The following is a 144179-nucleotide window of genomic DNA, read 5'->3' on the forward strand; positions in this document are numbered from 1 at the left end:
GTTGCGTCCGCAGAAACGCCTATCTATTCCCCTCACCATCGAATCCCCTATCACTATCGCGCTCCCACTCTTTTTCCTGCCCTCCTTTGCAGCAGAGCCACCTACGGTGACATGAACTTGGCTGCTGCTGCCCTCCCCTGATGAGTCATCCTCCCCAACAGTACTCAAAGCAGTGTATCTGTTTTGCAGGGGGATGACCACAGGGGACCCCTGCACTATCTTTCTTGCACTGCTCTTCCTGCTGGTCTTCCATTCCCTATCTGGCTGTGGACCCTTCTCCTGCGGTAAGACCAACTCGCTACACGTGCTACTCACGTCATTCTCAGCATCGTTGATGAAGACATCGAATAAAATTGATGACAATGGAGAACCTTATCTCACTCCTCCTTTGAGAGATATTGAGGTGCATTTTCATCTTCACCACATGGGTGATAATCTGGTGTGGCAGATCTTCGATGTTTTGCAGAACCCACCTGATTTTCATTCCATGGAACGAAAATCAGGCAGGCTCTACAACATTCAGGCAATCTATTCTGCCAGTTAACTGTCCATGCAATGGAGATGAAAAGTTTCTCCACAGGTTCAGGCAGTGTCCCATCTATCCTTATTGGAGTTTGGAGGCTGGCATCCACGTTCTGGACAAAATCCAAATATTGGTCTTATAATCCCATAGCTTCCACAAGAACAACAAAGCGTCTTACAAAACATCTTACAAAAATCAACGAAAACTGTGTGGCCCTCACAATATTTTGTGATTTTGTATTAAGCTCAACATATTTCTCACAAGAGAAAAATATTGCTATTTTTTTCTGGTTGCACCGATGGCTCTCCAAAGCATCTGACATGTCTGCCAAAACAAAGTCATCCTAAGAGTCACTGATATCAATTAAACTGCACGTAATACACACAAGCAAATTTCAGAGTATTTTATTATGTTTCAGCAAGAAGTGCCAGAGGCAGTAAAAACACAGATTTTCAAATGGATAACTACATAAGAACATAAGAAATAGGAACAGGAGTAGGCCATTCAATAAGATCATGGCTGATCTTCTAATTCAACTCCATTTTCCCACCCTATCCCCATATCCCGTGATTCCTTTAGTATCCAAAAATCTATCCATCTCTGTCTTGAATATACTTAATGACTCAACATCTACAAACCTCTGGTTAGAGAATTCCAAATATTCACAATCCTCTGAGTGAAGAGATTTTTCCTCATCTCAGTCAAAAAGGGGCAACCCCTTATCCTGAGTCTAAGATCCCTAGTTCTAGACACATCAGACTCTCAGCATTTACCCTGTCAAGCCGTCGAAGAATTTTATACATTTCAATGACATCACCTTTCATTCTTTTAAACTCCAGAGAACAAAGGCCCATTGTACTCAACCTCTCCTCATTGGACAACCCTTTCATCCCAGAAATTAAATCCAGTGAACCTTTGGTGCACCCCCACTAAGGCAAGTAATGAGACCAAAACTGTACACAATACTCCAGGTATGGTCTCACCAAAACCCTATATAATTGTTGCAAGACTTGCGGCCTAGAAATAGGAAAAGGTCAGAAATAAGGTCAGTGCTATTTGTCTACGCCCGTTCAAAGTGGTCCAGGTTATATTGGGGGGAAATAGTGGGGGGAGAGAGAGATGGGGGGAGGGAGAGGGAGAGAGAGACGGGGAGAGTGTGGAGGGGAGCTGTGCTGGGGGGAAGAGAGAGTGTGTGGCAACGGCGAGAGATGGGGAGGGAAAGAGAGCATATGAGCGCAAACGAGCAAGTAAGAGCAGGTATATAAAAAGAAAACGAGTAGCTGAAGTAAATGTCCCTTAGAGGATGGGACTGGAGAATTAATAATGTGAAACAGGGAAATGGCAGAGACTTTGAACAAATATTTTGTATCGGTCTTCATGGTTGAGGACAATAAAAACATCCCAAAAATTGATAATCAAGGAGCTATTGCGGGGGGGGGCAGGGTGGGGGGCTGGTGGGGAACTTAAAACAAACACTATCACTAGAGATAAAGTACTAGGCAGACTAATGGGACTAAAGGCGAACAAGTCCCCTGGACCTGATGGCTTGCATCCTAGGGTCTTTAAAGAAGTGGCTGCAGAGATAATGGATGCATTGGTTGTAATCTACCAATATTCCCTGATTTCTGGAGAGGTCCCAGTGGATTGGAAAACCGCAAATGTAACACCTCTGTTTAAGAAAGGAGGGAGACAGAAAGCAGGACACTATAGACGTTAGCCTAACATCTGTCATTGGGAAAATGCAGGGCTCCATCATTAAGGAAGTAATAGCAGGACATTTAGAAAATCATAATGCAGTCAAGCAGAGTCAGCATGGTTTTATGAAAGGGAAATCATGTTTGACAAATCTGCTGGAGTTTTTTAGGATGTAAGGAGCAGAGTGAATAAAGGAGAGCCAGTTGATGTCATATATTTGGATTTCCAGAAAGCATTTGATAAGATGCCACACAAAAGGTTACTGCACAAGATAAATGCTCATGGGGTTGGGGGTGATATATTAGCATGGATAGAGGATTGTCCAACAGAAAACAGAGAGTCGGGATCAATGGGTCATTTTCAGGTTGGCAAACTATAACTAGTGGGGTGCCACAGGGATCAGTGCTGAAGCCTCAACTATTTCCAATTTATGTTAATGACTTGGATGAAGGGACCAGGTTTAATGTAGCCAAATTTGCTGATGATACAAAGATAGGTGGGAAAGTAAGTTGTGAGGATGACGCAAAGAATCTGTAAAGGGATATAGATAGGCCCAGTGAGTGGGCAAAAATTTGGCAGATGGACGATAATGTGGGAAAATATGAAGTTATCCACTTTGGCAGGAAAAATAAAAAAGCAATTATTATTTAATTGGGGATCGATTACAAAATGCTGAAGTACAGAGGGATCTGGGGGTTCTTGTGCATGAAACGCAAAAAATTAGCTTGCAGGTACAACAAGTAAACACGAAGGCAAATGGAATGTTGGCCTTTATTGCAAGGGGGATGGAATATAAAAGTAGGGAAGTCCTGCTACAACTGTACAGGGCCATACCTGGAGTACTATGTACAGGTTTGGTCTCCTTATTTAAGGAAGGATACAGTTGCATTGGAGGCAGTTCAGAGAAGGTTCACGAGGTTGATTCCTAAGATGAAGGGGTTTTCATATGAAGAACGGTTGAGCAGGTTGGGCCTATACTCCTTGGAGTTTAGAAGAATGAGAGATGATCTTATTGAAACATATAAGATTCTGGGGGGGCTTGACAGGGTAGATGCAGAGAGGATGTTTCCCCTCATGGGGGAATCTAGAACTAGAGGACATAGTTTCAGAATAAGGGGCCGCCTATTTAAAACAGAAATTAGGAGGAATTTCTTCCATCAGAGGGTCGTGAATCTTTGGAATTCTCTACCCCAGTGAGCTGTGGAGGCTGGGTCTTTGAATATATTTAAGGTGGAGATAGACAGATTTTTGAATGACAAGGGAGTCAAGGATTATGGGCAGCGGGCGGGGAAGTGGAGTTGAGGCCAGGATCAGATCAGCCATGCTCTTATTGATTGGCAGAGCAGGCTCGAGGAGCCAAATGGCCTACTCCTGCTCCTATTTCTTATGTTCTTATGTTCTCCCCATATTGCCGATACCATCCAGTTTTGAGCCTTCCAATCAGGAGTGTCACAGAGCTGATCCCTCCTTGCCCTTTTCTCTGCCAATTACACCACGAGAGACTCGACTGAAAATCAGGGGATCTTACCACTATAGAGACCCCTGATGCTGCTACTCCTTCTTCCACTGTAAGCCTATTTCTGTTCTCTCTGTTCATCCAATTCAACTGCTTCTGGTCCTTTAATCAGCTACAGCCACTTAACTGCTGCAGCTGAATTGCACTTCTCTCCGTCCCAGTGATGAAGAAGCAGTTGAGAGCTGGAATCCTGCCCTGCCTATCAAATGAAGCCCCCTCCAGAAAAGTGATGTGGATTCCCAGCGGTATCAGGTGGACAAGCAAAATGTTGGCCCACCACTAAACTGCCAATGAAAGAGAAATCTAGCCCTTGACGTGAGGAGAGCATTTAAATTTTATTTATAAATGAGCACAAATACCATCACTTCTGTCAGAAAATTGTTGTTACATAGAAACATAGACAATTGGTGCAGGAGTAGGCCATTCAGCCCTTCTAGCCTGCACCGCCATTCAATGAGTTCATGGCTGAACATGCAACTTCAGTACCCCCTTCCTGCTTTCTCGCCATACCCCTTGATCCCCCGAGTAGTAAAGACTTCATCTAACTCCCTTTTGAATATATTTAGTGAATTGGCCTCAACTACTTTCTGTGGTAGAGAATTCCACAGGTTCACCACTCTCTGGGTGAAGAAGTTTCTCCTCATCTCGGCCCTAAATGGCTTACCCCTTATCCTTAGACTGTGACCCCTGGTTCTGGACTTCCCCAACATTGGGAACATTCTTCCTGCATCTAATCTGTCTAAACCCGTCAGAATTTTAAACGTTTCTATGAGGTCCCCTCTCATTCTTCTGAACTCCAGTGAATACAAGCCCAGTTGATCCAGTCTTTCTTGATAGGTCAGTCCCACCATCCCGGGAATCAGTCTGGTGAATCTTCGCTGCACTCCCTCAATAGCAAGAATGTCCTTCCTCAAGTTAGGAGACCAAAACTGTACACAATACTCCAGGTGTGGCCTCACCAAGGCCCTGTACAACTGTAGCAACACCTCCCTGCCCCTGTACTCAAATCCCCTCGCTATGAAGGCCAACATGCCATTTGCTTTCTTAACCGCCTGCTGTACCTGCATGCCAACCTTCAATGACTGATGTACCATGACACCCAGGTCTCGTTGCACCTCCCATTTTCCTAATCTGTCACCATTCAGATAATAGTCTGTCTCTCTGTTTTTACCACCAAAGTGGATAACCTCATATTTATCCACATTATACTTTATCTGCCATGCATTTTCCCACTCACCTAACCTATCCAAGTCACTCTGCAGCCTCATAGCATCCTCCTCGCAGCTCACACTGCCACCCAATTTAGTGTCATCCGCAAATTTGGAGATACTACATTTAATCCCCTCGTCTAAATCATTAATGTACAATGTAAACAGCTGGGGCCCCAGCACAGAACCTTGCGGTACCCCACTTGTCACTGCCTGCCATTCTGAAAAGTACCCATTTACTCCTACTCTTTGCTTCCTGTCTGACAACCAGTTCTCAATCCACATCAGCACACTACCCCCAATCCCATGTGCTTTAACTTTGCACATTAATCTCTTGTGTGGGACCTTGTCGAAAGCCTTCTGAAAGTCCAAATATACCACATCAGCTGGTTCTCCCTTGTCCACTTTACTGGAAGCATCCTCAAAAAATTCCAGAAGGTCTGTCAAGCATGATTTCCCTTTCACAAATCCATGCTGACTTGGACCTATCATGTCACCATTTTCCAAATGCACTGCTATGACATCCTTAATAATTGATTCCATCATTTTACCCACTACTGAGGTCAGGCTGACCGGTCTATAATTCCCTGTTTTCTCTCTCCTTCCTTTTTTAAAAAGTGGGGTTACATTGGCTACCCTCCACTCGATAGGAACTGATCCAGAGTCAATGGAATGTTGGAAAATGACTGGTGTTCTTGGAGCAAGGATACTAGTCTTGCTTTATCCTAGCCCTCCAAGTGAGAACGGGAGGGTTTGGGTCAGGTGCCTGGTTAATGCCCGGCCCAATTTTATGCTCCATTGTTTTGCACATCTCCATCCCTTTATCCAACTCCAGCCACCCCAAAGTCAAGCAATAAAATCCAACACTTATTTTTTTCAGCTTTAATTGCTGTATAATTCTACATGAACAAAATTTAACAGCTTCAAAAAGATTAATTCAGTATGGTAGCTCCAATGTCAGAGCATTTGAAATCACAAAGACCCAATTGCTCTGATTCCAGCCTTAACCATCAATCAGGTGTATTTGATTGGAACTGGCAAATTTTGCCAATTCATGGTCAAAACAAGTTCTGGTTAGGAATTGAGTCGATCCCAGAAAGAACAATTAGTAGGAACATTCACGTGATGTCGCAAAAGATACAATAACTTCTGCAAAACTACTGGTGATAGAATGGGATGCAGGAGCTTTGGGGAAGTTCATGGTCTCGAGTCCCTTACCTTCGTAACTGACGGTTGCAGGAGGAAGCAGCTGGGCCTATTGAAGAAAAGCAATACGAAAAGAAAACTAATTTTAAACATTCTAGTTAACTAAAAGAGGAAGTGATGCCAGGGAACAAATATACAGAAGAAATACTTATCCACTCATCTGTTGTCTTTTGCCCTATGGTTTCCAGCATTTTCAATTTTTATTTCAGATTTCAAACATTTATAGTTTTTATTAATTCTTGCGTATTCTGAGTTTACTGTTGGCTGTACCATTCCTGGCACTGGTTCTAGCAGTATTAGCAGGAACCTTCTTTTGGTGGTTCTGACTACAATTGAAGTCTGACTCAAAGTTTCTAAAGACATCATATGTTTCCATTTTGGTAAAACTGACTGAAATCAGCAATCCTGGAATTGTGACTAATGTGATTACATATTTAGTAATTTCTTGATCATATTTACAAGCTGTGAGGGCAAAGATTTCAGGTCTTAGGCTAGAAACATTGAAAGGAAAATAATATGTAGAGGAGTATTTTCACTCTAAAGTCATCATCATCATCATAAGCAGTCCCTCGAAACAAGGATGACTTGCTTCCATGCCGAAAAGGAATGAGTTCACAGGTGTTTCAATGAAGGACCTAATATTCCGGATCCCAAACTACATGTTGAAGGGTGGAAGATGCCTGTGCGTGGATTTTTTTTTAACATGTGATGGTAGTTACACACCAGCCACCACACGGGCTTGACAGAGCTAGGTCTTGGTCCAATGGCAAGGGTTAACCAAGACGACTGGAGACCAGCTCTGCTACACAGACCCAGTGTGCACACATATCGCAGTGTGGGCTGGCTCGTGCTGCCCCTGAGCACTCGCCTCTTCTGGGCCCTGAACTCTCACCACTCCTGGGCCCTGATCACATCCCTCTATGAACTCTTGCCGCTCCTTCACCCCGACCTCGCCAGTCCTGCTGTACCTACCTGCACTGCAATCAGCCCCGGAAATCGGCACAGTCTAGGCCTGCAAGACCATCAGCAGGCTGGGGCCATTAGAGGGAGCAGCGTGTGGTGACCCGGCCCGGAAATCGACGCAGTCCCGGCTTGCAAGACCATCAACAGACTGGGGCCATTAGAGGGAACACCATGCGGCAGCATGCCACTGCAGGGAGAGGCGCATGCTGCTGCAGGAAGGTGACTCGAAAGTATCCCCGACACATAAACAATGTTGAAGATCATTTTAAAACCTTCTAACTTACTGAGATTTTCACATTTTCATTGTTCCCGTTCCCCACATGGAAACTTTTCATATCAGGTTTCCCTTCTTTCTAGGAACCCCTCAACTGACACTGAGTGGTTCTACTGAAATCCCACAAATTAGCATATGGCCCAACTGGTATTAAATTTCCCCATGAAGACACAAACATAAGTAACACCAGCTGACCATCTCTCTACAGAGAAGGCAATGCTGGATCATTGAACAGTGAAAATATAAAATCTTTCATGGAAGGTATTCTTTGATGATGTGTTCACAGTAATTAGACATAAGAAGTGCTTTATATTCAAAATAATCATCTTGTAATTTCCTTTCATTTATTTTTTCAGAACTGCTCTGTTTTCAGAATACAGAAGCGGAAGGTATATTTAGCAGGTACACATATTATAGCATTGCTGTACGAAGAAATCACAAGTTGACTAATAACCCAGTATTGCGGAGAATTATGGAAGAACAGGAGCATCATGTTACTTATCGTTATAGGATTACTGTAGGAGACTTCAGATGGTAATGACAGATACTTTTTTTAATTGATTCACAGGATGTGGGCTTCGCTGGCAAATCCAGCTTTTATTGCCTTTCCCTAATTGCCCTTGAGAAGGTGCTGGTGAGCAGCATTCTTGAACCGCTACAGTCTGTGTGGTGAAGGTACTCACACAGTGCTATTAGGTAAGGAGTTCCAGGATTTTGACCGAGCGACGATGAAGGAACGGCGATATATTTCCAAGTCAGGATGGTGTGTGACTTGGAAGGGAACTTGGAGTTGGTGGTGTTCCCACGTGCCTGCTGCCCTTGTCCTTCTAGGAGGTAGAGGTTGCGAGTTTTGGAAGTGCTGTCGAAGAAGCCTTGGCAAGTTGCTGCAATGCATCTTGTAGATGGTACACACTGCAGCCACGGTGCACCACTGCTGGAGGGAGTGAATATTTAAGGTAATGGATAGGGTGCCAATCAAGCAGGCTGCTTTGTCCCAGATGGTGTTGAGCTTCTTGAGTGTTGCTGGAGCTGCTCTCATTCAGGCAAGTGGAGAGCATTCCATCACACTCCAGATTTGTGCCTTGTAGATGATGGAAAAGCTTTGGGAAATCAGGAGGAGTCAGAATACTGATGGCTGGATTTTCGGCTTTGAAGTTTTTGGGGCGGTAATGGCAGCAGGGCGGTAAAGTTTGCTCCCAGGAACAGTTTGCGCCTCAGTAAGTAAAATTGGGCAGCTGGGTCCTGAGTCAGGGGCCGCAGTGCTAAGGGAAGCATTGTACATTTCTCTTAGGGCGTTAGGATGGGAAACTCCTGAGCTAAAGAGTCGGGCCGTGAGTGTTCCGAGAGATGCCTGGGGGGAAATAGAGCCCTAAAAATACACACAAAAACATTCCCAAAACATTGCCCACACCACCACAAGAAAAATCGCAAAAAAAAATTAAAAGAAAAACAATCACACTTACCTTCGGAGTCCATTAATTACCTCTCTGTTGTTGGCATCGTTGCACCGCCTGATTTCCCAGGCGTTCACTGCGGGGCGCTCTTTGGGGCGTACGGGTCGGGCATGAGTCAAAACTCATGCCGGTGTCGCAACCCGGGGCGTTGCACACCGGCGCAGCTTTTCCGGGTGGTACTGCTCCACACCATTGCTAAGCCAGACCCGAGGATCACTACGGGGAACTGGAGGCTGACCGCACGGCCAGAACACCTCACCGCCGCCATTGCCGCAGCTCCGGGGTGGAAAACGGAGTGGGAGGAGCTGAAAATCTGCCCAATAGCCTCTGACCTGCTCTTGTAGACACAGTATTTATTTGGCTGGTCCAGTTAAGTTTCTGATCAATGGTAACCCCCAGGATATTGATGGTAGGGGACTCGATGATGGTAGGACCATTAAATGTCATGGGGAGTGTTATGTATTGAATAAAGAGTCTGGCAGATGCTGTAAGCTCATAGTAGTGTGTGACCATAGTCCTTTATTGCAGGTCTCCAGAGTGCCTCTCCAACCTGTGAGGCCTCCTTATCTACCTGTGCTCTCAAGGGATTGTGGGATCCCTTCAGACTCCAGGGGATGAACCCTCTGGTGGGTAAACATTGTAGTTACAGGTTTACATATATAACAACACTCACCCCCAAAGTCAATAGTGTAACTATTTACAATGTGAATCGATCTGGGGTCTTCCTTTCCCTGGTTGATCGTTTCGGTGCAAATGCTGGTTTTGGTGAGTCATTTGTTGGGCCCTCGCCGGGCTGCTGTGCAGCTGGCCTTGCTGGGCTGTTGAGTGTGGTGAGTCCTGCTGGGCTGCTGCAGGTGATGGTTTTTGCTTCATGGTCAACCGCTGAGTCGGTTGCCACTTGTGTGTGTGTTGGAGGGTCGAAAAAGGGAGAGTCTATTGTGGGTTGTTCTGGATAGTCCTTGAATCTTAGTTTGGTTTGGTCCAAGAGATTCCTGCAGGTGAGTCCATTTGAAAGTTTGACCTGAAACACCCTACTCTCCTCTTTGGCCACGACAGTGCCGGGAAGCCACTTAGGACCTTGTCCATAGTTTAACACAAATGCAGGATTATTAATCTCAATTTCGCGTGACACATTTGCGCGATCATGATATGTATTCTGTTGAAGCCGTCTACTCTCTACCTGTTCATGTAGATCAGGGTGGACTAACGAGATTCTTGACTTCAGTGCCCTTTTCATGAGTAGTTCAGCGGGGGGAACCCCAGTGAGCGAGTGGGGTCTTGTGCAATAACTAAGCAAGACTCGGGATAGGCGAGTCTGCAGTGAGCCTTCAGTTACCCTCTTCAAGCTCTGCCTGACTGTTTGCACTGCTCTCTCTGCCTTACGATTGGACGCTGGTTTGAACGGGGCCAAAGTGACATGTTTGATCCCATTGCGGGTCATGAACTCTTTGAACTCGGCATTGATGAAGCACGGCCCATTGTCACTTACAAGGACATCAGGCAGGCCGTGCGTGGCAAACATGGCCCACAGGCTTTCAATGGTGGCAGCAGATGTGCTTGCTGACATTATCTCACATTCAATCCATTTGGAATACACATCTACAACCACAAGGAACATTTTTCCCAAGAATGGGCCTGCAGAGTCAACATGAACCCTGGACCACGGTTTTGAGGGCCAGAATCATAAACTTAGTGGCGCCTCCCTGGGTGCATTGCTTAACTGGGAACATGTGTTACATTTGTGCACACAGGACTCTAAGTCTGCATCGATACCGGGCCACCACACGTGGGATCTGACTATCGCTTTCATCATTACATCATCATACCCATGCCTGGGTGAGTACTGTGGAGGTCACTAATGAAACTGTCCCTGCCCTTTTCAGGCACCAATACCCGATTACCACAGGAGGCAGTCTGCCTGTATAGACATTTCATCTCTGCGCCACTTGTACGGCTTTATTTCTTCCTGCATCTCTAACGGGACACTAGACTAACTCCCGTGGAGCACACAGTTTTTTACTAAGGACAGTAAGGGGTCCTGGCTTGTTCAGGTTCTAATCTGTCAGGCGGTAACAGGTGATTGCTCACTTTCGAATGCTTCCATTACCATAACTAAGTTGCGGCTGTGCCAGCTCCACCCATGTGGTGGGCAATGGCAGCCTACTGAGAACATCAGCACAGTTTTCTGTGCCTGGCCTGTGGCGGATGATGTCGTTGTATGCGGACAATGTGAACGCCTATCTCTGGATGCGAGCCGATGCATTCGTATTTATCCCCTTACTTTCAGAAAAGAGGGATATAAGTGGCTTATGGTCAGTTTCCAATTCAAATTTGAGCCCAAACAGATATTGATGCATTTTCTTTACCCCATAAACACACGCTAATACTTCTTTTTCGATCATGCTGTAGGCTCTCTCAGCCTGAAACAGACTTCTAGATGCATAAGCAACCGGTTGCAATTTCCCAGATTCATTAGCTTGTTGCAATACACACCCAACACCGTATGACGATGTATCACATGCTAGTACCAAACGCTTACATGGATCATGCAAAACAAGCAATTTGTTTGAGCACAACAGTTTTCTAGCTTTCTCAAAGGCATTTTCTTGGCTTTTACCCCATACCCATTCATCTCCTTTATGCAGTAAAGCATGCCGTGGTTTTAACAGTGTGCTTAGACCCGGTAAAAAGTTACCAAAGTCGTTCAGGAGTCCAAGAAACGACCGCAGCTCCGTCACGTTCTGTGGTCTCGGTGCGTTCTTGATTGCCTCTGTCTTCGAATCGGTGGGCCTGATGCCATCTGCCGCTATTCTTCTCCCCAGGAATTCCACTTCAGGCACCAGGAAAATGCACTTCAAGTGTTTAACCTGAGCCCCACACGATTAAGCCGACTAAGAACCTCCTTCAAGTTCTGCAGATGCTCGACGGTGTCCCGATCTGTAACCAAGATGTCGTCCTGGAAGACCACGGTGCGCGGGACAGCAGGCTTTCCATGTTCCTCTGGAATATCACCGCAGCTGACCGAATCCTAAACTGGCATCTGTTGTAAATGAAGAGACCTTTGTGCGTGTTGATACAGGTGAGGCCTTTCGATGATTCCTCCAGCTCCTGCATCATGTAGGCTGAGGTCAAGTCCAGCTTCATGAACGTTTTTCCTCTCGCCAGCATCGCAAATAGGTCATCTATCTTTGGTAGCGGGTATTGATCCTGCAGGGAGAAACGATTGATAGTTACTTTGTAATCACCACAGATTCTGATGGTGCCGTCTTCCTTGAGGACTGGAACAATTGGACTGGCCCATTCGTTGAATTCGATCAGCGAAATGATGCCCTCTTGTTGCAGCCGGTCCAGCTCGATCTCCACAATCTCTCTCATCATGTACGGTACTGCTCTCGCCTTTTGATGGATGGGTCGTTCCCACGGAATCAAATGGATCTGCACTTTTGCTCCTTGGAACTTCTCGATGCCTGGTTCGAACAGCGAGCGGGACTTCTTCAAGTCCTGGGCACATGAAGTGTCATCAACGGACAAGAGCGCTCGGACGTCGTCCCAGTTCCAGCGTATCTTTCCCAGCCAGCTCCTGCCGAACAGCGTGGGGCCATCGCCCGTACCACCCAGAGTGGTAATTTGTGCACCGCTCCATCGTTGAAGACCTTTACGGTAGCACTGCCGATTACGGGAATCAGTTCCTTTGTATACGTTCTAGTTTAGTATGTATTGGAGTCAGGACTGGCCTTGAGGCCTTGCTGCACCACAGTTTATCAAAAGCCTTTTTGCTCATTATGGACTAGCTCATGCCCGTGTCCAGCTCCATTGACACCGGGAGTCCATTTAATTCAACCTTCAGCATTATCGGGGGACGCTTTGTGGTGAATGCGCACACCCCATATATCTCTGCCTCCTTAGTCTGAGGCCCTGGTTCGTCGTAATCCCCCGTGGATCTGTCCTCCTCTGCAACGTGGTGGATTGCAGGATTAGCAGCGTTTGCAGCTCGCCTGCACATACGTTGGAGGTATCCCATTGTTCCACAGCCCTTGCAACCGTATCCTTTGAAGTGGCATGAATGGAAGTGATAATCACCTCCGCAGCGCCAGCAAGGTGTTAATGGCCTTGCATTCATCACCCTTGATGGTGGATTCTGAGACATCTGCGGACATGCAGCTGCAGGCATGTGAGTCCTGTCCTGTACGTTATGATTCAAAAACAACATTACTTTGTTCACAGAACTTGCAACAGCACTCGTAAGCTGAGAGATTTGTTTGGTATTGTCACTGGTGGGAATGAATGCCTGGGCTATCGCTATGGCCTTACTCAAGGTTGGTGTCTCTACAGTCAAAAGTTTGCGAAGTATTACTTCATGGCCAATACCATGTACAAAGAAGTCCCTGAGCATGTGCTCTAAGTGTCCTTCAAATTCGCAATGTCCTGCAAGGCGCCTTAGCTCGGCGATGTAGCTCGCCACTTCCTGGCCTTCAGACCTCTTGTGTGTGTAGAACCGGTACCTCGCCATCTGAACGCTTTCCTTCGGGTTTAGATGCTCCCGGACCAGTGTGCACAAATCATTGTTTGACTTCTCTGTGGGTTTCACTGGAGCAAGCAGATTTTTCATGAGGTCATACGTTGGTGCCCCGCAAACGGTGAGGAGAATCACCCTTCGTTTGGCAGCGTTCACTTCTCCTTCCAGCTCGTTGGCCATGAAGTATTGGTCGAGTCACTCCACGAAGATTTCCCAATCATCTCCCTTCAAAAATTTCTCCAGGATGGCCGCGGTTCTCTACATTGTTGCGTTGTGGTTCGACATCTGTATCTCGTCGCCAGTTGTTATGTATTGCATAAAGAGTCTGACTAGATACTGTAAGCTCAAAGTAGTGTGTGACCGTAGTCCTTTATTGCAGGTCTCCAGAGTGCCTCTCCAACCTGTGAGGCCTCCTTATGTACCTGTGCTCCCAAGAGATTGTGGGATCCCTTGGGACTCCAGGGGATGAGCCCTCTGGTGGTTAAACATTGTATTTACAGGTTTACATATATAACAGGGAGGTGGGTGGTTAAACTCTCTCTTGGAGATGGTCATTGCCTGGCACTTGTATGACACAAATGTTATTTGCCACTAATCAGCCCAACCTAAATGCTGTTCAGGTGTTGCTGCATGCAGGCACAGACTGCTTCATTATCTGACGAGCTGCGAATGGAATTGAACATTGTGCAATCATCAGCAAACAGCCCCGCCTCTGACTTCGTGATGGAGGTAAGGTCACTGATGAAGCAGCTGAAGATGGTTGGTTCTTGGACACTACCCTGAAGAACTCATGCTGCGATGTTCTGGGACTGAGACAATTGGTTTCCAAGAACCACAGCCATCTTACTTTGTGGTAGGTATGGGTCCAGCCAGTAGAGAGTTTTCCTTCTGATTCCCACTGACTTCAATTTTACTACAACAACAACAACTTGTATTTATATAGCGCTTCACGAGTGTATTATGAGATAAAAATTTGATACCAAGCCGCATATGTAGAAATTAGTGTAGGTGACCAAAAGCTTGGTCAAAGAGGTATGTTTTATGGAGCATCTTAAAGGAGGAAAGAGAGGTAGAGGGGGGGGAGAGGCTTAGCCATGGAGTTCCAGAACTTCTGTCCTAGGCAAGAGACAACACGGCCACCAATGGTTGATCAATTATAATTAGTGATGCTCAAGAGTGCTGAATTAGAGGAGCGCAGACATATTGGGGTTGTTGTGGGGCTGGAGGAGATTACAGAGATAGGGAGGGGTGAGATCATGGAGGAATTTGGAACTAAGGATAAGCATTTTGAAATCAAGGGGTTGCTTAACCGGAAGCCAATATAGGTCAGCGAGCACGGGCAATGGGTGAGTGGGACTTGATGCGAGTTAGGACACGGGCAGCCGAGTTTTGGATCACCTCTAGTTTACATAGGGTAGAATGTGGGAGATCAGCCAGGAATGCGTTGGAATAGTCAAGTCTAGAATTAACAAAGAAATCGACAAGGGCTTCATCAGCAGATGAGCTGAGGCAAAGGGATATAGATAGGCTAAGTGAGAGGGCAAAAATTTGGCAGATGGAGTATAATGTGGGAAAATGTGAGGTTATCCACTTTAGTACGAAAACTAAAAAAGCTAATTATTATTTAAATGGGGAGAGATTACAAAATATGGTGGTACAGAGAGATCTGGGGGTGTGCAGTAATCTGCAGTAATCATGAGCATCTTTAAAAAAGGGGACAAGTCCGACTGTGGCAACTACAGAGGAATCTCCCTGTTATCAGCCACTGGGAAAGTCATCGCTAGAATCCTCCTCAACTGTCTTCTTCCTGTGGCTGAGGAGCTGCTCCCGGAATCACAGTGTGGATTCAGTCCAATACGGGGTACAGCGATCTTCATGATCTTTATGGCACGACAACTGTAAGAGAAATGCAGGGAACAGCACCAAACCTTGTACATGGCCTTCTTTGACCTTACAAAAGCCTTTGACACTGTTTACCATGAGGGACTATGGAGTGTCCTCCTCCGTTTCAGCTGCCCCCAAAAGGTTGTCGCCATCCTCCGCCTGTTCCACGACGACATGCAAGCCGTGATCCTGACCAACGGATCCACCACAGATCTAATCAACGTCCGACCCGGGGTCAAGCAGGGCTGTGTCATTGCGCCAACCCTCTTCTCAATCTTCTTCGCTGCCATGCTCCACCTCACAGTCAACAAGCTCCCCGCTGGAGTGGAACTAAACTATAGAACCAGTGGGAACCTGTTCAACCTTCGTCACCTCCAGGCCAGATCCAAGACACTCCCATCCTCTGTCGTTCAATTACAGTATGTGGATGACGCTTGCGTCTGCGCACATTCAGAGGCTGAACTCCAAGTCATCGTCAACATCTTCACTAAGGCGGACAAAAGCATGGGCCTTACACTAAACACCAGTGAGACAAAGGTCCTCCCCGAACCTGACTCCGCTACACAGCACCACCCCCAATCATCAAGATCCACGGCGCAGCCCTGGACAACATGGACCACTTTCCATACCTCGGGAGCCTATTATCAACAAGGGCAGACATCGACAACGATGTTTAACACTGGCTCCAGTGTGCCAGCGCAACCTTTGTTTGCCTGAGGAAGAGTGTTCGAAGATCAGGCCCTCAAATCTGGCACCAAGCTTATGGTTTATAGGGCTGTAGTGATGCCCACCCTCCTGTATGGCTCAGAGATGTGAGCCATATACAGTAGACACCTCAAATCACTGGAGAAATACCACCAACAATGTCTCGGCAAGATCCTACAAATCCCCTGGGAGGACAGACGCACCAACGTCAGTGTTCTCGATCAGGCCAACATCCCCAACATCGAAGCACTGACCACTCTCGACCAACTCTGTTGGGTGGGCTACATTGTCTGACACCAGACCCCCAAAGCAAGCGCTCTACTCAGAACTCCTACACGGCAAGCGAGCCCCAGATGGGTAGAGGAAATGTTTCAAGGACACCCTCAATGCTTCCTTGATAAAGTGCAACATTCCCACTGACACCTGGGAGTCCCTGGCCAAAGACCGACCTAAGTGGAGGAAGAGCATCCAGGAGGGCGCTGAGCACCTCAAGTCTCATCACCGAGAGCATGCAGAAAACAGGTGAAGGCAGCGGAAGGAGCATGCGGCAAACCAGACTCCCCACCCACCCTTTTCTCCAACGACTGTCTGTCCCACCTGTGACAGAGACTGTAATTCCCGTATTGGATGGTTCACTCACCTGAGAACTCACTTTTGGAGTGGAAGCAAGTCTTCCTCGATTTTGAGGGACTGTCTAGGATGATGATGATATTTCCCCTCATGGGGGAATCGAGAACTAGGGGGCATAGTTTCAGAATAAGGATTCGCCCATTTAAAATGGAAATGAGGAGGAATTTCTTCTCTTAGAGGGTCGTGAATCTTTGGAATTCTCTACCTCAGAGAGCTGTGGAGGCTGGGTCTTTGAATGTATTTAAGGTGGCGATAGACAGATTTTTGAAAGATAATTCATGTTTGTAACCTTCACATAACTGTAACCAATATGTAACAGCACTGTACACTGGAAACAACTGTGAAATACACACCTTGACCACAGGGGGTGAACTTGTGGGAGACACTCCTCACCTGGTTAGCCAGGTACTTAAAGGGAGGTTCCACGCAGGCTCAGCACTCCTTGGTCCAAGGAAAAAAGATGCAGGTGATGAGTGACCTTGTCTGCAGTATATGCCTCGTGTAACTTTACAATACAGTGCAGAGACACTACATTTGGCGACGGGAAACGGGAATCAACGACTCACGAGAATGGCCACCGGTAGCACAGATGAATGGTACTGTTTTGGTGAGGACTGGGACGATTTCATTGAGGGGCTCCAGCAGAACTTTGTCACGAAGGACTGGCTGGGAGATGCAGCAGCCGACAAGCGAAGGGCGCACCTACTGACCAGCTGTGGGCCTAAACCAGACACGCTGATGAAAGACCTGCTCACATCTGAGAAGCCGGCGGACAAAACCTTTGTGGAGCTCAGTAAACTGATCGGTGAGCATCTCAAACTGGTGAGCAGCGTACACATGGCCTGATACCAATTCTATTCACACAGACGTCGGGAGGGACAGGGCATACCAGACTTCATTGCGGACCTTCAGCGTTTGGCCAGCTTCTGTAAGTTCACAGATGCCTGCAGGGGAGAATGTTAAGGGATTTCTTTATTGAGGGCATTGGTCATGCCAGGATTTTCAGGAAGCTTATTGAGACCAAGGACTTGACTTTGGAAAGGGCAGCTTTGATAGCTCAGACCTTCTTGGCAGGGGAAGAGGAGACCAAGATAATTTACACGCGCAGCGCTGGTTCCAACGTGGCGATGAATCAGGAGTTAATGTTGTAAAAGCGACACAGAACCCCGCAGGCAGGCAAGGGCAATTCGACACTGCCCAGGCAGGCAGGCAAGGACAATTCGACACCGCCCAGGCAGCAACAGATTCCAGGGTGGGACAGCAACAGAGACAATGGCAGGAGGATCGGCAATTCACACCATCACAAGGGACAATAGAGACATAGAAAATAGTTGCAGGAGTAGGCCATTCAGCCCTTCTAGCCTGCACCGCCATTCAATGAGTTCATGGCTGAACATGTAACTTCAGTACCCTATTCCTGCTTTCTCGCCATACCCCTTGAACCGCTAGTAGTAAGGACTTCATTTAACTCCCTTTTGAATATATTTAGTGAATTGGCCTCAACTACTTTCTGTGGTAGAGAATTCCACAGGTTCACCACTCTCTGGGTGAAGAAGTTTCTCCTCATCTTGGTCCTAAATGGCTTACCCCTTATCCTTAGACTGTGACCCCTGGTTCTGGACTTCCCCAACATTGGGAACATTCTTCCTGCATCTAACCTGTCTAAACCCGTCAGAATTTTAAACGTTTCTATGAGGTCCCCTCTTATTCTTCTGAACTCCAGTGAATACAAGCCCAGTTGATCCAGTCTTTCTTGATAGGTCAGTCCCATCATCCCAGGAATCAGTCTGGTGAATCTTCGCTGCACTCCCTCAATAGCAAGAATGTCCTTCCTCAAGTTAGGAGACCAAAACTGTACACAATAGTCGAGGTGTGGCCTCACCAAGGCCCTGTACAACTGCAGCAACAGCTCCCTGCCCCTGTACTCAAATCCCCTCGCTATGAAGGCCAACATGCCATTTGCTTTCTTAACCGCCTGCTGTACCTGCATGCCAACCTTCAATGACTGATGTACCATGACACCCAGGTCTCATTGCACCTCCCCTTTTCCTAATCTGTCACCATTCAGATAATGGTCTGTCTCTCTGTTTTTACCACCAAATTGGATAACCTCACATTTATCCACATTATACTTCATCTGCCATGCATTTGCCCACTCACCTAACCTATCCAAGTCACTCTGCAGCCTCATAGCATCCTCCTCGCAGCTCACACTGCCACCCAACTTAGTGTCAAATTTGGAGATACTACATTTAATCCCCTCGTCTAAATCATTAATGTACAATGTAAAGAGCTGGGGCCCCAGCACAGAACCTTGCGGTACCCCACTAGTCACTGCCTGCCATTCTGAAAAGTACCCATTTACTCCTACTCTTTGCTTCCTGTCTGACAACCAGTTCTCAATCCACGTCAGCACACTACCCCCAATCCCATGTGCTTTAACTTTGCACATTAATCTCTTGTGTGGGACCTTGTCGAAAGCCTTCTGAAAGTCCAAATATACCGCATCAACTGGTTCTCCCTTGTCCACTCTACTGGAAACATCCTCAAAAAATTCCAGAAGATTTGTCAAGCATGATTTCCCTTTCACAAATCCATGCTGACTTGGACCTATCATGTCACTTTTTTCCAAATGCACTGCTATGACATCCTTAATAATTGATTCCATCATTTTACCCACTACTGAGGTCAGGCTGACCGGTCTATAATTCCCTGTTTTCTCTTTCCCTCCTTTTTTAAAAAGTGGGGTTACATTGGCTACCCTCCACTCGATAGGAACTGATCCAGAGTGAATGGAATGTTGGAAAATGACTGTCAATGCATTCGCTATTTCCAAGGCCACCTCCTTTAGTACTCTGGGATGCAGTCCATCAGGCCCTGGGGATTATATACTCAATCCCATCAATTTCCCCAACACAATTTCCCGACTAATAAGGATTTCCCTCAGTTCCTCACCTTACTAGACCCTCTGATCCCTTTTATATCCGGAAGGTTGTTTGTGTCCTCCTTAGTGAATACCGAACCAAAGTACTTGTTCAATTGGTCTGCCATTTCTTTGATCCCCGTTATGACTTCCCCTGATTCTGACTGCAGGGGACCTACGTTTGTCTTTACTAACCTTTTTCTCTTTACATATCTATAGAAACTTTTGCAATCCGCCTTAATGTTCCCTGCAAGCTTCTTCTCGTACTCCATTTTCCCTGCCCTAATCAAACCCTTTGTCCTCCTCTGCTGAGTTCTAAATGTCTCCCTGTCCCCGGGTTCACTGCTATTTCTGGCCAATTTGTATGCCACTTCCTTGGCTTTAATACTATCCCTGATTTCCCTTGATAGCCACAGTTGAGCCACCTTCCCTTTTTTATTTTTACGCCAGACAGGAATGTACAATTGTTGTAGTTCATCCATGCGGTCTCTAAATGTCTGCCATTGCCCATCCACTGTCAACCCCTTAAGTATCATTCGCCAATCTATCCTAGCCAATTCATGCCTCATACCTTCAAAGTTACCCTTCTTTAAGTTCTGGACCATGGTCTCTGAATTAACTGTTTCATTCTCCATCCTAATGCAGAATTCCACCATATTATGGTCACTCTTCCCCAAGGGGCCTCGCACAATGAGATTGCTAATTAATCCTCTCTCATTACAAAACACCCAGTCTAAGATGGCCTCCCCCCTCGTTGGTTCCTCGACATATTGGTCTAGAAAACCATCCCTTATGCACTCCAGGAAATCCTCCTCCACCGTATTGCTTCCAGTTTGGCTAGCCCAATCTATGTGCATATTAAAGTCACCCATTATAACTGCTGCACCTTTATTGCATGCACCCCTAATTTCATGTTTGATGCCCTCCCCAACATCACTACTACTGTTTGGAGGTCTGTACACAACTCCCACTAACGTTTTTTGCCCTTTGGTGTTCTGCAGCTCTACCCATATAGATTCCACATCATCCAAGCTAATGTCTTTCCTAACTATTGCATTAATCTCCTCTTTAATCAGCATTGCTACCCCACCTCCTTTTCCTTTTATTCTATCCTTCCTGAATGTTGAATACCCCTGGATGTTGAGTTCCCAGCCCTGATCATCCTGGTGCCACGTCTCCGTAATCCCAATCACATCATATTTGTTAACATCTATTTGCACAGTTAATTCATCCACCTTATTGCGGATACTCCTTGCATTAAGACACAAAGCCTTCAGGCTTGTTTTTTTAACACCCTTTGTCCTTTTAGAATGTTGCTGTACAGTGGCCCTTTTTGTTCTTTGCCTTGGGTTTCTCTGCCCTCCATTTTTCCTCATCTCCTTTCTGTCTTTTGCCTTTGCCTCCTTTTTGTTTCCCTCTGTCTCCCTGCATTGGTTCCCATCCCCCTGCCATATTAATTTAAATCCTCCCCAACAGCACTAGCAAACACTCCCCCCAGGACATTGGTTCCGGTCCTGCCCAGGTGCAGACCGTCCAGTTTGTACTGGTCCCACCTCCCCCAGAACCGGTTCCAAAGCCCCAGGAATTTGAATCCCTCCCTGCTGCACCACTGCTCAAGCCACGTATTCATCTGCGCTATCCTGTGATTCCTACTCTGACTAGCATGTGGCACTGGTAGCAATCCCGAGATTACTACTTTTGAGGTCCTACTTTTTAATTTAGCTCCTAGCTCCTTAAATTCGTTTCATAGGACCTCATCCCTTTTTTTACCTATGTCGTTGGTACCAATGACAACTGGCTGTTCTCCCTCCCTTTTTAGAATGTCCTCCACCCGCTCCGAGACATCCTTGACCCTTGCACCAGGGAGGCAACATACCATCCTGGAGTCTCGGTTGCGGCCGCAGAAATGCCTATCTATTCCCCTCACCATTGAATCCCCTATCACTATCGCTCTCCCACTCTTTTTCCTGCCCTCCTGTGTAACAGAGCCAGCCACGGTGCCATGAACTTGGCTGCTGCTGCCCTCCCCTGATGAGTCATCAACCCCAACAGTAGTCAAAGCAGTGTATCTGTTTTGCAGGGGGATGACCACATGGGACCCCTGCACTACCTTCCTTGTACTACTCTTCCTGCTGGTCTTCCATTCCCTATCTGGCTGTGGACCCTTCTCCTGCGGTAAGACCAACTCGCTACACGTGCTACTCACGTCATTCTCAGCATCGTGGATGCTCCAGAATGAATCCACCCTCAGCTCCAATTCCGCAACGCGGACCGTCAGGAGCTGGAGGCGGATACACTTCCCGCACACGTAGTCGTCAGGGACACCGGAAGTGTCCCTGAGTTCCCACATGGTACAGGAGGAGCATAACACCCAACCGAGCTCTCCTACCATGACTTAGATACACTTAAATTGGCAACAACAATGTTAAAAGTTACTGACTAATATAAAAAAATTTAAAAAAAATACTCACCAATCACCAGCCAATCACTTACCCCCTAGACTGTGACATCACCTTTCTGTTTCTTTCTACTTCTTTTTTGCCTTCTCCCTGTCGCTGCACAAGTACGCCTTTTATAGGCCTCTGCTGATCCCCGGACTCATGCCTCAGCGACCACGAACTCCCGCTGCCTCTCGCGGCCTTTTATAGGCCTCTGCTGATCCCCGGACTCACGCCTCAGCGACCAATGATGATGAAAGTTCTATTAAATGGCATCCCGGTACGCATGGAGCTGGACACAGGAGCTAGCCAGTCACTTATGAGTGTCCAACAATTCGAAAGACAATGGCCACTCAAAGCTAGCAGACCCAAACTAGAACGCATTGAGATGCAATTACGAACGTACACCAAAGAGATCATCCCAGTGCTCGGCAGTGCAAATTTGGTGGTCACACATAATGAATCAGAGAACCGGCTGCCACTCTGGATTGTCCCGGGGAATGGTTCCGCGCTTTTGGGAGGAGCTGGCTAGCCGAGATGAATTGGAAATGGGGGGATGTGCATGCCATTTCATCTGTGGAGCGAAGTTCATGCTCACAAATCCTACAGAAATTTGAATCACTATTTCAACCTGGGGTCAGGACTTTCAAGGGCACCAAAGTAGTGAGATGCATCACCCCGGACGCCAGACCAGTGCACCATAAAGCCAGAGCCGTGCCATATGTGATGCATGAGAAAATTGAGAGTGAATTGGACAGGCTGCTAAGAGAGGGCATAATATCGCCTGTTGAATTCAGCGACTGGGCAAGCCCCATCGTCCCTGTCCTTAAAGCGGATGGCTCGGTCAGGATTTGTGGCGACTACAAGGCCACCATCAACCGAGTGTCACTACAGGACCAATACCCGCTTCCGAGAGTGGAGGATCTTTTTGCCACGCTGGCAGGTGGTAAGCTGTTCACCAAGTTGGACCTCACTTCAGCCTACATGACCCAGGAACTGGCCGAAGAATCCAAGCTACTAACCACCATCACCACGCATAAGGGGCTATTTGTTTATAACATGTTGGCATTCGTTCAGCGGCCGCTGTCTTCCAGAGGAACATGGAAAGCTTGCTTAAATCCATTCCTGGCACAATCGTATTCCAAGATGACATCCTAATCACGGGTCGAGACACCAAGGAACACCTCCACAACCTGGAGGAGGTGCTACGCCGACTGGACCGAGTAGGCTTGCGACTAAAGAAGTCCAAGTATGTGTTTTTGGCCCCAGAGTTCAAGTTTTTGGGCAGGAGGGTTGCCGCAGATGGGATCCGGCCTACCGAATCCAAAACGGAGGCGATCCCTTGTGAGCCCCGGCCCGGCAACACATCGGATTTGCAGTCATTCCTGGGACTCTTAAACTACTTTGGGAACTTTCTGCCAAACTTAAGTGCAATGTTGGAGGCACGACATGTGCTCTTGCATAAGGGTTGCAAATGGTTTTGGGGGGACTGTCAAGAACGGGCTTTCAATCGGGCGCGGAACCTGCTTTGTTCGAATCAGCTGTTGACCTTGTACAACCCCTGTAAGAAACTGGTTTTAACGTGTTATACATCATCCTATGGGGTTGGGTGTTTGTTGCAGCAGAGTAATGATGAGGGCCAACTTCAACCTGTGGCTTATGCCTCCAGGTCGCTCTCCCAGGCAGAACGGAGATATGGGATGGTTGAAAAGGAAGCACTCGCATGTGTCTATGGGGTAAAAAAGATGCACCAGTATCTTTTTGGCAGAAGGTTCGAGTTAGAAATGGACCATAAGCCGTTAACATCCCTGTTGTCCGACAGCAAGGTTTTCAATGCCAATGCGTCAGCTCGCATATAGCGATGGGCTCTCACGCTGGTTGCGTATGATTACACCATACAGCACCGGCCAGGCACCGAAAATTGCGCTGATGCGCTCAGCAGGCTCCCACTGGCGACCACTGAGGGGGCGTCGGAGCAAAGTGCGAAGATGTTCATGGCCGTTGAGGCTTTCGACACCGCAGGCTCCCCCATCACAGCCCGCCAGATCAAAATCTGGACCAACAGAGATCCCCTCCTATCACTGATAAAGAAATGTGTCCTGACTGGGGATTGGGCGCCCGCACACGGAGCATGCCCTGAGGAGGTCAGACCGTTTCACAGACGGATGGACGAGCTCTCCATCCAAGCCGACTGCCTACTATGGGGCAACCGGGTAGTCATGCCCCAGAGAGGAAGGGAAGCTTTCATCAGGGAACTCCACAGCGAGCACCCAGGCATTGTGCTAATGAAGGCCATTGCCCGGTCACATGTATGGTGGCCGGGAATTGACTCAGACCTGGAACACTGTGTTCGCAGGTGCACGACGTGTGCTCAGCTGGGAAATGCCCCTACGGTGGCCCCCCTCAGCCCATGGCCCTGGCCCACCAAGCCATGGTCACGCATTCACATAGACTATGCGGACCCGTTTATGGGAAAAAATTTCCTGATTGTTGTCGATGCATACTCGAAATGGATCGAGTGCATCATATTGATTCGTGCACGACATCCACCACTGTGCAGAGTCTGCACACGGTATTTGTGACCCACGGCTTGCCAGACATCCTAGTTAGCGACAATGGCCCGTGTTTTATGAGCTATGAATTCCAGGAGTTTATGTTGGGTAATAGTATCAAACATGTCAGGACAGCGCCGTTCAAGCTGGCTTCCAATGGCCAGGCGGAACGTGCGGTTCAAATCATAAAACAGGGCATGCTCCGGATTCATGGACCCTCTCTTCAGTACCGCCTATCGCGCCTCCCGCTGGCTTATAGGTCCCGCCCGCATTCGCTCACGGGAGTCCCGCCTGCGGAACTACTCATGAAACGCACGCTTAAAACGTGGCTGTCCCTCATTCATCCTGCTCTGTCGGACATTGTTGAGGGCAAGCGCCAGTCCCAAATCGAGTGCCATGATCGCAACTCAGTGGGGAGATCCATAGAAATCAATGGGTACCTGTATTCGTTCTCAATCACGCATTGGGACCCAAGTGGCTTGAGGGCACTGTAATAGGCAAAGAGGGGAATAGGTTCATAGTGGTCAGACTAAACAATGGGCAGATATGCCGCAAACATCTGGACCAGGTAAAGAAAAGGTTCAGCATGGACACCGAAGAACCTGAAGAAGACCATGGGATGTCAACCACACCATTGCCAGTGAACGAGCAACAAAGACATTCAACAGCATGTACAGTCCCTGCGGTCAGCCTGGACAGGCCGGAACCAACTCAGGCGACAGAGACGCATGGCACGGCTCAACCACCAGAGCGCTCCACAAGAGAGCGTCGACCGCCTGAAAGACTCAATCTTTGACCCAAAGACATTAGGGGGAGGGGATGTCATGTTTGTAACCTTCACATAACTGTAACCAATATGTAACAACACTGTACACTGTATACAACTGTGAAATGCATACCTTGACCACAGGGGGTGAACTTGTGGGAGACACTCCTCAGCCAGCTACTTAAAAGGAGGGGGAGGTTCCACACAGGCTCAGCACTCCTTGGTCCTGAAAATAAAGGTGCAGGTCATGTAATGACCTTGTCTGCAGTATTTGCCTCGTGTGACTTTATTGTACAGTGCAGAGACACTACAGATAAGTGCATGAACGGTTATCGGGAGCAGGCGGGGAAGTGGAGTTGAGGCCAGGATCAAATCAGCCATGATCTTATTGAATGGCAGAGCAGGCTCGAGGGGCCAAATGGCCTATTCCTGCTCCTAATCCTTATGTTCTTTTAAGGGCAGAGATGGGAGATGGGAGAGGTGGAAATAGGTGGTCTTGGTTATGCTGCAGATATGTGGTCGAAAGCTCATTTCAGGGTCAAATATGACACCAAGTCTGGCAAAAAGTCTGGTTCAGACTCAGACAGAATTTGGGGAAAGGGTTGGAGTCAGTGGCTAGAGAACGGAGTTTGTGGTGGGGATCAAAAACAATGGCTTCCGTCTTCCCAATATTCAATTGGAGAAAATTTCTGCTCATCCAGAACTTGGGCTCCTTGAGGCCACATTTGGTGAATTGCCACCTTGATGTAATGGGCTAGCCCTCTCACCTAACCTCTGGAATTCAGCTCTTTTGTCCATGTTTGGACCAAGGCTGTAAGGAGTTCTCAAGCCAAGTGGTCCTCTTTGAAATACACATGGTAAGTACTGGCTTCCCAGTTACTCAGTGCCAGTAATACAGAAAACACCGATAGGCAGCAACATGTACCTTAAAGGTATTTTCCAAATTTTAGCAGTTATTCATAATAATTGAATATTCACTGGATCCTTTTGATTTATCACCATTTTGCCTCCTACATAAACTCTCAAACCATGTATACTAAGCTTCATGATAGCTGTAAACTATCTCTGACCTTTTCTAATGGCACTGAGTATTTTCCTTATTATCAAAGAAGACCATTTCCTTGTAGATATTTCTTCACTCTCTATCTGCTAGATGCCTTTCTCTACTTCTAGTAATATCATGGTGAAATCCAAATATGTCATCTAAGGCTGAAATTGAAACCTAGGTTTTCCAGTTCATGGCACAGCATAATAATAATGTGTTATGCCAATGGAGTGGCTTCTTTATTTCTCTGCCCCTTTCCTCCTCTCCTCTGAAGACATTTACCCCTGTTGGATACAGATCCATTAGTTTGGGCACCCTCTGCTGCTTCACCAAACGGGCAGTTTATCATGTGCGAGTAATTGTGTATCGGGAGTACCCCACCTGATTATGTCCTCACAAGACACCTCCACAAATGTAAACTTTATCAGGGTTAGCTGGATAGAGAACAGGAGCTGGATTCATGGGCAGTTTTCCCCTGTTTAACTCAGAAGTCAGAGGCCCATTCTGGCACTCCTACCAGCACCCTAACTGAGACCAGCACATGTTGAGTATCAAATCTATAAAAGGCTTTCATGGTCTCTTTAATTCAACTACTCACTACTTTAAGCAGCTGAGCCACAGGAGAGTAATTTGCTAGTGTAATCATTCAAAATTAGCACAACATTTATGGAGAAGAGAGAAATGAACCTTTGACTGTTGGTTCAGAGACATGTTCTTTCGTCCTTGCACTTTAAACTTCCTGGAATGTCTAATCTTTGCCATCATTTCCAGAAGATTATCTCGGCAACCAAAAACCTTAGAGATATCATAGCATAATATTCAGTACTCAAAAGAGTTTGTACTAAAGATACCCAGTTGCTTGAATCTCCAGTGGAACAAAGGTTCACCACTCCAACTTATGTGCATTCTGTGTGAAAATATTTGCGGCTAAACTAACATGCTCTGTAAAAATGAATCAATCAACTAATGCTAAAAATAGCGAGGTAGTGGAGACCGATTTCCGCCTAAAAGAAGGACTGTGAATATATTCTTGGGGCAGTTGCCATGATTAGGATTCACTGCTTTCCCTACTTGCGTAGGATTATAATGGTTATGCTCTGTAGTATAAAATATAATAATAAACCCAGGTAGCGGTACATAATTAAACCTTAAAGGTAAGCAGTTCTAATGTTCAGCATAATGGAACATGCAGTGCTCAGTGTTTACAATATGGTAGATAGATGCATTATTATTCAATTGTTATTGTGCCTAACTAATTGAACGGCAGGCAAGATATTTGTTGCAAACTTTGGGTTTATTTAGATATTTTCTTGGGTACAATGGGGCTGCTCACTCCCGTAAACAGTCTGAGCATCTTATGGTTAGGAATGTGCCTTTAATATCAAATATATAATTATACAATACCGTAACCCAGGGGTGCAACAATAGGACCCTCTTGTGATCCGAACTGATTACTGTGGGCTAGACTTTCCTTTGGGATCTATATCGCCCAAAAATGGGCAATATTTCCGGCTTTAGTGATAATATTATTTTTCGGGATCGCTGGAATATAGCCCATTTTAAAAACTGCTAGTTTTGATTTTTTAATTTGGCCGTTAGCTGTAGCGATGTGAAGTGGGCATTAGCAATTTATTCCATCGTGCAAGGCCGGCGTCCATAGCAACAGCCGTTCTGCGCATGCGAGGTTTTTTTTGGTGATTAACTTTTCCCGCGATTCAGGAGATTAGGGGTCATCTGCACATGCGCAGAACAGAGAGAGAGAGAGAGTCGAGTGTGGTTGTGGGTGGAAAGCTGGTTTTGAGGGATAGTGATTAATTGAATTTTTGGCCGAAAATAATTGAAAACATTTTAAAAGAAATAATGGAGCACTTAAAGGTAGTGCTGGGTGATGTCGTAGAGGTGGAGGAGGTGGGTGAAGGGAGTAATCTGGGTGAGGTGGGAGAGGAGGTGGGTGGTAGAAGGCGCGCAAAGCGTTTTTCTGCAGAGTCCAATGCTGTAGAAACTCATTGGGCCCAATTGACCCGGGGTGGTCGTGGGAAACCACCCGGCAGGGTTTATCAACAAATATGGGTGGAGATCGCCAAAGTAGTCTCGTCGGTGACACGAGGTCCGTGAGCTGAACCAGCGCCGCAAGCGCTGGAACGACTTTGTTGGTACCAGAAGAGTAAGTATTAAATTTATTAAATTTATAAATTGTAATGATGCAATGACTCATTCATTCAAATGTAGATCTGCTGGATTGTAATTAGGCTGGTATTCTTGGTGTCATGCGTTAGTTCCTAACCTCGATCTTATTAAATTTATTCCAGACCCGAGATATAACCATGCATTCAATTGCATACAAAGCGTATTAGCATATAACATTAACGATGAATAGCAATGGCGAAGACTAATTGTGGATTAGCTGTGTGCTGTGTGTGTTGTGTGTGTTGTGTTGTGTGTGTTGTGTAATAGTAATAGTATCTATTAATATCTGTAATATCTGTAATAGTACCAAGACAATGATCTTATGCCATGCTCTTGTCACCTTTGCAGAGGAAACTGTTGAAAATCCGGGCTGAGCAGAGGCAGACTGGAGGAGGACCGGCAGACCTCTGCCAACTCACCGACCTCAAGGAGTGGGCGTTGGCATTAGTGGGGGTCCACAATCGGTCGGCCACCCGTGGTGGTGCTGAGCCTGTTCTTGTGCCACGTGAGTAATGTATAAACCATTGGTGATTTAAAGTAATTTAATACCATTTCAGAACAACATATGATTGATGTAATGTTATGTAATGTTATGTAATGGAATCATGAAATATTGTAATGCAATGCAGATTCTGTACTATCATGATGTTAATTATATGTGACATCTGTCAGTGATATTTATAGCAGTAGTGTTGCTCCTCATACATATGTCTGCGTAGCGTAAGCATTCTCATGTCACCCTGGCATCCCCTTTTCTTCTACTAACCTCATTTATGTTTTCTGGGTCACCAGGCTACCCAGGCTCTCCAGGCTCTCCAGGTTCCCCAGGCTCTGCAGGCTTCGCAGGCTCCCCAGGCTCGCCAGCCTATGCAGGCTGTATCTGGAGGCGAGGAGGCAAGAGCCTCTTCTCTACTAGTGCAAGTCCTCTTGTCCACCGAGGACAAAACCAAAATACTGTGGATGCTGGAAATCTGAAATAAAAACAGAAAATGATGGAAACACTCAGCAGGTCAGACAGCATCTGTAGAGAGAGAAACAGAGTTAACATTTCAGGTCAATGACTCTTCGTCAGCACATGTGTCTTTCACACGTGCCTTCATGTGCACTTCTCCAATTTTTCAAAGGTTGATTAAGAGATAGGCCTAGAGTTTATGCTAGCAGTGCAATCCGGCTGAAATCATCCAAACCAGTGAAAAGGTTGCCGAAAATTAAACACAAGTTACGTCAAGTGTAAATCGAGTTTCCGCAATCTTTAGCACTGGTTTAAAGCACATCCCAATAGAAGCCGGCCCCGCCCACAAAAAAGGTCATGCCCCCAGATCAAAATAATGAGTAAGATGAGTTTCCGTCAATTGTAACCATTTGCAGCACTTTGAGGAGGATCTTTAAATTAAGCTCATTTTTTTAGGCGCACAGTCACTAATTGGCATGTTTTAAAAGTTTTTAAATATTGACTAATATTTAATTTACTATGGCTAGATTTTACACTTTTGTGCAGATTGCCCAAAATGGGCATTATTTTTGGCGTGGGCAGTAAAAATGGATTTTCAGATTGCCGGCTTGTCGCCCATTCTCAAAGCCCCTAGCCACCATTTTTGAAATTGGACATTACCGCGAGCGATCTGAAATGGGCGTTAGCGTTACTCAACTGTTGTATTCAAAGCCTACGGTCACGGTGCTCGTCTTTAGGTAAAGAATGATAATTATCATAATAATCATGATTACATCTGTCAGTTAAGTGTTGTATCAGTCTCTGTGACAGTACCTAGCAATAATATCACGCAATGATCTCATGCCATGTCGTCCTGTTACCTTCTACAGAAGAAGCTATCGATGATTAGGTCTGAGCTGCGGCGCACGGGTAGGGGGGCCACCGGTCACCAGCGACATCACTGACATGGAGGACCGGGTGCTCACACTAGTGGGGAAGCACACCTGGACAGCCACGCAAGTAGCTGCAGACCCTGAAGTGATGCCACGTGAGTAAAGTGTACACCATTGCGTGATCTAAAGTCAATTGATGCCACACCCACTCATATCCGAACAATAGATGGTTTCTAAAATTGTCCTATAAATAATGCTGGCCAAATGAAAATCATTGCAATGCACAATGTGTTGATAGTCACGAAATGAGATGTCTGTCATGATTTTTAGAGTGGTGGTGATTTTGTTGTGCATATGCTGTGTGCAGCGCTGGAATCACCTTGTGATCCTAGCACACCCTTCTTCTCTAATAACCTCATTTGTATTTTGCAGCTCAGCCAGCAGTGCGTCCCAACGCAAGACCACAGAGGTCAGAAGGTGGGGACACGGGGTCGAACTCGGCGGACAATTCCACATCTGCTGCTGAGGAAGTCTGATTCTTACCCGTCAATCCGCTGGGTCTGTTCTCTACGGATCAGAGCACCGACTTTGATGAACCTGTATCGCCAGGCTCCAGAAGGCATTCCAACCCAAGGCCATCTAGTGCTCCTCCGGCCATTCCTACCTCCACTCTCGCCACAGGGCACCCCATTTGTCCCCAGGACGGCGCCGACCTCGCGGAGGCTTCGTGGATGAGGCAGGTCTGGTCCATAAGCGCCAGATGAGAGTGGAGAGATGGTTAAATTGTCCAGGAGAACTGTAGACATTGGTATCAGATCCTCAATGAATTGTGGGGCATATCCCAACAGCTGGCCACCATCTCCGGCACCATGACTGAGTACGTTCTGCGGATGGTGGAGGCCCTGGAGGCGCTAGTCAGGAACACTCGTGGCACAGGCCTCCCAGTGGTCCCGGAGCGGGGCACTCCACCCCTAGGTTCCACACCACCAGTGCCAACGACACATGAGAGGTAGGACCAAGATCCTGCTTCTGGATCCGAAAATGTTCCCACCTCGGCACCTCCTGCTCCCGTACCCGTGCAACCACCGCCTCTGCCTTCATCTCCCACAATGAGATACCGCCTGAGGAGCTCTTCAGCCAGGCGGCATGGAGTGAGGAGGTGAAGGGATCGAGGTGGGGAGAAGAAGGGGAGGGGGGAAGGAATGTGAGGTGCAGGTGATGGCTTTGTTATATCTCCATCTGGGTGTATGCAATTTGTTGTAATGTAACGGGGGAGGGGGCCACCCTCCTGCTTTGCATTTGTGCTCTGTGTTGCTGGACATGTTGACCATTTGATTGATGTCAATGGTCGAAAAAGTGGGATGACGGTGGTGTGCTTTTGCCCGTGATACTTATGATTTCAGACCAATGGTCGTCTAAAATGTTTTTTATTCAACATAACCTTGTTGCGCATTGTCTCAGATAGCTGGACCGTTACACACTTAAACTGAACATGAAAGGGTAAAATTAAACTTAACTTCAATCAACTTAAACTTTAACTGGCACCAAGGTGATGCCCACCTTTGATGTCTGAGCTGGGTCAGCTTTGTCAACTACAGCAAAATTCTTTCAGGCAAATCACTCATTTATGAGCTCCTAACGTAAGAGTCTTGCAGCTATTTAGCCACCACGGGCCCTTTCCTGTGGTCTGGAGGGGGTCGTGGGCATGGTTGCATAGTCAGCCTGATTGTCTGGCCCGAGGTCAGCATCCACCTCATCATCCTCCTCTTCCTCTCTCTCCTGAGGTGGATCATCAGTCCCTTCTGCCAATTCTTGTCCCCTCCTGATAGCCAGGTTGTGCAGCATGGAGCACATGACCATGAATTGAGCTATTTGCTCAGGATTGTATTGTAGCTCCCCTCCTGAAGGCTCCAGGCATCTAAAGTGCTGCTTAAGTAAACTAATTGTTTTCTGGACCAAATTTCGTGTGGCTCTGTGGCTCTCGTTGTATCGCTTCTCGGCCTCGGTGTGGGTGTCACGCAGGGGGGTCATCAGCCAGGTGGCTAGGCCATATCGGTTGTCACAAGCATGCAGCATTGTCCTTGTGGCTAACTGTTAAACATGTCAGAGACAGCGCTTTCACGCAGGATGTGAGCCTCATTGAAGCTGCCCAGACATTTGGCATTTGTTACGCTCATAATAAAGGATGAAACTGAGTACTGTAAGCAATGAGTAAGTGTGACCTTAGCTCCTTTAATTCGACTTCAGAGTGCAGGTACCGCGTGGTGGGCTTGCTTATATAAAGTGCTCCCAAGGGATGCTGGGATCCTTTTGGACTCCAACAGGTAGGCCCTCAGGTGATGGTGTGATACAGGTTACCAAGGGTTAAATACATAACATCACTCCCTCGTAAAGTCAATAGTACACTTATTTACAGGGTGAGACGATCTGGGGCTTTTCGCTCCCTTGTCGATCGTCTCGGTACACATGCAGGTGTGGGTGAGTTGGTTAGTTCTTCACTGGGCTGCTGGGCAGCCGGCCTTGCCGGGCTGCTGGGGATGGTGAGTTCAGCTTCGTGGTCAACCATGATGTCAGTTGCCACTTGTGTGTGTGTTGGAGGGTCATCGTTGGTGGTATCCTCTTTGTGTTGCTCGTAGTTGTTGGTGAACCGCAATTTGATTTGGTCCAAATGCTTTCTGCAAGTTAGTCCATTGAACAATTTGACCTAAACCATCCTACTCCCTTCTTTGGCTATGACAGTGCCAGTGAGCCATTTGGGACCATGTCCATAATTGAGTACAAACACAGGGTCATTGATCTCAATATCGCGTGACAAATTTGCACGATCATGGTACATGCTTTGTTGATGCCACCTGTCCTCAACGTGATCATGGAGATCAGGGTGGACAAGAGAGAGCCTTGTTTTGAGCACCCTTTTCATGAGCAGCTCAGTTGGGGGAACCCCGGTGAGCGAGTGGGGTCTGGGTGCGGCAGCTGAGCAGAACTCGGGACAGTCGGGTCTGCAGGGAGCCTTCCGACACGCGTTTCAAGCTTTGCTTGATGGTCTGAACTGCCTGTTCTGCCTGGCCATTTGATGCGGGTTTAAATGGGGCAGATGTGACGTTTCCCATTGTCGGTCATGAATTCCTTGAATTCAGCACTGGTGAAACTCGGCCCATTGTCGCTGACTAGGACATCAGGCAGGCCGTGTGTGGCAAACATGGCTCGTAGGCTTTCGATGGTGGCGGTGGACGTGCTTACAGACATTATCGCACATTCAATCCATTTTGAATAAGCATCCACAACAACCAAGAATATTTTAGCTAGAAATGGGCCCGCATAGTCAACGTGGATCCTAGACCACAGTTTGGAGGGCCACGACCACAAACTTAGCGGTGCCTTTCTGGGTGCATTGCTCAGATGAGAGCACGTGTTGCACTGGCGCAGGCATGACTCTAAATCTGAGTCAATGCTGGGTCACCACACATGGGATCTGGCTATGGCTTTCATCATTACAATGCCTGGGTGGGTGCTCTATAGGTCACGTATGAGCGTTTCTCTGTCTTTCTTGGGCAAGACCACATGATTACCCCACAAAAGACAGTCCGTCTGCAGGGACATTTCGTCTTTGCGCCTGTGGAACAGCTTCATCTCTTCCTGTATCTCCACTGGGACGCTGGAACAGCTCCCATGGAGGACACAGTTTTTTGCCAGGGACAGTAAAGGATCCTGGTTGGTCCAGGTCCTGATCTGGCGGACCGTGACGGGTGACTTTTCGTTTTCGAATGCACCATGAGCAAGTCTGCAGGCTGTGCCATTTCCACACCGGTGGTGGGCAATGATAGCCGACTGAGAGCATCAGCGCAGTTCTTTGTGCCTGGTCTGTGGCAGATTACATAGTTTTATGCCGACAGTGTGAGCGCCCATCTTTTGGATGCGGGCAGAGGCATTGGTGTTAATCCCTTCGCTCTCTGAGAATAGCGATATGAGCGGCTTATGGTCAGTTTCAAGCTCAAACTTGAGACCAAACAAATACCGGTACATTTTTTTCACTCTGTAACTGCATGCCAGAGCTTAGTTTTCAATCATGCTGTCGGCCCTTTTGGCCTTGGACAGACTCCTGGACGCATAAGTGACCAGTTGCAAAATCCCCGATTCGTTAGCCTGTTGTAACACACACCCGATCCCGTATGACAAGCTAGCACTAATCGTTTACATGGGTTATACAGAACAAGCAGTTTGTTTGAACATAACAGATTTCTGGCTTTCTCAAGGGCAGCCTCTTGTGAATTCCCCTATACCCAGTCGTCTCCTTTGCGCAGTAACACATGTAGGGGTTCTAGCAAGGTGCTTGACCCGGGTAGGAAATTACTGAAATAGTTGAGGAGTCCCAAGAACGACCGAAGCTCCGTCATGTTCTGTGGTCTCGGCGCGTTCTTGATGGCCTCAGTCTTGGCGTCGGTGGGTCTGATGCCGTCTGCTGCGATTCTTTTTCCTAAGAACTCGACCTCTGGCTCCAGGAAAATACACTTTGATCGTTTCAACCTGACTCTCACGCGATCTAGCCGACTTAGAACCTCTTCCAGATTCCTCCAGTGTTTGATGGTGTCCCAACCTGTGACCAGTATGTCGTCCTGGAAAACCGCGGTGCATGGAACCGACTTTAGCAGGCTCTCCATGTTCCGTTGGAAAATTGCCGCGGCCGATCGAATCCCGAACAGGCATCTGTTATAGATGAACAGAGCTTTGTGCGTGTTGATGCAGGTGAGACCTTTCAAACATTCCTCCAGCTCCTGCATCATGTAGGCTGAGGTCAGGTCCAACTTGGTGAATGTCTTTCCTCCAGCCAAGGTCGCAAATAGGTCATCTGCCTTGGGTAACAGGTACTGGTCCTGTAGCGACAAACGGTTAATCGTTACTTTATAGTCCCCACAAATTCTGACCGTGCCGTCACCTGTGAGTACCGGGACAATTGGACTGGCCCACTCGTTGAATTCCATCGGCGCGATGATGCCTTCTCACTGCAGCCTGTCCAGCTCAATTTCCACTTTCTCTCGCACCATATACGGTACCGCCCGTGGATGGGTCATGTACCAGGAACCAAATGGATCTGCATTTTCTCCCCCGAGAAACTTCCAATGCCTGGCTCGAACAACGATAGGAATCTGCTCAGAACCTGGGCACATGAGGTGTCATCGACAGACAAAAGCGCTCGAATGTCGTCCCAGTTCCAGCGGATTTTTCCCAGCCAGCTTCTGCCGAACAGTGTGGGGCCATCCCCAGGCACGATCCATAATGGGAGTTCATGCACTGCTTCATCATAGGAGACTTTGACTTCTGCGCTGCCAATTACAGGGATCAGTTCTTTGGTGTAAGTTCCTAGCTTAGTATGGATCGAGCTGAGCTTGGGCCTGTGTGCTTTGTTGCACCACAGCCTGTCGAAGGCCTTTTTGCTCATTATGGACTGACTCGCCCCCGTGTCCAGTTCCATGGATACTGGAATTCTGTTCAGTTCAACTTTTAACATTATTGGTGAATATTTCGTGGTGAAGGTGTGTACCTCGTACGCTTCTGCCTCCTCGTTTCGAGTCACTAGTTCAGCCTGATCCACCGTGGATCGATCTTCCTCTGCAATGTGGTGGCTTGCAGGGTTTGCAACTTGCCTGAACATTCACTGGAGGTGTCCCATTGTTTTGCAGCCGTTGCACGCATAGTCCTTGAAGCGGCATTGATGGGCCCGATGATCACCTCCACAACGCCAACAAGGTGTTAACTGCCTCGCATTAACGATTGATGGTGGACTCTGGGTCATCTGAGGTCGTGCAGCAGCCGGCGTGTGCATTCTGCCATATATATTCCTGCTCGAAAATGACATTACTTTGTGCACAGTACTGGCTGAAACCTCTTTATGCTGCGAAATTTGTTTGGTGTTATCGCTGGTGGACATAAATGCCTGGGCTATCGTTATGGCTTTGCTCAGTTTCGATGTTTCAACAGTCAATAGTTTGCGAAGGATTACATCATGGCCAATGCCAAGCACAAAAATGTCTCTCAGCATTTGTTCAAGGGATCCATCAAATTTGAAATGTCCTGCAAGGCGCTTTAGTTCGGCGATGTAGCTCGTCACTTCCTGGCCCTCCAAACATTGACACGTGTAGAACCGATACCTCGCCATCAAAACGCTTTCATTAGGATTTCAGTGCTCCCGGACAAGCGTACACAATTCTTCATAGGATTTGGTTGTTGGTTTTACCGGACCTAGATAATTCTTCATGAGGCCATAGGTTGTTGCCCCACAGACAGTTAGAAGGATCGCTCTCTGTTTGGCAGAATTCTCGTCCCCTTCCAGCTCGTTGGCCACGAAGTATTGGTCGAGTCTCTCCATGAGGGCCTCCCCTTCTGAGAACTTCTACAGGATACCAACTGTTCTTTGCATTTTCGCACAGTGGTCATCGCCAATTGTTACGCTCATAATAAAGGATGAAACTGAGTACTGTAAGCAATGATTAAGTGTGACCTTCGCTCCTTTAATTCGACTCCTGAGTGCAGGTACCATGTGCTGGGCTTGCTTATATACAGTGCTTCCAAGGGATGCTGGGATCCCTTTGGACTCCAACAGGTCGGCCCTCTGGTGGTACTGTGATACAGGTTGCCAAGGGTTAAGTACATAACAGCATTCACTGCCATTATTACCTGATTGGGTCGACAACTAGTTGGACCTTCAGGGAGTGAAATCCTTTCCTGTTGCGAAAAAGCTCTGGGTCCTGAGAAGGTGCCCGCATGACGATGTGAGTACAATGTATTGCTCCCTGCATCTTGGGAAACTTAGTAATGCGATAGAATGCTCCAGCCCTGTCAGTCTGAGCCTTCGTGGTCATGGGGAAGCTGATAAAGTCCATCCTATGCGCTTACAGGTCCTCAGTGACCTGTCTAATGCAGCGATGTGTGGCATGGTCAAGACTCTGCCTTTGACTCGAGTGTTCTCGATTCCATCCCGCAGCATGCCACCCACCACCAACTCAGTGAAACTCCAACATTGCACGAGGTAGGCAAAGCCATAAAACAGCTTAAGAATAACAAGGCTACGGGTGCGGATGGAATCCCTGCTGAGGCGCTAAAATATGGCGGAGAGGCGCTGTTGGCATGGATACATGACCTCGTCTCTCTCATCTGGAAGGAGGAGAGCATGCTGGGAGATCTCAGAGATGCAGTGATTGTGACCATCTTTAGAAAGAGGGACAAGTCCGACTGCGACAACTACAGGGGAATCTCCCGCTCAAGTTCTCCTCAATCGTCTTCTCCCTGTGGCGGAGGGTCTCCTCCCGGAATCACAATGCGGATTTCGTGCCCTGCGGGGCACAACAGACATGATCTTTGCAGCGCGCCAGTTGCAGGAAAAATGCAGGGAGCAGCGCCAGCCCTTATACATGGTCTTTTTCGATCTTACAAAGCCCTTTGACACTGTCAACCGTGAAGGTCTATGGAGTGTCCTCCTCTGTTTCGGATGCTCCCAAAAGTTTGTCAACATCCTTCGCCTGCTTCACGATGACATGCAGGCCGTGATCCTTACCAACGGATCCATTACAGACCCAATCCACATCCGGACCGGGGTCAAACAGGGCTGCGTTATCGCTCCAACCCTCTTCTCAATCTTCCTCGTCGCCATGCTCCACCTCACAATCAATCCCCGCTGGAGTGGAACTAAACTACAGAACCAGTGGGAAGCTGTTTAACCTACGCCACCTCCAGGCCAGGTCCAAGATCACCCCAACCTCTGTCATTGAGCTGCAGTATGCGAACGATGCCTGCGTCTGCGCACATTCTGAGGCTGAACTCCAGGATCTAGTCAATGTATTCACTGAGGCATATGAAAGCATGGCTTTACGCTAAACATCCGTAAGACAAAGGTCCTTCACCAGCCTGTCATCACCACACAGCACTGCCCTCCAATCATCAAGATCCACGGCGCGGCCCAAGACAACATGGACCATTTCCCATATCTCTGGAACCACTTATCAACAAAGGCAGACATTGATGCGGAGATTCAGCATCGCCTCCAGTGCACCAGTGCAGCCTTCTGCCGCTTGTGGAAAAGAGTGTGTGAAGACCAGCAAACTCATGGTCTACAGGGCTGTAGTAATACCCGCCCTCCTGTATGGGTCTTGTCATGTATCTTACACTACTGTACATAACTGTATCTGACCATGCTATACATGACTGTAACTAGATATGACCTGTAACCACAAGCATACTTTACCACCAGGGGTGCACTTGCAGGAGACACTGCATACCTGTTCCACACGTATATAAAGGCAGGTCTCAGGCAAGTGTGGCATTAGAGAGCTGTGAAATAAAGGTGCAGGTCCTGAGTGATCTTGACTTCAGCATGTGCCTCGTGTAAGTCAGTACTGCATGGTCAGGACTTTACAGTGGCGATGAGTTACGGGATCACAGAATCCACAGAATGGCTACCAACGGCTCAGATGAGAAATACAATGCTGGAGATAATTGGGAGGACTTTATGCAAAGGCTCCAGCAAAGCTTTGTAACCAAAGACTGGTTGGGCAACGATAAGGCAGACAAGAGAAGAGCCCATCTCTTGACCAGCTGTGGCTCGAAAACATACGCCTTAATGAAGGACCTGCTGGCACCCGAGAAACCAGCAAGCAAGTCATTTGAAGAGTTGAGCACACTGGTTTTAGACCACCTGAAGCCAGCGAGCAGCCTACACATGGCCAGACACAGATTCTACAACTACAGACGCTGTGTGGGCCAGAGCATACCCAACTTTGTAGTGGAACTTCGGAGGCTGGCTAGTTTATGTGAGTTCCCCGATGAACTAAGGAGAGAAGTACTGAGAGACTTTTTTATTGAAGGAATAGGCCATGCAGGCATATTCCGAAAGCTCATAGAGACCAAGAACTTGACCCTAGAGACAGCAGCACTGGTTGCACAGACATTCTTGGCAGGAGAAGAAGAAAAGAGGTTGATCTGTACTGCGGGTACGACAACTAACGAAACATCGGAACAAGGGGTTCACATCGTGAAACAAGCCGCTACCCCCACACACAGACAAAGGCAGGAGAGCAGGCCTTCAACAGCAGGCAGTGGTGCCAGAAGCCATCAAGGGCCACATGAACAGCAGTTCACACCTCATCAACCCACAATGCGAGCAATCAACTACAAACTGAGAGAAGCTCAAGAGAGATCAGCCAGACGCAGCTCATCCTTCGGAAACAATGGAAGTGGTCTGTGCTGGAGGTGTGGGGGAAGGCACTCATCAAGGGGATGTCGATTTCAGCATGCCGTTTGCAGAAACTTCAACTACACAGGGCATCTGGCCTGCATGTGCAGAAAAACAGCAGCTCAGCTGGTATACGAATCGGAAGGGTTGGTTAGCGGACCAGAAGACAGTGGGGACAGTGCCCGGGACACCGAGGTTCAGCGGGTCAACACGATCAATGTCCACTGTTCTTACAACAAGACGCCTCCAATAATGATGAGGGTCCTACTCAACGGGATACCCGTGAACATGGAGCTGGACATGGGAGCGAATCAATCTCTCATGAGCGTCCAACAATTTGAACAGCTGTGGCCGCACAAAAGCAACAGACCAAAACTCACAAGGGTCGACACCAAACTAAGGACCTATACCAAAGAAATTGTTCCAGTCCTTGGCAGCGCCATGCTCTCAGTCATACACAAAGGGACTGTGAACCGACTTCCCCTGTGGATTGTCCCCGGAGATCTCCCAACACTGTTGGGGAGAAGCTGGCTGACAAAACTAAATTGGAAATAGGATGATGTTCATGCCATGTCATCAGAGGAACAGACCTCCTGTTCAACAGTTCTAAGTCAATTTGAACATCGCTTTCAGCCAGGTGTGGGCACCTTCAAAGGGGATAAAGTTAAAATCTACATCATACGGGATGCTAGACCAGTCCATCACAAGGCTAGAGCTGTGCCTTATGTGATGAGGGAAAAGATTGAACATGAACTGGACCAACTTCTGCGGGAAGGCATTATCTCACCCGTGGAATTTCACGACTGGGCAAGTCCCATCGTCCCCGTCATGAAGCCGGACGGATCCATACAAATCTGTGGGGATTACAAATCTACCATAAACAGAGTCTCCCTACAGGACCAATACCTGCTGCCCAAAGCGGAGGACCTATTTGCCATATTGGCTGGTGGAAAACTTTTCTCGAAACTAGATTTCACATCTGTGTATATGATGCAAGAACTGACCGAAGAGTGTAAGCTACTCACCACCATCAACACACCTTTTCATGTACAATCGATGCCCATTCGGCATCAGGTTGGCAGCTGCTATATTCCAGCACAACATGGAGAGTCTGCTCAAGTCCATCCCGGGGACGATTGTGTTTCAAGACGACATACTCATCATGGGCAGGGACACCGACTCCCATCTTTGCAATTTGGAGGAAGTACTAAAGCGATTGAATCGGGTAGGCCTAAGAGTTAAGAAATCCAAGTGTCTGGTGCCCGAGGTTGAATTTTTGGGCAGAAGGATTGCCGCTGATGGAATCCGCCCAACAGAGTCCAAAACCGAAGCAATTCGTCTGGCACCCAGGCCCCGGAATGTCTCAGAACTGCGGGCCTTTCTCGGGCTACTCAATTACTTTGAGAACTTTATGCAGAATTTGAGCATGCTGCTGGAGCCTCTCCACGTGCTACTCAGAAAGGGGTGTGATTGGTTTTGGGGGGACGCCCAAGAACGCGCCTTCAATAAGGCACGCAACCTTCTATGTTCCAACAGTGTTTTGATTTTTTTTGACCCAGGTAAAAAGCTAGTTCTTACATGTGATGCTTCAGTGTACGGGGTCAGGTGCATTTTACAGTATGTCAATGGTGCGGATAAATTACAACCCATTGCTTATGCCTCCAGGTCACTTTCGCGGGCGGAGCGCGGATACGGTATGGTGGAGAAGGAGGCGCTCGCATGCGTGTATGGTGTCAAAAAGATGCACCAATACCTTTTCGGGGCCAAGTTCCCATTAGAAACCGACCACAAACCCCTCACGTCCCTGCTATCCGAGAGCAAGGCAATAAACGCCAACGCCTCAGCGAGCATTCAACGGTGGGCACTCATGCTGGCTTACGACTGCACAATAAGGCACAGACCAGGCATAGGCAACTGTGCCGACACGCTCAGCAGGCTACCCCTGGCGACCACGGAAGGGTCCGACGAACATGACTGTGAGATGGTCATGGCAATCAATGCCTTTGAGTCCACAGGTTCGCCCATGACGGCTCGCCAAATCAGATTGGATGACCAGCGACCCCACGTTATCCTTAGTCAAAAGATGTGTCCTAACCGGTGACTGGGTACAGGCTCGCGATGCCTGCCCCGAGGAATTAAAACCCTTTCACAGACACATGCATGAGCTATCACTACAAGCAGACTGCCTGATGTGGGGCAGCCGAGTAGTCATGCCTCTGCGAGTCAGAGAGGCGTTTGTCCGGGAGCTCCACCACGAGCACCCGGGGATCGTTCTCATGAAGGCCATAGTCAGATCCCACGTCTGGTGGCCTGGCATTGACTCGGACTTGGAGCTCTGCATCCGATGGTGCACCATTTGTGCCCAACTCAGTAATGCCTCCAGGGAGGCCCCCCTGAGCCCCTGGCCCTGGCCCACCAAACCATAGTCGCGGGTGCACGTAGACTATGCGGGCCCATTCATGGGCAAAATGTTCCTCGTAGTCGTCGATGCATTTTCAAAGTGGATCGAATGCACCATTTTAAACTCGAGCACCACCTCCACTACTGTGGAAAACCTTAGAACCATGTTTGCAGCACACGGAATTCCTGACATATTGGTCAGTGATAATGGTCTGTGCTTCACCAGCGCAGAATTCTAAGATTTTATAGTTGACCATGGCATAAATCACATTAAGACGGCATAGTTCAAGCCGGCCTCCAATGGCCAGGCGGAGCGAGCAGTGCAAATCATTAAACAAGGCATGCCTAAAATCCAAGGTCCCACGCTGCAGAGCCGCCTGTCGTGATTGCTGCTGGCATACAGATCTCGTTCTCATTCGTTGACTGGGGTTCCCCCGCACAACTATTGATGAAACGGACCTTAAAGACTAGGCTCTCATTAATCCTCCCAGACATGCATGAAATTGTTGAGGCAAAGCGTTAGAAGCTAACTGAGTACCATGACCGAAATTCGAGGGGGAGATGGAATGAGATAGGGGACAAAGTGTTTGTGCTAAACTATGGCAGGGGTCCGAAATGGCTTGCAGGGACAGTAACAGGCAAGGAAGGAAACAGGCTACTGTTTGTACAAATGGACAATGGCTGAACCTGCCGGAGGCATGTAGACCAATTAAAAAGTAGATTCACCAACAACACTGCAGAACCAGAGGCAGACTACAATGTGGAACTCACACCACACCTGGTGGACAGACAGAGGGAACAACCTGAGGAAAGGGCAGTATCAACAGACAGCCCAGGCGAGATACCAGCAATCACACCAGAAGAAAAACAGGCACCAAGGCAAACAGCTGAACCACAACTAAGATGCTCCACACGAGAGCGTAGACCACCTGAGAGACTGAATCTATAAAGACAATAAGACCTTGGGGGAGGGTGATGTCATGTATCTCACACTACTGTACATAACTGTATCTTACCGTGCTATACATGACTAACTAGATATGACCTGTAACCACAAGCATACCTTACCACCAGGGGTGCACTTGCAGGAGACACTGCATATCTGTTCCACACAGGTATATAAAGGCAGGTCTCAGGCAAGTGTGGCATTACAGAGCTGTGAAATAAAGGTGCAGGTCCTGAGTGATCTTGACTTCAGCATGTGCCTCGTATAAGTCTGTACTGCAGGGTCAGGACTTTACAGGTCTGAGACATGGACGATGTACAGAAGGCATCTCAAGTCGCTGGAGATATACCACCAAAGATGTCTCCGCAAGATCCTGCAAATCTCCTGGGAGGACAGGTGCACCAACATCAGTATCCTCGACCAGGCTAACATCCCCAGTATTGAAGCACTGACCACACTCGATCAGCTTCGCTGGGCAGGCTACATAGTACACATGCCAGATACAAGACTCCCCAAGCAAATGCTTTATGCGGATCTCCTTCATGGTAAACGAGCCAAAGGTGGGCAGTGGAAATGTTACAAAGACACCCTCAAAGCCTCCCTGGTAAAGTGCGACATCACCACTGACACCTGGGAGACCCTGGCCGCAGACCGCCCGAGGTGGAGAAAGTCCATCCGGGAGGGCGTTGAGCTCTTTGAGTCTCGACGCTAGGAGCATGAAGAGGCCAAGCGCAGGCAGCGGAAGTATCACGTGGCAAACCAGCCCTACCGACCCCTTCCCCTGACGAATGTCTGTCGCACCTGTAACAGGGTCTGTGGCTCTCGTATCAGACTGTTCAGCCATCAAAGAACTCACTTTGGGAGTGGAAGCAAGCCCTCCTTGATTCTGAGGGACTGCCTATGATGATGATGATGATGATGTGATGATGGTGAGGCAGAGGGGAAATGTCGAGTGTGGAGGCCCGAAAGGAACCGGATGCGTAGAACGACAGTGCCGCGATGACGTTGACCTCGATGGACAGTGATGTCCTGAAGGTGATGGCAGGCTGCAGATCTGCCCTGATGAGCTGGCATATTTCAGTGATCGCCACTTTGTGGAAGCGCAGTCTCCGAAGGCAGGTGTTCTCGGACACATCGAGGTAAGACCTCTTCTCCCTGTAAGTGTGAGGTGTGTATGGTTTGGACCTCGTCCTCATTCTGGCACTTCTTAGATTGGGCACATAATGGTGTGTCTTAGACATTGTGCCATTTGCACTCTGCAACATCAGCATATTAATTGATGCAGGCTGAGAAATGGCTGGCCCTATTCCAATGAACGTATAATACCGATTGATCGGAAGCAATTATTTCAACACTAAAACACACCTGCCTTAAAACCGAATCGTCCAGAGTCTGAAAAGATGTCTGTTGAGATGGTCACTTCGCCTGAGAAGAACTCCAGAGTCAATGCAAACTCCCCCAAAGTTGAAACAGCCTTTTCAAGGAAGCGACCTGCGATTAGTTCAGAACAGTTCCACTTTTTCAGAGCGGTGTTTTGGGCGAGCGATACTGTGGGCAAGATGTGTGCGAGGTGGTGAAAGTGATGCTAGGCGATATACTGGGCGTTAGTTGCGGCAAATTTGATCTTTACGACAAAAAAAGTGGGCGGTCGGTATTATTGAATCTTGGCATTAATTACGTGCTGAAAGTAATGCTGAGTGAAATTATGGACGTTGGTTTCGCCCATTCTGATAATTCTGCCCAAAAAGAATGGGCGGGCGGTATTATTTTTGCCCGGCATTACGTACACGCCGAAAGTAATGCTTGCTGATAAGTGTCTGAAAAATGGGCATAATTTTCCATTTTGTGGCTAAATGGTCACTATCTGGGAGTTACACCTCATTTCAGCGGTAAAATGGACGTTAAGTGGGCATTATGCATGCAAAAATAATGGAAACTCTAGCCCTAAGAAACTGACTAGTGTACATCAATTAAACTACTAAATGGCTCAGAATATTTTTTTTTCAAGTCATTTGCAGTGATTTAAAATCAGGTTACTCACAAATGGTGGACAAGACACTTTATTAAAAATGTTTATTTTTTGTGATAAACCCATTTTTAGCTGTATTAATAAAACTGCACCGAGTTACCACTTTTAAATACATATATTAATATTTTTTAATACAAGGAAAAAAAATGACTCTTTTACAATGTCCGATTGGGCTGGTTCATAGAAGATTTTCCATTTGAGATTGTGCATTGAGTTCAGACAGAATCTTGGGACTAGACTTTCCACTTTCTGGCTAAGGATGAGAAAAGTGGGCCTTGTTCCAGCAATAGAAACATAGACATAGAAACATAGAAAATAGGTGCAGGAGTAGGCCATTCGGCCCTTCTAGCCTGCACCGCCATTCAATGAGTTCATGGCTGAACATTCAACTTCAGTACCCCATTCCTGCTTTCTCGCCATACCCCTTGATCCCCCTAGTAGTAAGGACCTTATCTAACTCCTTTTTGAATATATTTAGTGAATTGGCCTCAACAACTTTCTGTGGTAGAGAATTCCACAGGTTCACCACTCTCTGGGTGAAGAAGTTCCTCCACATCTCGGTCCTAAATGGCTTACCCCTTATCCTTAGACTGTGACCTCTGGTTCTGGACTTCCCCAACATTGGGAACATTCTTCCTGCATCTAACCTGTCTAACCCCGTCAGAATTTTATATGTTTCTATGAGGTCCCCTCTCATTCTTCTGAACTCCAGTGAATACAAGCCCAGTTGATCCAGTCTTTCTTGATAGGTCAGTCCCGCCATCCCGGGAATCAGTCTGGTGAACCTTCGCTGCACTCCCTCAATAGCAAGAATGTCCTTCCTCAGGTTAGGAGACCAAAACTGTACACAATACTCCAGGTGTGGCCTCACCAATGCCCTGTACAACTGTAGCAACACCTCCTTGCCCCTGTACTCAAATCCCCTTGCTATGAAGGCCAACATGCCATTTGCTTTCTTAACCGCCTGCGGGACCTATTGCCCGTGCTGATCGCCGGCACAAGGCCCATTTTTTTTCGCGATTTTCCACTCGGCCTTAGCCCAGCGATGTCAAATGGGCGATGTGAATCTTACGATCGCCCAAAGAAAACAGAAGTGAATGAAAAAAAAGCTTCCCGAGCAACGCATTACTGCGCATGTGCAGGTTGATTTTTTTTTTCAGGTTGATGCTTCTTCCCGTGTTTTGGGAGGTCAGGGGTCATCACACATGCTCAGAAGCTCTGTGAGGGTTGGGAAGAGAGAGAGAGAGAGGAGAAAGCATCTTGTGGTCTGAATAATCTGATAATAATCGACATGGAGGGATCATTTGAGAGGCGTAGGGCCAAGCCCTTCAGCGAGGAGGCCAATGAGGCCCTGGTGAATGTTGTCAGCACCAGGTGGGAGGATCTGACACGGAGTGGGCATGGGAAACCTCCACCCCGTGCATATCGCAGGATTTGGTCTGACATTGCCGACGTGGTCACGTCGGCCTCTAATGAAACGCGCACACCGGACCAATACTGCAAACGTTGGAACAGCCTACTGGCAGCTGCGAGAGTAAGTTGAAATTTATATTTATGTATTATTTAATGATCTAAATAGTAACTAGAATCTGCAATGTTATTTGGTTACATTTAAACATAACTAAATAATGACTAAATTTATGCAACCCAGCATAAAGTCAAATCTTGTAGTGTGAAATATGTAACGTAATGCTAATTTGTAATAGAACATTTAAATCTGTCAGTCTTAAATGTCTTCAATGTCTTAAATTGCCTGATCCATTTGCTTATGCCGTGCAATGTTGTCGCATCATATACAGAAGAAGATCTCGATCAATAATCGGGAGCAAAACAGGACGGGCGGGGGCTTTGCCATGATGCACAGTTTAAGTGCTTACGAGGAGCTCGCGGTGGCCTTGGTGGGGCCAGAAAGCCATTCAGTCACATCCCGTGGTGTGGCCGAACCCACCCTTGAGACATGTGAGTAATGAGAAATGTGCATTGTGCAATGTGTGAATCATTAGTAAATACTGAAAATATCATAGTTACGCATGTAATGTTATGCAATTATAATATAATCTGATATATAATGGTGATGTTCGAATGAGGTCATGTTAGGTCATGTTAAACTTTGTGATCACCTGTGCATATGGAGTAATGGAAAGCATTGCAATGTTTTGAGTTCGAGAAAAATTGTAATGCAATGATTTGAATTGTTAAACGTTGTTTATCAAATTAAAGGTCAAGTGGTCGTCGAGTCAGTGGAGTCCACTACCACTGAACCGTCTCCAACATCGCAGGAGGCTGAAGAAGAAGAGGAGCCACTGCGGACTCCTGCTGCTGTGCTTCAGCAGGAGGAGGAGGAGGAGACGGAAGAAGAAGAGATTTTTTTGCGGAGGGGAACAACCTGCGGCCAACTCGGTTGAGATGGAAGAAGCACCGGGACCAAGCGCTGTGCAGGTGGCGACGCCAAGGCGCGTCATATTGTAAACGCCGACCCCATGGAGGTCTGGTCAGCGTGGCGAGCCATCGCCTGCCTTGGAGGACCAGACAGAGAGCTTGATTTCCCAGTGCAGGGAGACCGTCGCGATTGGTCGCGACCTTATCCAGGGGTTCGCGGGATTCTCTGTGAACTGGAGCCAGTTTCCAGCTTCCTGGAGTGAGTTCTGCCATAACTTCTTCAACTGGTCTTCTGAGCAGTCACAGACTGCAAGGGAGACCTTGGAGGCTATTCAGCAGCAGACAGCCACAACCAATGCCCTGCGGCATGCGTTGCTGGCTGGACATGGCGTTGCACCCCAAGTTGTCGTGTCTGCTCGCAGCGACACCCTGAGCACGCAAGCGAGTATGGAGGGCACAGTTCCTCCGGACTCAGAAGTATAGCCTCAGGCTTACGCTTCCTCTCCATCATAACATAAGAACATAAGAATTAGGAACAGGAGTAGGCCATCTAGCCCCTCGAGCATGCTCTGCCATTCAACAAGATCATGGCTGATCTGGCCGTGGACTCAGCTCCACTTACCCGCCCGCTCCCCATAACCCTTAATTCCCTTATTGATTAAAAATCTATCTATCTGTGATTTGAATACATTCAATGAGCTAGCCTCAACTGCTTCCTTGGGCAGAGAATTCCAAAGATTCACAACCCTCTGGGAGAAGAAATTCCTTCTCAGCTCGTTTTTAAATTGGCTCCCCCGTATTTTGAGGTTGTGCCCCCTAGTTCTAGTCTCCCCAACCAGTGGAAACAACCTCTCTGCCTCTATCTTGTCTATCCCTTTCATTATTTTAAATGTTTCTATAAGATCACCCCTCATCCTTCTGAACTCCAACGAGTAAAGACCCAGTCTACTCAATCTATCATCATAAGGTAACCCCCTCATCTCTGGAATCAGCCTAGTGAATCGTCTCTGTACCCCCTCCAAAGTTAGTATATCCTTCCTTAAGAAAGGTGACCAAAACTGCACGCATTACTCCAGGTGCGGCCTCACCAATACCCTGTATAGTTGCAGCAGGACCTCCCTGCTTTTGTACTCCATCCCTCTCGCAATGAAGGCCAACATTCCATTCGCCTTCCTGATTATCTGCTGCACCTGCAAACTAACTTTTTGGGATTCATGCACAAGGACCCCCAGGTCCCTCTGCACCGCAGCATGTTGTAATTTCTCCCCATTCAAATAATATTCCCTTTTACTGTTTTTTTTTCCAAGGTGGATGACCTCACATTTTCCGACATTGTATTCCATCTGCCAAACCTTAGCCCATTCGCTTAACCTATCTAAATCTCTTTGCAGCCTCTCTGTGTCCTCTACACAACCTGCTTTCCCACTAATCTTTGTGTCATCTGCAAATTTTGTTGCACTACACTCTGTCCCCTCTTCCAGGTCATCTATGTATATTGTAAACAGTTGTGGTCCCAGCACCGATCCCTGTGGCACACCACTAACCACCGATTTGCAACCCGAAAAGGACCCATTTATCCCGACTCTCTGCTTTCTGTTAGCCAGCCAATTCTCTATCCATGCTAATACATTTCCTCGGACTCCGCGTACCTTTATCTTCTGCAGTAACCTTTTGTGTGGCACCTTATCGAATGCCTTTTGGAAATCTAAATCACCACATCCATCGGTATACCTCTATCCACCGCGGCAGGAAGTCTTGAGATCCCACTCTGCACGACGTCTTGGTGTCGGTCTGCATAGACTAAAACGGGCGGGTGGGGTACGAACACGGGGTGGGATAGGATCTGAAGGGAAACATGGCCGCAGGTAGGGAGGGGGGAGTGCTTCTCTATAGTTTATTTGTTTTAAAATGTTCACTTGTTATTACCAATTTATTATACTATTGTTATTGTTATTGTTATTATTGTTATTGTTATTGTTACTAAATTGGCCAGTTGTATTTAATAGTTAAATGTTCACTTGTTCACTTGTTATCATTACTTAACTGATCACTTTCCATTCTTTCTGAAATGGTCACTTGTTGTCATGATTGAAATGGTCACTTGTTATCTTCACTGAAATGGTCACTTGTTGGCATGACTGAAATGGTCACTTGTTGTCATGACTGAAATGGTCACTTGTTATCATCACTGAAATGGTCACTTGTTATGATTACTTAAATGGCCACTTGTTCTTTAAAATGTTCAATTTCTTCTTCTTCTAACGTTTTGGGGATTTTGAGGGAAGGGTGGGTTGGTGCGGGGGGTGGGGGGTTGGAGGGAGGGTCTTGTTAATTAGTTCTTTAAAAAAATGTTGTTTGTTAATAAAAAAAATGTTCTACAACTTTCGTTCCTTCTCTCTTATTTACATAAGTTTTACAACGTATGGTTCTTCATGCAGATTTGTTTGTTTATTCTGTTTCTCCACGGAATTTCATTGAATAACTTCACTATGTAAAAGCTATTTACTAAATAATTCCAATATATTAGATCTATTTAGCATAAATGTGATAATACCTATTTATATTCCCTGTCCCAAATTTCTGAGTACAATTGGCTTCAATTTTACTCTCTAAATAACTCAGAACAATTCTCCACCCTTCCTCAGAGGCTAAAAGTGGCATCCGTAGTGCCCATTTCCCTGTCTAAGGCCCTGAAAAAGCAACTATTTTTGAGCACTCTTTTGGGCCTTGCATCGGCCCAGCGAAGTGCATGCTAAGTGCTGAAACTTGGGATGGGCCTTGTGTAGGCGATCATCTCAGCGATCAAAGTAGAAACTTGGGGGCCTATTTTTCCGGCGATATTTTGGGCCTAGTTTCCACTTTTTGCTCAAAATGGGCGATAGAGGTCCGTTTTGGGCCATAGATGGGCCTTTGATGGGCGATGTGAAGTGGAAAGTCTAGCCCCAGAGAATTTATCCAAAAAGCACATTTCTAAGAAGTATCTCCTGAGTTAGGTTGAGTACAACTTTAAAAAGTGCCTTTAAGGTGTATATATAAAATAATAGATATAAATTTCTATCCTTCAATTTGTGAGTTATTTTTACCTTCACACTAATATTTTGCATTTCTTCTTTTCAAAGGCTTTGGGGGAGAAATTTTGTCGGGCCTCTGTTTCAGCGTTAACCCGGGTGGAGCAGTAAAGTTTGTGTCTGGAAATGGTTTGCGTCTCCAGCCTCAAAATTCACCAGCTGGGCCCTGAATGTGGAGTGCAGCGCAAAGGGAGGCATTCCACAACTCTTTTAGGATGCTAGGCCGGCTGAGCAAATGAAAATTCCGAGGTTAAAAAAAAAAATCTGAAATAAAGTACCAAAAACATTCCCAATACATCACTCACAACATAGATCGCAAAAATAAAAAAATTATAAACGATCACAATTATCTCAGGTCAACATTACTTACCTGACTGCGGCCGCTACAAGTGGGAACACCAGTTTCCACAAGTGTTCCCGTTAGGGCGCTTTGGATCGGACACCAACCAAATATTGAGCTGGTATCGCAACCAGGGGCGTTGCACACCATCTCGCCTCTTCCAGGCGGTAATGCTATGCGCCCCCTCAAAACTGGCACCGAATATACCAGTGGGGAGCTGGAAGCTGGCCACATGCCCGGAAGTACTTACCGCCTCCATTGCCACCCCTCCGGGGCGCTAACAGGAGCGGCAGTTTGTCTTTCTGGATTCTCCTTCTCTTTAACATCTACCCTTTTAAAGGGAACTTGATTTTATGATACAACAGCAAGAATAATCCAGCACAAGTCTGCAAGAAATTAGAACATTACAGTGAGTCATAACAAATTATTGGATCAAATGCAACAACTAACAGAAGAATTAGGAGCAGGAGTAGGCCATTTGGCCCTTCGAGCCAGCTCCACCATTCAACAGGGTCATGGCTGATCTTCTACCTCAACTCCACCTCACACCATCACCATATGTCTTGAATATACTCAACGCCTGAGCATCCACAGCTCTTTGGGGTAGAGAATTCCAAAGGTTCACAACACTTTGAGTGAAGAAATTTCTCCTCATCTCAGTAATAAAGGCTGACCCCTTCTTCTGAGACTGTGACTCCTTGTTTTAGATTCCCCAGCCAGCGGAAACAATTTCTCAGTGAAGACACTAAAGAATTTTATATGTTTCAATTGGAACTCAGTGGTGCCTTTATATGGTGCCTTTAAAGTAATAAAATGTCCCAAGGCAATTCACATGAGTGGTATCAATCAAACTTTGACACAAAGCCACATATTAGGGCAGATGATGTAGGTTTTAAAGAGCGTCTTAAAGGAGGATAAAGAGGTAGAGAGGCAGAGAAGTTTAGGCAGGGAATTCCAGAGCTTAGGGCAGCTGAAGGCACGGCCACCAATGGTGGAGAGATTAAAATCTGGGGTGCGCAAGAGGCCAGAATTGGAGGAGCGCAGATATCTCGGAACATATTATTTTAGTAATCCATGAGATGTGAGCGTTGCTGGCAAGGCCAGCAATTATTGCCCATCCCTAATTGCCCTTGAAAAGGTGGTGTGCCGCCTTCTTGAACCGCGACAGTTCGTGTGGTGAAGGTACTCCCATAGGGCTGTTAGGTAGGGAGTTCCAAGATTTTGACCCAGCGACGATGAAGGAATGGCGATATATTTCCAAGTCAAAATAAGGAACTTAGAGGTGATGCTATTCCCTTGTCCTTTTAGGCGGTAGAGGTCACGGGTTTGAGAGTTGCTGTCAAAGAAGCCTTGGCGAGTTGCTGCAGTGCACCTTATAAATGATACATACTTCAGCCAAGGTGCATCAGTGCTGGAGGGAATGAATGTTTAAAGTGGTGGACGGGGTGTCAATCAAGCAGCCTACTTTGTCCTGGATAGTGTTGAGCTTTTTGAGTGTTGTTGGAGTTGCACTCATCCAGGCAAGTGAGAATATTTCACCAAACTCCAGACTTGTGCCTTGTAGATGGTGAAAAGGCTTTGGGGAGTCAGGAGTGAGTCTTTTGCTGCAGAATACCCAGCCTCTGATCTGCTCTTGTAACCTAAGTATTTATGTAGCAGGTCCAGTTAAGTTTCTAATCAATGGTGACACCCAAAGATGTTCATGGTGGGTGAATTCTACAACGCTAATCCCATTGAATGTCAAGGGGAGGTAGCTAGACTCTCTCTTCCTCTTCCTGGAGATGATCATTGCCTAACACTTGTATGGTACGAATGTTCCTTGCCACTTATCAGCGCAAGCCTGAGTGTTGTCCAAGTCTTGCTGTATGCGAGCACAGACTGTTTCATTATTTGACAAGTTGCGAATGGAATTGAACACTGTGTAATCACCAGCGAAGAACCTCACTTCTGAACATATGATGGAAGGAAGGTCATTGATGAAGCAGCTGAAGATGGTTGGGTCTGGGACACTGACCTGAGAAAATCCTGCAGCAATGTCCTGGGGTTCAGATGATTGACCTCCAACAACCACAACCATCATCCTTTGTGCTAGGTATGATTCAAGCCAGTGGAGAGTTTTCCCCCTGATTCCCATTGACTTCAGTTTTACTCGGGCTCATTGATGCCACACTTAGTCAAATGCTGTCTTGATGTCAAGGGCAGCCACTCTTGCCTCACTTCTGGAATTTAGCTCTTTTGTCCATGTTTGGACCAAGGCTGTAATGAGGTCTGGAGTTCAGTGATCCTGGCAGAACCCAAACTGAGCATTGGTGAACAGGTTATTGGTGATTAAGTGCTGCTTGATAACACTGTCGATGACACATTCCGTCACATTGCTGATGATTGAGAGTAGATGGTGCAGTAGTTAGCTGGATTGGATTTGTCCTGCTTTTTGTGGACAGGACATAACTGGGCATTTTTCCACATTGTCGGATAGATGCCAGCATTGTAGCTGTACTGGAACAGCTTGGCTAGAGGCACAGCTAGTTCTGGAGCACAAGTCTTCAGCAAGACAGCCGGGATGATGTCGGGATCCATAGCCTTTGCTGTATCCAGTGCACTGAGCTGTTTTTTGATATCACTTTCAATTAATCAAATTGGCTGAGGACTAGCTTCTGTGATGGTGGGGACCTCAGGAGGAGGTTGAGATAGAAACATAGAAACATAGAAACCTAGAAAATAGGTGCAGGAGTAGGCCATTCGGCCTTTCGAGCCTGCACCGCCATTCAACAAGATCATGGCTGATCACCCACCCCAACACCTCCCCCCCACGCCCCCTCCACACCCCCCGACCCCCTCCAGCCGCAAGGACCACATCCAACTCCCTCCCGAACACATCCAATGAACTGGCATCAACAACTCTCCGCGGCAGGGAACCCCACAGGCCAACAACTCCCCGAGTGAAGAAGTCTCTCCCAATCCCAGCCCCAAACAGCCCACCCCTCATCCCAAGAGCGTGCCACCACCCGGCTCCGGACCAACCCAACACCGGGAACACTCCCCCCGCACCCAACCCACCCCGTCCCGTCAGAATCCTTCCCAAATGCCAAACACCCCCGGATGTCGAGCCCCCAGCCGCAGCCACCCCGGGGCCACGTCCCCGTGACGCTAACCACACCACATCCACCAACCGCAATCTGCGCAGTCAACCCGTCCACCCCACTCTGAACACTCCCCGCACCGAGGCACAGAGCCCCCAGGCCTGCCCCTCCAACACACTTTGCCCCCCCAGACCTCTGCTGCAATGTAGCCCCTCCTGTCCCCCGCCCTGGGTTTCCCACCCCCCACCTCCATCACTCTCCCCTCCATCCCCCGCCTCCCCTCAACTTCCTTCTGCCTCCCCACACAGGCTCCCATCTTGGGGTCGGTAACCTTCTGGGGCTGGGAATTTTAGCCCCCAGCGTGGAAGTCCTGCTCCCGCCGCAGAATTGGCCTTATCACCCCTCAATGGAAGCGGAGTGCAATTTCCCACACTCCACTTCCTTTGGGGGCAGTTGCCGGGGCACGACTGGATGCTCCTGTGACAGTTTGAACTGGTGCTCTCCACTCTCCCGTCCTGTGACAGTTTGAACTGGTGCTCTCCACTCTCCCGTCCTGTGACAGTTTGAACTGGTGCTCTCCACTCTCTCTCCTGTGACACTATGAACTGGTGCTCTCCACTCTCTCTCCTGTGACAGTTTGAACTGGTGCTCTCCATTCTCCCGTCCTGTGACAGTTTGAACTGGTGAATCACGCACTCAGCACTTCTGGCTGAAGATGGTTTCAAATACTTCGTCTTTTGCACTCCTGTGCTGGTCACCACCGTCATTGAGGATGAAGATGTTCATTGAGCTTTCTCCTCCCGTTAGTTGTTTAATTGTCCACCATGATTCACGACTGGATGTGGCAGTACTGCAGAATTTTGCTCTTATCCGTTGGTTATAGGATTGCGGCTTCTGCTGTTTAGCATGTATGTAGTACTGTGTTGTTGCTTCACCAGGTTGGTCCTTCATTTTTAAGTACGCCCGGTCTTGTACACTCCTCATTGAGCCAGGGTTGGTCCCCTGGCTTGATGGCAATGGCAGAGTTAGGGATATGCCGAGACATGAGGTTACAGATGGTGGTGGAATACAACCATGCTAAATGGGATAGATTCAGAACAGATTTAGCAGCTCAAAACTGGGCATCCACGAGGTGCTGTGGGCTGCTGATGGTCAACAACTCCTCATGGATGCCAGGTTTTGAGCTGCTAGATGGAGGGTGTCCTCAGTGTGAAGACAGGATCTCGTCACCACAAGGACTGTGCGGTGGTCACTGCTACCAATGCTGTCATGGACAGATGCATCTGCGACAGGAACATTGGTGAGGACGCGGTCAAGAAAGTTTTTCCCTCGTGTTGGTTCTCTTACCTCCTGTAGCTGGCCCAGTCTGGCAGCTGTGTCCTTCAGGACTCAGCCAACTCAGTCAGTTGTGGTGCTACCAAGTCACTATTGGTGATGGATATTGAAGTCCCCTGTCTAGAGTACATTTCTTGCCCTTACTACTCTAAGTGCTTCTTCCCACAAATTGATAATCAAAGGGTTCTTGGGAGGGGGGAACTTAAAACAATCACTATCACTAGAGAAAAAGTACTAGGCAAAGTAATGGGACTAAAGGTGGACAAGTCCCCTGGACCGGATGGCCTGCATCCGAGGGTCTTAAAAGAAGTGGCTGCAGTGATATTGGATGCATTGGTTGTAATCTACCAAAACTCCCTGGATTCTGGATTCCAGCAGATTAGAAAACAGCAAATACAATGCCCCTATTTAAGAAAGAAATGAGACAAAAATCAAGAAACTATAGACCAGTTAGCCTAACATCTATCATTAGGAAAATGCTGGAGTCCATTATTAAGGAAGTGGTAACAGTACATTTAGAAAATCATAATACAGTCAAGCAGAGTCAGCATGGTTTTATGAAAGGGAAATCATGTTTGACAAATTTGCTGGAATTCTTTGAGGATGTAACGAGCAGGGTGGATAGAGGAGAACCAGTAGATGTGGTGTATTTGGATTTCCAGAAGGCATTCGTTAAGGTGCCACATAAAAGGTTACTGCACAAGGTCAGAGCTCAAAGGGTTGGGTTAATATATTCGCATGCATAGAGGATTGGCTAACTAACAAAAAACAGAGAGTCGGGATAAATGGGTCATTATCAGGTTGGCAAACTGTAACTAGTGGGGTGCCACAGGGATCAGTGCTGGGGCCTCAACTATTTACAATCTATATTAATGATGTGGGTGAAGGGATCGAATGTAATGTAACCAAATTTGCTGATGATACAAAGGTAGGTGGGAAAGCAAGTTGTGAGGAGGAAGCAAAGAATCTGCAAAGGGATATAGATAGGCTAAGTGAATGGGCAAAAATTTGGCAGATGGAGTATAATGTGGGAAAATGTGAGGTTATCCACATCAGTAGGACAAATAAAAAAGCAAATTATTACTTAATTGTGGAGAGATTACAAAATGCTGAGGTATAGAGAGATCTGGGGTCCTTGTACACGAAACACAAAAAGTTAGCATGCAGGTATGGCAAGTAATTAGGAAGGCAAATGAAATATTGGCCTTTATTGCATGGGGGATGGAGTATATAAGTAGGGAAGTCCAAATATAACTGTACAGGGCATTGATGAGACCACACCGGGAGTACTGCATACAGTTTTGCTCTACTTATTTAAGGAAGAATATACTTGTGTTGGAGGCAGTTCAGAGAAGGTTCTCGAGGTTGATTCCTGAGATGAAGGGGTTGCTTTGTGAAGATAGGTTGAATAGGTTGGGCCTATACTCATTGGAGTTTAGAAGAATGAGAGGTGACCTTATTGAAACATATTAGATTCTGAGGGGGCTTGATAGGGTAGATGCAGAAAAAATGCTTCTCTCTCATGAGGGAATCTAGAACTAGGGGGCATAGTTTCAGAATAAGGGGTCGCCCATTTAAAAAATCAGAAATGAGGAGGAATTTCTTCGCTCAGATTGTTGTGAATCTTTGGAATTCTCTAACCCAGAGAGCTGTGGAAGCTGGGTCATTCAATAGATTTAAGATGGAGATAGAGAGATTTTTGAATGATAAGGCAATGAAGGGTTATGGGGAGCGGGCAGGGAGGTGAAGTTGAGGCCAAGATCAGATCAGCCATGAACTTATTGAATGGTGGAGCAGGCTCGAGGTGCCAAATGGCCGACTCCTGCTCTTATTTCTTATGTTCTTATCTCCAAGTGGTGTTCAACATGGAGGAGTACTGATTCATCAGCTGAGGGAGGGAAGTAGGTGGTAATCAACAGGAGCTTTCCTTGCTCATGTTTGACCTGCTGCCATGAGACTTCATGGGGTTCGGAGTCAATGTTGATGACTCCCAGGGCCACACCCTCTTGACTGTATACCTCTGTGCCACCACCTCTGGTGGGTCTGTCCTGCTGTGGGACAGGACATACTCTGGGAAGGTGATCGAGGATTCTGGGACATTGGCTGAAAGATATGATTCTGTGAGTATGACTATGTCAGGCTTTTGCTTGACTAGTTGCGGGACAGCTGTCCCAATTTTTGGCACAAATCCCCAGATGTTAGTGAGGAGATAGTTGCAGGGTCGACTGGGCTGGATGTGTCTATGTCATGTCCAATGCCTAGGTCGATGCCGGGTAATTCGTTCAGTTTTATTCTTGGTGTACTTCTCTGTAGCGGTTTGGTACATCTGAGATGCTGTACTATTTCAGCGGGCAGTTAAGAGTCAGCCACATTGCTGTGGTCAGGAGTCGCATAGAGGCCAGACCAGGTAAAGATGGAAGATTTTCTTCCCTAAAGTACATTAATGAACTCGATGGGTTTTTACAACAACAGAAGTTTCACAGTCACCATTACTGATTCTAGTTTTTTTTAAATTCCAGATTTATTTAATTAATTTAATTTAATTTCTCCAGCTGCCTAGAGGAGTTTACAGAGATAGGGCTGGAATTTAGGCTTTTTCTGTTTATGGAGCTGTGATATATTCACAGAGCACAAGCACACACACAGCTTCCTACATGGCAGGCAGCTCTCTCGGAAGCCTCTGGAATCTGCCTGGTTCTGTTTAATTATTAACTCTGCAGTTGCAGTACACAATACGTTCACATCCACACTGTGGAGCTACAAACATTACAAGCTTACAGACATTACCTGGGCGAAAATGGAGGCGGGATGGGAGAAAGTTATCGGATGGGAATAGTTTGCGCTTTGGTAAGGAAGTTTCGGCATCTGGGCCCTGCGTCAGGGGGCACAGGACTGAGGGAGGCATTGTACACTTTTCGTGGTGCAAGGATGGGAAACTTGCAAACTAAAGCGCCGGGCCGTGTGTGCTCTGAGAGAGGCCTGGGAGGTGGAGGGGGAGGGAGGGAACCTTAAAAAATACCCACAAAAACATTCCCAAAACATTGCCCATGCCACTACAATATAAATGGCTAAAAAAAAACATGAGAACAAACACTCACACTTACCTTCAGAGTACTTTTCTTTCCTCTGTACAGCCAGCTACACTGGACCGCACTGATTTCCCAGGCGGTCATTGCAGGCACACTTCCGGGCGGACAGGTTGGGCCAAAGTCAAAACTACTGCCGGTGTCGCAACGAGAGGTGTTACACACCCACCGCAGCTCTTCCCAGCGGGGCTGCTCAGCGTTGCCACAAAAATGGACTGGAAGATCGCAAAAGGACGCAGGAGGCCCGAACGCCACCATTCACACTGCTCCGGGGCGAAACCCGGTGCGCAAAGGACCGGAAAATCCAGCCCATAGGGTTGTGGGGCTGGAGGAGGTCACAGAAATAGGGAGGGGCGAGGCCATGGAGGAATTTAAAAACAAGGATGATAATTTTAAAATTGAGGTGTTGCTCAACCAGGAGCCAATGTAGGTCAGCGAGCACAGGGGCGATGGATGAACAGGACTCGGTGCAAGTCAGGATACAGGCAGCAGAGTTTTAGATGACCTCAATTTTACGGAGGGTAGAAAATGGAAGGCCGGCCAGGAATGCATTGGAATAGTCAAGTCTCGAGGTAACAAAGGCATGGAGGAGGGTTCAGCAGCAGATGAGCTGAGGCAGGTGCGGAATCGGGCCATGTTACAGAGGAGCAAATAGGTGGCCTTAGTTATGTTGTGGATATGTGGTTGGAATCTCACCTTGGGTCAAATACGACACCATGGTTACAAACAGTCTGGTTCAGCCTTCGACAGTTTCCAGGAAGAGGGATGGAGATGGTGGCTAGGAAATAGAATTTGTGTCGGGGACCGAAGACAATGGCTTCGGTCTTCCCAATAGTTATTGGGAGGAAATTTCTGCCCATCCAGTACTGGATGTCGAACAAGCAGTCTGACAATTTAGAGACCATGACATGGTCGAGAGAAGTGGTAGTGAGGTAGAGCAATCTGACGTTGTGTTTGCAGATGATGTAGCCAAGGGGCAACATATAGGTGACACATAGGAGGAGCCAAGGTTAGGTCTTTAGGGGACACCAGAGGTAACAGTGCGGGAGTGGAACGAGAAGTAATTGCAAGTGATTCTCTGGCTACGACTGGATAGATAACAGTGGAACCAGGCGAGTGTAGAGTGATGATGAAAACCACTGAAAGAACATCACTAGAAAATGCTTTCAGAAGTCAGTCATGTGTGTTGCAAAATTACTGTAAGAAACAAGGGCATTGCAGTTAAGTGTCAAAACAAATGAAAGATTGAAGAAATACTGATCTGAAAATGAAAGTTGGTTGACAACTTTAAAGTTTTGCAGCTGCATTAGAACGTAGTGGTGAATTGAATTCCCCTTAGAAACAAAAATTTCACTCGGTATCATTACAGATAATATAAGCTTTATGACATCTTCTGCTGAGAAATAACAGTTTCATTGTAAATTATTTATTTAGAAAGAAGTCATTAAAGTCAACCTAAAGCCTCTACCTCATAGTGACAACCCAGTCACGAGTCAGAAGATCCAAACTTCATTGTGTTAAAAGCAAGCAAATCATGCTTGTACTTTAGTGCCCCATACTCATGCAAGCTGTAAAATTGTATGAAAGTCAACTTTAAAGGGATGGGGACAATATTGGAAACAAAATTCAGAAAGACTTTGAGAAGGCACCTTAACCTATTAACAGCCTTTGCCAAGGCTAAAGGGAAGCAGAGTAATAAGTAGTTGTAACGTATGTACATAAGGTCTGTCCATCACCAGCGGGCTACTGTCGGAGGTCCGAGGGTCATAGGTACACTCGTGCTGGGCCTGGTATATAACCTGAACTTCACCTTTGTATCTTCACTTCCGGAAGCCGTTAAAAACTGACCAGGTTACACCTAGTCACTGGCTCACAGTACGGAGCTCATTGTATCATTTCATACACTACAACTGGCGACGATGAAAACATAAACCCATGCAAAAGTATGGCGAGCACAGCACGATCGAATACTGTTGGAATTCTTGAGAGATTCAATGAAGAAGAAGATTGGGGAGATTTCACGGATCGTCTTGACCAGTATTTCGTGGCAAATGACCTAAACAAAGACGAGGATGCAGAGAAGCGCAGGGCAGTTCTTCTCACCATCTGTGGCCCCACGATCTATGCACTCATCAACAATCTGCTCTCACCCACTCTTCTTACAGAAAAGGATTACAAAGAACTGTATGCTCTAGTTCGGGAAGGAATCCTCATATCCAGATATCGCTTCTATACGCACATTCATCCAGAAGGCCAGGACATAGCGGCATTTGTTGCCGACCTGAGACGTCTTGCAGGGCCTTGCAAATTTGGACCTGCGTTGGAAGACATGCTGCATGACTTTTTCATCATCGCGGTCAACCACGAGGTGATCTTAAGTAAGCTGCTGGCTGTGGAGACGCCGGACCTCAGCAAGGTCATCACCATCGCCCAGGCTTGCATGTCCACGCAGAAAAGCACAAAGCAGATGTTGCGACAAAACAGGAACTCCACGGCAAGTACTGTGTACAAAATTGTATGGACGGCCGGCAGAGCTGCACATGGCAGGGCCGATTCGACTGCATCTGCAAGGCCGGGAGCCGCTCAAAGTTCGCCATTGAGGGCCTACTCGACTGCTTATGCGAGAACGGGAGCCGCTCAAAGTTCGCCGTCAAGGGCCTACTCGACTGTGTATATGAGAACGGGAGCCGTTCAAAGCCCGCTATCGAGCGCAAATCCAAGCTCAACATGTTGGCGTTGCGGGGGCAATCACCGACCCTATTAGTGCTGCTTCAGGCAGTATGTATGCAGAGGGTGTGCAAAGACGGGGCATTGTCAGAGGTCATGTCCGCAGCGCAGCAAGCGAGCGGTGACACACCATGTGGATGATGATCAATTCAGCGTGGATCTGGCGATGCAGTCCGAGACATTTGAGAGCTCCGAGGAGGAAATGTAAAGCATACGTGTGTTCCTAACAAAGAGCCAACCGATAATGATGGAGGTAAAATTAAACGACGTGCCGGTATCCATGGAATTAGACACGGGTGCAAGTCAATCGCCAATGAGCCAGAGGACTTTCGCAAAGTTGTGGGAGACCAAGGCAGAGACACCCAAGCTGAGTCCGATAAATGCGAAGTTGCGTACCTACACCAAAGAGCTCATACCAGTAATCGGTAATGCAGCAGTAAGAGTGTCATACGAGGGAACGGTTTAAGATCTACCATTATGGATTATCCCAGGTAACAGCCCATTGTTATTCGGCAGGATTTGGCTCGAGAAAATAAAATGGAAATGGTACGATATCAAAGCTTTGTCATCAGCAGATGATGATTTGTGTGCTCAAGTGCTGAGCAAATTTCCCTCTTTGTTTGAACCGGGAATTGGCAGCTTCAAAGGAGCCAAGCTGCAGATTCACCTAGGCCCAGATTCAAGGCCCATCCATCAAAAAGCCAGGGCGGTCCCGCACATGCTGAGAGAAAAGGTCGAGCTCGAATTGGACAGGCTACAACACGAGGGGGTCATCTCACCTGTTGAATTTAATGAATAGGCCAGTCCCATTGTTCCAGTGTTAAAGAGCGATGGCACGGTCAGAATTTGTGGAGACTACAAGGTCACGATCAACCAAGTTTCGAAACAAGATCATTACCCACTACCGAAAGCTGATGACCTGTTTGCAATGCTAGCCGGGGGAAAATCGTTCGCCAAATTGGATCTAACGTTGGCCTACATGACACAGGAACTGGTTGAATCATCAAAGAAACTTACGTGCATCAACACGTACAAAGGATTGTTTATTTATAATAGGTGCCCTTTTGGCATTCATTCGGCGGCAACCATATTTCAGAGAAGCATGGAGAGCCTATTGAAATCCGTCCCCAGGACCGTGGTATTCTGCGTCATCTGGACAAAGTGGGACTCAGGCTGAAACGTTCGAAGTGTTCTTTCATGGCACCAGAGGTCGAACTCCTTGGACGAAAGATTGCTGCAGATAGAATCAGGCCTACAGACTCGAAAACAGAAGCCATCAAAAATGCGCCCAGGCCCCAGTATGTGACAAAGCTGCATTCATTCCTGGGTCTTCTCAACTACTTCGGTAACTTCTTACCCAAATTGAACATAGTATTAGAGCCTTTGCACAAGCTGCTCAGGAAAGGAGATGACTGGGTGTAGGGTGAACTTCAAGACAGAGCCTTTGAGAAGGCTAGAAATCTGTTGTGTTCCCACAAGCTACTGGTACTGTATGACCCATTTTGATCTGTGATGCGTCATCCTATGGGGTCGGCTGTGTATTCCAGCAAGCCAATGAGTCAGGCAAACTACAACCAGTTGCATACGCATCTCGAAGCCTGTCCAAGACGGAAAGAGCCTACGGCATGATAGAGAAAAAGGCTTTAGCATGTGTTTATGGGGTAAAAAATGCACCAGTACCTGTTTGGGCTTCGCTTCAAGCTGGAAACCGATCACAAGCCGCTTATATCGTTGTTCTCGGAACATAAAGGTATCAATACCAACGCGCCGTCCCGCATCCAGAGGTGGGCGCTGACATTATCTGCCTATGATTATGTCATTTGGCATAGACCAGGCACCGACAACTGCGCTGATGCATTGAACCGGTTACCGTTGCCCACATCGGAGATGGAAACGCCAATGCCCGCAGAGCTACTCATGGTCATGGATGCCTTTGAGAGTGAAGGGTCGCCTGTCCCTGCTCAACAAGTTAAGACCTGGGCCAGCCAGGATCCGTCCCCATCGGTTGTAAAACGTTGTGTTCTTAATGGGGACCGGTCAACCATCCCCCAAGGAAATGGGTGATGAAACCAAACCGTACAGACGTCGCAAAGATGAACTTTCCATCCAGTCCAACTGTTTACTGTGGGGTAATCGTGTTGTCATGCCCAAGAAAGGCAGGGCGAGATTTGTACGGGAGTTGCATAGTATGCAACCCGGTATTGTCATGATGAAGGCCATCGCCAGGTTCCATATTTGGTGGCCTGGCATTGACTCGGACTTAGAGTCATGCATGCATCAGTGCAGTACTTGCATGCAGTTAAGCAATGCCCCAAAGGAAGCTCCGCTGTCTGTGGTCCTGACCATCCAGACAATAGTCCAGAATCCACATCGACTTTGCAGGCCCCTTTCTTTGTGGTGGTGGATGCAAATGGATAGAATGTGTGATCATGTAATCCAGCACTTCCACTGTCACTTCCATTGAGAACCTGAGAGTCATGTTTTCCATACATGGTCTGCCAGACATCATTGTCAGCGACAATAGACCGTGTTTCACGAGCCTGGAGTTTCAAGAGTTCATGAAACGCAATGCCATGAAACACGTGAGGTGAGCTCCATTCAAACCCGTGTCCAATGGTCAAGCGGAGCGGGCAGTTCAAACCATCAAGCAGAGCCTGAAACGCGTAACTCACGGTTCCTTGCAGAGACGCCTGTCACTGCATACTGCTCAGTTACAGGACAAGGCCACACATGCTCACCGGATCCCGCCTGTGGAACTATTGATGAAGAGAGGCCTCAAAACTAGGCTCTCTCTAGTCCAACCTGACCTTAACGATCGTGTTGAAAGCAGTGGTATCACGACCGCGCCACAGTGTCACGTGACATATCTGACACAGTGTATGTACTTAACCATGGTCAAGGGCCCAAGTGGCTCCCGCCAATGTTACGGATAAGGAGGGTATATGGTTAAGCTCAAGAATGGGCAGATATGCAGGAAGCACATTGATCAAATCAAGCTAAGACACACTGACGAACCCGAACAGTTGGAAGAAGACACCACGAGCTTAGACGACCAACCAACTCACGTCCAGCCATCAGAAGAACCCACTGTGGTCAATGTCCAGCCCCAAGTCGTGAGAGACTCGGAAAGCACTGGGATTGTACTGAGACGGTCAACCAGGGTGTGAAGGGCTCCGGACCGTCTGAACTTGTAATATGGACTTGTGCCAAGAACTGGGGGGATGATGTAATGTATGTACATAAGGTCTGTCCACCACCAGGGGGCACTACCGTCGGAGGTCCCAGGGTCATAGGTACACTCTTGCTGGGCCCGGTATATAACTTGAACTTCACCTTTGTATCTTCACTTCTGGAAGCCATTAAACACTGACCAGGTTACACCTAGTCACTGGCTCACAGTACGGAGTTCATTGTATCATTTCATACACTACAGTAGTAAAGCAAAATACAAATAGAAAAGGAATCCTCTATGCAAGCATTTACCTGAAAACAAGTGAAGAGCAGCCTAACACCTAATCCCCTGTTTGATGACTGCTGAAATCAAGGTGGTGCTGCATGAGGTGCTTGAGAGGAGAGTTGCCCTCTGTGCTGCTCCAGGGGTACCATTCCCATCGGTCAATGTTTCAGCTTGCCTGCAAGGATGTACAGCTAAGTTTCAGGCTACAGCTGTTTGTTACTGTCCATGCATGTGCTCGTCCTATGCTACATGGCAACCGCACAAGTACTTGTAGCGAGAAAACTGGCACCCGTTGTTATATATGTATTTAATCTGTACAGCCACCAGAGGGCTCAACCCCTGGAGTCCCATAATCCCTTGGGTGCACAGGTATTTAAGGAGATCTCACAGGTTGGAGAGACACTCTGGAGACCTGCGATAAAACACTAAGGCCACACTTTACTTTGAGCTCACAGTGTTCAGTCTGACTCTTTCTCCATACATAACAACTGCCGACAAGATACAGATAGTGAACCCAAAGCTGCAGAGAGCAGTGGGCATCCTGGCGAAATTCTCAGAGGGAGATGATTTGGGAAACTTTTATGGAGCGACTTGACCAATACTTCGTGTCCAATGAGCTAGATGGGGAAGAGAATGCTGCCAAACGAAGGGCGATCCTCTTCACCGTCTGTGGGGTACCAACGTATGGCCTCATAAAGAATCTGCTCACTCCAGTGAAACCCACGGAGAAATCATACAATGATTTCTGCACACTGGTCCGAGAGCATTTGAACCTAAAGGAAAACGTTCTGATGGTGAGGTACCGGTTCTACCCCTACAAAAGGTCTGAAGGCCAGGAAGTGGTGAATTATGTCGCCGAGCTAAGACGCCTTGCAGGACATTGCGAATTTGAAGGACATTTGGAGCACATGCTCAGAGTCTTTTTCATACTTGGCATTGGCCACGAAACCATACTTCACAAAGTTTTGACTGTAGAGACCCCAACCTTGAATAAGGCCATAGCGATAGCCCAGGCGTTCATTGCCACCAGTGACAATACTAAGCATATCTCTCAGCACACAAGTGCTGCTACAAGTACTGTGAACAAAGTGATGTGGTTTTCAAATCACAACGTACAAGGCAGGTCACATATGCCTGCAGTTGCATATCTGCAGATGTCTCAGAGAGCCCCATCAAGGGTGATAAATGCAAGGCCATGCTGCGGAGGTGATCATCATTTTCATTCATGCCGATTCAAAGGGTACATTTGCAAGGGCTGTGGAACAATGGGACACCTCCAACATATGTGCAGCTGAGCTGAAAATCCTGTTAAACCTGCAAACCACCATGTTGCAGAGGAGGACAGATCCATGGAGGATCACTATGAACCAGAGCCTCAGACCGAGGAGGCAGAGGTACATGGGGTGTACACATTCACCACGATTCGTCCCCCGATAATGCTGAATGTTGAACTAAATGGACTCCTGGTGTCAACGGAGCTGGAGACGGGCGCAAGCCAGTCCAGCATGGGCAAAAAGACTTTCGAAAGATTGTGGTGCAACAAGACCTCAAAGCCAGTCTTAACTCCAATTCGTATGAAACTAAGAACTTACACCAAAGAACTGATTCCCGTAATCGGCAGTGTTACCGTAAAGGTCTCCTACAATGGAGCGGTGCACAAGCTACCACTCTGGGTGGTACCGGGCGATGGTCCCACGCTGCTCGGCAGGAGCTGGCTGGGAAAGATACGCTGGAACTGGGACGACGTCCGCACGCTATCGCCCATTAACGACATTTTGTGTGCCCAGATCTTAAACAAGTTCCCTTCGCTGTTCGAACCAGGCATTGGAAAATTCCAAGGAACAAAAGTGCAGATCCACCTAATTCCGGGGGCGCGACCCATCCATCACAAGGCGAGAACAGTACCGTACATGATGAGAGAAAGGGTAGAGATCGAGCTGGACCGGCTGCAACAAGAGAGCATCATTTCGCCGATCGAGTTCAACGAGTGGGCCAGCCCAATCGTTCCGTCTTCAAGGGAGTCGACACCATCAGAATCTGTGGCGATTATAAAGTAACTATCAATCGTTTCTCCCTGCAGGACCAATATCCACTACCAAAAGCCCATGACCTCTTTGCAACGTTTGCAGGAGAAAAGATGTTCACAAAACTGGATTTGACTTCAGCCTACATGACGCAAGAACTGGAGGAATCATCGAAGGGCCTCACCTGCATCAACACGCACAAAGATCTTTTCATTTATAACAGGTGCCCGTTTGGAATTCGATCAACGGCGGCGATATTCCAGAGAAACATGGAAAGTTTACTGAAGTCGGTCCCGCACACCGTGGTTTTCCAGGACAACATCTTGGTCACAGGTCGGGACACAGTCGAGAATCTGCAGAACCTGGAGAAGATTCTTAGTCGACTCAACCGTGTGGGGCTCAGGTTAAAATGCTCAAAGTGCATTTTCCTGGTGCCTGAAGTGGAATTTTTGGGGAGGAGCATCGCGGCGGACAGCATCAGGCTCACCAGCGTGAAGACGGAGGCAATCGAGAACGCATTGAGGCCACGAAACATGACGGAGCTGCGGTCATTTCTGGGACTCCTGAACTACTTTGGTAACTTCTTACCGGTCTCAGCAAACTGTTACAACAACTGCATGTCTTACTACGGAAAGGGGACGAATGGGTTTGGGGCAAAAGCCAAGAAAATGCCTTTGTAAAAGCGAGAAAATTGTTATGCTCAAACAAATTGCTTGTGTTGTATGATCCATGTAAGCGTTTGGTACTAGCATGTGATGTGTCGTCATATGGCGTCGGGTGTGTATTGCAACAAGCTAATGATTTCGGGAAACTGCAACCAGTTACTTTTGCATCCGGGAGTCTGTCTGAGGCTGAGAGAACCTACAGCATGATTGAGAAAGAAGCGTTAGCGTGTGTCTATGGGACAAAGAAAATGCATCAATACCTGTTTGGGCTAAAATTCGAAATTGGAAACTGACCATAAGTCACTCACATCCCTGTTTTACGAAAGTAAAGGGATAAATACAATGCATCGGCCCGCATCCAGAGATGGGCGCTCATGTTGTCCGCATACAAATACGCCATCCGCCACAGGCCAGGCACAGAAAACTGTGCCAATGCTCTCAGTAGGCTGCCAATGCCCACCACGGGGGTGTAAATGGCACAGCCCGCAGAGTTAGTCATGGTTATGGAAGCATTTGAAAGTGAGCAATCACCCGTCAATGACCAGCAGATCAAAACTTGGACAAGCCAGGACCTCTTATTCTCTCTAGTCTAAAACTGTGTGCTTCACGGCAGCTGGTCCAGTGTCCCAGTAGAAATGCAGGAATAGATAAAGCCATTCCAGCGGTGCAAAGATAAAATGTCTATACAGGCAGACTGTCTTCTGTGGGGCAATTGAGTAGTGGTTCCCAAGAAGGACAGAGACACCTTCACCAATGACCTCCACAGTACCCACCCAGGTATCGTAATGATGAAAAAGATAGCCTGATCCCACATGTGGTGGCCCGGTATCGATGCGGACTTAGAGTCCTGCGTTCACAGATGTAATACATGCTCACAGTTAAGCAATGTACCCAGGGAGGCGCCGCTAAGTTTATGGTCTTGGTCCTCCAAACCGTGATCTAGGGTACACGTCGACTATGCAGGCCCGATCCTGGGTAAAATGTTCCTTGTGGTTGTAGATGCGTACTCCAAGTGGATTGAATGTGAGATAATGTCAACTAGCACGTCCGCTGCCACTACTGAAAGCCTGGGGGGCATGTTTGCCACACACGGCCTAGCCGATGTCCTGGTGAGCAACAACGGACCATGTTTTACCAGTGCTGAGTTCAAAGAATTCATGACCCATAACGGGATCAAACATGTCACATCTGCCCCGTTTAAACCAGCATCCACTGGTCAGGCAGAGAGAGCAGTGCAAACCATCAAGTAAGGCTTGAAGAGGGTAACTGAAGGCTCACTGCAGACTCACCTATCCCAAGCCCTGCTTAGCTACCGCACGAGACCCCACTCACTCACTGGGATCCCACCTGCTGAACTGCTCATGAAAAGAATACTTAAGACAAGGCTCTCGTTAGTTCACCCTGATCTACATGAACAGGTAGAGATCAGACGGCTTCAACAAAGTACATACCATGATAGCACAAATGTGTCAGCGAGATTGAAATCAATGATCCTCAATTTGTATTGAATTATGGACAATGTCCCAAGTGGCTTCGCAGCACCGTCGTGGCCAAAGTGCGGAGCAGGGTGTTTCGGGTCAAACTTTCAAATGGACTCATTCACTTGGACCAAATCAAACTCAGCTTCATGGACTAACCTGAGCAACCCACCTTGGACCCTACTTTTTTTGATCCCCCAACATACGCACCAGTGACAACTGGTACACGGTTGACCACGAAGCAGAACCCATCATCCACAGTAGCCCAGCAGGACTCAACACACCAGGCAGCCCAAAAAGGCCAGCTGCACAGCAGCCCAGCGAGGGCCCAACAAATGATTCAACAATACCAGCTTTTACACCAAGATGATCAACCAGGGCAAGAAAGGCCCCAGATCGACTCACATTTTAAATAGTTACACTGTTGACTTTGAGGGGGAGTGTTGTTATATATGTAAACTTGTATTTACTCTGTACAGCCACCAGAGGGCTCATCCCCTGGAATCGCAAGGGATCCCATAATCGCTTGGGAGCATAAGTATTTAAGGAGGCCTCACAGGCTGGAGAGGCACTCTGGAGACCTGCAATAAAAGAGTAAGGTCACACTTTACTTTGAGCTCACAGTGTTCAGTCTGACTCTTTCTCCATACATAACACCCATGATCATTGACAGGAAGTTATGCTAGGACCTGGGGGCAATGGTTTGTGACATCTTGGCAGGTGTGGCCAGTCAGGCATCTCTGGCTCTTGGTCACCTTGGTATGCCTTCTATCAATCAAGACTATGTAAAGCATGTTCTGCTGTGATTGGAATGTTAACTGAAAAAGCATCCAGTGCTACAGTTACACATTCACATGTCATAATTAAGTCACTTGGAGTCTGCTAGAGCAGTTTTCTTTGGGATGAGAAGCCTCTATCAGCACTGTCTTTGACAAAGTGTGGTAATGTTGCCTCTGTCTATCCACATAGATGTGTGGGCTGACAGGAGCCATGGACATTTCTCAGACAGCCTGATCTCTTCTTTCAAAAACATCAATTCAAGAGCATTCACAGTGGAAAACTAATTGATGCCAATAATGGTCTTATGGGTGAAAACATAATAATTAAGAACAACTGGCACAAATTCTCATGAAAGCCCAGGGTTTAGCAGGAAATAAAGCAAAACAATTTTAACAAACATGATTCTGAAATGGTATCAAAAAGTGTGACTTTACTGTGCTGGGCCTTTCAAATAGCCTTCTACTTGAAAGATCTTCCTCTGTGGAAATGTATTTTTATCTAAGCTGCACCATACTTTCAATATAAAACAAAATGGAGTCCTGGTCCTTCCAGAAATTTCTGCAACAGACAGTCTGTTGCATAAACAGCTAAACCTGGCTTGAAACAGCTGATAACTAATCAATGGCCACCAGACAGCTAGGAGACAAGTCCTGCTGAGACTAGTACCACCCATGGTGCTCTCCTATTGTCCATACAACACCAGTTACACTCCGCCCGACCCTTTTCGAGATACTCAAACCACCAGCCATTATCTCTTGTACAGACCTCATCCATTTGATGCAAAAAGATAACTGACCAGGAAACTGGACAATCCTGACACAATGCAATGCCAGTAATAGCTCATTACCACACTCTCATCGAGTAATGGCCGACTAGCCAACTGATAACTCTGACAAAAGGAAATATTTGGAAACCATGTCAGGACAAGGATGTAGTAATTAACGCTTTATCTGTATTCACTGACTGCAAGACAGAGCCAATACACAGGAAGAGGCCATAACTTGGGTTTTTACTGCATAAATATCTTGTCAAATTGTACCATTTCGAAGGTGTTCACTTGGCCGTTGACGGAGTGTGACCTTTCTCTTGCTAGCAAGTAAAATTAAAGGAACATCTGCTGGGCTGAAGGTGTCTGAGTCGTATATTGTGAGTTGAGATTTCGCCACCTCAGAAACCCTGAATACCAGGTTACCGGGGTTGGACATGGCCTAAGAAATTGCACTGGGGACATGTCTCCTTTTACATATTTTAATGAATCTCCCTCCTGCTTCAGTTGGGAGCTTCGACCATCCCCTCCAGACCCAATGGGAACTTCAATGGCCTGAAAATTTGCTGCAATCAAGTGGCATTAGTTTTGCATCTAATTTAGTACTCCATTAAGTTTGATCTGTGGTCATTATCAGGGTTTAACAAAGACAAAACTAGCTTCATTGGGTCACAATAAATGGATGTTAATTATAACAACATCTATGCATTGATAGCTTTGGGAATCCGATTAGGCCCGAGTCTATTTTAGTCTGTATCATGGAATGGGGTATTGTTCTCAAAAGTGATGTGTGTAACTTGTTGCTTCTGGCAAAGTAACGCTGATGGAGCAGTAGCAGTTCCGAGAAATTTCCTGGTATTTTTTTCATTAGTCCTTTGAGCTGGAGCATACACCGCACAGAAAAAAGTGAAATTGATGAAATGAGGACTGAAAGTTTCTTATTAAAATAAGTGGCATTTTCAAATCTCTGCATAGTATTACACAAAGGAAAACATGATTTTACTAAATGAATTGTGTTATACTACTAGGCATAATAAATACACAACCCTGACATACAAACGAGAAAGCAAACTCGCAGAGTGCAGAAAGCAAAGTGGTGTCAATCTGGCAGAAAATGTCAGGATATCTTTGTGGAACTATTTGACATATGCAGTAATAACAGGCCGACTTGGTGCCATGGTGAATTGTATGGATTTAACTGGCTGATTCAAGATTCTGTACCCACAGCAGAAGCACAGCATTGCAGAGCAAACAATAAGGACATTGGTTTGCAGCAGAGAAGGGAGTTAGTTTGGCAACGATCCTACTGGAAATGCAGAAAATTCTAAAATACTCTGATAAAACTATTCCCTATAAATTGACACACCTGATGGGGCCAATAATGTGAAATGTGACACCTGTAGTGCTGCTGAGGCCTGCTCTGTGTCTGATGCACACTATGGCCAGAATCTTACCAGCGGGTACGGGTTTGGAGGTGGGCCCGCTGTCAAGCTGGCTGTGATTGACAGCGGGGTAAGAACCCTTCCTGAACCTGCTTCCTTGTAAATTTCTAAAGTGTCGGGTCTGGCTGCCATTCACAGAACTGACATCAAGCGGTGGGCTAGCCAATTAACATAATTTAAAGGTACTTAAGAAGACTTTTACGATTTACTTAACATTTTACTAAGTTTTTTACTTGGTTCACGTCCCTCGTGTTGGGTTCTCAATGACTCTCCATTGCTTTGACAAGTTGCCAGCTGCAGAAGTGGGAAAAAACCTATCATTTCACAGCTCTTCACTGTCCAATGTTAGAAACGAACAGAAAACAGAGAGTCGGGATAAATGGTTCATTATCGACTTGGCGATCAGTAACCAGTGAGATGCTGCAGGGATCAGTGCTGGCACCCCAACTATTTACAATCTATATTAACGACTTGGAAGAAGGGACTGAGTGTAATGTAGCCAAGTTTGCCGATGATAAAAAGATGGGAGGAAAAGCAATGTGTGAGGAGAACACACAAAATCTGCAAAAGGACATTGACAGGCAAAGTGAGTGGGCAAAAATTTGTCAGATGGAGTATAATGTTGGAAAGTGTGAGGTCATGCACTTTGGCAGAAAAAAATCAACGAGCAAGTTATTATTTAAATGGAGAAAGATTGCAAAGTGCTGCAGTACAGCGGGACCTGGGGGTACTTGTACATGAAACACAAAAGATGAGTATGCAGGTACAGCAAGTGATCAGGAAGGCCAATGGAATCTTGGCCTTTATTGCAAAGGAGATGGAGTATAAAAGCAGGGAAGTCTTGCTATGATTGTACAGAGTACTGGTGAGGCCACACCTGGAATACTGCATGCAGTTTTGGTTTCCATATTTACAAAAGGATATACTTGCTTTGTCGGCAGTTCAGAGAAGGTTCACCAGGTTGATTCCGGGATGAGGGGGTTGACTTATGAGAAAAGGTTGAGTAGGTTGGGCCTCTACTCATTGGAATTCAGAACAATGGGAAGTGATTTTATCAAAACATATAAGATTATGAGGGGGCTTGACAAGGTGGATGCAGAGAGGAAGTTTCCGCTGATAGGGGAGACTAGAAACATAGAAACATTGAAACATAGAAAATAGGTGCAGGAGTAGGCCATTCGACCCTTCGAGCCTGCACCACCATTCAATAAGATCATGGTTGATCATTCTCTTCAGTACCCCTTTCCTGCTTTCTCTCCATACCCTTGATCCATTTAGCCATAAGGGCCATATCTAACTTCCTCTTGAATATACCCAATGAACTGACATCAACAACTCTCTGCGATAGAGAATTCCACAGGTTAACAACCCTCTGAGTGAAGAAGTTTCTCCTCATCTCAGTCCTAAATGGCTTACCCCTTATCCTTAGACTGTGTCCCCTGGTTCTGGACTTCCCCAACATTGGGAACATTCTTCCTGCATCTAATCTGTCCAGTCCCATCAGAATTTTATATGTTTCTATGAGATCCCCTCTCATCCTTCTAAACTCCAGTGAATACAGGCCCAGTCGATCCAGTCTCTCATTATATGTCAGTCCTGCCATCCCGGGAATCAGTCTGGTGAACCTTTGTTGCACTCCCTCAATAGCAAAAACATCCTTCCTCAGATTAGGAGACCAAAACTGAACACAATATTCCAGGTGAGACCTCACCAAGGCCCTGTACAATTGCAGTAAGATCCCCCTGCTCCTATACTCAAATCCCCTAGCTATGAAGGCCAACATACCATTTGCCTTCTTCACCGCCTGCTGTACCTGCATGCCAACTTTCAATGACTGATGTACCATGACACCCAGGTCTCGCTGCACCTCCCCTTTTCCTAATCTGCCGCAATTCAGATAATATTCTGCCTTCGTGTTTTTGCCACCAAAGTAGATAACCTCACATTTATCCACATTATACTGCATCTGCCATGCATTTGGCCACTCATCTAACCTGTCCAAGTCACCCTGCAGCCTCTTAGCATCCTCCTCACAGCTCACTCCGCTACCCAGCTTAGTGTCATCTGCAAACTTGGAGATATTATACTCAATTGCTTCATCTAAATCATTACTGTATATTGTAAATAGTTAGGGTCCCAGCAGTGAGCCCTACAGCACTCCACTAGTCACTGCCTGCCATTCCAAAAAGGACCCTTTATCCAGACTCTCTGCTTCCTGTCTACCAACAAGTTCTCTATCCACGTCGGTACATTACCCCCAATGCCATGTGCTTTAATTTTGCACACCAATCTCTTGTGTGGAACCTTATCAAAAGCCTTTAGAAAGTCCAAATACACCACATCCACAGGTTCTCCCTTGTCCACTCTACTTGTTACATCCTCAAAAAATTCTAAAAGATTTGTCAAGTAGGATTTCACTTTCATAAATCCATGCTGACTTGGACCAGTCCTGTCACTGCTTTCCAAATGTGTTGCTATTTCATCTTTAATCATTGATTCCAACATTATCCCCACAACTGATGTCAGGCTAACCGGTCTATAATTACCCGTTTACTCTCTCCCTCCTTTTTTAAAAAGTGGTGTTACATTAGCTACTCTCCAATCCATAGGAACTGATCTAGAGTCGATAGAAAATGGTCTCCAGTGCATCCACTATTTCGAGACACACTTCCTTAAGTACTCTGGGATGCAGACTATCAGGCCCCGGAGATTTATCCGCCTTCAATCTCATCAATTTCGCTAAAACAATTTCCCGCCAAATACAGATTTCCTTCAGTTCCTCCTTCTCTCTATTCCCTCGGTCCCTTAGTATTTCCGGAACTAGGGGGCATAATCTTAGAATAAGGTGCCGCCCATTTAAAACTGAGATGAGGAGAAATTTCTTCTCTCAGAGGGTTGTGGATCTGTGGAATTCGTTGCCTCAGAGAGCTGTGGAAGCTGGGACATTGAATAAATTTAAGACAGAAATAGACAGTTTCTTAAACAATAAGGGAATAAGAGGTTATCGAGAGCGGGCAGGGAAGTGCACCTGAATCATGATTGGATCAGCCATGATCGTATTAAATGGCAGAGCAGGCTTGAGGGGCCGTATGGCCTTCTCCTGCTCCTATTTCTTATGTTCTTATTAAACTGAAGCCTTCAAGATTTGGAAGACACTTAAGAACATAAGAAATAGGAGCAGGAGTAGGCCATCTGGCCCCTCGAGCCGGCTCCGGCAGTCAATAAGATCAGGGCAGATCTGATCATGGGCTCAACTCCAATTCCCCGCCCTCTACCCATAACCCTTGACTCCCTTATCGTTCAAAAATCTGTCTCTCTCCACCTTAAATATATTCAATGACCCAGCCGCCACAGCTCTCTGGGGTAGAGAATTCCAAAGATTCACAACACTCTTAGAAATTCTTCCTCATTTCTTTTTTAAATGGGTGACCCCTTATTCTGAAACTATTCCCCTAGTTCTAGGTTCCCTCATGAGAGGAAACATCCGCTCTGCATCTACCCTGTCAAGCCCCCTCAGAATCTTATATATTTCAATAAGATCACCTCTTAGTCTTCTAAACTACAATGAGTATAGGCCCAACCTGCTCAACTTTTCTTTATATGACAACCCCTTCATCTCTGGAATCAATCTCGTGAACTTTTTTTGAACTGCCTCCAATGCAAGTATATCCCTCTTTAAATCAGGAGACATGTACGCAGTACTCCAGGTGTGGTCTTACCAACACCCTGTACAGTTGTAGCAGGACTTCTCTGCTTTTATATTCCCACACAAGAGATTAGTGTGCAAAATTAAAGCACATGGCATTGGAGATAATGTATTGACGTGGATAGAGAACTGGTTGGCAGACAGGAAGCAAAGAGTAGGAATAAACGAGTCCTTTTCAGAATGGCAGGCAGTAACTAGTGGGGAACCACAAGGGTCAGTGCTGGGAACCCAGCTATTTACAATATACATTAATGATTTGGACAAAGGAATTGAATGTAATATATCCAAGTTTGCAGATAACACTAAGCTGGGTGGCAGTGTGAGTTGTGAGGTGGATGCTAAGAGGCTGCAGGGTGACTTGGACAGCGAAGGTGAGTGGCCAAATGCATGGCAGATGCAGTAGAAAGTGAGGTTATCCACTTTGGTGGCAAAAACAGGAAGGCAGAATATTATCAGAATGGTGACAGATTAGGAAAAGGGAAGGTGCAACGAGACCTGGGTGGCATGGTACATCAGTCATTGAAGGTTGGCATGCAGGTATAGCAGGCGGTGAAGAAGGCAAATGGCATGTTGGCCTTCATAGCAAGAGGATTTGAGTATAGGGGCAGGGAGGTCTAACTGCAATTGTACAGGGCCTTGGTGAGGCCACACCTTGAATATTGTGTACATTTTTGGTCTCCTAATCTGAGGAAGGACATTCTTGCTATTGAGAGAGTGCAGCGAAGGTTCACCAGACTGATTCCCGGGATCGCAGGACTGACATATGAAGAAAGACTGGATCGATTAGGCTTATATTCACTGGAATTCACTGACATATAAAATTCTGATGGGATTGGACAGGTTAGATGCAGAAATAATGTTCCCAATGTTGGGGAAGTCCAAGGATAAGGGGTAAGCCATTTAGGACCGAGATGAGGAGAAACTTCTTCACTCTGACAATTGTGAACCTGTGGAATTCTCTACCACAGAAAGTTGTTGAGGCCAGTTCGTTAGATATATTCAAAAGGGAGTTAGATGTGGCTCTTACAGCTAAAGGGATCAAGGGGTATGGAGAGAAAGCAGGAATGGGGTACTGAAGTTGCATGATCAGCCATGATCTCATTGAATGGTGGTGTCGGCTCGAAGAGCCGAATGGCCTACTCCTGCACCTATTTTCTATGTATCTATCCACCTTGCAATAAAGGCCAACATTCCATTTGTTTTCCAAATTACTTGCGGTATCTGCATGTTAACTTTTTTGGGGAAAATTGCAGTCGGAGGCTATCCGACCCGAAAAAAATCTACAAAACTATCTGTTGGTTCGGGAGAAACATACAATCCCGATCTGAGGCTTTCAGTCGCTACATAGCATACAGGGATCTGTCTTTTACGTATTGGTGTCTATGATGGAATCACTATCTAGTATTCTCATTGATAATAATGGGAACTCTGTTTGTACAAGTTCCCATTACTATCAATGAGAAAAAAACCCTAAAACACCGAAACACTGCACAATAAAAAAAAAACTCACATATTTAACATTTATTGAAATTAAATATGTAGTTAAATAAAAGAAAATATTGTTTGGAATTTTTTTTTGAATGTGTTTTAATAGGATTAAATATAAATTTACTTTAATGGACAGGATTTTTAACATAAAAATGAATGATTAACTTTAATTTTTCTATTTAAAAAAAATGTTACGCTGGTAAAAGTAAGCTATGTGCCTGCTTTTACCAGGCGTAAAAGTTTGAAGGTCATTCGCTGGGCATGGGTTGGGCAAATAGCCCAATCTCACCTGCGCGGATGTTCTTCCTGCAGGGATGTGTTCGATCTGTCTAAAGAAATTGTCTGAGAACCGGCTTTTGCGAGGCATTACCAGGTCCATGCGCACTTCGTACGGACCCAGCAAGGCCGCAATTTTCGGCACCTAGAGTTTCATGTAAAAGGACCCCCAGATCCGTCTGTACCACCGCATTTTATAATCTCTCCTCATTTAAATAACTTGCTTTTTTATTTTTCCTACCAAAGTGGATAACCTCACATTTTCCCAAATTATTACTTTTGAGATGTATGCAGTTTGGAAGTATTTGCAGTGAGCTCTCAATCCACTGTTGCCTCCTTGGAGCAACCTCTCTCACCATTGACAGATCGCATCTGTCATCTCAACTTCAACTGCCATCTATTCCATCAGCATCGGTGTCCTTGGAAAAAATCTCACCTTGGTCCTCAGAATCCCACCACGATCAGCCCCAACACCAACATCACTAAACACACCAACATCATCAACAAGAACACCAACATTATCCGCAATCACCTGATGTTGCACAGAACACAGGGAATCAGCATCCAACCACATTGCAGCCCGGGATGCCAGAGATGGCCTCACCATGGCCACATTTACTTCACTTGACACTGTGTACCCTGGCTGCCACATGATTAACCAGGTTGGCAGCACCCCACATCAGAACTATAAAACGTCCCTGCAATGCCCAAGTCATTCCTTTCACACTCATCACCATTGCAAGGGTACCCTTATGTCTCACCATTCACGACAACTCACTAAGCCACTTCCAAAGGTGAACACAAATCTGTCCAAGAATGCAAAGTGTTGAAAATAAAGATTTCAATCTTTGACAACACATTAGCAGAAACTCGACATAAACTTTGGCTAAAAGACGCAAAAGCCTACCCTTGGGTGTTGTTAGTTGGTATGATTGGATAAGGATGCGGGTGAGTGTGAGGTGTGGCTAATGAGATGGGGATGTGATAATATAGATGGAGTGACAGGGATGGGTGGAGCAAGGTAAGTTGCTGTGAGTAAGGATGTACCTATAAAGTCCTTACACAATACCACAAGTCCACACGAGGTACATTCTATGGACAAGGTGACTCCATGACCTGAACCTTTATTCACAGGACCAAGAAGTGATGACCCTGCGTAGGACCTCCCTTTATATACTTGGATGACCAGGTGAGGAGTGTCTCCACAAGTTCACCTCCTGTGGTCAAGGTGTGCATTTCTTACGTATATACAGTATTGCAGTGTTGTTACATAAAGGTTACATACATAACATCACCTCCCCCTCAACATCTTATTGGGATCATAGGTTGAGTCTCTCGGGTGGTCTGCGCTCTCTCGTGGAGCGCTGCAGTTGGGGCTCTGGTTGTTGAGCCTTGGTATGCGTCTCTGTCACCTGTGGTGATTCCGGCCTGTCCGGACTGACCGCAGGGACTGTGTATGCTGCTGAATGTTCTTGTTGCTCGTTCACTGGTGATGGTGTGACTACCATCTCATGATCTTCCTCAGGTTCCTCAGTGTCCATGCTGAACCTTTTTTTTACTTGGTCCAGATGGTAAAAGCTTTTACAGATATATAAAACGGAAAAGAGTGACTAAAGTAAATGTTGGTCCCTTAGAAGATGAGAAGGGGGATTTAATAATGGGAAATGTGGAAATGGCTGAGACCTTAAACAATTATTTTGCTTCAGGCTTCACAGTGGAAGACACAAAAACCATGCCAAAAATTGATGGTCACAGGAATGTGGGAAGGGAGGACCTTGAGACAATCACTATCACTAGTGGGGTAGTGCTGGACAGGCTAATGGGACTCAAGGTAGACAAGTTCCCCTGGTCCTGATGAAATGCATCCCAGGGTATTAAAAGAGATAGCGGAAGTTATAGCAGATGCATTTGTTATAATCTACCAAAATTCTCTGGACTCTGGGGAGGTACCAGCGGATTGGAAAGCAGCTAATGTAACGCCTCTGTTTAAAAAAGGGGGCAGACAAAAGGCAGGTAACTATAGGCCAGTTAGTTTAACATCTGTAGTGGGGAAAATGCTTGAAGCTATCATTAAGGAAGAAATAGCGGGACATCTAGATAGGAATAGTGCAATCAAGCAGACGCAACATGGATTCATGAAGGGGAAATCATGTTCAACTAACTTACTGGAATTCTTTGAGGATATAACGAGCATGGTGGATAGAGGTGTACCGATGAATGTGGTGTATTTAGATTTCCAAAAGGCATTCGATAAGGTGCCACACAAAAGGTTACTGCAGAAGATAAAGGTACGCAGAGTCAGAGGAAATGTATTAGCATGGATCGAGAATTGGCTGGCGAACAGAAAGCAGAGAGTCGGGATAAATGGGTCCTTTTCGGGTTGGAAATCGGTGGTTAGTGGTGTGCCACAGGGATCGGTGCTGGGACCACAACTGTTTACAATATACATAGATGACCTGGAAGAGGGGACAGAGTGTAGTGCAACAAAATTTGCAGATGACACAAATATTAGTGGTAAAGCGGGTTGTGTAGAGGACACAGAGAGGCTGCAAAGAGATTTGGATAGGTTAAGCGAATGGGCTAAGGTTTGGCAGATGGAATACAATGTCGGAAAATGTCAGGTCATCCACCTTGAAAAAAACAGTAAAAGGGAATATTATTTGAATGGGGAGAAATTACAACATGCTGCGGTGCAGAGGGACCTGGGGGTCCTTGTGCATGAATCCCAAAAATTGTTTGCAGGTGCAACAGGTAATCAGGAAGGCGAATGGAATGTTGGCCTTCATTGCGAGAGGGATGGAGTACAAAAGCAGGGAGGTCCTGCTGCAACTGTACAGGATATTGGTGAGGCCGCACTTGGAGTACTGCGTGCAGTTTTGGTCACCTTACTTAAGGAAGGATATACGAGCTTTGGAGGGGGTACAGAGACGATTCACTAGGCTGATTCCGGAGATGAGGGGGTTACCTTATGATGATAGATTGAGTAGACTGGGTCTTTACTCGTTGGAGTTCAGAAGGATGAGGGGTGATCTTATAGAAACATTTAAAATAATGAAAGGGATAGACAAGATAGAGGCGGAGAGGTTGTTTCCACTGGTCGGGGAGACTAGAACTAGGTGGCACAGCCTCAAAATACGGGGGAGCCAATTTAAAACCGAGTTGAGAAGGAATTTCTTCCCCCAGAGGGTTGTGAATCTGTGGAATTCTCTGTCCAAGGAAGCAGTTGAGGCTAGCTCATTGAATGTATTCAAATCACAGATAGATAGATTTTTAACCAATAAGGGAATTAAGGGTTACGGGAGGTGGGCGGGTAAGTGGAGCTGAGTCCACGGCCAGATCAGCCATGATCTTGTTGAATGGCGGAGTAGGCTCGAGGGGCTAGATGGCCTACTCCTGTTTCTAATTTTCATTTTCTTATGTTATGTTCTTTGCGGCATATCTGCCCATTGTTAAGTTTAACCACTATGACCCTATTCCCCTCGTTGTCTATTACAGTACCCTCAAGCCATTTGGGCCCCAAAGCGTGATTGAGAACAAATACGGGGTCATCAATTTCTATACATCTCCCCCTTGAATTTCGGTCATGGTACTCGTTTTGGGACTGGCGCTTGCCCTCAACAATGTCGGACAGGACTGGATGAATGAGGGACAGCCGAGTTTTGAGTGTTCGTTTCATGAGTAGCTCCGTGGGCGGGACCCCCTTGAGCGAGTGCGGTTGGGACTTTTAGGTCAGCAGGAGGCGCGATAGGCAGCATTCAAGGGAGGGTCCTTGAATCCGGAGCATGCCTTGTTTTATGATTTGGACTGCATGTTCCGCCTGGCCATTGGAGGCCGGCTTGAATGATGCTGTCCTGACATGGTTAATGCCATTACTCGACATGAACTCCCGGAATTCGTAGCTTGTGAAACATGGACCATTAACGCTAACAAGGATGTCCGGCAAGCCATGGGTCACAAAGACCGCACGCAGACTCTCCACGGTGGTGGATGTCATGCACGAATTCAAAATGATGCACTCGATCCATTTCGAGTACGCATCAACCACAATGAGAAACATTTTTCCCATGAACGTGCCCACGTAGTCTACGTGAATACATGAGCATGGCCTGGTGGGTCCTCCCTGGGGGCATTATCTAGCTGGGCAGACGTCGTGCACCTACGAACACAGTGTTCCAGGTCTGAATCAAATCCCGGCCACCACACATGTGACCGGGCAATGGCTTTCATCAGCACAATGCCTGGGTGCTCGCTGTGGAGTTCCCTGATGAATGCTTCCCTGCCCCTCTGGGGCATGACTACCCGGCTGCCCCATAGTAGGGAGTCGGCTTGGATGGTGAGCTCATCCATCCATCTGTGAAACGGTCTGACCTCCTCAGGGCATGCTCCGTGTGCGGGCGCCCAATCCCCAGTCAGGACACATTTCTTAATCAGGAATAGGAGGGGATCTCTGTCGGTCCAGATTTTGATCTGGCGGGCTGTGATGGGGGAGCCTGCGCTGTCAAAGGCATCGACAGCCATGACCATCTCAGCGCTTTGCTCCGCTGTCCCCTCAATGGTGGCCAGTGGAAGCCTGCTGAGCGCGTCAGCGCAATTTTCAATGCCGGGCCGGTGCCGGATGATGTAGTCATACGCAGCGAGCGTGAGAGCCCATCGCTGTATGCGAACTGACGCATTGGCATCGACAGCCTTGCTGTCTGACAGCAGGGATGTTAACGGCTTGTGGTCCGTTTCTAATTCGAATCTCCTACCAAAAAGGTACTGATGCATCTTTTTCACCCCATAGACACATGCGAGTGCTTCCTTCTCAACCATCCCATTCAGCTTGAGAGAGCGACCTGGAGGCATAAGCCATAGGTTGGAGTTGGCCCTCAGCATTACACTGCTGCAACACGCACCCAACCCCATAGGACGATGCATCACATGTCAGAACCAATTTCTTACAGGGGTTGTACAGGGTCAACAACTTATTTGAACAAAGTAGGTACCGCGCCCGATTGAAAGCCCGTTCCTGACAGTCCCCCCCAAAACCAGTCGCAACCCTTACGCAGGAGCACATGTAGCGGCTCCAACAATGTGTTTAAGTTCAGCAGAAAGTTCCTGAAATAGTTCAAGGAGTCCCAGAAATGAACGTAACTCTGATGTGTTGCAGCGCCTGGGCGCTCGTCGAATCGCCTCTGTTTTGGATTCGGTGGGCCAAATCCCATCTGCAGCAACCCTCCTGCCCAGAAACTTGACCTCGGGAGCCAAAAACACACACTTAGACTTCTTGAGTCGCAGGCCTACCCGGTCCAGTCGGCGTAACACCTCCTCCAGGTTGTGGAGGTGTTCCTCGGTTTCACAACCAGTGATGAGGATGCTGTCCTGAAATACGATTGTTCCAGGAATGGATTTGAGCATGCTTTCCATGTTTCTTTGAAAAATCGTGGCCGCTGATCGAATGCCAAACAGACACCTGTTGTAAGAAAACAGTCCCTTGTGCGTGGTGATTGTGGTCAGTGGTTTAGATTTGTCGGCCAGTTCTTGGGTCATGTAGGCTGAAGTGAGGTCCAACTTGGTGAACAGCTTGCCGCCTGCCAGCATGGCAAAAAGGTCCTCCGCTCTCGGGAGCGGATATTGGTCTTGTGGGGACACCCGGTTGATAGTGGCCTTGTAGTCGCCACAGATCCTGACTGAGCCATCCGCTTTTAGGACGGGAATAATGGGGCCCACCCAGTCGCTGAATTTAACGGCGAGATGATACCCTCTCTCAGCAACCGGTCCAACTCGCTCTCAATTTTCTCCTGCATCACATACAGCACAGCTCTGGCTTTGTGGTGCACTGGTCTGGCGTCCGGGGTGATGCGTATCACTACTTTGGTACATTTGAACGTCCCGATGCCAGGTTGAAATAGTGACTCAAATTGCTGTAGGACCTGTGAGCATGAACTTAGCTCCACAGATGACACTGCGTGCACATCCCCCCATTTCCAGTTCATCTCAGCTAACCAGCTCCTCCCCAACAGTGCGGGACCATTGCCCAGGACAATCCAGAGAGGCAGCAGGTTCACCGACCCATTGTGTGTGACTGCCAACATTGCACTGCCTAGCACTGGAATGATTTCTTTGGTGTACGTCCGTAATTGTGCCTCAATGCGTTATAGTTTGGGTCTGCTGGCTTTGAGTGGCCACAGCTTTTCGAATTATTGAACACTCATGAGTGACTGGCTGGCCCCCGTGTCCAGCTCCATGCATACAGGGATGCCGTTTAATAGGACTTTCAACATCATAGGTGGCGTTTTGGTATATGAGCTGTGAATGTTTGCCACATGAACCCGCTGAACTTCAGCGTCCATTGATTTGCCCCAAGCGTCATCCTGCCTCGCAGACCCCTCATCTGGTTCATCCGCCTCGTATATTAGCCTGGTTACAGGCTTTCTGCACATTCTGGCTTAATGGCCACTGAGGTTATAATTTCTGCAGACGAACTGTTGAAACCTGCAAGTCCTGGCAGCATGTCTGCCCCCACACCTCCAGCATGAACTGAGATTCCCATTGTTGTGAACAAAAGAGCTGTTACAGGCATTTCTCACTAATTGTCCCTTTGACTGCTCTTGACCACCCTGTTAGTGGGTGTCAATGGCCCCATCCCGGGCCGCATTGTCCACTGGGGGGGCGTAAATGTCCGTTCAGCCTTCCATTGTCTCTGTTGGAGACTTACTCTTGGTTCTATTGCTGCCTGGGGTGTGTCGAACTGCCCTTGCCTGCCTGCGGGGCTCTGAGTTGCGTTTATCATATTGACTCCCTGATCCATCGCCACGTTGGAGGCAGAATTGCGCGCGTATCTTATCTTGGTTTCCTCCTCCCCCGCCATAAAAGTCTGAGCCATCAACGCCGCCGCTTCCAAGGTCAAGTCCTTGGTCTCAATTAGCTTTCTGAAAATCCCAGCATGACCGATGCCCTCAATAAATAAATCCCTTAGCATCTCCCCCCTGCAGGCATCTGTGAACTTACAGAGGCTGGCCAAGCGCCGGAGGTCTGCAACGAAATCCAGTATGCTCTGTCCTTCCCGACGTAGGTGGGTATAGAATCTGTGTCGGGCATGTGTACGCTGCTCGCCGGTTTGAGGTGCTCACCGATTAGTTTGCTGAGCTCTTCAAAGGTTTTGTCTGCCGGCTTCTCGGGTGCTAGCAGGTCTTGAGCGTGTAAGTCTTAGGTCCACAGCTGGTCAGCAGATGAGCCCTTCGCTTGTCGGCCGCTGCGTCTCCCAGCCAGTCCTTCGTGACAAAACTCTGCTGGAGCCTCTCAATTAAATCGTCCCAGTCCTCACCAACACAGTACCGTTCATCTGTGCTGCCGGTGGCCATTCTCGTGGGTCGTTGATTCCCGTTTCTCGTCGCCAATGTAGAGTCCTTACACAATACCACAAATCCACACGAGACACATTCTATGGACAAGGTCACTCCATGACCTGAACCTTTATTCACAGGACCAAGAAGTGATGACCCTGCGTGGGACCTCCCTTTATATACCTGGGTGACCAGGTGAGTAGGGTCTCCCACAAGTTCACCCCCTGTGGTCAAAGTGTGCATTTCTTACGTATATACAGTATTGCAATGTTGTTACATAAAGGTTACATACATGACAGTACCAGAGTAGGGTAGGGAAGGCAGAGTGATGGGGATGTGATGAGTGGCACAGCAGGAAAAGGTTGAGTGTGGCATAGCAGTAATGTTTTGTGATCTACTGATCATTGGAAGGTTTGCGCCACTTCAGCCAGGTCCTCCTGACGACATCCCTGTGCAATGTGCAACTAGGCTGTGTTGTTGTCCTGGGGAGGCCTCTTTCTCTCATTGAAAAGGAAGAGAACCTCCTTGTGTGCTATGACTCCTTCCATAAGCATCTGGAGGAAGTCATGGGAGAGCCTGGGTGCATCCATGCATCTTTGTGCAGTGCTTGTCGACTCTGACAGAACAACTGTCAAAATCAATGTGGCCATGGTCTCTTTAAGGAAACCAGCTGATGAAACATCATCAACTGATGTTATCAGACCAGCTTCCTTTTTATTGCCCGGGAATTTCCCAGGACAGGATTAACAATTCCAATCTAGGGAAGATTCTTTTCACAGTGCGGGCTGGAGCCAGAAGTGGGGTCCCAATCCGTCACCGACTCTGACCCACCACGGTTGGCAAAATCGTGGCCTAAATATGAGAATGTGCTCTGGAAATCCTTCCAGCAATAAAAGCCGACACACATGCTAAGCACAAGGCTCATAGGATCTCCAAAAATGATATCAAGTAAAGGTAGTGTCCAATATTGGCCCTGAATTTGTGGTTGGAGGGTTTACGCTGGGAAATGCCTCCAATCCACAAATAAAGTGCCCACCTACGTGGTGGTCCGGGGGCTCTCCGGGTACACGCAGGAGGAGGCCCACGTATCTCAGGAGCGCACATGGATTGCAAGCGCCCCTGGGATCAAATGGGCCAGCCCAATGAATGACAGAAGGGGATTCCCATTTATACTTACAGAGATTCCTTATGTAACGGAAACCCCATAAATATGAATAGGAAAACACCCAAAAATACCTCTCTACTTCAAATATTAAATACATTTCATATCTAAAATTAATTAAAGTGGCATTTAATTCAATATATTTAAAACAAAAATTTAATTTTTTGAAAAATGAATTTATATATGTTTTAAAGGGGCGAAAAATAATTTACCTTATATCCCAGGTTTTGAAATGTATAAATAATTGAAAAAATATATATTTTTCTATTTTTTAAAACTATTATGCTGGTACAGATAAAAGCGTGCCTTATGCCTGCTTTTACCAGGTATAAGAATTTTATGGGCATTCGCTGGGCAGAACTTGGACAAATAGCCCAACTCTCTGCTCGCGGAGGCCCCTTTCCCAGGATGCAGAGGATCTGTCAAGAAGATTCTTGACAGATCGCAAGTTCCGGGTTTTAGTGCGTGTGCAGCGCATGCCTAAACCCAGAATTTGCATGGCCTCTACGGAGAGGTGCACAGCTCGCATGTGCCCATAGGGGCCGCAAATTACAGCCCAATTTGTCTGGAGCACGTGAGAGCACACTCGAAGCTGAGCACTTGTATGAAACTTCTTCATAGGGCCTCATGTTATCTCTAACACTAGCAATTCCGACTGGACTTTTTTCCCTCATGGAAAGTTTTCTTGCAATATAGTTTTTCAAACAAAGAAACTGTACAATCAGCTTCTTAAACAAACAGTTGACCTGCTAGATCTCTTTGTTTCAGTAGGGAGAATTGATTCTAGGCTGTTCATATGGGTATCCCTCTGTATTTGCTGGATTTGAAAAAGATGTGAAGGCTCAGAGGAGGCATGCCAGACAAATACTTCTGCAACTTGGGTACTCAGCTGGGAGCCTCCTTATACCACTACAGGTACCTTTATGTAAAGAGACAGGCAATCGTATGCTCAAAGACCCTTGTATGCAGAGATTCTGAATCCAGAAGGAGATGATTAAAAACTTTCCGTTTTCTACATCATTAAAGGGAAGTAATTTAACAAAAATCAAATACTGAAAATATGAAATAAAGACAGAAATTGCTGAAAGTACACAACAGGTTGGCCAGCATCTGAAAGAGAACCCTGTCTTCCTGAACCATCCTTGCAAATCGATAATAATATGATTTAGACTATTCACCCTAATAGTGTATGGTGTAGGTGTGGTCTCTGTGTTTTACCCTGGTGCTTCTCCTTAGTAGAAGTGGATAATGTGCAGCTTCTAAGTGATTCCCAGTGGCTGCTGGGAAACTTTGTTTGTTTGTAAGGATGAAGATAGTCCAGTACCTCCCTTGTATTAGTTTTGTACATGTCCCAGCAAATAGAGGCGCTATATGGTGGCAACCCGAGCCTGTATGCTATCTCATACAGCACTGATCATTTTAGCGAGGCGGGTGAGTGTTCTGGGTGTGGTATTACCCTACAATTCAGCACAGAAGTGGGTTGTGGGCTCTTCCATAGATTCCCCATGAGTTTCAAGAAACTGCTGCATTTGTGCTCTCTTTATTTCTCTGTGTATCTAATTTGATTCGATTTCACCCTATTTTTTTCAGTATCGTTTCTCTGTTTCTTTCTCTATCCTTAAATGTAATTGGTTAAGGAGATAGACTGTTGGTCCTGTCAATCACCAAGGATCAGCTCGCAATTCCAGCAATTTGCAGCACAAGAAAACTTTGTGCTGAAGTGGGAGGATATAAATCTATCAAACAAGCAAACCACGAGTTGTCCCTCTCCAGGAAATTCTGGGCCATTTTTAAAATCATGTGTATCTTCCCGTTGTCAAGAATTAAAGTTATGCTTTTCTATCAACATTTAATATTAAAACTGTTTGGCCTAGAAAATCGGGTCATTTGCTCCTCCCAGGGGGCACTAATGGAGTGCAAACAATTTCACGCCCGGACGTGGCGCTGATAATGACTCCCGCTAAATTCTGTGAGCGTTTAGTGGTGATAGTAACGCCCCGCTGTGCTGGCGATGACAATGCCATCACCGTGCGCAGCACCCCGTTATCACCACGGACGATAAATTGGTATTGCTCCGCTCGCAGGGCAATAGTTAAATGAGAGGTATCAACCATTGAAAAAAGATTTTGCCTTTTTTTTCCAGCTTGGCGCTTTGATCGCGGGGTCAGTACCAAATTCAGTCAGCCCAGCACTCTGCTTGAGCACCAGGCTGTTGGCACTGCACCCCCGCTTCCCTTAATGAAAGGAAGAGCCCCTCCTATGCACTCCAGTGTGCACACTGCGTTCCTCTCCCTACTCGTCCGCCCCTCTACCACTCCAGAAAGGAAGTGGAGCACGTTATTTCCTTTCGGGGGCGGTAACCCAAATTTAGCTAGTGGAGCAGGACTTCTACACCTGGCGCAAAATATCCTGCCTCCTGGATGTTACCCCAAATGAGGCGCAACAGAATTTCACCCCCTTTATTTTCACATTCAGAATGGAAGTTCTGTATGTAGTTGCATTTAATGGTGTAATTGCAAGGTCTGGCTAATAGGTGCTACCCTTCACAGCATGCTTACAGGCAGCACAGGTCCTTCAAGGACATCTCGGAGGAGCTTTGTGTTTGAAGGGTGTGATCGTCCAAGACTGCCACTGTACATCAGTGTGACCTTTTCGCAAAGATCTGCAGCCTCGCTCCATAGCCAGAATTGCTCTGCCTGTGACTATGGCCCTGAATGGTTCTGGCACCGGATCTGCTAAAGCAGCCACTGGTAATCTACGTAACATTAGCCTGAGAGTAGTCCATAAGATAGGTCGCAGACGTGCTCTTCAACAGAGCTGCAGAGTTCATCAACTTTGGCATTACACTCAGGCAGCAGAGGGAGAGAGCCTGGGAGTTCTAGCACATTTCTGGATTCTCAGGGTGCAGGGTACCACATGTGGTACACATGTAGCTTTGAAGGTGCCAGCAGAATAGCTGCTAACATACATGAACAGGAAATGATTCCATTCACTAACTATGCAGATTGTCTGTGAGGCCAACCAAAAGATCCTGCATGTGAATGCCAGGCAAGGAGGCAACTGCCACAACAGGGTCCACTGAGCAACCGGCTTCAGGCCACAAGCTTTTTGTGAGGCAAGGAGGACCTGCTGGCCCCACAAAAATTAGTCCCCCATGACTTTTGGAAGCATTTTTGGAGCAGGCTGCAGTGGTCTCTTTAAGGACCGCTGGTTGTGTCACTCTATGTTCAATACCATTGGGTGGAGCATGTTCGACACACGCTCCACGCATTGGCACCTGAAAGTCACTTCAGGCTCTGATAACCATCGTAAGAGCAAGATTTACATATATGTAACATATTTAACTACGGCTCCTGCCTGTTTCAGGTGAGAACACTGACTACCCATAGTATGAAAACCGAATCAGGCAGCATTGTTTAATAACATTTCCTTTGTCTATCGCTCCAATTTTCAGCATGAACAGAGCAGTGAACAGATGAAAATGACCCCCATATCTCCTTTTTTACAGTATTATCAACTTGTCCTGCCACCCTCTAAGACTGCAATGTCAAATGCTTATTAGTTTTCCTTCCTTTGAATTTCAATCTTCTTTATTGTATGTGCACAAAATATTTTTAATAGAAAATGACAAAATCCTAAATGTTCTTTAAACCCACAAAGAAATTCCCCATTTAAATGAAAAAGCACTTCCTTACTCTAACCTTAAACTTCCACTTGCTTGAAATGCGACTATATATATATTGGTGTACAAACAGTTCTGCAAAAGGAGAGATCTGTGCAGACTCATTCACATCAGCACTATGGCAGTCTTCTGCTGTTGTTTCAGCTATCCTTCAAATCCCAATTCCACCTTGGAGGATGAGGAACGTGTAAGAACACTAGGATTCACATACCAGACCACAAATGAATCCTCTGGAGCTGCATTGTGTTCTCGTGAAGCTAGGCCATTGGGTGTCCCAGGAACGAGCACTGTTCAACAGAGTGCACAAAACTCATGTCGTGGTGCTGCAAACCCAGGCATTAAAAAGGAAGACAAAGAATTGTGCAAGAGTGAAGTTCCACATTGCTCAGAGATCTATATAGTCCAGTTTGATTATATGGCAAGGACCCACGAGGAGCTGAGCGTGAGGAAAGGAGAGCACCTGGAGATCCTCAGCAAGGAAGGGGATTGGTGGCTTGCTCAGAAAGTTTCGAAAGGTTCTAGAAAATCATACAAATACAAAAAATACTGCTCTGGGTTTGTGCCTGTCGAATTACTCGCAAAAGGGAAGAGCTTGGAGGGAGAACCGTGAGTATTAACCACATGTAAAACGATATCTCACCTGTTGCATTTCAACCGTGAAATTGGTAGCAATCCAGGCAGACTGAGGCCAAATACAGTCTCCAACCACAGCACAGTTGAAATCAGCTCACTCAGCACAGAATCGGGTTTGAACCTGGGTCCTTCCTAGTCGAGTGGGTCAGTACGTTTATCCAATAAGTAACTGAGCCATTGAGGAAAATCCTAAGCACGATCCCCACACAATTTTTAATTTTATTTCAGGAGGTCATATCAAAATAATAAAAGTATAAAAATACAAATATGTATTGCTTTTGAGTTATAGGTTTTAGCATTAAAAAGTATGATTGTGCTTCAATAAAGTGTCATTTAAGCTTCCTTATCCTATTAGAATGATATTCATGGTTTAGGTACAAGGATAAATGGTTTGATCTGGAGTTGTCAGCCATTTACACGTTTCCTGGGATTTCTGCCGAAGTTACGGCGGGAGATCAGGAGAGCCCCTGTGGAAATTCTAACCCAAAGTGTTCTTTCATCTCATTGCCATTTGTGGGCCTTGCTGTTTGCTGCATTTTTTTTAAATTGTTCTTCGGATGTACATTGTACTGACAAGGCCACATTCATTGCCCATCTCTGGTTGCTCTGAAAAGATGGTGGTGTGCCTTCACAGGCTTAAAAGGATTTTTTTTTTAAATGTTGCTGAAAGGAATGCATTGGAACACGAGCAAACAACTCCAAGGAATGAACAGAGGCAACTTTAAGCCGCCCGCTCTTTGAGAACTAAACGATACATGGAGGTGCTAACGAGGGCTCACCATTTCCCGCAGTCTAAAACACATTCCAGCAATCTACTGTCATCGAGTGCTAGTCAACTCTTCTGGGTTTGACTTTCCTGCTTTCTGGGAATTCCAGATCATGAAATTGTGCGGCAGAAAGTGCCACAAACAAAAAAATGGTGACATTCTGTAAAGACATTTTGAACAGATAAAGAAATCTGAAGATCTGCTTCAGGAACTTGAGGTTTGCTCTAAGTAGCAGCAATTGGTGTAATGCTGCTGTAGTTATACTGTGGTAAAGGAATGACAGCCTGGTCACAGTTATTTGATAAATGGTCTGTTGAATGGTCCTCCCTGATAGGGTGCACTATCTTTCTCTTTCAGATGCTGACTGACCTGTTGTGTATTTCCAACAATTTCTGTCTTTATTTCATATTTTCAGTATTTAATTTTTGTTAAATTTAATGTTGCAGAAAGTGGACTTTGGCCTGGAGTCGGCTTTAGACCAGCTCCATAAAGTTTATTAAATTGCATGGCTTTAAAGCCATATCAAGGGACCCCATATAGTTACATGGCAGCTAACCATGACTCCTCAGACCTTGAATTCAGCCTTTCATTAAAATTGCAGAGCTTGTCATGTTACCATAATGGAAACGCTATCTCTAGAAAACGATGTATCCATCACTTGCTTGACAAATCTGTGCACAGCTGTTTGATAGCCTGGAATAACCCTGTGGAAGAGAAGTGAAGGACAGTTGTGACCTTAGCAGTCACAGGCAGAGTGGTGTGTGTGGTGGAGGGAGGCAGAACATCAGTTTGCTTGTTGATGGCTTCCTCTGGAAAGTGAAGCTTCCATGTATATTGCATGGTAGAGTACCTGTGCCTGTATACTCTGGTGTGGTGGTACAGGTGGCAAGATGCCATGCTCGTGTAGTGCAGCCTCACCATCTGCATCTTTCTGTTGTACTTTCTTTTTTCTTCCCAAAAGAAAAGGTGGAAAACATTTTCCAATGGAAAATCTATCATGTCCCATCTCAAAATGGCAATTGTGATAAATGGGAGCCCTTACAAACTGGTACGAAGGCAAATGGCAACAATATAACTAAAATAGCAATAAAAATGGCAGTAGTAAGGTTTTTACTGCACCTGTTCTGGTGCAACTTTTTTCTTTTGAAAGTTATTTCTGTTTCAGGTTAGTGACTAACAATCCAGGACACCTCAATTATACTGGTGTGATGCTGAATCAGCATAAACAAGACAGTAATTATTGAAAATAGGATATATATTATCACCATGTTACATATGGTATTTCCATTGTCCTCCATCAAGAATTGACTTTTATCTTACAAAAATAAACTGTCCAGAGAAAATGATCTGGTATTTCAGTACATGGGTGAGGAGGGCAAGGATAGTAGTCAAGCTCCATTTGCCTGAAAGATATAATTGTTGAGAAGGAATCTTGTGTTTCTTTGTTCAGTGAGAAAATGTCTCTTTTGTTCTGAGATGTTAGAAGCTACCTGGACCAGCTATATATAACCAAGCAGCAATTGTAGCTTATGTAATTCACTGTGACTAACCATGTTAATTAGTCATGTGGGCTGATTATGGAAGCTGCCTTTTGTGAACAGGAGTAAACCGTCTTGCGAGACAGCCTGAATTGTAACAACATGTTCAAATTGGGCAAATATAGGGCTGATATCAGCAAGCTGTTCTTTACAAAATGGGGTAGATCTTGACTTTGTGCGATCATGCAAAACGAGTGATAGGGGGTCGGCAGCCCGATTTACATCTCTTTAGATTTTTCTTTCCATTGTCTTCAATGGAAATAAAAATTGGGAGCAATTTAAAATGGACTGCCGACTCGCTATCACCCATTTACACTATCGCACTAAGTAACTATCTACCCCAACAAGTGAGCAATGCCCAATGGACTTCTGGGCAGGTCATTGAATCAAAAACCCTGCCGTAATTTAAACAATGTGGTTGGATACTGGGGAGATTGTAAGGTCTTTCTGAATGAATGAGTTAAAGTAGATTGAATGGCCTTCCTGATCTGTATTTATCTTGTGACCTGTTTAGAGTTAAGGATAAATTGTGGAGGTATGTATTAAGTTCAATGGAGATTTTGGGGGAGAAATTCAAGTTTGCGACTCCCGTTATCGCCCCACGGGGGTGCGAACGAGTGCAAAGCATTTCTCGCCCGGGGGTGGGGGGGTGCTACCGGCTCCCACAAAACCAGTAGAGCCGCACTCCCACCGGTAGTGCTCCGGGCCGCTGCGCCTCCGCCGATGATATCATCGCTATGCGCAGAAACCCGTTTTTGCCTCTCAGTGGAAATTGGGCAGCGACCCGTAAGGCTGCCACAGGCGATGTCAATGCCAGCCTCATGGGTCGTGAACCAGGTCGCACACCATTTGCGAAAATTAAAGGGGAGGTGCACTGCGCAATCGTTAATTTTCGGCCGACTTACCAGTCCAGCCTCCGTGAGGTTTGTCGCGGGATCCGTGCCGCGATGGTACAGCTCGGCACTCTGCTTCTGTGCCAAGCTGTGACCACAGCACCCCACATCCCCAGTGGCATAGTGGAGCCCCCCCCCAAATTTCTGTCGAGCTCGCAGCGTGCCCTCCCCTTTAATTGAAGGGAAGGGTCCTGGGATCACGTCAGCGCTACGTGGAGTGGCCTCGTAGCGCTCCGGCTTTTGTGTGCTTTGCGCCCCAGACCCACCCCCACTCCACTTCCTCTCGGGGGCGGTAACCCAAATTTAGGGCGCGGGGCGGGTCTTCTGTGCCAGGTACAGGAACTCCCGCCTCACGAAGGTTACTGCCCCCAAACAGGACGATATGCAATTTCGCCCCCTTTGCGCTTTCTCTTGATTACATTAAGATTATAGAATTTTTAAGCCTATCTCCTCAGGAGATTAAATGGAGTAGAATCTGTGATCAGTTAGTTTAAAATCTGCGGATGGAAAAGCTTTATTGGGTCCAATGGCCTTGTTCTATGCTTTCTTGTGTTCTTATATGAACTAAATGATCTTTATTGGTAAAACTGAATAAGCATTGTATATTCTGGATATCTTTCATAATACTTTGCAAGATGTTGTTTTTGTAGATTTTAACAGTGCACTAAAAAATTGCAAATTATACAAAGAGGAAAAACATCAACTGATAATCCATTTTCAATGTAGTTAGCCTCTGCATTGCAAAATAGCAAGTTAACTCGTGTATTGATCACTTAACGTCATACTCATTTCCATTATAGATGGTATTGTGGAAAAATGTCCCGATTTGAGACGGAAAACCATCTCCTTTCTTCCAGTCAAAAAGTTGGCTTGTTTCTTGTCCGTAAAAGTGAAACGTTACAGGATTCATATGTATTATCAAGTAAGAAATCTACAACACAGTATAAAATGGAGTAACAATAAGACATCTTGGTTACACTATGTATAATTAACACAGGACCTACCAGATAGAGACACTGAACGTCTGTCAGCAAATTAACAGACAGTAATCCAATCAGTGGGTTTCGATGGCATCATAAAGTGTGAAAGCGAAACCCAAGTAGTTATTGTTATGTATGAATAAAGAGTTTGACTAGATACTGTGAGCTCAAAGTAAGTTGTGACCGTAGTCCTTTATTGCAGAGTGTCTCTCTAACCTGTGAGACCTCCTTAAGTACAGGTGCTCCCAAGGGATTGTGGTTGCACAAGGTATTTACAGGTTTACATATAGAACAGTTATGTTCATCATTTGAGTCTCTTGATTGGATTACTTACTCAAGTCCATTAAGTCCAATATGGTATTTTTTGTGATATGGTTTGATGGTAGTTTTTCTCATTTGTGTATAGTAGTTGTTATATTTCACGTCAATTTGTTTTTAATGGTCTGAAGTTTGCGTATGTCCAAATGTTTATTCCTTGTTTGCAAATATACTTCTTTAACCAAAATGTAAAGTAATTTTGCAAAGGGGGCCCTCAAAAGGCATTAGGCCCCCTTATTTGCATAGGCAAAGGGTCTAATGCCTGTTTCAGGCATGTGCCCTGGACACCTACAGTGGAGTCTCTACCAAAATGTCAGGTGGCCCACTTTTGGCATAGCATACACATCCACACATCGGCTGCCATATTGGACCCTTAGGTGCCCGTTTTATGCCTGTAAAACAGGCACAGTGCGATCCAATTTCTAGGCCAATGGCTAGTAGTTGAGATTTCCACTGCACTTGCAGTGATGTTACAGTGGTTTTGAGGGAGCAGCTTCTCCTGGTCAATATTGGATCAGTGCAAAGGGAGCTTTGCTTTATATTTCACCCATGGGAAGAATTAATGCTGGCATTAAGTGGAAAACGTGGAAAACTAGGCGCGATTTTGACTTTTCAGTGTCCGACCACCCACTTCCAAAATGTCACAGGCCTCTTCATTGGTGTTAATGGGGCAGTAAGTCTACCAACACCATTTTAAGTCCATTACCGCCCCATTATTGCCAGGCAATAGAAGTCAAAATTGACACCCCAATGTTTTCTCCAGCACTGGCGTCCCTCACAATAAGGAACATAAAATTCACAGCAATCAATATAAATATCAAATGTGGTGATTGATTATTAATAGGGATTATTTTTTTCAGCTAATGTTGGAGGATCAGTCGTTCATTATGTGATTTTAGAAAAAGAAAATGGTAGACTTCACATAACAGGAGATCCAGATTTTGCCACTATTCATGAACTGGTTGAGCATTATAAACATAATGTAATATACTGTGGTATTAAATTAAATCGGTCAAGCAAAAAGGTAAGTTCAAAAGCAGAACTATATTCAAATAACTTGTACAGAATTTTGAAAAGCTATTCTTTCAGTTCTCTCAGCATTCTGAAATAAGAAAGTGATTGAATGTTAAATACCTTGGCCCCCGCCAAATCCTCAGAAAATAATCCCAGTGTGATCATGCCTTTCAGCGGTGACTCCACTGGAGTATGAGGGTGCAGAGGGAGGCATCTAATTTGCATGGGGCAGATAGATGCCTGTGGCATTATGGGCACATCTGTTCTATACAGCCTGAAAATCTGGCATCTGCCCATATGGAGCTGGGGGCTTGTGCTTGTCCCCTCCCCAAACCACAGCCATGGTCCCCTCAGCCATAAGTGTAAAGGGGCTGGTTAAGATTTATTTTTCTGGAAGAATTCTTCGTTTCTTTGGAGGTCATTGGTGGGGCCCAATTTCATCCATCTGGAGGGTCGTTTGCCTCAACTCACTTGGCTTTCCAGTCTTTAGAGCTTCCTTAGGCTAGAAATTGCGTAGAGCCGCGTTTGGGGCGATAACTTTTCAGGAAATGTAAAAGTGTCTGTGGTGAACTTCCACTTTAGCGCTCCAAGAGGGAAGTGGAGCGCTAAATCAAGAGCTACCACTTCCCTTAGAGCACAAAAAGGAAGTGAGAGGGGAGGTATCAGCAGACCGCTGAGCATTGTTTGAGTCAGCGCTGCCATCTTTACAAGCTCCTTCCCTCCATTAAAGGGAAGGGCCAATGCTGGGTTGAATAAATCTTCAGGCTGTGTCTGATGGGCCATAGCATCTGCACTACATGCATAGCAGTCCCAAGCACTCTAAGAAAGTGCAGGGCTGAGCAATCGCGGGGGCAAAAGAAAGCAGGAGGCACCAGAATGGGGAGATCAAATAAATGTTGCCTATCTGACCTCCACTGCCTTTAAATATAACTTCCCAAGCGGCCAAACTAGGTGACAACGCCTCCTGTAGCTGCCGTTAGTGACGCCAGGCGATGCTGCAGGGGGCGAAAGCGAATATTACATCCGGGGTGGTAATGGGGCGTTGCGCATCGGATGATGTCACGATCTGCATGGTGCAAGAGAGTGAGGCAGTAAGTGTTAGCACCAGCGCAAAACCACCAGGGAAGTTCAAAATAACCGTGCCCCGTTGGTAAACCGTTAGCACCCCATTACTGCCCCCGCAGGCGCAAACAGGAGGCGCAAACCAGGCCAATTTCTCCTCCCTTGTATCATCCAATAAACACCTGTGGGATCCTCTCTGGCATTGTGAAAGCCATAAAACTTCACTTGGGTCACTCAGCACCATACCCACTGGTTAGCAGATTGTTCCAAATGGTGAGCTGTGTGCACTAGATCCTCAGGTGAGACCTTTATCATCTGCAAAAAGGAGCTCTGTTATACTTTTATAAATGCCCAGAATTGACACTTTGAAGCCCTCTCTTTGCTTTGGCACCAAATCATCATCATAGACAGTCCCTCGGAGTCGAGAATGATTTGCCTCCACACTAGAAATGAGTTGTCAGGTGAATGAAGAGTCCAATGTGGGACCTACAGTCTCTGTCACAAGTGGGGCAAATGTTGGTTAAAGGAACAGGTGGGTGGGGTGCCTGGGTTGCCGCGTGCTCCTTCCGCTGTTGACATTTGGCTTCAGCTTGCTCTCGGCGAAGAGACTCGAGGTGTTCAGCGCTTTCTCGGATGCTTTTCTCCACTTTAGGCGGTCTTGGGCCAGAGATTCCCAGGTGTCGGCGGGGATGTTACATTTTTTCAAGAAGGCTTTGAGGGTGTCCTTGAAGCATTTCCTCTGCCCACCTGGGGCTCGCTAGCCGTGTCGGAGCTCCGAGTAGAGCGCTTGTTTTGGGAGTCTCGTGTCGGGCATGTGGGCGATGTGGCCCGTCCATTGGAGCTGATCGAGCGTGGTCATTGCTTCGATGCTGGGTATTGGCCTGAGCGAGGACACTGACGTTGGTGCACCTATCCCGCCAATGGATTTGCAGGATCTTGCGGAGGCAGCATTGGTGTACTTCTCCAGTGTTTTGAGGTGCCTGCTGTACATAGTCCATGTCTCTGAGCCATATAGGAGGGTGGGTATCACCACTGCTCTGTAGAGCATGAGCTTGCTGTCAGGTTTGAGGTCCTGGTCTTCAAACATTTTCTTCCTCAGGTGACCAAAGGCTGCACTAGCACACTGAAGGCGGTGTTGGACCTCGTCGTCGATAGTCGGCTCCTGAGATATGGAAAATGGTCCACATTGCCCAAGGCCTCGTCGTGGATTTTGATAACCGGGGGGCAGTGCTATGTGGCGGGGGCAGGTTGGTAGAGGACCGTTGCCTTACAGATGTTTAGTGTGAGGCCCATGCTCTCGAACGCCTCAGTGAAGGTGTTGACGATGGCTTGGAGTTCAGCCTCCGAATGTGCACAGACGCAGGCGTCATTGATGAAGACACTGAATAAGATGGATGACAATTGACAAGCTTGCCACATTTCTCTTTTTATGAGTGTTAATTTAAATGAGTCTCTTGCTGACTCACATCTCTTAGCAAATGCCTTCTGAAAGTCCATATAGACAACATTCATACTCACTCCCCTATCCACCGTGCGAGTGACCTCCTCAAAAAATTAAACTACATTAGTCAGACACATTACACATCACAAATTCATGCTGATTCTCTGATTAGCTCATATTTGTCTGTGCTCACTCACTTTCTCTGTGATGATAGATTCCAGTAACATCCACACAACGGAGGTTTAACTGACAGTTCTGTAGTTACCTGTTTTTTCCCTCCCTTCCTTCTTAAGTTATAGAGAGACATTTGTAATTTTCCAATCCATTGGCTCAATTCCTGAATCTGGAGAGCTTTGGAAATTATGACGAACGTGCTGCAGTTTTCTCACCTATTTATTTTAATATCCTCGTATGTAAACCATTTGTTCCTGAAGACTTATCTACCTTAAGTACCATTATGTTCTCCATTACTATGTTTTATTTGGGTTAAATCTAAGTTCCTACTTTTGACTTATTTTTAGGTTCCTTTGTACTGCTGGTATTTTGTCACTGTAAACACAGATACACAGTTCTCAATTAACAAGTCTGGCATTTTCTTATTCTCTATTATAGTCTCATTCGCATTTCTATTTAATGGGCTCACATTCCCTTTAACCGCTCTTTCTTTGAATATATTTATAAACCAAAATTTTTTGCAGTTACTTTTTGATAACACTTGAAAGTTTTTTTCCATGTTCCTTCTGCACCTTTGGTTACTTTTTATATCCCTGTTGGGGCCAGCACTCTGCATATCAGGCAGACATGACTCGCACACTACCCAACTTCCAGGCAAGCTTATACATGATCAGAAAATATAGGCTACTCTCTCTGGAGGTTTTGGCATTGATTATTGGCATGCAGAGTGTTAAGGTAATAAGGATTGCTGTGCCTGTTTATATAGGATCTTTAACGTAGTAAAACGTGTCAAGGCGCTTAACAACAGAATTGCAAGACAAAATAGATAAATTTGACACAAAGCCACAGAAGAAGAAATTAAGGCAGATGACCAAAGCTGACCAATAAGTTTTGTTATTGTTTGTTAGTAGCAGGAGTCAAAGTCAAAAACTAGCACAGAAAATACTAAGGAATAAATTCAGTGTCAAATCATATGAATCCATGCAGAAAAGTGCCTCTGGAAATACTCCAGAAGTGTAAGTTGAATACAAAGAGGGCAGAGATCCAGTATAATGGGTTCCTCTGCTCCACATCCTGGAAATAAATGGTGTTGCCAGCATTTTTTTACCAGTTTGATAATATCACAGTATCCAATCTAATACATATTAGAATTGGCATGCTAAAGTAACAGTTAAAGCGAATCATTACTTAAAAGAAAATTACATAAATATTTACAAAGGAAACCACTAAAAAGATATAGAGAAATAGGATTAGAGTAAATATTTCCACTTGAAGAGCCAGCACTGGCACAGGAGCAATGGGCAAAATGGCCTCCTTCTTTGCTCTAATTTCTATGATTCTTTGATGAAATCTTTCTGTATGATTTTAAAATCTCATCAGTAAAATATTCTAAACCTAGCTGTTATATCCCATTCTGACTGGTATTTACCTAAATTTATGTGTTCTTCCTAAATCAGTAATCAGTAATTGTTTATCAACAGAAAAAGCCAACTCTTCGTCACTTATCATATAACACTGTGGACAAATGGGAAAGACCAAAAGAAGAATTTACTTTAGTAAAGTGCATAGGATCTGGCAATTATGGAGAAGTGTGGAAAGCCACCTGGAACGACAATGTACCTGTTGCTATTAAAATGTTGAAAGCAGGTAATCGTATTTTTTAAAAGCAATTATTTGATTTGAATTAGTTTAGTGGGGTGATTTTCAATTCTTAGTTGTTAAGAATTTGTGCAAATCTTGGCAGATTGGTAGTGAGCTACCAACATGCAAATTTCCGCGGTTAGATCACTATCATAATTGGATGGGTGCCGGAAGGTAGTCCAGTGATGGAACCAGAAAATTGCCATCCAGTGAAAAAAGGAGAAAGATGGTCTGCCAGCTTCTCTGGAGTAAGCTGGAGGTGCCAGTAGCAGAAGCCAGGAGCAGAAGGGAGAGCATATTTGGAGGAAGGGAGGGCAATTCTCCCAGTGGTAACAGCAAAGTGGAGGGCTGGTAGTGCCTCCTTTTCCAACCCACACCATGTCACTTCAACAGCTACTCCTGGCTCTGCTGTATGCCTTATTGCTAGCTTACAGTAGAGGCATTTGACAAGGTGCCACATAAAAGGTTACTGCACAAGATAAAAGTTCACAGGATTGGGGGTAATATATTAGCATGGATAGAGGATTGGCTAACTATCAGAGAACAGAGAGTTGGGATACATGGTTCATTCTCTGGTTGGCAACCAGTAACTAGTGGGGTGCCGCAGGGATCAGTGCTGGGTCCCCAACTATTTACAATCTATACTAACAACTTGGAAGAAGGGACTGAGTGTAACATAGCCAAGTTTGCTGATGATACAAAGATGGGAGGAAAAGCAATGTGTGAGGAGGACACACAAAATCTGCAAAAGGACATAGACAGGCTAAGTGAGTGGGCAAAAATTTGGCAGATGGAGTATAATGTTGGAAAGTGTGAGGTCATACATTTTGGCAGAAAAAATCAAAGAGCAAGTTATTATTTAAATGGAGAAAGATTGCAAAGTGCTGCACTACAGCGGGACCTGGGGGTACTTGTGCATGAAACACAAAAGGATAGCATGCAGGGTCCTGCGCCAAAAACAGTGCCGGCAGCTCTCCACATGCGCGTTAGAGTGTGCGCGCATGCGCAGTAGCTCCTGCCCCCAGCCTCTGTGTGCGTGCCGCAGTGTAGGACCCAATGCATCCCGCCCCTATCCCGGGCCTTGTGGCCTGCCGCACAGACCGGCACAAACCGGCCCACTGCCTTCCCGGGCTAGTAGGCCACAACAAGCAGGTTGGTGCAGGGCCCAAGCCAGGACGGCGGGGATGGGGGATGGGGGGGAAGAGTTTTGATCCGGGGGCGGGGGGGAATTTTTGATCTGGGGGGGGCGGAAGTTTTGATCCCCGGGGGAGGGGTGGCAAAGTTTTGATCCCCGGCGGGGGTGAGGAGTTTTGATCCCGGGTGATTCCGAACCGCAGGGTGGATTCAATCACCGACTCCTTGGGGGTAGGGGATTCCGATCCCATGGGCGGTCAGATCCCTGACCTCTAGGGAAGATCTGATCCCCAGACATGTCCGATCTCTGACCTCAGGTGCTGTTCTGATACTGGAGGGTCTGATCTCTGACCCCGGGAGGTAGGGTTGTTTGTAAGGGGCGGGCTGATGGTAGGTGAGCTGAGGCGGCTGGGAGAACATAAGAACATAAGAATTACGAGCAGGAGATACTTCTATTTTTTATTTGGATTTTTTGAAAAAATTATGTAAATATGTTTTGTCTCTTTACTTCTTTTATTTTTGTAGTTTAAGCTTCCATGAATTCTTCTGTTGTATAGTAAATTAACTTTGCGAAGTTTGTCATATGATGTCCTGTATAGCTGTTTGATCCTATTCACATTCTTTAGTCAAGTCATTAAGTTCTGCTGGCCTCCGATGTAACTACCTGCACTGATTTCTTAACTCTCTGCAAAGATTTTCTGTGCGGCCACAAGTGGCCACATACGCTGGCCTAAGTTAGTTTGGAGTAACTATTAGCTGTCCAAAGTGGCCTAAATGGCCAAAACGCGCATAGGTGGTTAGTAACTCCCCCTTTTGAAAAAAACTAAACTAAACTAAAAAAATCCTAACTAACTCACTTACACTGGCGCAAATTGAATGTGCAAAATCAGGATTTTTAAGATACTCCAGAAAAATCAAGTTGCTCCAAAAAAAACGAAGCAACTCCTGGCCAATTTTGAGCCCAAGGTCCTTCACTGACAAAGACGTGCCAAATTCCTGCATGAAACAGAAATCTATATTTACACTGCTATCCTCATAAAAAAGAAAGACTTACATTAATATAGCACCTTTCACAACCTCAGGACGTTACAAAGTGCTTTACAACCAATGAAGGAACACTTTTAAAAGTGTAGTAAATTAGGAAGACATGACAGTCAATTTGCACACAGCAAGCTCCCACTAACAGCAATGTGATAATGAACAGATAATCTGTTTTTTTAGTGATGTTGATTGAGGGATAACTATTGGTCAGCACACCGAGGATAACTTCCCTGCTCTCTTCAAAATAGTGCTATGGGATCTTTTGCGCCCACCCGAGAGAATAGACAGTTCTCAGTTTAACTTCTCATCTAAAACATGGCACCACCAGCAGTGCAGCACTCCCTCAGTACTGCACAGGAATGTCAACGTAGATTTATTTTTGTGGTGAAGTCTCTGAACTGGGACTTGAACTATTCCTAATAGTTTCAAGCATTCACAGAAATGACCTCAGATATAAAAACAGAAAATGTTGGAAATACTCAGCAGATCAGGCAGCATCTATGGAGAGAGAATCAGAGTTAACGTTTCAGGTTAATGACCTTTTGTCAGAACCCCACTTTGTGGGCTCAATTTTCCCCAAAGCTAATTTTTGGTGCACTTGAATAGTTATGCGCGTTTTTTGGGGGCCTAAGTATGCCAAAAAAAAAGTTCTAAGTTTTCCCATTAGATTTCTTCATTTTGGCATGGCCTAACCTGTCCTTTAGTTTTGGGGGTGAAGCCTTGATCTGCGCCAGAAAGATCAGGCTGCCATGGTAACTAGGGACACAATGCGAGCTAAAGCTACAAAGTGAAACATACAGCCAGCTCGCAACACATTAAAACACATTGCATCAATTTAAAAACACATTAAAATATATTGCAGCAACTTACCTGCCAGTCCGCACCCCTGCCCGACATCCCAAAAAATGGCAGCCTGGTCCCAGTCTCTCCCACTCTCTCTCTCCATCTGCTGCACTTACCAGCCCTGATTTCCTTACCTGCGCCAGTTTCTTTAACTCTCCAGAAGGTTTTTCTGCACATACGCTGGCCTAAGCAGAACTGGAGTAACTCTCAGCTGGCCAAACTTGCCTAAATGGCCAGAATTGGCATAGGTGGCAGGTTACGCCCCCTTTGGCTGAAAAAAAAACTAACCTAAAAAAATCGTAACTAACTGAGTTATGCGTGCAACTTGATTGGGGAAACTGTGTTTTTTTTAACAGGCCAAAAAAAACAGCCTACTCCAAAAAAAAACGGCGCAAATCACTGGGGAAAATTGAGCCCTCTGTTTTTATCACAGATTTCCAGCATCCATTGTATTTTGCTTTTGTATTAATGAATTCAGATCTTTACGTGCTCAAGCAGGTTTACTTTCTATAAGAATATTCACCCATAAAATCTATTCATCCTATTACAACTTTTTCTTAAATCTTTGTGTCGGTTGCTTGCGTTCCTAATCAACCTCTGCAAGGTGGTTTTTGAGTAAAATGAGGTTCAGCAGTGGGTTGTTCCCTGGCACTTTACAGGCGTAAGGTGATTCCTCTCTCAGGGAAGCAGCTGTCCCAGATGTGGATGTGACTGGTTGACCATATGTGTGAAAACTCTCTCCACTGCCTCCACATGAGATTAATGTTCCCTAATCGTAGCTCTTTTGAAGACTGGACCCCTGAGGTCTTTGTTCCTGGGTTTTGTAGCCAGACACAGTTTTTTTCTCCACCCTCCATGGACCAACAGCTCTCTCCCTTTCTAGCACTCGCTGGTCCTCATTCTCACTAGTGCTCACTGCTTCACCCCTTGTAGTTCAACATTTGATTGGCTTTGATATGTGCTCCTCTGCATTGGTGGGACATGTTGGCCCCAAAATTCTGATCATGACCAAAGTGGAAACCTGGTTGAAATCTTTCAACAGGAGGCAGAACATGAGCCTGAACCTGAGCCCACTGAGATTCTGCTCATATTTTAGTGAATTATTTTCTTGTGGGGAAACAAAGCTTCAGAGGAATTTCTATCGGCTGGAATTGATTTAATAGCTCAAGTGACCCACTTGCTTCATTTGGAGCAGAAGATGCCTAGGTAAATATTTTTACTGATCTTCCTTCCACTACTACAATTTTCCAGATTCTCCAATGGAATAGGTGTCACTAATGCACTTTACAGGTGCAGGTCACCTGCTCCAAGCATGCAAGTGACTCTGGGGCCAAAATTGCCGACCGCCTAAAACGACTCGCACCTACTGTTCTTGAAGTGTCCTAGCCGTCCCAATGCATGGGGCGGCCAAACCGGAGGAATTCCCCACGTGCTTTTTTTTGAAGCGGGGCGGAAGTGGCCTCATCATCGGGGCGAAAGCAGGGGGCTTGGCGGAGTGATTGACACTGCAAGTCACCAGCGCCGCACTGACGTATCACAACGTCCCTCCCCATCAATTAAAGGGGAGGGCCGTTGCGAACTCTGCAGCCACTTTAGTGGCAAACACTGGGCCACCAGGGAAGGTTTTGGCCAGGTCAGCAACCCTGGCAGATGGCCGACAAAAAAAAAACGGAGTCGCCGGCAGTGCCACCTCCCCTTTAAGGGCAACTGCACCGCCAAGGCATAAAATGGGTACCGACACAAAAAGCTGTCGGGGTCACCGGCCGGCAGCAGCACTGCTTCCACAGGCCAATTTTTGAAAGGGGTAATTTCCCACTGGACACTTTCAGGAAGGGGTTGCCACTGGTTGGTAAGGGGTCAGTGCGTGCACGCAACGGCGGGAAAATGGGCAGAGTGGTCCCCTACACCGCTCCAAAATGGAGGAAGGGCAATGTTAAAAATGGCGGCCCCTCTGCAGAGACTCGGCAGCCCACCCGCACCATTCCATGGCCACTGCTTTCAGGCGGCCACGGGTCTTATAGAAAGGGGCAATTTCGGCTCTTCTGCCTCCACAATTTGGGATGGGCTATAATCCCTACACCTCAGGTAATCTTTAGGTCTGCTTCACCATTCTTCTGGCATTGGAACAACCCTATCAGAATTTCAGGGCCCTTGTGCATGAAGTCTACTAAGACTCCTAGGTATTTTTCAACTCCATCCCTCATCCTTTGGTATTTCACAACCATTTATGGAGTACATGTATTGCCCCCTTTTGCTTCCTATGTACAGTACATTGCATTGTTTATATTAAATTCTATAATTTCCAAGCTGCCTCCTTCATTTCCACTGTATCTCCCAATTTGGTAACATCTGCTAATTTGAACAATTTGCATTGAGATTCTGATTCTAGGCCATTAATGTAAATTAGAAACAGTAGTGGTTCCAATACCAAGCCCTGGGGCACTCCACTTCATACCCCAACCCCAACCTGATGTATTATCACTACAGCTTGTATCCCACCACCTGCAACATTCATAAGTCCTTTCTGACAATAAATGTACAGAGTACACACCAAAAAAAGTTACAACTAGTTTAATTCCCTTGAGTTCTGTGTCTCTGTTTTAATGTTTAGCTCCCCATTGGTTGACATTGATGAGAGTGGAGGGTGTGTGTCATCTATGTCCTAATCTTGTGTTCTTTCCATGTGTCATCTCAGTGGGAAGGGAACGTATGGAGGCACTCTGCTGCTTCTCAATGGGGACTTTGTAACTCCCCCCCGCCCCGCCACAAACACCCTTTCTGTTGGGCCATGTGATGGACCTGTCATTGTTGCCAGCACTTTGTTTTTCCTGTGCTAACTGGCTGCTCCTGTAGTTTTCTAAGGGGACTACTCAATTGGATAGATAGGTCATTGAACAGCAGTATCTTACCTGTATTTGTAAATGTCCTTGCTGAATCAAACTGTAATTATGTATTTACAGATACTACAGATTCCAGCAATTTTCTGAAAGAAGCACAAATTATGAAGAACTTCCAACACCAGAATCTGATCCCTCTATACGCTGTATGCACCAGAAAGCAACCTCTGTTCATTGTCACTGAATTGATGAAACATGGAGATCTCCTGAAATATTTAAGGAGCAAGTATCTGCAATACTTTAAGGCTAAACAATTTTTTAGATCATTCTGATCATTATGACAACCAAATATTGTGTTCTGAGAATATATTCAAATAGGTTACGTGCATCTCTTTTCAGGGTTTGAAGGCTGTTTTACAATTGCACAATTAATTGACATGGCAGTTCAGGTTGCTGCAGGAATGTCATATCTTGAATCCAAACATTACATTCATCTGGATTTAGCAGCAAGAAACATTCTTGTGGGAAACAACATAATTTGCAAAATTTCGGACTTTGGACTTGCCAAATTGTTAAAGGTAGGCACAGTATATACTTGTGTAAAAAAACAGTGATGAAGAACTTTAAGCTTTTGCTTACTATCAGCTTCCATTAGTATTGTCATGTGAACAACTTTACTCATATTCAAAACTGCATTTGAGCAGTATAACTCAGTGCTACATTTTATTTAAATCAGGCGGTGGGCAACTTAGATTATAATGTTCTATTTTTCAGGCTTCGATATCTGATTTTTTTTGTTTCATTTACCTTCCCATATTTACAATTCTACTTCTTGGTCTCCAAGTGCTCCCAGTTTAATAAAGTAAAGCATGCTGTACATTGTTGTAACAATGTGCCATAACTCTCAACCTCAGGGGTGCACCTTGCAAAGGGTCTGTGTGAATTTTCTCCTTTACACCAGCCACCATTATGCCCTCTATGTTGAGAGGTATATTTCCACTGGCTGAAGAATCTAGAACTCGGGGTCATAGTCTCAGGATAAGGGGTCGGCCATTTAGGAATGTGGTGAGGAGACATTTCTTCACTCAGCGGGTGTTCTCTGGGAATTCTCTACTCCAGTGGGCTATGGATGCACAGTCGCTGAATATATTCAAGATTGAAATCAATAGATTTTTGGATATTAAGGGAAGCAAGGGATATGGGGATAGGGCGGGAAAGTGGATTTGAGGTAGAAGATCAGCCATGATCTTATTGAATGGTGGAACAGAATCAAGAGGCCATATGGTCTACTCCTGCCCCTATTTTTTATGTTCTTATGTTCTTTTTGAGTGAGGCATCCAATTGAACAGCAATAGTGACAAACAAAGGATAGTTTTTAAGATGCAAACCTAACTGTACACTTCCACTTTGGAGCTCGCCTGCTGGCAGTGCATATTAGAACTTGGAATGCATGAGGTACATGACTTTTTAACCATTTATAATAAATGCATTGAAGCTGCATTAAAATAGTGGACGTCATATGACTGCATTAAACATTTGTTCACTATTACCGAAACAGTCATTGTTAATTAGTCTTATGATCCTAGAAGGTTATAAAAATGTGAAAGTTTGATTATGTAATTAACAAAAATGTATTATTGTTGCAAACTTCTCACAACAGGGTGTCACTGTTGCTGAAATACCTAATAGTCAATTTCCTATTAAGTGGACTGCTCCAGAAGTTGCAATTACGAATCAGGTTTCTATGAAATCTGATGTGTGGTCCTTTGGTATTGTTTTGTTTGAGATCACTACATATGGGAAAGTACCTTATCCAGGTAAGTGTATTAGTATACAATAGATCATTTTATTGACTGATAGTTTTTACTTCAGCTTAGACAGAAATTTTCTGAAATTGCAGGAATGTCGAATAGAATGGCCTTATTAGAAGTGGTCCAAGGCTACAGGATGCCATGTCCTCATGGCTGTCCACAACCCATCTACAACATTATGAGAGAATGCTGGAATGAAGTTCCATCTCAAAGGCCATTATTTAGTACATTGAAACTACAACTGGAAGACATCATCATTACCAATTTCAATCCTTTGTATTAACCATCTTTAAAATGAGAGTGGCTTTTATTTTATGTGAGATTACCTGTACCAACAAAATGAAAAAAGGCATCAAAATGAATATTGGGCCATATTTTGCAGTAGTCATAACAGTGAGGATAACAGCACTCAGTTATTTACGTGGAAATTGGACAGCATCGTCCGGCGCCCACACATGCGCAGTTAAACGTAAAAATCAGGATGTTGCTGTCTGAGATGCCCTGCTCCTGCAATAACTGTATGATAACGGTGTCTCGCCATCTGACTCAACATGGAAACACATTGAATGACATGAAATTCCTGTACTTATCTGATATCTGTGAAGTAAACTCACCACAAAAAGTTAGGGCTTGTCCATTCCAGAGTAAATACCATTTTAATGGGTTGATAAGTCATAATTACTACCAAACAACCTCTCTGATACTGAAAATTAACTGTTACAAGTATGGAGTATCATTCTTTCAGGTTTTAATTATTGTTTAAAATCTTTAAATTTTTTTTTTACTTTTTACTTTCTGTCTCTTTTCCCTCTCTCTTAATCCAATCTTTCTTTTGTTTTCTGTACCTGGTTTGACATTGAATGAAATATTATAACTGATACTTCTTGGTACAGACTCTGTGCTGCTCATTAACAAATCTGCAATCTGATTGGTTAAGGAGAGACACCGTTATTTGTCCTGTTCACAGAGGTCCCTCTGGAGGGTGCTGCACTTTTCCAACAGTTGGCTAACAGGAACTTTAAGTACAAAAGCCCATATAAATGTAGGCGAGCCCAAGGTGGGCAGAGGAAACGTTTCAAGGGCACCCTCAAAGCTTCCTTGATAAAATGCAATATCCCCACCGACACCTGGGAGTCCCTGGCCAAAGATCTTCCTAAGAGGAGGAAGTGCATCCGGGAGGGCGCTGAACACCTCAAGTCTCGTCGCTGAGAGCATGCAGAAAACAAGCGCAGGTAGTGGAAGGAGCGTGCGACAAACCAGTCCCACCCACCCTTTCCTTCAATGACTGTCTGTCCCACCTGTGACAGAGACTATAATTCCCGTATTGGACTGTTCAGTCACCTAAGAACTCACTTTTAGAGTGGAAGCAAGTCTTCCTCAATTTCGAGGGACTGCCTATGATGATGATAAAGTCTATGGACAAGCACCAATGTAACGAATGGTGAGCTGCTGACTGCAAGATCCAGTCCATTGTTATTGAATGTTTTAAACGTGCATGTTCAAATTCTTCTATTATCACATGGCCTTTGTATAAATATTGTACAAAACCACTATGCTTTCAGTTTGATATGTCAACTCTAAAAGTGAGTTCTTAGGTGACTGAACAGTCCAATACGGGAATTACAGTCTCTGTCACAGGTGGGACAGACAGTCATTGAAGGAAAGGGTGGGTGAGACTGGTTTGCCACACGCTCCTTCCGCTGCCTGCGCTTGATTTCTGCATGCTCTCGGCGACGAGACTCGAAGTGCTCAGCGCCCTCCCAGATGCAGTTCCTCCACTTAGGTCGATCTTTGGCCAGGGACTCCCAGGTGTCGGTGGGGTTGTTGCATTTTATCAAGGAGGCTTTGAGGATGTCCTTGAAACATTTCCTCTGCCCACCTTGGGCTCGCCTGCCTTTATATGGGCTTTTGTACTTAAAGTTCCTGTCACAAAGAAGTAAATGTTATAAAGTTAGTAAACCTATGCAGCAAATTTGTATTGAAACGTATCTTTTTACTTAGCACTAGAGTTTCACTGTGTTGCTAATTGCTCCGGAAAAACGTGCCAAAATATCTGCAGTTAAAGCTAAGCATGATTGTGAATTGCTATACAATGTCCAAAAAAATAAAATGATCTTTTTGATGTATTTATAAAATTACAGCAGTATAATTGCATACCATGCAATGCTTTCATTTTTACATTTAATACCACAATGCATAATCCAGACCATTATCAATTCTGCTTCTTCTCTGTTGCAGCTTTATAATTTCTTGTTTTGAGTACTTGTTTCCCTGTTTCTGTATACCAGATTTAGGTCAGCTTTCAAATGAGGAAATAAGAGAGCAATGTGTTCACATGTACCCGCAGTGTAGCAGCTCTTGGGCCCTGTATTATCAATACATGCCAATCTAGAAAACAAAGGAAGATGACCAAAAGTCTCACACAAGCTGATACAATCCCCAAAAGGCTGATGACTGGACAAACAGTTCTAAATATAGACTTATGACATAAGACGACAAGTACTAACTTTGAAAATGCATGGGGATGGTGTAACCTGTGTTGCAGGTATATCCAACATTCCATGGGCTAGAACCTCCACTTTCTTTGCATGCTTAACGCCCACTTAACGCCCATTTTACTGCTGAAATGATGTATAATGCCCATATATCACCCATTCTGGCACAAAATGGAAACTGATGAGCTTTTTTAGGAGACATATCACCGAGCGTTATTTTCCCAATGGGTTTAAGGCCGAGAAAAAATATCACCGCCTGCCCACTTTTTTTGGGCGGATTCAGCAGAATGGGCTAATTCAACGCCCATAATATCGTCCAGCGTTACTTTCCGCTCGGAATTAACGCCGAGATTCAATATTAACTCCCGCCCATTGTTTTTTGTCGTAAAGAGCATTTTTACCCAAATTAGCGGCCATGGAGATTGGCCATCTTCAATTTCACCACCTCGCATACATATCGACCACAATATCGCTCGCTCAAAAAACCGCCCACAAAAAGTGGAACTAACCGGAACGAACGCCAGCAGTGTGGCTGCCACTTGTTAAATCCCACCCTTATGTGAACAGCTGATATCGGAAAGATTTGACTGAAAGAGCACTGATGTGAGTGACAACGCTGACACACTGCTGTGTATGTGCAGCTCAGACATCAATGGTGCTCATCACCTTGGTGCCAGTTAAAGTTTACATTTCAGGACGACATCTTGGTCACAGGTCGGAATACAGTAAAGGATCTGCAGAACCTGGAGGAGGTTCTTAGGCGACTCAACCACCTGGGGCTAGGTTTAAACACTCAAAGTGCATTTTCCTGGCGCCTGAAGTGGAGTTCCTGGGAAGGAGGATGGCAGCGGACGGCATCAGGCCCACCAACGTGAAGACGGAGGCAATCGAGAAGGCACCAAGGCCACAGAATGTGACGGAGCTGCCGTCATTTCTGGGACGCCTGAACTACTTTGGTAACTTCTTACCGGGTCTCAGCACACTGTTAGAACCACTACATATCTTACTATGAAAAGGGGGCGAATGGCTTGGGGTAAAAGCCAAGAAAATGCCTTTGTAAAAGCGAGCAAATTGTTATGCTCAAATAAATTGATTGTGTTGCATGATCCATGTAAGCGTTTGGTGATGCGATGTGATGCGTCGTCATATGGCGTCGGGTGTGTATTGCAACAAGCTAATGATTTTGGGAAACTGCAACCGGTTGCTTATGTATCCAGGCATCTGTCTAAGGCTGAGAGAGCCTACAGCATGATTGAGAAAGAAGTGTTAGCGTGTATCTATGGGGTAAAGAAAATGCATCAAAATCTGTTTGGGCTAAAATTCGAATTGGAAACCGACCATAAGCCACTTATATCCCTGTCCTCTGAGAGTAAAAGGATAAATACCAACGCATTGGCCCGCATTCAGAGATGGGTGCTCACGTTGTCTGCATACAACTACGCCATCCGCCACAGAAAACTGCACCGATGCTCTCAGTGGGTTGCCATTGCCCACCACAGGGGTGGAAATGGCGCAGGCCGCAGATCTAGCCATGGTTATGGAACCTTTTGAGAGTGAGCAATCACCCATCACTGCCCGGTTGATCAAAACCTGGACAAGCCAGGACCCCTTATTATCTCTAGTCAAAAGCTGTGTGCTTCACGGGAGCTGGTCCAGTGTCCCAGTGGAAATGCAGGAAGAGATAAAGCCATACCAGTGGCGTAAAGATGAAATGTCTATACAGGCAGACTGCCTTCTGTGGGGCAATCGAATAGTGGTCCCCAAGAAGGGCAGAGACACCTCCATCAATAACCTACACAGTACCCATCCAAGCATCGTAATGACGAAAGCGATAGCCAGATCCCACGTGTGGTGGCACGGTATCGATGTGGACTTAAAGTCCTGCGTTCATAGATATCATACATGCTTGCAGTTAAGCAATGTAACCAGGGAGCCGCCGCTAAGTTTATGGTCTTCGCCCTCCAAACCGTGGTCTAGGGTACAGGTTGACTATGCAGGCCCGTTCTTGGGTAAAATGTTCCTTGTGGTTGTAGATGCGTACTCCAAGTGGATTGAATGTGAGATAATGTCGGCTAGCACGTCCGCTGCCGCTACTGAAAGCTTGCGGGCCATGTTTCCCACACACAGCCTACCCGATGTCCTGGTGAGCGACAACGGGCCATGTTTTACCAGTGCTGAGTTCAAAGAATTCATGACCCGTAATGGGATCAATCATGTCACATCTGCCCTGTTTAAACCAGCGTCCAATGGTCAGGCAGAGAGAGCATTGCAAACCATCAAGCAACGCTTGAAGAGGGTAACTGAAGGCTCACTGCAGACTCGCCTATCCCGAGTCTTGCTTAGCTACCGCACGAGACTACCGCACTGGGATTCCACCAGCTGAACTGCTCATGAAAAGAGCACTTAAGACAAGACTCTCGTTAGTTCACCCTGATATACATGAACAGGTAGAGAGCAGGCGGCTTCAACAAAGTACATACCATGATAGCGCAAATGTGTCAGCGAAATTGAAATCAATGATCCTGTATTTGTATTAAATTATGGACAAGGTCCCAAGTGGCTTCCCGGCACTGTCATGGCCAAAGAGGGGAGCAGGGTGTTTTTGGTCAAACTTTCAAATGGACTCATTCACCGGAAACACTCGGACCAAATCAAACTCAGATTCACGGACTATCCTGAGCAACCCACCTTGGACCCTACCTTTTTTGATCCCCCAACATACACACCAGTGGCAACCGGCACCACGATTGACCACGAAGCAGAACCCATCATCCACAGCAGCCCAGCAGGGTCCAACACACGAGGCAGCCCAGCAAGTCCAGCTGCACAGCAGCCCAGCGAGGGCCCAACAAATAATTCAACAACATCAGCTTTCACACCGAGACAATCAACCAGGGCAAGAAGGGCCCCAGATCGACTCGCATTGTAAATAGTTACAATATTGACTTTGGGGGGAAAGTTGTTATATATGTATACTTGTATTTACTCTGTACAGCCACCAGAGGGTTCATTCCCTGGAGTCCCAAGGAATCCCATAAACCCTTCGGAGCACAGGTATTTAAGGGGGCTTCACAGGTTGGAGAGGCACTCTGGAGACCTGCAATAAAAGACTCAGGTCACGCTTTACTTTAAGCTCACAGTGTTCAGTCTGACTCTTTCTCCATACTCTTCCTTCCCCCCTTCTCCTTCTTCTCCCCACCTCATCCCCTTCCCCTCCTCGCTCCACAGCACCTGGCCAAGGAGCTCCTCACGCGGTGCCTCATTGGCAGGGATGAAGGCAGATGCATTAGTTGGACGGGTACGGGAGCGTCGGTTGCCGAGGGGGCAACATTCTCTGATGCAGAAGCAGGATCTTGGTCCTTGCTCTCATCTGTCATTCGCAGTGGTGGTGCGGAGCCTAGGAGTGGAGTGCCGCACTCTATGACCTCTGGGAGGGCTGTGGCAGCAGTGTTCCTGGCTATCGCATCCAGGGACTCCGCCATGCGCGGAATGTACTCGGTCATGGTGGCCAGGTGTCGGGATATGTCCCCCAAAGCTTCGATGAGCTGGTCACCAATGCCTACAGTCCTCCTGGACAACTGAACCATTTCTCCACTGTCATGTCACGCTCATGGAACAGACCTGCCGCATCCACGAGGCCTCCGTGGGGTCGGCGCCGTCCTGGGGACAAACGGGGTGCCCTGTGGAGAGGTGCTTAGGGCCGCCACCTCCAGAGTGGAGGCGGGAATGACCGGTGGACCAATACAGGCCTTGGGGTGGAATGTCTTCTGGAACATGGCGATGCAGGTTCTTCGAAGTCCGCGCTCCCATCCGTCGAGAACAGATCCAGCGGATTGACGGGCGACAATCGGAGCTCCTCAGCACCAGATGTAGAAGGATCGTCTGTCGACTCTTGCCCTGCGCCCCCACCTTCTGGCCTCTGTGGCCTTGCCTGGGGCCGCGCTGCTGACTGAGCTGCAAGACACAAATGAGGTTGTTAGAGGAGAAAGGGGTGCTAGGGTGACAAGGTGAGTCCAGCGCTACACACAGCATATGCACGACAAAAGCACCACTGCTCTCAAAATCATCGCAGACATCAAAATTCATGACCATCAGCACATTGTGCATTGCAATGATTTTCATCAGGCCAGCATTATTTCTATGACACTTTTAGAATCATCTATCATATATGATTGGTCAGCTATGAGTTAATGTGACATCTATTGACTTTACATGACGCAATGGTGTAAACTTTATTCACGTGGCATGACTTCAGCGTCTGCAGATGCATCTGTGGCTGTCCAGGGGTGCTTCCCCACGAGTGTGAGCACCCGCTCCTCCATATCTGTGATGTCGCTGAGGACTGGTGGCCCCCCATTCGTTCGCCTCTGCACGGATCTCATCATCGATAGCTTCTTCTGTATAAGGTGACAGGACGACATGGCATGAGATCATTGGGTGATATCATTGCTAGGTACTGTCACAGACACTGATACAACACTTAACCGACTGATGTAATCATAATTATTATGATTATTATCATTCTTTACCTAAAGACGTACACCGTGACCGCAGGATTTGAGTAAAACATTCCCGATAAAAGTGCAAGATCTCACATCTGCTGATAGTCACTTATGACTGTTACAAATCAAATTATATAAATACATAAGTACATGTGAATCAATGTAATACTTACTCTTACAGATCCCACGAGGTCGTTCCATCGTTTGCGGCATTGGTTGCCCTCACACACCTCGTTGGTCGCCGACGAGACCACCTCTGCTATCTTGGACCATATCCTCTGGTAGGCCTTTGGAGTGGGCTTCCCATGCCCTCCCTGTGTCAAATCACCCCAGCGTGACTCGACCTCCTGCAGGAGGGAGGCAATTGCCTCGTCCAAGAACCTCCTCGCTCTTTTGCAGCCTCCAATGTGCTCCTCTCCCACCTCACTGCTCTCTCCAGCATCAGTCTCCACAGCGTGCTGTGATGCCTCCTCCTCTCCCTCCATTATAGGCCAAACTCGGTCAAATATGTGGCTGGTAACAGCTACTTTTTGTTTGCCTACTTGCTGTGAAGCTCTAAAGTCTCCCTCCTTCCTCCCAAAGCAGCCACACCACACCCAGCCACACCTTCAGTCCCTCTGAGCTCCCTCTCTCTCTGTCTCCTCTTCTGCGCATGTCATGGTGATCCTTGACCAAGAATCGCAGGAATCGAGCGTTGCCATGCCGTTGCTAAGGACGGCCGCACTTTACGGCAGAAGGTCAAAAAAATTTAACGCTATCGCCCATTTTATATTACTCACGGTAACGCCCATTTTCAAAAATGTAAACTAGGTGTTTTGAGAATGGGCAAGAAGCCGGCGATCTGAAAACCCTTTTTTATTGCCCACGCCGGAAAGCACGAAAGTGGAGGTTCTAGCCCCATCACTTTTATTGCAGTTCAGAAAACATAGTTAGCAGCTGTGACGATTTAGCAATTATTTAAGAGAGATGTGTGTGCTGAAGACCAATGTTCTCTTTAAGTTGTTCAGTTGCGCAGTTGCACGACCACGCATCTGCCTGGGCCTCCAGCGATGTCGGCCAACTGGCTTTTAAATGGCATGCGGGAAATGTTGAATGGACAATGCAGCCTGTAAAAGGGGCTGCGTGACCCCCCATAATTAAAGGGAACATTGCTGAAGACCCCCTCAGGGTATTTGATTTTTGACACTGGTTTGGTCCATTTATTAGTCATCATCATCATCATAATAGGCAGTTCCTCGGAATCGAGGAAGACTTGCTTCTCGTCTTAACATGAGTTCTTAGGTGGCTGCACAGTCCAATACGAGAACCACAGTCTCTGTCACAGGTGGGGCAAATAGTCGTTGAGGGAAAGGGTGGGTGGGACTGGTTTGCAGCACGCTCTTTCCGCTGTCTGCGCTTGATTTCTGCACGCTCTCAGCGATGAGACTCGAGGTGCTCAGCGTCCTCACGGATGCGCTTCCTCCACTTAGGGCGGTCTTTGGCCAGGGACTCCCAGGTGTCAGTGGGAATGTTACACTTTATCAGGGAGGCTTTGAGGGTGTCCTTGTAACGTTTCCGCTGCCCACCTTTGGCTCGTTTGCCGTGAAGGAGTTCCGAGTAAAGCGCTTACTTTGGGAGTCTTGTGTCTGGCATGTGAACTCTGAGGCCTGCCCAGCGGAGCTGATCAAGTGTGGTCAGTGCTTCAATGCTGAGGATATTGGCCTGGTCGAGGATGCTAATGTTGGTGTGTCTGTCTTCCCAGGAATTTGTAGGATCTTGTGGGGACTTCGTTGATGGTATTTCTCCAGCGACTTGAGGTGTCTACTGTACATGGTCCATGTTTCTGAGCCATAGAGGAGGGCGGGTTTTACTGCAGCCCTGTAGACCATGAGCTTGGTGGGAGTTTTGAGGGACTGGTCTTCAAACACTCTTTTCCTCAGGCGGTCGAAGGCTGCACTGGCGCACTGGAGGCGCTGTTGGATCTCGTCGTCAATGCCTGCTCTTGTTGATAGGAGGCTCCCGAGGTATGGGAAGTGGTCCACGTTGTCCAGGGCCACACTGTGGATCTTGATGACAGGGGAACAGTGCTGTGCAGCGAGGACAGGCTAGTGGAGGACCTTTGTCTTGCTGATGTTTCACATAATGCCCATGCTTTTGTACGCCTCAGTAAATACGTTGACAATGTCCTGGAGTTCAGCCTCTGTATGTGCACAGATGCAGGCGTCATCCGCGTACTGTAGCTCGACGACAGAGGTTGGCATGATCTTGGACCTGACCTGGAGACAGTGTAGGTTAAACAGCTTCCCACTGTTTCTGCAGTTTAGTTCCACTTCAGCGGGGAGCTTGTTGACTGCAAGGTGGAGCATGGCAGCAAGAAAGATTGCGAAGAGGGTTGGGGCGATGACACAGCCGTGTTTGTCCCTGGTCCGGATGTGGATTTGGTCTGTAATGGATCCATTGGTAACCATCCATTTATTAGTAATTTGAAGATTACTGTAATTCTGAGTGTGAATCTCAGGGTAATTTTTAATGTGGTAAAAGCACATCTTCACTCCAATCCCTTCTCTGTTTTATTTCCAACTGTTTGCAGTTCCACAAGTACAGTGACAGGAATTATGCCAGTTAATGCATTTGCACCAGAGAATATCCCCCCTTATCTGAAAAAATTGAATTGTAAAAATAAACCTCTATCTAAGACAACAGCCGGTCATAATCCAGATGGTCCTTTTTGAGGAAAATTTAATTTTTTTTAGAACATAAACGCAGCTTATTTTTATACAAAACTTTTCTGGGAACATCATAACCAGAACTGACTAAATTAAAATATCCAAGTTTCCCCAAAGATTGTGCGTCAGTGTAACTCAGTTAGTTACGATTTTTTTAGCTTCGTTTTTCTTTTTGCGTCATAAGGGCGTAACCTGATGTCGGCGCCAGTTTTTCACATTTAGGCAAGTTTGGCCAACTTACATTGTTCTCGGACGGCGTATGTGGCCACTCCCAATAAACCTTCTGGGCACTTAAGAAAAACCAGCGCACATTAAAAAATCGGCGCAGAAAGACACCATTGTTTTTACGTCAAGCTTTGGTGGGTGTCAAGAACATATTGAGCCCGGACTTGGTGGCCTTACCGTCCGCTGTCGCCGGCTTTCACCACGTTTTTTCGGCAGTCTCCCCTCAGTGACAGTCTCCACGAGGCCTCCCGCCGGCGGGAGGGGAGGACTGCTGGGAACTGCCGGATGACGGCCACGAGCACGCAAGGCATGTAAGTGGCCTCCCGCCCACCGAGCTGGCAGATTCCTCCGGGCGGGAGTCGCCGGCAGCAGGGGGAAGGACCGCTGCATGGAGGCAGGTCTAACCTCAACGGTAAATATGAAAACCTGCAAAGAAAGGTTAGTGAACTTCTTTTATTTTTTTTCAGCGATTTATGTGGATGGGGTCCCCTGAAGGTTTTCCAGTGTTATATTTTGTGTACATTTTTATTTTTTATGTGCTCCCCCTGCCTGGGCCTGACTCAATCCTCGGCAGCACTTTGGCGAGGATTGCATTTGCCGCCGAGATTGGGGGCTCCTGCCTGCTGCCACCCAGATTCACGGCATAAGTCCGTTTTTGCTGCCGGGTGGTCCTCCGAGTACTTTTTTTATTAAACCCCCACCCAAAATACCGTCAGGTATCTTGGCGGTCCATTGGAAGGCACTTGGACGGAACTTAGTCCACTAAATATGCATCATGAAGCTTAACTTTTTCAAACTTAAAATGCAGAAAATGGAAGTCTAATTCAATGATTTAATTTTGGATTTTTTTCAAGAGCCACGCCACCACTGAACGTCGCCAAACCGTGCTCGAGGGTTGGAGCATCAGCCGGCAGAATCGGGCCCTCGTCCTGACACAGGAGTTCAGGGCTCGGCTTCAAAAGAAGCCCGCGGGGGTGGGATCGTTTGCCAAGCCCCTGTGTCCTTGTGAGTGAGCGAATCTGACGGCCGACCCTCGAGTGGTCGGTGGTGGAGTGGTACTTTGAAAAAAATCGAAAATTAAATAATTGCATTCGACATCATTGCCCCAACTATCTTCATTTGAATGCCTAGCTTCTAAACAAGCCTATTGCACCTGCGCAGAACTGGGTCCATACTCAGGCAACGACCTTGGGGAGAGAGAGAGCAAAGAAGCTTGTCCTGCTGTTTTGAGCTTCTTGCAAAAGTACAATTTATTCATGGAGGCAATACTGACACTGCCATTACAGGGAGCAACGTGCGGCAGCATATCACTGCAGGGAGCAGCGCGTGCTGCTGTAGGAGGGCGATGGCTGCGAAGCCAGGTCGCTGATTGCATTGTGGGCAGTCACAGCAGGAGGGACGAAGGAAACATACAGACATAGAAACATCAAAAATAGGTGCAGGAGTAGGCCATTTGGTCATTCGAGCCTGCACCGCCATTCAATAAGATCATGGCTGATCATTCACCACACTACCCCTTTCCTGCTTTCTCTCCATACCCCTTGATCCCATTAGCCGCAAGGGCCATATCTAACTCCCTCTGGAATATATCTAATGAACTGGCATCAACAACTCTCTGCGGTAGAGAATTCCACAGGTTAAAAACTCTGAGTGAAGAAGTTTCTCCTCATCTCAGTCCTAAATGGCCTACCCCTTATCCTTAGACTGTGACCCCTGGTTCTGGACTCCCCCAACATCGGGAATATTCCTCCTGCATCTAACCTGTCCAGTCCCGTCAGAATATTATATGTTTCTATGAGATCCCCTCTCATTCTTTTAAACTTCAGTGAATACAGGCTCAGTCGATCCAGTCTCTCCGCATATGTCAGTCCTGCCATCCCGGGAATCAGTCTGGTGAACCTTTGCTGCACTCCCTCAATAGCAAGAACATCCTTCCTCAGATTAGGAGACTAAAACTGAACACAATATTCCAGGTGAGGCCTCACTAAGGCCCTGTACAACTGCAGTAAGACCTCCCTGTTCCTATACTCAAATCCCCTAGCTATGAACGCCAACATACCATTTGCCTTCTTCACCGCCTGCTGCACCTGCATGCCAACGTTCAATAACTGATGTACCATGACATCCAGGTCTTGTTGCACCTCCCCTTTTCCTAATCTGCCGTCATTCAGATAATATTCTGCCTTCGTGTTTTTGCCACCAAAGTGGATAACCTCACAATTATCCACATTATACTGCATCTGCCATGCATTTGCCCACTCACCTAACCTGTCCAAGTCACCCTGCAGACTCTTAGCTTCCTCCTCACAGCTCATACCGCCACCCAATTTAGTGTCATCTGCAAACTTGGAGATATCACTCTCAATTCCTTCATCTAAATCATTGATGTATATTGTAAAGAGCTGGAGTCCCAGCACTGAGCCCTGAGGCACTCCACTAGTCACTGCCTGCCATTCTGAAAAGGACCCATTCATCCCGACTCTCTGCTTCCTGTCTGCCAACCAGTTCTCTATCCACGTCAGTATTTTACCCCCAATACCATGTGCTTTAATTGTGCACATCAATCTCTTATGTGGGACCTTGTCAAAAGCCTTTTGAAAGTCCAAATACACCAGATCCACTGGTTCTCCCTTGTCCACTCTACTAATTGCATCCTTAAAAAATTCTAGAAGATTTGTCAAGCATGATTTCCCTTTAATAAATCCATGCTGACTTGGACCGATCCTGTCACTGCTTTACAAATGCGCTGCTATTTCATCTTTAATAATTGACTCCAACATTTTCCCCACTATGCTAACTGGTCTATAATTCCCCACTTTCTCTTTCCCTCTTTTTTTAAAAATGGATGTTACATTAGCTACCCTCCAATCCATAGGAACTGATCCAGAGTCGATAGACTGTTGGAAAATGATCACAAATGAATCCACTATATTTAGGGCCACTTCTGTAAGTACTCTGGGATGCAGACTATCAGGTCCCTGGGGATTTATTGGCATTCAATCCCGTCAATTTCCCTAACATAATTTCCTGACTAATAAGGATTTCCTTTAGTTCCTCCTTTTCGCTAGACCCTCGGTCCCCTAGTATTTCCAGAACATTATTTGTGTCTTCCTTCGTGAAGATAGAACCAAAAGTATTTATTCAATTGGTCTGCCATTTCTTTGTTCCTCATTATAAATTCACCTGATTCTGACTGCAAGGGACCTACGGTTATCTTCACTAATCTTTTTCTCTTCACATATCTATAGAAGCTTTTGCAGTCAGTTTTTATGTTGCCAACAAGCTTCCTCTTATACTCTATTTTCCCCCTCCTAATTAAATCCTTTGTCCTCCTCTGCTGAATTCTAAATTTCTCCCAGTCCTCAGGTTTGCAGCTTTTTCTGGCCAATTTATAAGCCTCTTCCTTGGATTTAACACTATCCCTAATTTCCCTTGTTAGCCACGGTTGAGCCACCTTCCCCGTTTTATTTTTACTCCAGACAGGGATGTACAATTGTTGAAGTTCATCCATGTGCTCTTTAAATGTCTGCTATTGCCTATCCACTGTCAACTCTATAAGTATCATTTGCCAGTCTATTCTAGCCAATTCACATCTCATACTATCGAAGTTACCTTTCCTTAAGTTCAGGACCCTAGTCTCTGAATTAACTATGTCGCTCTTCACCTTAATAAAGAATTCTCCCATATTATGGTCTCTCTTCTCTAAGGGGCTTCGCACAACAAGATTGCGAATTAGTCCTTTCTCGTTACACATCACCCAGTCTCGGATAGCCAGTCCTCTAGTTGATTCATCGACATATTGGTCTGGAAAAACATCCCTAATACACTCCAGGAAATCCTCCTCCACCGTACTGCTATCAGTTTGGTTAGCCCAATCTATATGTGGATTAAAGTCACCCATGGTAACTGCTGTACCTTTATTGCACGCATCCCTAATTTCTTGTTTGATGCTGACCCAACCTCACTACTATTGTTTGGTGGTCTGTACACAACTCCCACTAGCGTTTTCTGCCCTTTGGTATTCCGCAGCTCTACCCATACAGATTCCACATCATCCAAGCTAATGTCCTTCCTTACTATTGTGTTAATTTCTTCTCTAACCAGCAACACTACCCAACCTCCTTTTCCTTTCTGTCTATCCTTCCTGAATGTTGAATACCCCTGGATGTTGAGTTCCCAGCCTTGGTCACCCTGGAGCCATGTCTCCGTAATCCCAATTATATCATATTCGTTAATAGCTGCCTACGCAGTTAATTCGCCCACCTTATTACGAATAATCCTCGCATTGAGACACAGAGCCTTCAGGCTTGTCTTTTTAACACACTTTGTCCCTTTAGACTTTTGCTGTAATGTGGCCCTTTTTGATTTTTGCCTTGGGTTATTCTGCCCTCCGCTTTTACTTTTCTTCTTTCTATTTTTTGTTTCTGCCCCCATTTTACTTTCCTCTGTCTCCCTGCAGAGGTTCCCATCCCCCTGCCATATCAGTTTAACCCCGCCCCAACAGTAAGTGCAAACACTCCCCCTTGGACATTGGTTCTAGTCCTGCCCAGGTGTAGACTGTCCGGTTTGTACTGGTCCCACCTCCCCCAGAATGTCCCAGGAATTTGAATCCCTCCCTCCTGCACCATTCCTCAAGCCACGTATTCATCTTAGCTATCCTGCAATTTCTACTCTGACTAGCACATGGCACTGGTAGTAATCCTGAGACCTTTGAGGTCCTGCTTTTTAATTTAATTCCTCGCTCCCTAAATTCAGCTTGCAGGATGTCATCCCGTTTTTTACTTATATCGTTGGTACCTATATGCACCATGACAACTGGCTGTTCACCCTCCCCCTCCAAAATGTCCTGCAGCCACTCCGAGACATCCCTGACCCTTGCACCAAGGAGGCAACATACCATCCTGGAGTCTCGATTGCGGCCGCAGAAACGCCTGTCTATTCCCCTTACAATAGAATCCCCTACCACAATAGCTCTCCCATTTTTCTTCCTGCCTCCTTTGCAGCAGAGCCACCCATGCTGCTATGAACTTGGCTGCTGCTGCCTTCCCCTGGTGAGTTATCCCCCCCAACAGTATCCAAAACAGTGTATCTGTTTTGGAGGGGTATGACCGCATGGTACCCCTGCACTACCTTCCTTCCACTGCTCTGCCTGATGATCACCCATTCCTTATCTACCTGTAACCTTTGCCTGTGGTGTGACCAACTCACTAAACATGCAATTCACAACATCCTCAGCATCACGGATGCTCCAGAGTGAATCCATGTGCAGCTCCAGTGCCGCAATACGGTCTGTCAGGTGCTGCAGCAGGATACACTTCCTGCACATGTAGTTGTCAGGGACACTGGAAGCATCCCTGACTTCCCACATCGCACAGGAAGAGCATGACATGGGTCTGAGCTCTCCTTAATCCTGGCTTAACCCTTAGATTAACTTAATTTGGCAACAATGTCAAAGGTTACCTACTGATAAGGAAATAAAAAGAAGAAAAAAAGATTAAATACTCACCAATCCACCAACCAATCACTTACCCGCTTGGCTGTGACGTCACCCTTTGATTTCTTTCTACTTCTTTGTTTACCTTCTGCCCCTGCACCTGCACCAGCTGGCCTCCTCCGACTCCCGCTGACTGCTCCTCGATGGTCGAACCCTTTTATGAGCCGCTCCTCCGACTCCTGCTGGCTGCTCCCCAACGGTCATGCCCTTTTATGTGCCGCTCTTCCAACTCCTGCTGGCTGCTCCCCGACAGTCACACCCTTTTGAATAAGGAGTGGCAAGAGTTGGTAGATGGAAGTGACTGGGGCCCAAGAGAGGTGAGAGTTTGGGGCTCAGAAGAGGTGAAGGCCCAAGGGCAGCATGGGCCAGCCCACAATGCAATATGTGTGCGTGCTAGGACCGTGTAGCAGAGCAGGTTTCCAGTCGTCTTGGTTAATCCTTGCCACTGGACCAAGACCTAGCTCTGTCAAGTCTGTGTGGAGGCTGATGTGCAACAGCCACCACATGTTAAAAAAATCCATGCACAGGCATCTTCCACCCTTTAAGATGTAGTTCGGGATCTTGAATATTAGTTCGGGACCCGGAACATTGAAACACATGTGAACTCATCCCTTTTTGGCATGGAGCAAGTCATCCTCGCTTTGAGGGACTGCTATGATGATGATGCTGCATAACTTAGCCATCATGAAGCAGCAGCAGCTGGTAGTAGAAGACCCACCTGAGGTGAGAGTGACTGATAATGAGGAGGAAGATACAGATGATGGTGAGGAGGAGGAGGACGAGGAAGCCATGCAACTACCTGAACACGGAGCACAACGGCGGAGGAGGGCAGGCCGTCGTGCATCTTTGCTCAAGCCTTGCGCCAGCAGCTGATCCATGAACGCTTTTCTGCCTGAAGGCTCAGAGGCAACTATTCCATATGGACCATGTTTACTGTTTGGACCTGTTCCGTAATGTTGTATTGTGTTAATGGAACAAATAATGGAAATGATTCTTCTTTACTTCTAAAAGTTGTTTTAATAATGGAACAAATAATGGAAATGATTCAGTTATAATTTAAAATGTATTTTATTCAAAAGTTTAACAAAAACTTGTTTGTCCTTAACTTTAATAAAAATATTCTTTTATCAAACTTTAAAGTTTTCCGTTAAGATCACTTATAATCTTTAAGATCACTTACAAACTTTTAAACTTGTAAATTTACATAACTTACAAAAAACTTTTAATTTTAGAACAGCTACAACAGTAACAACAATAATAATAATAACAACAACAGCAGCAAAGAAAGGCTGCACCCACCTCTCCTCCTGCGCTTGATCTTGTTTACTCCACCCCTGCCCGTAGGCGGTGGCGCGTTTCTAGGGTTAATACCAAACTTATTCTTTCGAACATCTCGGATGCGCACTTCTTGATGTGGCGGTGGGCTGGGGACAGGCAGTAATGTGGAAGGCCCGGCTTGGGCCTCTTCAAAGGCTAGTCTGGGGATTGAAATGGGAGTGGCAGTTGATTCTGTCAAAGGACGCGGAGTCTGGATGTGTTCCCTTATTGCAGCAGCTAACTCCGACATTCCCTCCCTCATGTGCCCTGACAGAGTGCCAACTACCTCCAACATTCCCTCCCTCATGTTCACTGACAATGCATCAGCTACCTCCAACATTCCCTCCCTCATGTTCACTGACAATGCATCAGCTACCTCCAACATTCCCTCCCTCATGTGCACCGACATTGTATCAGTTGCCTGTAACATTCCCTCCCTCTTGTTCCTGGACAGTGTTCCCATTTCTCGTGAGAGTGTTGTTACTTCTCCCGACGGTCCCGATACCTCATCACTCATCCCACTGATGGTGTCCAGGAGTGATCGTGTAAGGTCAATGCTCTCCACACTCATTGCCATCATCTGAACTACATCTGTTACATCCTGCACCTCAGGAGAGCACTGTTGAGCTCTCATTCCCCTCCTCACCCTGGCTCGCTGCATCCCACTGGGATCGTGGGAAACTATGGAATGTCCCAACACTCATACCACTCAGGAAAGCGCCTGGCACATCAATGGATAGCACCTGCACCTCCTCCAGAGTGAGTACAACTGTGTGGGCTTCATCCATCACCTCCCCCTCCCCCCCATGCTCTTGGTCTGGAAGGTGGGATTGGAAGATGTTCTCCTTTTCAGGCTCGTCCGTGTCTGAATCTTCTTCTGCATCGGCTTCAGCCTCGTCAGGGTTGGCCTCAAGTTCTGAAAAATATAACAGATCAGACAAATAGCTAGTAGCAGAGGAGGGGGCAGGTTGGATGGCATGAGTAGGCTCACACAGTGCAGGCAGCAGGCTGATTTGAAGGACCACGATGAATGATAGCACATTGCATCAACCGAAGCGTAGCTGACGGAGACATCGCCATGAACCGAAGTATGGCTAGTACGCACAGTACTTAACATTTAGCAAAGTCAGACTGTGGAATTTGTAGGACATACCCTCTCCCTCGAGTGTGGGTCTAGCTTGTGCAGTGGTGGTTGCTTTTCTCCAGGCAGGACCCATCAAAGCAGCGACCCTCTCTTCCAAGGGTGTCAGTGGGTACAGATTTGCCGGGCCTCCTCCTGTTCGAGTTCTTTCCCTTTTAATGTGTGCCACCTTCCTCTGCAAAGATGAAAATGTAACTTTTTAGAGAGGGTGTCTTTCTGCTGGTTGGGACATATACAGATGGTCACATTTACAATTGTAATTCCAGTGAATAAATGAAAATATTACTTACACTAACTACTTGACCAAGGTCCTGCCACTTCCTTTTGCACTCCAGACCTCAGGGTGGTCACTATTGCCCAGTAATCTTCTGTAAGCTGATTCCAGCGTTTCTTCATTTCTTTTGGTGAAACTTTTATGTGACCTCTGTTGGTGTCCAGCTTGTACCATCTGGCCTCAATTACAGTAACTAGTACATTCACTTCATCCTGTAAGAAATTCTTGGTCCTTGAGCCGCATTGCATCTTGTATTGCAGCTCCGATTTTTCCAATGAGAATTAAAGTTCTCACACACAACTGGCTCTTTAAAAATGGCCGAATGCAGATAGGGAGGTGTACTGGGCATGTGTGCCCATAGCAGTCACGTCAAATCCATCCTTTCTTTTTCGCGCATGTGTAGAATGGAGGGGTGCATCGTTTTTTCGGCACAGACATTAGGCTCCACCCCCCGAAGCTGAAGGACAGGCTGCGTGGCGCCATTTAAAAAAAAAGAACGGGGAAACTTGCTCGTTATTTTTTTGGAGTAGTCGGGGCCAAAAAAAGGACGTAACTCTTGCACTACGCCAAAAAACGGCATTAGGGAAAATTGAGCCCTTAAGTTCAATCTATGTCAATGGGTATGAAAATGAGAAGAATCAGCATTTTATGTTGGGGTCAGCACTGGAATGGATCAGCACATTGGAAGTCCTGTTCTTGCAGCACAAATGGCCTCCGGAGTTTTGGGACTTTAATGTTTACAAATGGATACCCTCAGCAAAAGCTCAACCATATCATCAGCTCACAGACTTTGGACTCAGTGATGAAAAATGCCTTGCTTACAAATTCTGACTATGTGGGGTTAAAGTTCTGAAATGTTGTCCTTGTGTTTTATCTACAACAATTGGTTTTTGCTTATATAAGTGGATTGCTATTATTTCTCAACAACATTTGAGGCTAGAAATTGCCGATGGTGCAAAGTTTAAGCCGATAAAAATTCAAAGCAGTGAGGCAGTAAAAACGAGAAATGTGGCATTATTACTGCCATGAGTGACAGCTTCTGTGCACTGAGCCGTAAATTCTACTCCAGCAGGGCGGACTGGCCATAATGAGAAAGGGGGATATTTTGCGTGCTCAGAGATGAAACAGCTGACCATTTTCCACTGCTAATACCCTTTGCCTTGAGCAAAACAAAAACAAATCAGCAAAAATCTTTTTTTTCCAAAAATGGAATTTTTCCTGGTGTACTCTTCCATCAACTGAAGGGATTCCTATTTTTCATTTTTACAAATTGGTTACCTGTACCTCCTTTCTGTGCCTTCCTACCTTCATGCATGCTGTCTTTAAGGAACAGTTCTACAGTATCAGCTGCAGATTCTATTTCTGTACAATCCACTCCATTTATATTGTTTGACATGCAAGATTTAGAAAAAATATAAATACCTTCTACTTCTACCATGAAAGGGTCAGTATTTCCAATACAGTGGGCTGGGTAGCTAAACGTAAATGTTCATACTTGGGATTGATAGAATGAGGTCTTGCAGCTCGTCACACCTTTCGAAGACACCACATCTGAAAGGCAGGAACAGACACATGAGATCGAATTTAAAGTCACCTGCACTGTTTCAGCCTATATCAGCACACATGTAGCAAATTTTGTCGTTACTGCTTCCAGTTATAGCAATCTAACAAACGTCAGTAATCGTTCAAGGAATATTTTTTAAAGTGAACAAAGTGTTAAAATCTTCTGCGGAAGACAGGATCGACTAGCTAGCTTCTGCAGTTGGTAAACAATACCTTGTACACAAAACACAGAAATTTAACATGCAGGTACAGCAAGCATTAGGAAGGTATGTTAGCCTTTATTAAAAGGGAGTTGGAGTACAAGACTAAGGAAGTCATGCTGCAATTGTACAGGGCTTTGGTGAGACCACTCCTGGAGTATTGTGAACAATTTTGGCCTACGCACCCAAAGAAGGATATACTTGTCTTAGAGTGGGCGCTACGAAGGTTCATTAGATTGATTCCTGGGATGAGATTGGGCCTATAATGTCTGGAGTTTAGAAGAATGAGAGATGATGTCATTGAAGCATATAAGATTCTGAGAGGGCTTTAACCAATAAGGGAATTAAGGGTTATGGGGAGTGGGCGGGTAAGTGGAGCTGAGTCCATGGCCAGATCAGCCATGATCTTTTTGAATGGCGGAGCAGGCTCGAGGGGCTAGATGGCCTACTCCTGTTCCTAATTCTTATGTTCTTATGACAGGGTAGCTGCTGAGAGGTGTTTCCCTGGCTTTAGAGTCGAGAACTAGGGGGGATATTCTCAGGATAAGGGGTCAGCCATTTAGGACTGAAATGAGGAGGAGGTTCTTCACTCAGACGATGGTAAATCTTTGGAATTCTCTACCCCAGAGGGCTGTGAACATTACTGTTATACATGTAGACTTGTTTTTACTCTGTACAGCCACCAGAGGGCTCATTCCCTGGAGTCCCAAGGGATCCCATAATCTCTTGGGAGCACAGGTATTTAAGGAGGCTTCACAGGTTGAAGAGGCACTCTGGAGACCTGCAATAAAAGACTACGGTCACACTTTACTTTGAGCTCACAGTGTTCAGTCTGACTCTTTCTCCAAGCAAAACAACTGGCAACAAGATACAGATAGCGAACCCAAAGCTGCAGAGAACAATGGGCATCCTGGAGAAATTCTCGGAGGGAGATAATTGGGAAACTTTTGTGGAGCGACTCAACCAATACTTAATGGCGAACGAGCTAGATGGGGGGAAGAGAGCGCTGCCAAATGAAGAGCGATCCTCCTCACTGTCTGTGGGGCACCAATATATGGCCTCATGAAGAATCTGTTCGCTCCAGCGAAACCAACGGAGAAATCATATGACGATTTGTGCACACTGGTCCGAGAGCATTTGAACTGGAAAGAAAACGTTCTGATGGCGAGGTAACGGTTCTACATCTATAAAAGGTCTGAAGGCCAGGAAGTGGCGAGTTATGTCGCCGAGCTATGACGCCTTGCAGGACATTGCGAATTAGAAGGACATTTGGAGCACATGCTCAGAGACTTTTTCGTACTTAGCATTGGCCACGTAACCATACTTCACAAACCTTTGACTGTAGAGACCCCAACCTTGAGTAAGGCCACAGCGATAGCCCAGGCGTTCATTGCCACCAGTGACAATACTAAGCAAATCTCTCAGCACACAAGTGCTGCTACAAGTACTGTGAACAAAGGGTGTTGTTTTCGAATTGTCATGTACAGGGCAGATCATGCATACCTGCAGCTGCACATCCGCAGATGAATCAGAGTCCACCAACAAGGGTGATGAATGCAAGGCCATTAACATCATGTTGGTGCTGCGGGGGTGATCATCATTTCCATTCATGCCGATTCAAAGAGTACGTTTTCAAGGGCTGTGGAACAATGGGACACCTCCAACGAGTGTGCATGTGAGCTGCTAAACCTGTTAAACCTGCAAACCACAATGTTGCAGAGGAGGACAGATCCACGGAGGATCACGACAAACCAGAACCTCAGATCGAGGTGGCAGAGGTACATGAAGTGCACACATTCACCACGATTTGTCACCCGATAATGCTGAATGTTGAACTAAATGGACTCCTGGTGTCACGGGCGCGAGCCAGTCCATCATGGGCAAAAAGACTTTCGAAAGGTTGTGGTGCAACATGGCCTCAAGGCCAGTCGTAACTCCAGTTCGCACAAAACTAAGAAATTACGCGAAAGAACTGATTCCTGTAATCGGCAGTGCTACCGTAAACGTCTCCTACGATGGAGCGGTGCACAAGCTACCACTCTGGCTGGTACCGGGCGATGGTCCCACGCTGTTCGGCAGGAGCTGGCTGGGAAAGATACACTACAACTGGGACGACGTCCGAACGCTATCGCCCGCTGACAACACTTCGCGTGCCCAGATCTTAAACAAATTTCCTTCACTGTTCGAACCAGGCATCGGGAAATTCCAGGGAGCAAAAGTACAGATCCACCTAATTCCGGGGGCATGACCCATCCATCACAAGGTGAGAGCAGTACCGTGTATGATGAGAGGAAGGGTAGAGATCGAGCTCGACTGCCTGCAAAGAGAGGGTTCATTTCACCGATCAAGTTCAGCGAGTGGGCCAGTCCTATTGTCCCAGTCCTCAAGGGAGACGGCACTGTCAGAATCTGTGGCGATTACAAAGTAACTATCAATCGTTTCTCTCTGCAGGATCAATACCCACTACCAAAGGCCGACGACCTCTTTGCAACGCTGGCGGAAGGAAAGACTTTCATAAAGCTGGATCTGACTTCAGACTACATGACACAGGAACTGGAGGAAGCATCGAAGGCCCTCACCTGCATCAACACGTACAAGGGTCTTTTTCTTTATAATAGATGCCCGTTTGGAATCCGATCACTGGCAGCGATATTCCAGAGAAACATGAAGTCAGTCCCGCACACCATGGTATTCCAGGACGACATCTTGATAACAGGCAGGAACACAGTCGAGCACCTGCAGAACCTGAATGAGGTTCTTAGTCGACTCAAGCGCGTGGGGCTCAGGTTAAAACGCTCGAAGTGCGTTTTCCTGGCACCTGAAGTGGAGCTCTTGGGAAGGAGGATTGCGATGGACGGCATCAGGCCCATTAATGCGAAGATGGAGGCAATTGAGAATGCACCGAGGCCACAGAATTTGACGGAGCTGCGGTCATTTCTGGGACTCTTGAACTACTGTGGTAACTTCTTACCAGGTCTCATCACACTGCTAGAACTACTACATGTCTTACTACGAAAAGGGGGCGAATGGGTTTCGGGCAAAAGCCAAGAAAATACCTTTGTAAAAGCGAGAAAATTGTTATGCTCAAACAAATTGCTTGTGTTGTATGATCCATGTAATCGTTTGGTACTAGCATGTGATGCGTCGTCATATGGCGTCGGGTGTGTATTACAACAAGTTAATGATTTCGGGAAACTGCAACCGGTTGCTTATGCATCCAGGCATCTGTCTAAGGCTGAGAGAGCCTATAGCATGATTGAAAAAGAAGTGTTAGCGTCTGTCTATGGGGTGAATAAAATGCATCAATACCTGTTTGGGCTAAAATTCGAATTGAAAACTGACCAAAAGCCACTTATATCCCTGTTTTCCGAGAGTAAAGAGATAAATATCAACGCATCAGCCCTCATCCAGAGATGGGCGCTCACGTTGTCCGCATACAATTAAGCCATCCGCCACATGCCAGGCACAGAAAATTGCGCCGATGCTCTCAGTAGGCTGCCATTGCCCACCACGAGGGTGGAAATGGTGCAGCCCGCAGATCTAGCCATGGCTATGGAAGCATTTGAGAGTGAGCAATCACCCGTCACTGCCGGCAGATCAAAACCTGGACAAGCCAGGAACCCTTATTATCTCTAGTCAAAAGCTGTGTGCTTCACTCGAGCTGGCCCAGTGTACCAGTAGAAATACAGGAAGAGATAAAGCCGTTCCAGCGGTGCAAAGATGAAATGTCTATACAGGAAGTCTGCCTTCTGTGGGGCAATTGAGTAGTGGCCTCCAAGAGGGGAAGAGACATCTTCATCAATGACCTCCACAGTACCCACCCAGGTATCGTAATGATGAAAGCGATAGCCAGAACCCAAGTGTGGTGGCGCGGTATCGATGCGGACTTCGAGTCCTGAGTTCACAGATGTAATACATGCTTGCAGTTAAGCAATGTACCCAGGGAGGCGCTGCTAAATTTATGGTCTTGGCCCTCCAAACCGGGGTACACGTCGATTATGCAGGGCCATTCTTGGGTAAAATGTTCCTCATGGTTGTAGACGCATACTCCAAGTGGATTGAATGTGAGATAATGTTGGCTAGCACGTCCGCTGCCACTACTGAAAGCCTGCGGGCCATGTTTGTCACACACGCCTTACCCAACGTCCTGGTGAGCGACAACGGGCCATGTTTTACCAGTGCTTAGTTCAAAGAATTCATGACCCATAACGGGATCAAACATGTCACATCTCCTCCGTTTAAACCAGCGTCCAATGGTCAGGCCGAGAGAGCAATGCAAACCATCAAGCAAGGCTTGAAGAGGGTAACTGAAGGCTCACTACAGACTCGGCTATCCCGAGTCCTGCTTAGCTACCGCACGAGACCCCACTCGCTCACTGGGATCCCACCTGCTGAACTGCTCATGAAAAGAGCACTTAAGACAAGGCTCTCGCTAGTTCACCCTGATATACATGAACAGGTAGAGAGCAGGCGGCTTCAACAAAGTGCACACCATGATAGCGCAAATGTGTCACGCGAGATTGAAATCAATGATCCTGTATTTGTATTAAATTGTGGACAAGGTCCCAAGTGGCTTCTTGGCACTGTCATGGTCAAAGAGGGGAGCAGGGTGTTTCGGGTCAAACTTTCAAATGGACTCATTCACCGGAAACACTTGGACCAAATCAAACTCAGATTCACGGACTATCCTGAGCAACCCACCTTGGACCCTACCTTTTTTGATCCCCCAACATACACACCAGTGGCAACCGGCACCACGGTTGACCACGAAGCAGAAGCCATCATCCACAGCAGTGCTGCAGGGCTCAACAAGGCCAGCTGCACAGCAGCCCAGCGAGGGCCCAACAAATGATTCAACAACACTCGCTTTCACACTGAGACGATCAACCAGGGCAAGAAGGGCCCCAGATCGACTCACATTGTAAATAATTACATATTGACTTTGTGGGGGAGTGTTGTTATATATGTGGACTTGTATTTACACTGTGCAGCCACCAGAGGGCTCATCCCCTGGAGTCCCAAGGGATCCCATAATCCCTTGGGAGCACAGGTATTTAAGGAGGCTTCACAGATTGGAGAGGCACTCTGGAGACCTGCAATAAAAGACTACAGTCACACTTTACTTTGAGCTCACAGTGTTCAGTCTGACTCTTTCTCCATACACAACAGTTATGACTTTGAGTATATTCAAGGCTGAGATAGACAGATTTTTGGACTCTAAAGGAATCAAGAGATATGGAGATCGGTCGGGAAAGTGGAGCTGAGTTCAAAGATCAGCCGTGATCTTATTGAACGGCGGAGCAGGCTCAAGAGGCTGTGTGATCTACTCCTGCTCCTATTTCTTATGTTCTTATTTAATACAAGAAAGGAGCTGTGGCCCTGAAATTTCTGCCATAGCCTGAGTATGCCTGAGTGGAGAGGTCCAGACCCAATCCCAAATTACAGGGACAGGGTTGTTTGCATATGTACAGCAGGCAAATGGCATTAGTAAGGGAACATCAGCAGTGCCCACCCTGACTGTCCTGCAGGAAAATTGAAGCTGCATTATGCCACTCTGATGGAGGAGAGAAGGCTCAGAGAGGGCCCAACAGAAAATAAAAATGAACACCTTCAGCTTCTCAGGGAGCTGTTGGGGGGATTTTCTCCAGGATCTATTATCTATGGTTACTTAAGTTCTGCAATCGCAAACTTTAGGGGATGCATGGTTAGATGGGACGGCAGGGAGAGGCATTGGCCTGGAAATTAGATTGTGCCCCTTTTTGGTTACATTTGATAAAAATATAACTGTATTCTGCTTCCCACTATTTGTTTCTCACTATAGATTATTTACAGACAAGATAAATAGCCCTAAACTATACTCTAGCAGCAGGTGTTACAAAAATTATGTTGGTTAATAAAAAATAACAACCAACCACTAAATTTGCAACACAGGCTTTTTCAATCACAAGCACTCGTTGTTTATTTTGAAAAAAGTACATAAAGTTCCAAAAATACCCATGATTTTTCGCAAGGTTGGCACAATGTTATCATCATCCAAAGTTCAATGGATTATCCAGAACACCCAGTAAAAAAAAGCAGGAGATGCTTACAATAGCCACATTTAAGAAAGAAAAATTGCAATATTCAAAATATGAATTTTGAAGTTTTATAATTAAGTAATCTCAAAACCTAAGTGAAACCAGTATTTAGCCTGTTTGATTTGTTAGTTAATAAAACTGAAATTAATGACAGCAAAAATAATATGTTAACTAGCTGAACGATCTAAAGAATGCACTTGTAAAATCTTAGCTCTTGGAGCTTTACTTTTTCTTTTCATATTAGTCCCAATACTTCTGAAATCACTGAAATCCCACTTCTGACAAACGGTCGAGACCTGAAAGCATTACTCTGTTTTTTCCCTTTACAGATGCTGATGTACCTACTGTGTATTTCCAGAATGTTCTGTTTTTATTTCTATTAAAGTCTATTAAGTACAAGTTCATCAGTGTATTTTATTGTGATTTTATCTGTGTTAGAAACATAGAAACATAGAAAATAGGTGCAGGAGTAGGCCATTCGGCCTTTCGAGCCTGCACCGCCATTCAATGAGTTCATGGCTGAACATGCAACTTCAGTACCCCCTTCCTGCTTTCTCGCCATACCCCTTGATCCCCCTAGAAGTAAGGACTACATCGAACTCCTTTTTGAATATATTTAGTGAATTGGCCTCAACAACTTTCTGTGGTAGAGAATTCCACAGGTTCACCACTCTCTGGGTGAAGAAGTTTCTCCTCATCTCGGTCCTAAATGGCTTACCCCTTATCCTTAGACTGTGACCCCTGATTCTGGACTTCCCCAACATTGGGAACATTCTTCCTGCATCTAACCTGTCTAACCCCGTCAGAATTTTAAACGTTTCTATGAGGTCCCCTCTCATTCTTCTGAACTCCAGTGAATACAAGCCCAGTTGATCCAGTCTTTCTTGACATGTCAGTCCCGTCATCCTGGGAATCAGTCTGGTGAACCTTCGCTGCACTCCCTCAATAGCAAGAACATCCTTCCTCAAGTTAGGAGACCAAAACTGTACACAATACTACAGGTGTGGCCTCACCAAGGCCCTGTACAACTGTAGCAACACCTCCCTGCCCCTGCACTCAAATCCCCTCGCTATGAAGGCCAACATGCCATTTGCTTTCTTAATCGCCTGCTGTACCTGCATGCCAACCTTCAATGACTGATGTACCATGACACCCAGGTCTCGTTGCACCTCCCCTTTTCCTAATCTGTCACCATTCAGATAATAGTCTGTCTCTCTGTTTTTACCACCAAAGTGGATAACCTCACATTTATCCACATTATACTTCATCTGCCATGCATTTGCCCACTCACCTAACCTATCCAAGTCACTCTGCAGCCTCATAGCATCCTCCTCGCAGCTCCACTGCCACCCAACTTAGTGTCATCCGCAAATTTGGAGATACTACATTTAATCCCCTCGTCTAAATCATTAATGTACAATGTAAACAGCTGGGGCCCCAGCACAGAACTTGCGGTACCCCACTAGTCACTGCCTGCCATTCTGAAAAGTACCCATTTACCCCTACTCTTAGCTTCCTGTCTGCCAACCAGTTCTCAATCCACGTCAGCACACTACCCCCAATCCCATGTGCTTTAGCTTTGCACATTAATCTCTTGTGTGGGACCTTGTCGAAAGCCTTCTGGAAGTCCAAATACACCACATCAAGTGGTTCTCCCTTGTCCACTCTACTGGAAACATCCTCAAAAAATTCCAGAAGATTTGTCAAGCATGATTTCCCTTTCACAAATCCATGCTTACTTACCCACTACCGATATCAGGCTGACCGGCCTATAATTCCCTGTTTTCTCTCTCCCTCCTTTTTTAAAAAGTGGGGTTGCATTGGCTACCCACCACTCCATAGGAACTGATCCAGAGTCTATGGAATGTTAGAAAATGACTGTCAATGCATCCGCTATTTCCAAGGCCACCTCCTTAAGTACTCTGGGATGCAGACCATCAGGCCCTGGCGATTTATCGGCCTTCAATCCCATCAATTTCCCCAACACAATTTCCGGACTAAGAAGGATTTCCCACAGTTCCTCCTTCTCACTCAACCCTCTGACCCCTTTTATATCCGGAAGGTTGGTTGTGTCCTCCTTAGTGAATACCGAACCAAAGTACTTGTTAATTGGTCTGCCATTTCTTTGTTCCCAGTTATGACTTCCCCTGATTCTGACTGTCGGGGACCTATGTTTGTCTTTACTAACCTTTTTCTCCTTACATATCTATAGAAGCTTTTGCAGTCCATTTTAATGTTCCCTGCAAGCTTCCTCTTGTACTCTATTTTCCCTGCCCTAATCAAACCCTTTCTCCTCCTCTGCTGAGTTCTAAATTTCTCCCAGTCCCCGGGTTCGCTGCTATTTCTGGCCAGTTTGTATGCCACTTCCTTGGCTTTAATACTATCCCTGATTTCCCTTGATAGCCACGGTTGAGCCACCTTCCCTTTTTTATTTTTACGCCAGACAGGGATGTACAATTGTTGTAATTCATCCATGCGGTCTCTAAATGTCTGCCATTGCCCATCCACTGTCAACCCCTTAAGTATCATTCGCCAATCTATCCTAGCCAATTCATGCCTTATACCTTCAAAGTTACCCTTCTTTAAGTTCTGGGCCATGGTCTCTGAATTAACCGTTTCATTCTCCATCCTAATGCAGAATTCCACCATATTATGGTCACTCTTGCCCAAGGGGCCTCGCACAACGAGATTTTTAATTAATCCTCTCTCATTACACAACACCCAGTCTAAGATGGCCTCCCTCCTAGTTGGTTCCTCAACATATTGGTCGAGAAAACCATCCCTTATGCACTCCAGGAAATCCTCCTCCACCGTATTGCTTCCAGTTTGGTTAGCCCAAACTATATGCATATTAAAGTCACCCATGATAACTGCTGCACCTTTATTGCATGCACCCCTAATTTCCTGTTTGATGCCCTCCACAATATCACTACTACTGTTTGGAGGTCGGTACACAACTCCCACTAGCGTTTTCTGCCCCTTGGTATTCCGTAGCTCCACCCATAACGATTCCACATCATCCAAGTTAATGTCTTTCCTTACAATTGCATTAATTTCCTCTTTCACCAGCAACGCCACCCCGCCTCCTTTTCCTTTCTGTCTATCCTTCCTAAATGTTGAATACCCTTGGATGTTGAGTTCCCTGCCTTGGTCACCCTGGAGCCATGTTTCCGTTAAACCACATCGTATCCGTTAAATTTAATTTAAAAAATGGTAAAGGGCAAAAATTCCAGAAGGGGCTTTCCGAGGGCAGCAGAGATAACGCTGTTTTGTACATTCCAATTGTGCTTTCGAGTTCCCCCGTGGATGATTGTGAAGGTGTCGCTTTCTCCATGATGTTCTGCAGTGCAGTAAGTTCCTCCTGCAGGACATAGAAACATAGAAACAAAGAAAATAGGTGCTGGAGTAGGCCATTTGGCCTTTCGAGCCTGCACTGCCATTCAATAAGATCATGGCTGATCATTCCCTCAGTACCTCTTTCCTGTTTTCTCTCCATACCCCTTGATCCCCTTAGCCGTAAGAGCCACATCTAACTCCCTCTTGAATATATCCAATACTGGCATCAACAACTCTCTGCGGTGGGGAATTCCACAGGTTAACAACTCTCTGAGTGAAGAAGTTTCTCCTCATCTCAGTCCTACATGGCCTACCCCTTATCCTAAGACTATGTCCCCTGGCTCTGGACTTCCCCAACATGGGGAACATTCTTCCCGCATCTATCCTGTCCAGTCCCGTCAGAATCTTACACGCTTCTATGAGATCCCCTCTCATCTTTCTAAACTCCAGCGAATAAAGGTCCAGTGGATCCAGTCTCTCCTCACATGACAGTCCTGCCATCCCTGGAATCAGTCTGGTGAACCTTCGCAGCACTCCCTCAATAGCAAGAACGTCCTTCCTCAGATTAGCAGACCAAAATTGAACACAATATTCCAGGTGAGGCCTCACCAAGGCCCTGTACAACTGCAGTAAGACTTCCCTGCTCCTATACTCAAATCCCCTAGCTATGAAGGCCAACATACCATCTGCCTTCTTCACCGCCTGCTTTACCTGCATGCCAACTTCCAATGACTGATGAACCATGACACCCAGGTCTCATTGCATCTCCCTTTTTCCTAATCTTCCGCCATTCAGACAATATTCTCTTTCCCATTTTATTTTTACTCCAGACAGGGATGTATAATTGCTAAAGTTCATCCATGTGATCTTTAAATGTTTGCCATTGCTTATCCACCGTCAACCCTTTAAGTGTCATTTGCCAGCCTATTCTAGCCAATTCATTCCTCATACTGTCGAAGTTACCTTTCCTATAGTTCAGGACCCTAGTTTCCAAATTAACTGTGTCACTCTCCATCTTAATAAAGAATTCTACCATATTATGGTCACTCTTCCCCAAGGGGCCTTGCACAACAAGATTGCTAATTAGTCCCTTCTCATTACACACCACCCAGTCTAGGATGGCCAGCTCTCTAGTTGTTTCCTCGACATATTGGTCGAGAAAACCATCCCTAAAACACTCCAGGAAATCCTCCTCCACCGCATTGTTACCAGTTTGGTTAGCCCAATCAATATGTAGATTAAAGTCGCCCATGATAACTGCTGTACCTTTATTGCACACGTCTCTTATTTCTTGTTTGATGCTGTCTCCAACTTCACTACTATTGTTTGGTGGTCTGTACACAACTCCCACTAGAGTTTTCTGCCCTTTGTTATTCTGCAGCTCCACCCATACATATTCTACATCATCCAAGCTAATGTCCTTTCTTATTATTGCATTAATTTCCTCTTTAACCAGCAATGCCACCCCGCCTCCTTTTCCTTTCTGTCTATCCTTCCTAAATGTTGAATACCCCTGAATGTTGAGTTCCCAGCCTTCGTCACCCTGGAGCCATGTCTCCGTGATGGCAATTACATCACATCCGTTAACTGCTGTCTGCGCAGTTAATTCGCCCACATTATTCCGAATACTCCTCGCATTGAGGCACAGAGCCTTCAGGCTTGTCTTTTTAACACACTTTTCCCCTTTAGAATTTTGCTGTAATGTGGCTCTTTTTGTTTTTTGCCTTGATGTCAAAGGTACCCGGCTCCATATCATCCACTGGCTACTGCAGACTACTAATGGCGGACTTAACGGATGTAGAAAGCATCTTTAGTTCCTATATGATCTCAACTCTGAAGACAGGCTCAGTAGGATACTAATCCCATAAGTTGATAGATGGTTTGCATGCACAGCTTGGCCAGGCCTTCCTTCTTCCTCTCCACTTTTTTCTCCTCACTTGTGACTGTGATTCACCCTGTACTTCTCCGTTAATCTCATTGCCCAAATTCTCAGTGATGTTAATAGCTCTGCTGGTGCCAGAAGGCAGGGGGAGTGCTTGACACAACATGCTGCGAAATGCCAGGTTCCATGAAGCCACTTGCTGCACCTTACCTTTGGAAGAACATTTTGCAAGAAAAAAACGGAAGATTTGCAATGCATTCCCGATGACCGTGCCTTCAAAGAGAGATGAGTTCATACGATACTTGGTGTGGCTGGTGGCAGCCACAGCAGGGAAGAGGATGAAAGTGAGTCTGGTTCAATCATAATAAATGGGAATACTTACTGGGCGGTTGTACAAGCCTCCAAACATATCATCTATCACGGCTACTCAGACAAAAAGGACCAGAGCCATCTCCTTTTATTGTGTGAACTTCTCAAAGTGTGACCAATCCCCTCGCTGTCCTGGTCCTCTCTCTGTAGTTATGCTTTGTCTTTTAAGCATAACATTTAGAATCATGGGGGGTGAAATTGTCCTTTTTTATAGCCACGATTAACGCCCGGGCTGATGCACAACCCCTCACCACCCGTGCCGACCCCTTAATGCCCCGAAGGGGAGTACCTTCACCACACGGACTGCAGCGGTTCAAGAAGGCGGCTCACCACCACCTCCTCAAGGGCAATGAGGGATGGATAATAAATGCTGTCCTTACCAGCGATGTCCACATCCCACGAACGAATATTAAAAAATCTGTTCCCTTTATGTTTCCCAGGGATTTGCTTAGGGATCTCCCAAGAGTGGATGAATTGCTTACATGTGGAGCAGATGCAAGCAATGGCAAGTTCTTATAAACAAGATAAGAGAACCTTAAGGACATGTTATGCCTCATTTTGCTGGAAGTACTCCTTCCCCCACCCTCAGATCAGATGATCTGAGATAAACCAGCAGCAAAACCAAAAAGGCCTAAAAAGGTAAGTGGCCTTTCTGTCCCCAGGTGCTGCCCTGGAGCCTTGGGACTGCAGGCTTGTGGCTGCTTTTTCTTTACATTTCCACTGTTACCAGCTTCTCAGTGTTAAGTGCAATGGCAAGATGTAAAATCTGGTTACTGCAATAAAGCTAAGCAAAAAACTAACTGTCAGCTGACATTGAGTACAAAACAACATTCGGATGAGGTCAGATTTGGGTTTTGTGGACTTATCTAAGTTTGCACTGGGTCAACTAAGCCACTATTTCTGGACTATTTACTCCCTCCTAAAGTACACATTTTACGTGTATCTTGCTATGTTTAAACTGTGTTCAGATAATGAATCTTCTTTTGAAGCCAAGAACTAATCATATTTTGAACAAAGTTCACATCTAAAAATGCCCATATACTGTGGACAGCATTAAAAATAGTCTGCCGTTGAAATGTGCACAGGTTTTCTTTTTCAGCAGAATACATTGTGCTAAATCTTGTAAAATTACTTTAAATTCTCTCTAAACTGTAAGCATGTTTCACAATTTAATTATAAGACAGTTTAATTCAACGGGCCACAACATTATCATTACTTAAGTTAGGATGTTTATATTCCTTTATCAAACACTACCAGAAAATGTATTTATAATTTAAGACCTATTAACCTCTCAGTGTTAGGCTCTATTTTGACTGGAAGGCCCCAAATTTCCTCTATGCCATAATGGCAGTGGATTGTCAGCAGGGCAGAATTGTGTGCAACGGACCAAGGCCTACTTTCTGGAATCAAAGGCATTAACCTACTTGAAAAGGGTGCTCATGTCATTTGTAGTGCAACTGGATTGGCCAATTCAAGTGGGGTGGTGGAAATTTGCTATGATGTCTTGCAGCAGCATAAGTGTGCTGCTTGAGGACTTTAAAAAAATTAAACTGCCTCATTTCAAATAGTCCAGTTTCCATCCTAAAAATGAATCTGCCAGTTATGCATATGATACATTTACAACTGTGACATACATGCAGTCCAGAATATAGTTTTATGAGACTGTAGATCTGCAATGCGCATTGACTTCTGGTGCTCTGAATTCACCTAATTTAGACTGTAGAACAGAATTTAGAACAAAAAGAAACATTAAAATTGTGACTTGGGACTAATTACACCTCACAATTTTGTGTGTGTGCAGATTTTTTCAAGTAAAGTAGTTGCAGACAGGTCTTCCTAATCCCGCAAATCTCACTGATTCCCAACAATATCATAATGTTTTCACTGCACGTCTGTATAAACAGTACCTTTCAGCCAATGTCCCAGACACCTCCATCACCATCCCTGGGTGTGTTCTGTCCCACCAGCAGGACAGACCCACCCGAGGTGGTGACATAGTGGAATACAATCGGGATGGAGTGGCCCTGGGAGACCTCAACATTGACTCCGGACCCCATGAAGTCTCCTGGCTTCAAGTCAAGTGTGGGCAAGGAAATCTCCTGCTGATTATCACCTATTGCCCTCCCTCAGCTGATGAATCTGTACTCCTCCATATTGAATACCATTTGGAACAAACACTGAGGGTAGCAAGGGCACAGAATGTACCCTGGATGAGGGACTTCAATGTCCATCACCAAGAGTGGCTCGGTAGCACCACTACTGACAGAGGTGGTCTAGTCCTGAAGGACATAACTGCCAGACTGGGCCAGCAGCAGGTGGTGTGAGAACCAACACGAGGAAAAAACCTACTTGACCTCGTTCTCACCAAACTACCTGCATCTATCCATGACAGCATTAGTAGCAGTGATCACCACATAGTCATTGTGGAGACGAAGTCCCATCTTCACACTGAAGACACCCTCCATTGTGTTGTGTGGCACTACCACCATGCTAAATGGGACAGATTGAGAACAGAGCTAGCAGCTCAAAACTTCACCACAATCTGTAACCTCATGGCCTGACATAGCCCTCACTCGACCATTACCATCAAGCTATGGGACCAATCCTGGTTCAATGAGGAGTGCAGAAGAGCATGCCAGAAGCAGCACTAGGTGTACCTAAAAATGAGGTACCAACCTGGGGAAGCTGCAACACAGGATTACATGCATGCTAAGCAGCGGAAGCAGCATGCTATAAATAGAGCTGAGCGATCCCACAATCAACAGATCAGAACAATTCTCTACAGCCCTGCCACATCCAGTCGTGAATGGTGATAGACAATTAAACAACTAATGGGAGGAGGAGGCTCCATGAATATCCCTATCCTCAATGATGGCGGAGCCCAGCAGGCAAGTGCTAAAGATAAGGCTGAAGCATTTGCAATAATCTTCAGCCAGAAGTGCCTAGTGGATGATCCATATCGGCCCCCTCCTGAGGTCCCCACCATCACAGAAGCTAATCTTCAACCAATTCGATTCATTCTGCATGATATCAAGAAGCAGCTGAGTGCACTGGATACAACAAAAGCTATGGGCCCTGTTGTATATGCAATAACTCAATAGTCTGAATACTGTAAACTCCGATCAGGTACAAATCTGGCTCTACTTTATTAGGGCCCAAAGAGATTACAGTACAAGGTGGCTGGCCTTTTATACCTGGCCTGAACACACATGCGCACAGCCCAATGACCTCCGACAGTGGCACCACCTGGTGGCTAGTAAACCCAAACACACATACATGATAATATCCCCCTTGAAGATATTAGTAACGGTCTTTTTACAAATTGAGATGGTCCGGGGCTTTCCGCTCCCAAGTTGAATGTCTCAGTTCAACTCCAGCCTTGGGCGAGCGTTCTCAGTCTGTTATGAATGGGGCCTGGGTAGCCGATCTGATGGGAATGGCAATGACTGTGTCCAGGGCTTGAAAGTCCAGATTCATTGATGACAGCGGAGTCCTCTGATGACTGAGGGTAGGTTGGTTAGTCACTGATTGTATCTTCCTCAGACTGTTCCGGTTGATCTGTGTGCCACAGCTTTATCTGCATGTCTGTCCCTTCTTGAGCTTAACGATAAACACTCTGTTACCCTCCTTGGCCATAACAGTACTGGCAATCCATTTGGGACCTTGACCATAATTCAATACATACACAAGATCATTGATAGAAATGTCGCGTGACACAGTAGCGCGATCATGATACCCTTGCTGACTTGGACATCTGTATTCGACACGATTATTCAAGTCAGGGTGGACAAGAGAGAGCCTGGTCCTGAGACCTCTCTTCATCAATAGTTCAGCAGGGGAGACCCCGGTAAGCATATGGGGTCTTGTCCTTTAACTAAGCAATATGCGTGACAAGCGAGTTTGCAGTGAACCATGAGTTACACGTTTCATACTTTGCTTGATGGTTTGGACTGCACGCTCTGCTTGTCCATTGGATGCGGGTTTGAATGGTGCTGACCTCACATGGTTGATACCATTGAGTTTCATGAACTCTTGAAACTCCAGACTAGTGAAGCAAGAGCCATTGTCGCTTACAACAATGTCAGACAGATCATGCGCAGCAAACATGACACAATGGCTCTCAATGGTAGCTGTGGATGTGCTGGATGACATGATTGTACACTCTATCTGCACCTTTGGTACTGACTCCACGAGGCAGGGTATGGTACTTAAACTGTGTAGACTGTAGTCCTTTATTTGCAGCTTCTCGAGTGAGGACACCAAGCTGTGAGCTCCCTTTTATACTGGGTTACCTGCAGTGTGCAGGTAACCCTTAGGTCTCCAGCAGCAGCACCCTCTGGTGTACAGGTAAGGTGTGTACAGTATAAGGGTACAATCAGTGTTCCAGACATCATATAACAATACAAGCATGCATACATAACAACACTCCCCCCTAAGTATTTTTCAAGTCCTTATTGTAATGATCTTGGGAGGTGATCAGTAGTGGGCTATGGGAAGTTGTGGTGAGGGTTGTGTGGGTATCAGGTGTGATTCCTGTACTTGAGGCTGGTCTCATACATTTCCCCGCCTCCCTCACACACAGACCATGTGGGTGTCACTGTTGTGGGATCCCTCAGTGGGGTAGCCATTGCAGCAGTGGGTAGGGTGCATACTCTGTGATGTGGGTAGTTGTGTGGTGGTGGGCAGGGCCACAGGACTGTGTGGGCTCCTTGTCCTCCAATTGGGATGAGAGTCTGGTCATCCCAGGGTTTGCCAGGAAAGCTGGAGGGTATTAGCCTCTCGCTCCTCATGTTGGCCCTCATGGCCAGGGGTTGTAGGGCTGGTCTGGGGCAGGTTGCCAGTGGTGGTGGCTGTGCTGCCCATTGATCACTGTCCCCATAGTTGGTCTGCTCCCACTGGGTGTGTGTGTGTCCTTCCTGGGGCATCACACTAGTTCCACAGGTCCAGGCTACATGGTCTGGCAGCCAGCTGGACCTGGGGGTCTCCCACGGGGGGATTCCTCCAGCATTTGCATGGTCCCTATAGAACCCAGTGTCCTTTAACAGTGTTCTACCTGTATACATGACACCATGGCTCTGGTCATACATAGTCGAGTCTACATTATTGATTGCCTTTACATTGTTAATAACAGCATTTGCATCACTTTTTGGAATCATGGTCTCACCAGACATGGTTACATTAGGCATTTCAAACTCTCTGTCATAATCATCACACATAACAAGCTTGTCCTTAACCTTACTTACGCAAGCATTCATTTCATTTTTCACATTAGTTACACCAACATCACAATTCATGGTTA

At 46.3% G+C, this 144179-nt stretch overlaps 1 protein-coding gene across 1 annotated transcript; it reads left to right on the top strand.

Annotated features, from left to right (window-relative positions):
• The first annotated feature begins 46198 nt into the window (after window positions 1-46198).
• LOC139267494 (tyrosine-protein kinase Src42A-like) lies at window positions 46199-107583 on the top strand. Its single transcript, XM_070885911.1, has 13 exons — window positions 46199-46281; window positions 46339-46441; window positions 47587-47763; window positions 57423-57516; window positions 63425-63509; window positions 89318-89779; window positions 93805-93926; window positions 95163-95326; window positions 99475-99640; window positions 105613-105771; window positions 105889-106067; window positions 107150-107306; window positions 107390-107583. The coding sequence occupies exons 1-13, from the start codon at window positions 46199-46201 to the stop codon at window positions 107581-107583; spliced, it is 2145 nt and encodes a 714-aa protein (XP_070742012.1).
• Window positions 107584-144179: the final 36596 nt, after the last annotated feature.

This window comes from Pristiophorus japonicus, chromosome 1, assembly GCF_044704955.1.
Source record: "Pristiophorus japonicus isolate sPriJap1 chromosome 1, sPriJap1.hap1, whole genome shotgun sequence".
Classification (NCBI taxonomy): domain Eukaryota; kingdom Metazoa; phylum Chordata; class Chondrichthyes; family Pristiophoridae; genus Pristiophorus; species Pristiophorus japonicus.

Excerpts from the sequence above, each read along its gene's own strand:
- LOC139267494 (XM_070885911.1), top strand. The coding sequence starts at position 46,199 with ATGGAGGGATCATTTGAGAGGCGTAGGGCCAAGCCCTTCAGCGAGGAG. Across the intron at positions 89,780-93,804 it reads AAGAGCTTGGAGGGAGAACC|ATGGTATTGTGGAAAAATGT; the intron begins GTGAGTATTAAC and ends TTTCCATTATAG. Across the intron at positions 93,927-95,162 it reads GGATTCATATGTATTATCAA|CTAATGTTGGAGGATCAGTC; the intron begins GTAAGAAATCTA and ends TATTTTTTTCAG.